Source organism: Symphalangus syndactylus, chromosome 1 (assembly GCF_028878055.3).
Source record: "Symphalangus syndactylus isolate Jambi chromosome 1, NHGRI_mSymSyn1-v2.1_pri, whole genome shotgun sequence".
Classification (NCBI taxonomy): Eukaryota; Metazoa; Chordata; class Mammalia; order Primates; family Hylobatidae; genus Symphalangus; species Symphalangus syndactylus.
The window spans coordinates 89,510,719-89,617,920 of record NC_072423.2 but is presented as its reverse complement, the minus strand read 5'-3'; the positions used below and the strand labels follow the sequence as shown (position 1 = coordinate 89,617,920).

Sequence of the window (107,202 nt, the reverse complement as noted above, 5' to 3'; positions counted from 1 at the left end):
AATCTCCCTCTAGGCGCATAGTCAGGTCACCTGCCTTGGGTTGGTGCCAGAGTGGTGGCAGGGGGCACGGAGGGGCTGACTTTCTAAGAAAGGACCATCATGAGCTGCCTCAGCTGGTCAGCCCGCGTGTCCCACCCTGTGCTCTTTGCTTCCCCCTTTCCCTGGCCACCTCACCTCAGAGGGCAGCACACACAGGCGCTCCTCACGCCTCCCTCTCTGCATCCCTGGGAGATCACTGGCTGCTTTTCACCAGACTACAGTGGGCCTCCCGCTGCAGGGGGATAGACCCTGAGCATCAGATTTAGAGTCTCAAGAGATTCCTAGCTTAGGACACTTTGCTGGATGTGGTGAGGCCATATGAATGTCATGTCCTTACAGCTCTCTGTTCTGCTCTGTACTCCCAGATCCCTGGGTGCATAACTTTTTTTTTTTTTTTTTTTTTTTTTTGAGACAGAATCTCACTCATCTGGCTCCCAGGCTGGAGTGTATTGGCACCATCTCGGCTCACTGCAACCTCTTCCCAGGTTCAAGTGATTCTCCTGCCTCAGCCTCTTGAGTAGCTGGGATTACAGGTGTGTGCCACCATGCCTGGCTAGTTATTTGTATATATGTGGTTTTTTTTGGGAAAAAAAAAGCCTGTTTCCCAGGCTGGAGTACAATGGCAAGATCATGGCTCACTGCAGCCTTAAACTCCTGGCCTCAAGTGATCCTCCTGCACCAGGCTCATGAATAACAGACTATAGGCATGTGCCACCATGCTCAGCTAATTAAACTCTTTTTTTGGTAGAGATGGGGTCTCACTTTGTTGCCCAGGCTGGTCTGGAACTCCTGGTTTCAAGCAATCCTTCCACCTTGGCCTTCCAGCCTCATGCTGGGATTAGAGGCATGAGCCACCATGCCTGGCCACGTGACAGTGTGAAAGCTAGACTTGTTGTTTGGTCCTTGGTATCCTTGACCTAATGTGCTAGAATCAGGGGTTGCACGTCCAAACACTCATTGGCCAGGTCACATGATTTACCCAGGAACATAATTTACGGAATGGGCAGGGTTTGAGGGACACACAGGTGAGTGGAAGGGGTGGCCCTGCTCTAGCAGGTTGCTGTGATGCAGGAACGGGGAGGTTGTCCAGGTCACGGCAGCACGTCCTCTACCAAGGGACATGGACACCAGCCCCCTGAACACTGGCTGGGGGAGCAGTGGGTTGCCTTCACCAGCCAAGGCAGGAACTTGACAATGGCACCTTGAAGACTAAAATGCTTCTATTACATCGCATCACCAAACATCTTTTTGAAATGCATCACCCAAGTCAGCCACCCCTTGAAAAACAGTTTTCTAAAGACTCATTTCTCCTCAACTAAACTCTTTATTTTTGGTTTGGTTTTTAAGTAGGCCATGGTTGCTTTGAAGCCACTGTATGGTGGCCAAACTATAGACGAAAGAGCTTTTATTCAAAAAGGCACTGATGGGAGACACTGGCTGCCCCAGATCCTTTGCCCTCCCTAAGAGCAGCCTCTCAGTTCCCTTTTGAGGAGCCCCCTCACCTCCACCAGATATGGGAAGACAAATGGGGTCCTTGTTTCTGGATTCCCAGCATGGTCAGGGGGAGATCTGTGACCTGGGCTTGGCCACGGGGGCTCTCAGAAGGCAAGGCCTGGTTGGAGGGTGTTGGTGGGGGCAGAAAGCTGAGCAGATTCTGGGAGCACCCCACCCCATATCCTAGTATCTCCCTTTTGCTCTTCCAGACTTGGATTCTGTGGCTTGGACCATTGATGCCTGTGCTCCCAGGAGGTACAGCATCAAATGGCATGGAGAAAGGCCCTGTCCTAGGATGTGTTCCCACGTTGCTTCACCTTCTTAGGGAGCCGCCGCAGTGAGCTCCGCATGGCCTCTCCCTTGATCAGACCTGAGGCTCCTGGGTAGACCTCCTCTTCTCACTTGCAGTTAAGGAAGCCGAGGCCCCACAGGATTAGGTGTACATCCAAGAGCTCCAAGTACTAGAGGAGTCTGTTTTAGTCAAGGGAGTTATTTAAACCAAAGGAACATGACCAGCCCCCATCTCTGACTCTTGGGTTAGAAGATGAACTGTGATGGGCTGAAACTACCTCAGCTTGGGACTTTTAATTGCTGGGTGAAGCAAAAAACCAAGTTGGTTAAGGTTTACTAGGCGCCCCTTTGTGCAGGGCCCTGAGTGGCACTGGTGCCCTGTGGGCTTGACAGCCAGTGGAAAGGAAGGTGTCTTTAGATGAGGGGGTTGGGGAGGGGAGTCATAAGAGAGGGAGTGGGGTGACGCTGTGGGTCAGGGTGGTGCCCACCCAGACCCCTGGCTGGCAGCTGCGGTGAATGCGCAGAGCTGTCTTTGTGCTCAGGTGAGCAGCCTCTGACCACCACGGCTGCAGAGGTCCCCGGGAGTCCCCTGCTTGTGCCTCCCCAGAGGGATCCGCAGGAGTGGATGCTGCACAGAAGAGACTCAAGCGCTCGATTTGTCAGGAAGGAGGAAAAGCGCTACTTACAAAGAACTATTCAAAATGCACTCGCCCAGCTGTGAGCTTCCTTGTCACTCCTTACCAGGGACAGGGTCTGAGGACAAAGCCGATTTCACTCAGACGCCGCTCCCCAGCGGGCAGGAAAAGGGGGCCCCCTTCAGACACCCCAAGTCTCTAGTTGGAAGGCTGCTTGTTTGGGGGCTCTGCCCACCACAGCTTCCACAAGTGGAGGGGCGGCCGAGCTGTTGTACAGCAGAGGGTGAGCTGGCTTGCCACTCAGGGCAGCAGCGCCTGTCCAGAAGGCTCCTGGCCTCTGTCCATGTTCTGGCCGGGGTAGAAATAGAGACGTGATTTCAAGTGAAGAGCGGACAGTTTTCTCAGGACAAACAGGTCTGGCTCTTGGCTTTTTGCTCCTGGGTCCCAGTTCTGTGGGGTGAGAAGGAAATGTGTTAGAGTAAGACACCGCAGAGGGGATGCAGGGGGGTGGGGGACAGGACCCATGCTCTGGGCTCCATCTTGGGAACGGCTGCTGTCCTGAACCAGGGGCTCCTTCTCCCCGCTGGCAGGTTGGCAGCTCTAGAGGGGTGTGATTCCATCACGGAGCTCTTAGGGACTCTGCCTGTGGGGCCTTCCGAATGGAGTTTAAGAGTTGATTGTTAAGGTCCATGATTGCTCTGCTCTAATTGTCAAACCAGCTCGTATAACCTAAACAGCTGACGTTTGTCTTTCCCTTTACAAGAATCAAGATGCTGGGGGTCCCCTATCATGTATGGGCAGGATGGGCCTGAGGGGAGGCACTGAGTGGCTGCTGCTCACCCCCAGGACTGTGGAGGACCCTGGGTGCTGGGGTCAGGCTGGAGATGGGCTCACCTTTACAGCCTCTGAGCCCCGTGCAGATCGTAGTCACTGTCGGAGGAGTTGTCAGGCTGCGTGGAGGAGCGATGCAGAGCCTCTTCCAGAGCTGGGGAAAGAAAGGACGCTGTTTGCAGAGGGTTTGTGATTCCACAGGGCCCCTTGGATCCTAGAGCCACTGCCCACAGTGGGTTGGAAGATCACAGGGGCTTTATGAGCCAGTGACAGCCCCGTATCTGTTTTGATCAAATCAGCCAAACGTTCACTAATGATTCTGAACTCCAGGCTCCCTGGGGCTTAATTGGTAGTGCCAGTCAGGGAGCCTTTAGTACAGTGCTCCTGCAGCCCACTTAATGGCTCTCTTCTGGCCCGGAGGAATCCAAGGGGCCTCATTTACCATCCAGGCCCTCAAGGCCCTGCAGGGAAACAGGCCCATTAGGTCACAGCAAGGCTGGGGTTGATGGCTTTCTGAGTGCATTCTTCTCTCCAGATGAGTAGTTCATGGTCTCAAAACAGGACAGCTGGGGCCTGTAAAGCCTACATCCCTTCCACACCCCTGCTGCATCCTGCGACGTTTGATCCCCCTGCACCCTGGGGTCTCCATTCTGTCTTTGGGCCATCACCCGACCTTCAAGGGCATCACGTGACCTGCCTTGGCGGCCTGCTCCAGCCCTGCCTGCGTGCCTGGTAGCACCCGCTGGTGCTTACCCCTTGGTGGCCTGCTTCAGCCCTGCCTGTGTGCCTGGTAGCACCCGCTGGTGCTTACCTGGATAAGCTGACAGGCGGGAGTTCCTGGGAGGTTGGCTGTATTCGTTATCCACGTGGGACGCTGTGGGGTTCTCAGCATGGGACCGGACGGTCGCCGTGTGGTTGCGATGGAAAGACACTGGGCAGATGGTAGGAGACAGTGTCGTTAGACTTGTGGCTGTGTCCTCCGCCTCCTTCCCCAGCAGGTGCCCAGAACTTTAATCTCCTATTCCCATGATGTTAGCGGGAAAAGGCACCCACAGCCCCTTCAATGCATCCCCCTCTCCTCTCTTCCCGGGAGGTTCATGCTAGCAGGATCAGCAGCAGACTTCTAGAGCAGGTTTGGGTAACCCAGCAATCTGACTGGCAGGGTGGGGCCTTCCATGAGTCGGTCATCAAGCATTTACCAAGCAGGAGACTGGAGCACAGGTGACAGGACAGATCTGCTCCCTGCCCTCCAGGAGCTGAGGGCCTGTATGTTATTAAGAAAGGCTGGACAACACAGAGCCCTCTTGAAGGATTTGGCCCTGGACTTGGGAAGGGGGAAGAAGGTGGAACGGGAGGCAGGAAGAGCGCCATGTCTCCATCCATTAGGGTGTCTCTGACTGTGGCTGGAAGGAGGGAGGATGAAGACCAGGGATGGTGTTGGGCTGGCTGCACCAAAATGTCCTAATACTGGCCCTGTAAGTTGTTCCATGATGAAAATAGCTGGGACAGCCCTTCTTAATGTATCCTTGCTTTGGAGATGGGCAATACAAAAATGCCCATTAAGGTTCTGATAAGTCCTGAAATAGCCATGCTTAGCTGTGCCTAACTCATGGTTTTCCAGATCTGTCGATCAGGGAGGCCTCTTTTGTGAGTGCTGCCTGTTAGCATCCACTGGCCACTGTGTTGGGGAATGCTGCTGGAGGAGGTGAGGGCTGCTGGGGACCCTAGAGATGAGGTGAGGGACAGGAAGGATACCATGAGATGTTTCTACACTCTGAGGCTTCAGCGGTAGAAACCGCTCAGCCATCAGCCCATCAAGAAGCCTCTGCCCTCCCTGGTGTGGGGATGTCTGTTGGCCACAGTCACATGTCAGACAAGCACTGTGGAGATCAGAGGCTTCAAGCAGCCACAGCCTCCGTCTGTGGTCAGCAGAAAGCCTCGACTCTGCCTCCATGGCCTCTGTCCAGGGCCTGAGGGAGGCTCCTGCCTCCAGGGACACTTACTGTTCTGGTTCATTCCCGTTGGGCCAATCCACTGGCGCTGCTTCTTCTGGCGGACTGGGCAAGAGGCAAGAAAGGCACATCAGAGTGGTGGGGGCAGGTGTGTGTGGGGGGGCAGGCAGGGGTGGGGATGGGGATGGGGCTGGGCCTGGGAGGGAGATGGTGGCGGCAGGTGCAGCTGAGGGCAGGGCTGCTGGGCTCTGCCCCCGGAGTCTCTCATAGGCCTCGGTTTCCTAACTTGGCTCGGGAAGGGAATTGCAGCCATCCTGTGCCAAAGGAGCAGGCCGAGGATGGTGTCGAGGTGCCCGGCTCCTCAGGAGAAAAGACCACAGGCGTTTAGAACTAGACCTGGGCAGGCACTAGGACCCAACACTGTCCTGCTGGGCCCTCTGTTCCCAATCTCTCCCCTCTCACTTCTTTGTCTAAATAATTTCCTCTTAAGTTCTGCAAGGCAAGTAGAACAACACCCCACGTTCACAAGGTGTGCGATCGCCCATTTGGTAGATGAAGAAGCTGAGGGTCAGAGAGAGGAAGTGTCCCAATCAGCATCCTGGGCAGTGGTAAGTGGTGGAGCTAGGCCTGGGATGTGTGTCTCCTGCCATCAGAGGCCATGCTGAACCCCCTCTGGGCCTGCCACAGCCTTGGGAATGGCCACACCTTTTCTCTGACATGGAGTGGGTCTCAGCTGGGCTCCAGAGATGGACAAATCAGCAATTGCAATTTTGTTTACTTTCTGTTTCTGTTACTTGGGGCAGAAAATGGCTAATGGGCAGGAGAGGGGAAGGCTGGGTGGTGAAGCAGAGGTGCCCTGCGCGCCCAGTTCTCTGGAGGCACGACCCCTCCTCCGGGGGACTCTAGTGCAGCCCCTCCAGTCTCTGCACGTGGGAACGGAGCCACTCAGGGCCGTGACACCTACATTTCTTCACCAGCTGCTTGTAGGCAAGGGGGCCGCACACGACCAGCAGCACCACCAGGAGCACCAGGGCCAGGATGATGCTTGCCACTGTGCCTGCGGCCAGGCCTGCGGGGTTTGGATCCTGGCCTGGGGAAGGAGGAAGAGTTAGGTCAGTCCCAGCCCTAGGGGGAGAAAAACTGTGGGAGGGAAGCTGCTGGCTGCCTGGCTTCCGCCGTCATCCTTGCTCATCTGAGAAATTCACCAGCATGCACGGAAGGCAATGATCTATTTGGCTGTCCCTCCATCTATCTCTAGAATTCCCTGCTACCCACTCACCCACCCACCATTTATCACCTAACAGTTGATCATCTAGCTATCATTTGCCACACTTGTTATAAGCTATTTGGTTTTCTACCACTTGCCAGTTATTAGTGATCACCTTGCCATCATATACCATCATAAACCAATATGTGATCGTATACCAATAGCCAGCTGGGCCTCTATTCTTGATCCATCCATCCATCTGTCCATCCATCCTTCTGTCCATCCATCCATCCATCCATCCATCCATCCATCCATCCATCCACTCACCCATCCATCAATCCACTCATCCATCCATTCATCCATCCAACCATCCATCCATCCACCCACCCACTGATCCATCCATCCATCCATCCATCCATCCGTCCATCATCCATCCATCCACCCACCCACTGATCCATCCAACCATTTACCCACCCACTGATCCATCCATCCATCCATTCACCCACCCACCCACCCCCCCCACCGATCCAACCATCCATCCATCCACCCATCCATTTCTCTCTTTTACTTGCCATTTAGTTACCATTCATGTAGCAAATATGTGCTATCTACCATTTGATTTTCTGGCTTCCACCTTGCAAAAGTAGAAGGTAGAAGGAGAAGTTCTATGACTCGTCAGCTGCCTGACAGTGATCTGCCTGTTGCTTGCCTTGTCTCCTATTATTGTTCATGCCCATTGCTGTCTGAGTACTCTTGCTCCCTGGCCCTCCAATTTCCCTCTCTCCATCCTTTCTGGGTCTCTGGGACTCTCTGTCTAGCTCCCCAGGGCTGCCCTTTAGAGACATGCACCCTGACCGGGTCCTAGAGGTAAAGTTGTAACTGCTTCCACCCACTGTGGGCGGTGGCCAACTCACATGTGACAAACACCTTCTTGCAGTAGGAATTTCTCTCCCAAAGTTCATGGCACTGGGACAGCTTCTGATGGGGACAGGAGAGCCCCCGGGATGTTGGGTCACCAGCGTCCAGCACTCGATAGGAGTTGACACCGCCACACTGCTGCTCCCGGCACACCTCCTCCCACCGCAGCGAGCTCCTGGCTGAAGAGCTGTCGCACAGGGCTGCCCACTGAGTCCCCTGGCGCACCTCCACGGTGCCTTCACAGATGCTGCTGCCCCCCACCAGACGGCTCTGCACCTTGGGCTGGAAACCTGAGAGGGGAAGCAATGGGAAAGGAGGGTGCAAGTGTGACCCTGAGCCTGTGTGCTGCTTCCTGGGGCCCCATGCCACTGGCAAATCGGGGCCCTGGTTAGGGGAAGGTACTGTGTGGGACCACCAGGAGAGGCAGCCTTCCTTTCTGCCCTTCCCTCCTTCTGACACCCTCTGTGGCTCTTCCCTTGACCCAGCACTGTCTCCGGTGCCTCTGGGCAGCTGCCACCACCATCCTAAGACACAGCAGCATAGGCGCTTTTTGCAAGGAGGCTGTTGGCAGCCACCAGCAGGGAGTCGGCTCCATGCCAGGTGGAGATAAGAGAAGAGCGTGGGAAATAGGCTCCACCTAGGTCCACTTCTCACTTGGAAACATCCTGTCATTCTCCCGCCGCACTTTGGGAAGAAAGAGGACTTTTCAGAAGAGGGAAACTGAGGCCCGGGGGTTGGAAAGACCTACTGCCCTGAGTCCTGGCAGTTCACAATTGAGACAGATCCTGCCGCCCAGGCGCTGAACTCTGAGGGCCAGGCTTTCAGCAAGTGGGGCCTGGCTCAACAGAGGCACGCATTTATTTCTGCCTGCGAGGGTGGGGCCTGGGAGTCCGTAGCTGAGGCCCACACATGCTCAGTTTAGAGAGAGTTGTGATCTCACCAGCTTTGGCCAGTTTCCATGGCAACATCCACCTTCAAAGCCCTAGTAAATCTATTTAGAAGAAGCTTCAAAGGCAAGAACCCTGGGTATGGTTTTACAGGTTGTAGCCTGCAGGAAGGATAGTAGCTGAGGGGTGGGTGGGACTGCGAGCCAGCCCCTGCTCCCCTTATCAGGCCAAGAGCCCCTTGGGAGCTGCTTCTGCTGGGGGAGGGGCAGCATTTTACTAATTTACACCAGGTACCCAGCGTGCCTGCAGGACAGCCAGGTGGCCCTGAGCAGTGATTCCTAGATTTGTGCACATAAATCACTGAGGTCCTTGCTGAAAAGTGGATTCTGATTCGGAAGGACTGGGCTGGGGCCTGAGCACCTCCATTTCTAACCAGCTGCTGCTGGTCCAGGACCACACTGAGTCACCAAGGCTCAGACAACAGGCTCTAGAGTGACCCTGCTTGAACAGAAATCCCAGCAAGTGCTCTATAGTACTGGGCAAGAGGTTTAGCCTCTCTAAACCTCAGCCTCCTCACTGTAAAAAGGGATGATAATAATAACACCCACCTCCTAAGGCCATGTGAAAAATTTAGAATGTCCAGGAATGGTCCCTGCATGAAGTAAGCTCTCGGTAAGTACAGTGTGGACTTTACTGAGAACACTTCCGGCCATAGGAACCCGCTACTTCCGGAGGGAGGCATGCTGCGAGGATTCTCCCTTCGTTTCAGCTGCGGTTTCTTCCCTTTAGTTTTCTTCATTGATCCTGTTTTGGCCCACTGGGGTCTCACAGACTCAGTCTCACCTGCCTCCTCCCCTCAACCACACAACGGCGGCATTCTCTTTACCTTGTCAGTGCATGGTGCAGGACCCTCTGCAGAGCCCTCTTGGGGGCTGTCTGTTTCTCTCTTTGCCTGCTGTGCTCTGACCCCGGGCCTCAGGGATCTCCCACCTCTCACCATTGCTGCAGTGTCAACTCGAGATCCTGCAAGGCCCACCCTTCCAAGTGCCCCATCTTTGGCACAAGCCATAACTCCTACCTAGACATTTTTTTTCTCCCCCAGACCCACGAAGAGACCTTGCCTTCTCCTAGAAGTCCTGCTGACTCTCCTTCCCCATGTGGCAGCTGAGCCAGCAGTTCCTTTGGGCTTGGGGTGTGTGGCTTTGCAGAGATTACCAAGGCATTGAGTGTGGATGCATCCTCCCCACCCCAACCCTTGTTACCTCTTAGAGGCCAAGACCAGGCCTCCACTTCCCTTGTATTCTCCATAGTGCCCTGTACTGCACACATGTTCCCTGACCTTCTGAGATGCTCTGTGACTCCACCTAGGGCAGCAGAAGGTGTCCTGGGGCTTGGCCAGGTCTCACTTACCTGAGCAGAGGAGGGCAAGAGCTCGGCCACTTTTCTGGGGCTTGATTTTCCTGAAGCAATGCTCCAGGGAGGTACAGCTTGAGTTCTGGATCTTCCATTGGATTGGCAAGGGCCGGTGTTCCCGCGGCTCCCCTGGGTCTTGGGCTCTGGCTGCCTCGGTCTCTGGCAGATGCTTCAGGAAGGAGCCACACTGGAGGTTGTTGCAGAGGAAGTTCTCCAGGTCCTGGGTCTTGTCCTGGGCCTCATAGCTGATGGTACCCCCCAGGCTGCCACTGTAGAACTCCACCACGCCGGCACAGTGCCAGCTGCCAGACTGTGCCACCAGCTGCAGCCTAGGAGGAGCTAGGAGAGGAGAGAGCGGGAGGGGGAGCCAGCGTGAGTGCCGAGGGCTTCCTGGGCACTCCTTGCTGTTTGGCCCAACTTGTGGACAACTGCTGACTAACGCTTAGCCTTGGGAGGTGATGGGGTCCCAAATATTGCATAGAACACACCAATACTAAACATTTCCATCTTTATCAGAAATTCAAATGTAACTGGGCATCCTGGGTTTTTATTTGCTAGCTCTGACTCCCTATGGGGGGTTCAGAATCCTCTTACCTGTGGGCTCTGGAGTTGTGGTGGGTGGGGGCCTTGTGGGTGGAGGTGTCGTCTTCTGGGGCTCTGCAATGAGACACTCTGATGAGGGAGGAGTAGGTGGTGTGGGGAGGGCCGGGGGGAAGCTGGCAGCCTTGAGAGGACCAGGAGCTCCTGGCATGAGTGCCGCTTGGCACACCAGGTCCACTTGACCCACACGTTGTCTCTAAGCCTCCTGCGAGGCAGGAAGTACCACCCCACTTCACAGATGGGAGAATGGAGGTTCAGAGGTGACGATGAAGTCAGTGATTGGCAGAACTAGGTCCTCCATTGCCATCCTACAGATGGGTGCTTCCAGTCCCCCTCCTGGGTATGTGTCTTGGGGAGTGGTTATAAACTGGGGTCCCCCCACCCCTTCCACCAGCCTGCTCAGACCCTAGATCACAGGCCTTGGGCAGTCTCCTTGGGGCTGGTGCCCAGGCCCAGGGTGCCTGTGTGGCTGGCTAGTTACCCACCTAAGCAGGTCAGGCCCAGAGAGTGACACATGTCATTTCTGCTGTGGCTGCAGTTGGAGAAGGAGCCCCGTTGTCCGTAGCAGATGATTGAGCTCTGAGGTGTGTCGGTGACAGGGAAGGGGCCAAGGCTTAAGGGCACCCCACAGTTCAGCCGCTGGCAGACTTCTGATGCTTGACTGGGGTCGTCCCACTGGTTGGACCTCCGGCCCCAGCTCTGGCCACAAACCGTGTGCCATCCATCCTTGATGTAGACCTCCAGCTGGCCCTGGCACTTCGAGTTGGAATGGGTGAGCTTTGCCTGGAAATCTGGGGGTCAGAAAGGTGTGGTGGGGTTCAGGCTGGGAGGGGTTCCCCACTGGCACCCCTCACTGCTGTCTCCCTAGGATGCCCAGTTGAGCTCCCTCCTGCCCCGTGGGCTACCTGCCTTGCCCCTTGTGAGCTTCGTCCCTTCTGGGGCATTGCAGGGGCTTTCCAGAGGGCCCTGACCCAGGCAGCCCCGAAGCTAGACCCAGGAGGGTGGGACTTCAGATTTCAGAGCCAGAAGGGAGCTCAGATAAATGGGCAAGGTGTTCTCAGCACCCAGTGTCCAGCAGGATGGCCCCTGTCCCAGAAATTCTGTCTCAGGGGGTCTGAGATTGGGGCTGGTGTCTGCTTTTTAAGAGATCTTTAAAAATTAATTTTAGACCAGGTGTGGTGGTTCATGCCTGTAATCCCAGCACTTTGGGAAGCTGAGGTGGGCAGATCACCTGAGGTCAGGAGTTCGAGACCAGCCTGGCCAATATGGTGAAACCCCGTCTCTACTAAAAAAAGAAAAAATACCAAAAATTAGCTGGGTGTGGTGGCAGGTGCCTGTAATCCTAGCTACTCGGGAGGCTGAGGCAGGAGAATCGCATGAACCCGGGAGGCAGAGGTTGCAGTGAGCCAAGATCGTGCCACTGCACTCCAGCCTGGGTAACAAACAGATCAAGATTCCATCTCAAAAAAAAAAAAAAAATTTATTGAGGTAAATTTACATACAGTGAAATGCACTCATTTTAAGGGTACTGTTTGATGCAATTTGACAAACGTATACATGCATGTAATCACCACCATAACCTAGATATGGGACATTTCTGTCATCTAGAAAGTTCCCTAAGGCCCCTTTATAGTTAATTTCCCTGAATCTAGCCTCAGGCAAACACTGATCTGCTTTTTGTCACAAAAGATGAGTTTTGCCTGCGCTACAGTGTCATAGACATGGACTTATACAGCATGTATTTTATTTTATTTTGTTTGGTTTGGCTTTTTTCACTTAGCATGTATTTGAGATTTAGCTATGTCATTGGACGCATAAATAGTTCATTCCTTTTTATTGCCGAATGATAGTTCACTACACGGACATGCCACATTTGTTTTCCGTTCACCATTTGATTTGTTTCCGGGTTTTGCCTACTATGAATAAAGCTGCTGTGAACATTCACATACAGGTCTTTGTGTGGGCGTTTCCATTTCTCTTGGGTAAATACCTAGGAGTGGAATTGCTGGGTCATGGGTAGACATGTGTCTTGTGTGATTTTATCAAACTCTATGAGGGGAAAAATATACGCGTGTGTGTGGTGTGTGTGTGTGGTGTAGTGTGTGTGGTGTGCATGATGTGTGTGTGGTGGTGTGTGTGTTGTGTGTGTGGTGTGTGTGGTGTGTGTGTGGTTGTGTGGGGTGTGTGGGGGTGTGTATGTGGTGTGTGTAGTGTGCAGGTGGTATGTGTGTGGTGCGTGGTGTGTGGGGTGTGCGTGTGTGTGGTGTGTGTATGTGGTGTGTGTGGTGGTGTGTGTGTGGTGTGTGTAGTGTGCATGTGGGGTGTGTGGTGTGTGTGTGGTATATGTGGTGTGTGTGTGTCGTGTGTAGCGTGCATGTGGTGTGTGTAGTGTTCATGTGGTGTGTGCGTGTGGTATGTGGGGATGTGTGTGGTGTGTGTAGTGTGCATGTGTGTGTGGTGTGTCTGGGGGTGTGTGTGGTGTATGGTATGTGTGGTGTGTGTGTATATGGTGTGTGTAGTGTGCATGTGTGTGTGGTTGTGTGGTGTATGTGTTGTGTGTAGTGTGCATGTGGTGTGTATGTGGTGTGCATGTGGTGTGTGGTGTGTGTGTGGTGCGTGTGGTGTGTGTGTGGTGCATGTGATGTGTGTGGTGTGTATGTGGTGTGTGTACTGTGCATGTGGTTTGTGTGTTTGTGTGTGGTGTGTGGTGTGTGTATGTGGTGTGCATGTGGTGTGTGTGTGTGAGGTGTGTGTGTATGTGGTGTGTGTACTGTGCATGTGGTGTGTGTGGTGTGTGTAAGGTGTGTGTGTATGTGGTGTGTGTGGCGTGTGTGTGGTGTGTAGTGTGCATGTGGTGTGTGTGGTGTGTGTGTGTGGTGTGTGTAGTGTGCGTGTGGTGTGTGTGTGTGGTGTGTGTGGGATATGTGTGTGGTGTGCAGTGTGTGTGTGGTGTTTGTGGTGGTGTGTGTGTGTGGTGTGTGTGGGGTGTGTGTGTGTGGGGTGTGTGTGTGGTGTTTGTGGTGGTGTGTGTGGGGTGTGTGTGTCGTGGGCGGTGTGTGTGTGGTGTTTGTGGTGGTGGTGTGTGTGGTGTGGTTGTGTGTATGTGTGGCATGTGTGTGTGGGGTCTGTGTGGGGGGGTATGTGTGTGTATTTGCATAAAGAGCTTCTTGAAGAATATGCAAGAAATAAATAAACGTGGTCATTACCCGGGGTGTTGGGGTCGACGTCGGGGGCGACTGGGATAGACGGGAATAGAGATGGAAGTGAGACTCTTCACTACAGATCTTTTTATATTCTTTTAAATTTTTGAGCTGGATGAATGTGTCACCAATTCAAGAAACTTTTAGAAATGTGAAAGGCTCTCCCAAGTGATTCTGATGGGGAGGTTTTCCCTGGTCCGGAACCACGGGTCAGGCTGCCCTTTTCTTCCGACGAAGACACTCTGGGGCCAAAGCTCAGGGCCAGGGCTTGCCAAGGGCACTTGGCCAGTTAGAGGCAGAACGAGAGCATCTCAACAGCTAACACTGGTGGGGTGCTTTGCAGGCTGTCCACCCAGCAAGCCTGCTCGTTGCAGCTTCACCAGGCAAGAGATTTTCTTCCCATTTTACAGCTGGGGAAACTGCGTCTCAAGAGGTCAAGCAGTGTGCCAAAGCTTGGAGCTAGGATGTCAGTGCAGGGTCCAGATCGTGCTTAGGGACTACCAAGGCCCCTGTCACCCCCTCTGGCTGCACAGTGGCATCTCAAGACCCTTCAGCCACAATTCTCCCCAGATACATTCAGCACGATGTTATCCCAGTCAATGTGAAGGAGAGGTCTGTGGTGAAATAAGGGTGCAAACTGCTGAGTTAGAAAGTGTAATGTATTTCTTCGCTGCAGGATTTCTCAGAGCCTTTACTGGGCCGGTGTACACTGTCAGTCTTCAGTGGGAGATGCGGTGTTGCCTGCCCTTTGTCCAGCATGCTCCATGGAACCCTATTTGGGAAACAGCCTCTACGACTAAACTCCAACCTCTAAGGCTGGACATTCCACACACTTTACCATCAGTCTGCAGCCTCTCTCTGCAGACTCCGCTCTAAACATCTTTGACCATGGAGTGTCTGTCAGGATTGGGTAGGAAATAGGACTTTGCAAGGTACATTTATGAGCTGGAATGTTTTCTGTGCATGGTGAGCAGGTCATAATAATTATCATGAGATCTGGCATTTGTGGGTGATTTACGGCTGTCGAGGGCACCCACCTGCATGTGAGCATCTTAAATGTGCAGTGTCTGCATCTATGTGCCTGTGTGTATGCTGGGGTTCACTCTCTCTGTAGGGTGGGGTTCACTCTGGCAGAAGTGATGGCTTCATCGACAGGTCCCCAATGGCCTGATGAAACCACAGCCCCGCTCTTCCCGTGCCCCAGGCCTTTCTCCATGTGGCTCTTCCTTACCTGGGTCATTCCAGCTGAGCCATCCGAGGCAGGAAGCGACTGCAGAAAGGAGAGAGGAGAGTCAGGAAGTGAAGGCTCCCACCCTCTCCCTTCTCCCCAGCTCACCCACCCACAGCCTGAGCAATGGCCCTTTCTGCCTCCCCCTATCCACTATCATGGGTTTTAGGGACAGGAATTTGCATACTCCAGGTTGGAACCCCTGAGTGATATGAATTCTGTTTAGTGGGTTGCAACTATCAATTTTTTTCTTCTTAAAAAACGTTACTTTTAAAATGAACATACGTGAAATTTATTTTTCGTGAATGTCACATATATAGATGTGTGTGACCACCATCACAATCAAGGTATACACCAGTTCCATTACTCCCTACCTCAAATTCCCTCATGCTAACCTTTGTAATAATGTAACCATCAATTATTACTATTATTACTTTTTGAGACAGGATCTCACTCTCCTCACCCAGGCTGGAGTGCAGTGGCATGATCACGGCTCACTGCAGCCTCAACCCCCCTGGCTCAAAGAATCCTCCCACCTCAGCCTCTTGAGTAGCTAGGATTACAGGCATAAGCCACCATGCCTGGCTAATTTTTTTACTATGTATGTATGTATGTATGTACGTATGTATGTATGTATGTGTGTGTGTATGTAGAGATGGGGTCTCACTATGTTGTCCAGGCTGGTTTTGAACTCCTAGGCTCCAGTGATTCTCGTGCCTCAGCTTCCTGAAGTGCTGGGATTACATGTGTGAGCCACAGCACTCAGGCCATCAATTTTTTAAAAAATGAAATGGAGTAGAATAGAGAGGCCGTGCACGGTGGCTTATGACTGTAATTCCAGCACTTAAGGGGGCCAAGGTGGGAGGACTGCTTGAGCCCAGAAGTTGGACCCTGCAGTGAGCTATGATCATGCCACAGCACTTTAGCCTGGGTGACAGAGTAAGACCCTGTTTTTGTTTTTTTTTTAATAAATAAAAAAGAGAATGTCAGAATGCACTGATTGCTTTTTGTGTGTTGAGGGTTGCAATGTAAAAATGTCCTGCATGTTGCTTTCACTCAAAAAAGTTTGAGCTCCTTAGTTCTAGAGAATGGAGAAATGATCCAGAAAGGGCCGAGCATGGTGGCTCATGCCTATAATCCAAGCACTTTGGGAGGCTGAGGTGGGGGGATCACTTGAGGTCAGGAGTTTGAGACTGGCCTAGCCAATATGGTGAAACCCTGTCTCTACTAAAAATAACAAAAATTAGTTCAGCGTGGTGGTGCATGCCTGTAATCCCAGCTCCTCGGGAGGCTGAGGCAGGAGAATTGCTTGAACCTGGGAGGTGGAGGCTGCAGTGAGCTGAGATCGCACCACTACACTCCAGCCTGGGTGAGAGAGTGAGATTCTGTCTTTACAAGAAAAAAAAAGGAAAGAAAGAAATGAGCAAGAAAGGGAACCAAGAGAACATTTGCTACTTTCTAGCATTCCCAAGGCAGGGTAAGAATGACAGCCACTTATCTTTAACAGCTGCCCATTTCTGGAGAAGACCAAGCTCAAAGAGATGGCGGGACCTGCCCACAGTAGCGTAGCCAGCTAGTTGGCAAGGGAACCAAGGCGACAGACCCAGGGAACATGGGTCTGCAGGGAACCAGCTTTCCCCCATGTCGACCACATGGAAGCTCTGCCTCCTTGTAGCCTTGTCTCACTGTGGAGCGGGGGCAAAGTGGCCCATTGCGGGGCTCTCAGCAGAGCAGCTCATCTGTGTCTGGGGAAGAGGTTTAATTTAGGTTGGGACAAGGTGGAGTAGCAAGCTCACGTGGCTTCAAAGCTTAACCTCTGTGTTCACCACCTAGCATGATCAGTTACGGTGCAGGTATAGTATTTTGATTTCCATCTGTCTGACTTGGGTTTACTCTTGGATTTATGGCACTGGGTCAAGGAGACTGCTTTATATATTAATAGGGAAAGGCTGTGTTCAAATTGTTTGTGAGAAATTGTTGCTTGGTGTTAAAAAATAGGTGTGTTTAGCTGGGCCAGTGGCTCAAGGCTATAGTCCCAGCTACTCAGCAGGCTGAGGCAGGAGGATCACTTGAGCCAAGGAGTTTGAGTCCAGCCTGGACAACATAGCAAGACCCCATCTCTTAAAAAATGGGTGTGCTTTGAAAAAGCTGTTCTTGCTTGAGTGTTCTCAAGCTGGCAGTTGAATTTTAAGGGGTGATGTGCTCCATAGTTCATCCTCGTCCCCGAATCAAGACTCTTTGTAATGAAGTCATCGTGGCCATGTGATAAGTTTCCCCTGAATCTGCAAGATCCTTTCGCGGCTGTTGCTCTAGGAGTCACGGGCCTTGGAAGGGGAAGGTTATTCTCATCAACAGGGAAGTGTACAGAGCTCTGGCCTGGGTGGAAACGGATGGTCTAGTTGTCAATCATCTGATCAATTTTTTATTTTTTTTTGAGACAGAGGCTCTCTTGCCCAGTCTGGAATGCGGTGGCATGATCTTGGCTCACTATAACCTCTGCCTCCCTGGTTCAAGCAATTCTCCTGCGTCAACTTCCCGAGTAGCTGGGACTACAGACATGAACCACCACGCCCGACTAATTTTTGTACTTTTAGTAGAGATGAGGTTTCACCATGTTGGCCAGGCTGGTCTTGAACTCCTGACCTCAGGTGATCCACCCGCCTCAGCCTCCCAAAGTGCTGGGATTACAAGCATGAGCCACCACGCCCAGCCAATCATCTGATCTATTGCAGTGCGCAGGGCAGCCTCAGGAGGCCATGGGGGAGATGTCCAGCTAGTGAGAGAGATCAGGAAGGAGGCCCTTTGGCCCTGCCCTCACCTCTCACTCCTGACCTCTCATTCCCACCTCCCTCTCATCCCAGCTGCCCATCGGGAGCAGGGCAGTCCACCTGGAAGGAGTCATCCTTCTGGCTAAGTCTCGAGGGCTAAGGCAGCTTGAAGTGCCGCCTGTGGGGAGTGGGAGTCTGAAGATCTGCCCTTCAGTGCTACACAGCTCAGGATGGGTTTTCAGTCACCGATAACTTTCTACTGCTCCAGTTCTGAGTATCAGCTCTGCCACTTCCTGCCTGTAGAGTCTGGGGAGCACGTCTGTCCTGTCTCTGTGCCTCCGAGCCACGGTTGCCTCACTCATAGCATGAGGATGAGCATGGGACTAGCTTTCTAGAACTGTTGTGTAGATGAGATGAGCTGATCGGTGTAAAGGGCTTAGCCCAGTGCCTTCCTGGCCTGTGTTCAGTGCTCAGAGCTGGTGCTACTGATCTGTGCAGTAGGCTGGGCTGGGGGAAGCTGTGCCCAGGGCGGCAGACCCTCGGGGAGATTTCCTAGTGGGAAAATTCCCTGTCCAGGGGCACGGAGAGCCAAGCCATGGGTCTCCCCACTTCCTTCTCCTAACTTGGAAACTTCGCGCAGACAGTCCAGACTTAAGGTGGTTCAACTTATGACTTTTCAAGTTTGCAATGGGTTTATTGGGGTATTAAATGCATTTTTGACTTAGGATGTTTTCAACTTACAATGGGTTTATCAAGAGGTAACCCCACTGTAGGTCAAGGAGCATCTCTATTTCCCGAGTCATCATACTCAATGTTCATTATTAACAGCAGCTGCCAACTATTGAGCACCTGCTGCATACTTAGCCCTCGGTATGGTTCATCACAGATATTGTTGTTAATCTTCCACACAGCCCCATCACGAGAGTTGAGTATGTTCCTGGTATAAATGGCAGGAGAGGGCAAATGCCCTGTCCCTGGTGATATGGCTGGCAGGTGGAGTCGAACCACGTGTCTGACTCCAAAACCCATGCTCTCTGCTCCCAGCCACCCAATTCCTCCTCCAGAGTGCCAGGTTTGGAGATGCAGAGATGAACACCACCTGGATCTGACCTGGAAACGCTCGTGCAGCCAGACCCTGAAGGCCTGGGGACAGGGACTGGGCCTGACAATCTTGGCAGATTCCACACAGAACAGCTTAGGTCTTGCTCAGAGAACATTCTCGGGAAAGACTGAACAAGCTGGAGAACCAAGTGAAATTCTTTAAAAAATGCTCTAACAAATGCTTTAATAAAAAAGATATTTATGCGTTCTAGAGCGTCGCCCTGGAACCTTCCTCTGGGTGCCTGTCTGGTCCCCAGGTGAGCAGCACTTCCTCTCCTCTCCTTCCATCTCTATCACCATCACCATCACCATCACCATCACCATCACCATCACCATCATCATCACCATCACTGTCACCATCACCAACACTTTAAAAGTTTTCACTCTTCCGGGCCTTTCACACATTAACTCTCCCAGTCCTCACCACAATGCTATGAAGTAGGTACTATTATTTTGGTCCCGATTTTACAGGCCAGGAAACTTGAGAGGGGTTAAATGACTTGTCCAAGCAGCTAATGAGTGCTGGGGCCCGAACTCAAACCTAGCCGCCTGGCACTGAGTCTTGAGCTTTTGCCAGTGAGGCCCAAACTGCCTCCCTTCCCTCCAGCAGGAAGCCCATGATAGCCTGCCCCAGGTTTCATTGATTCCTGCACGGCCCTGGTGTGCAATCCTGATCAAAGGGAATGAACTTGTGATTCCATTCAGTCGGTAAAACATGCAGTGGGAAGACTTAGCTATGAAGTGCTGTGTGACCTTGGCAAGCCACTCAACCTCTCTGGGCTCAGTTTCTTAATCTGTAAAGTAAGGAAGTTAGATTCCGCAATCCCTCACCTTCCCCTTGGTTCAAACACCTATGATCTATAATCTTTAGCTCCTGATGGATTTCAGCAGCTGGTGGAGGGAGGGCAGTGAGATGTACGGCTGACTTGGAAGCTTCCTGAGTGTGTAGTGTATATTCTTTCTGCCTGTCTACGAATATGTTCAGGTTTCTTTTTGTTTGCTTCTTTTTCACTTATAATCTAGGGAACAGAATGAACATTGAGGTTTTGAGGGTCCACAACCTATTTCCATTTTTTAGTTGCTTCTCACAGGGGTCAGACCAGCACCCCCCATCCCCTGAGCCCTGTGGTCTGTGTTCAGAGTCTCCCTGACCCCCTCTGGGGGGTCTACAGCTTATTCCTGCGCCATCCTTCCTAGCCTCATGAAGCCTGAGGCTCCTGCTATTGCCAAAGCTGTGGACAAAATCCCTGATACTCGAGACCAGGAGGCCCCTGAGGCCTGGAAGCGCTATGCCGTTTCCTTATCCGCCCGCCACACCTCACCCCCAGCAACTGGGGCTACGGATGAGAATTCTCTGAAAACCCCTTCCTTCTCCTGCCCACCTCCCCTTGCAGCTCCCACAATTTAGGGCCTGGACTGGGCAATCCCAGGCAAAACTCAGGGCCAAAGAAGTCAGAAGGCTTATCACACCCCCGGAGCCCCCGTCTCTTGTCTTTGCATTGGCAGAGACAATATTTTTGGCCCTGCCTGCCCTGAGGGCTTGGTGAGGATTCAATGCCTTCCCGAAAGCAGCCCCAAGACATTTATATCCTCCTCCCCGTCCCTCACATTCCTCTTGCCCCCACAGTATTCAGGATAATTCTCACTTTGGCTCTCATTACGGCATCCCATGAGTTTTATTTGCTCTGCACAGTGTTTAAAATTTTTTTGAGCCAAATTAAAAAAAAAAGGTTTCTTTTAATTTTGTTTTGCTTTTTAAACACATTTCAAGATCCAGGTGTTTTTGAAAAATAGGACATCCTGGCTCCACTGGCTGTGCCTCTGGCAGCCCCAGGCAGTGGCGGTGGCCCTTGCCTTCTGTTTTGTCAACACCTCGCTGGCACCCTACGGTCTCCATGTGTCTGGAGAGCCCTGGCTTCAAACACATGGCAGTGTCTGCAGCGAAACATACGCAGTTTCACACTAAGTGGGACGCGTCAAGATTATAAATGGCCTCCCATTCGTTCAGGTCAAGATTTGCACCAAATACATTTGCCAGAAACTTACAAATATTTTTTGGGCTTTGGAATTACAGATGAACATTTGTTGACTTGCATGATGGGCCCCAGTTTACAGAGGAGGAGGCTGTCGTGGTGCATGGGAGTGAGAACTTGGCAGAGCCAGAATTCAGCCCTGGGCGGCTGGCTTCGTAACCTGCACTCCTGGCCCCTGCCTCTGGCTCACTCCTAGGTCCTGCTGCCCCTGCACCCTGGGAAGTGGAGGCCAGGGTGTGGCCTGCTTAGGGTTCGGCAGGCACCCAGATTCACAGGGAGGGGCCTGTGATAATAACCGATGATAATAAAATGACAGCATGCTTACCCTGTGCAGACCCCAGGACGAGGATTTTTCACAGAAGACCCCATTTCTTCCTGGAGCCTCAGAGGACGGGGGGCTATCACTACTTTGTTCCACAGATAAAAACCTATGACTAATGTAGTGTAGTTTGCAAGTCAGGTGTTCCCTTTTCCCCGTAAACAGTGATTCATTCTAACAGTCCACAGACCTCCCCATAGCTACAGCCATCAATGTCCATGAAATGCAATCGATCTACCCGTGTTTTGGGGAGGATTCTGGATTTTCCTTCTTCGAATCCTCTATGTTGGCTGACTTGAAAGGTCAGAAGCCCCTCTTTTCTGAAACGACAGTCATCTGTGGAGTCGGAGCTGTATCAGGGCTTTAGGGAAACGAAGGTCATAAAGCACCAAAATTCCCTTTCTTGGGTTGAGCACAGATGAAATGATTGGTTTATGATTAGACGGCTTTTATGTGCAAAATACATATAGAATCACACTTGGCTTATACCAGGAGAGGCCTGGGAATGGAGCCCGCAGGAAGGAACAGCAGATTTAGGTCTCTAATCTGGCTCACCCAGGGCCTGTCCCAGTGAGCGGACAGTGGGTCATGGGCAGAATGACCTTTGCTGGTTGACTTGTTATTTCTCTCTCGCGCTAGTGGTCTGCTGTTGCATGAGTTTTGCATCATATACGGTGTCTCTGCTGTCACAGAGACAAGCCTTTGGTTTTGTTTAGAGCTTTACCTACCCCAAAGCTCTCTCATGCACTAGGCTCATTCTTTCTACCCACAGCCCTGTGAAGAAGGGACCATGCTCACCTCCATTTTCAGATCAGGAAACCGAGGTTCAAAGAGGCTGAGTGACTTGCCCAAGGTCACACAGCTAGCTGGTGGTAGAGTCAGGAGAGAAACCCTGTCTCCATCACCTGACAGGGCCTGTGGGAGTCTTACCCCAAGGAGGCCCCAGAGCCTGCTTGCTCTGGAGTACAGATGGAGGAAACTGGGGCCAGAAGGAGGGAGGGGTTCATTCCAGATGCCTCTGTGGGAGTCTGTGGCAGTGCATGGGACCCTTGTCATCTCTGCAGACTGCCACCACCCATTTCTTACGCTATTCCTACCATATCCGTACCCCGGAGAGGAGTATTAGGGTCCCTCTGGACACCATGAAAGTCAGGCCTTGAAAGGTACATGATGATGAAGATGCTGCTGGTCACGGTGATAGTGGTAGTTATAGAGGAAGTGATCCAGGCCCACAGTCTCTTATCTGCAATTCAAAATCCAAAATCTAAAAGTCTTGTTCTAATGCATTTGGTGGGAGGGTGTTTGCTGTCTTTACATCCCTCTAAGTGTGCAAATTCATGTTTCACTGCAGAAATGGAAATGTGTTGAACTCGGGGTGCTGCGCCAGGCCTCACTGCATGTGTTAAGAGCACACAGTATGTACACAGTATTTCCTTCTACAATCTGAAACCTTCTGAAGTTCCAAATGCATCTGGCCTGGGGTTCAAGATGCACTTGAGGACCTGGAGAGGTGAGAGTTATGCTCACCTCCCTGCTCCTGTGTGGCTCTCCAGCACATGGGAGAAAAAGCCCAAGTTCTCACGGGGGCATCTGTGGCCCTCGTGGCTGCCTCGTGGACCCCCCCACTGACCTGCAGCTGGAGGCCCCTCTGCCTGCAACGCTCCTCCTCAGGTCCCACACGGTGGGCTCACTCCCTTCTTTCAAATATTGACTCAAATACCATCTTCTCATGAGAGCCGCTGAATTCTCCCTAGGTACCACACACCCCACCAAGGCTTCCGGTCCCAGCCCTCCTCTATCTGTCTGTCTCCACACCTCTCACGACTGTCTAGTATTCGCACAATCACTAGCTTAGCTTGTCTCTTGTTTGTCTCCCCATCACACCCTGACTATTATGCCAGATCCACCAGGGCAGGGATTTTCCACTGTTTTGTTCACTGCTGTGTACTCAGCACTTAGAACAGTGTCTGGCACATAGTAGGTGTTCAATCCATACCTAGTCTCTGAATAAACCCGATGTAATGATTGCAGTGATCTTTTGAGGTGGGCACAGCAAGGAACCCCTATTTTTATAGATGAGACCCTGAGAGATGTTCACTTGTGGGTGGCCAGGCAGAAATCAAACTAGGTCTGCATTGCTCCAAAGCTCCCCTCCACAGGGCTGTGCACATACGTGTTCATATGCACACACAGCACATGTGCACATGGACACACACACACAGTAGATGTTCAGTTTCTCTCTCACACACACACACAGTAGATGTTCAATTTCACACACACACACACACACACACACACAGTAGATGTTCAATTTCACACACACACAGAGTAGATGTTCAATTTCACACACACACACACAGAGTAGATGTTCAATTTCACACATACACACAATAGATGTTCAATTTCACACACACACACACACACACACACACACACAGAGAGAGTAGATGTTCAATCAATTTTGTCAGGTTGAGCTGAATTTGCCGCCTGGTCACTGCAGGGAAAACCCCTCTGAACTGGTGGCGACAGAGTGACCAGGAAGGCCAGTGCCAGCCCCTGGGCCCCCAGGTCCCTTCATTCCCTCCTGGAGGTGGGCAGCTCTGGGTCTTCGAGGAGCATGATCCAACCAGGGCCTCACCCAGCCTGGGACAGTGGGCCTGCTGCCCTGCTCGCAGTAGGAGCCCCACCCTCTCAGGCCTATCCTTCCCCCTTGCCTTTGCCCTGCCATCCGCTCTGCCTGGGACCCTCTTTCCTTTTTTCTCTGCCTGGCTGGCTCCATCCCTCATTCAGGTCTCAGATTCTCAGATGAGACATCGCCTCCTTAGAGAGGCCCTCCCTGCCTGCCTAGCCAAAGAGATGTCCTCCTATCCTAGTGCAGACTGTATTGTGCCTGAGGCACTTGCTGTTCCCCGCATTGCACTCAGTATTTTAAAATGTGTAAATATTTCGGGTGCCTTTTTTTTTTTTTTTTGAGATGGAGTCTTGCTCTGTTGCCCAGGCTGGAGTGCAATGGCGCGATCTCGGCTCACTGCAATCTCCGCCTCCCAGGTTCAAGCGGTTCTCCTGCCTCAGCCTCCTGAGTAGCTGGGATTACAGGCGCCCACCACCACTCCTGGCTAATTTTTGTATTTTTAGTAGAGATGAGGTTTCACCATGTTGGCCAGGCTGGTCTTGAACTTCTGACCTCAGGTGATCCACCCATCTTGGCCTCCCGAACTGCTGGGATTACAGGCATGAGCCACCATGCCCGGTCTTTGGTGCTTGTTTACTTGTGTTCTCTAACAGGTCTCCTGTTAGCTGGTCAGATCCTTGAGGGCAGGGACTCCTGCCTTGGTCCCTGTATCGCCAGTGTTTTGCACAGAGCTGGACGCACAGGAGATGCTCAATAATATTTGTAGATGAAAAAATGAATGAATTAGTGAATAAACAGCCTGTGCAAGAGGATTGAGGGGTAGAGAGATTGATGGTTGTGCAGGCCTCTGGCAAGACCCTCCTCCCCATTGGCTCCTACCTTGCATTGTTTCTTGCTGACTTTGGTAATAATAATAATCATGGTTGTTGCTGTTATTATTGTTTACTGAGTACTTACTATACTATATGCCAGGATTGTACTTAAGCTCTGTGTGCATTGATTCATTGAATCCTTGTAAGCCTCTACGAGGTACTGTTGCACCCAGTTTACAGATGAGGAAACTGAGGCTTACAGAACTAGTCCATGGTCGCCCAGTTGGTAAGTGGCAGACTGGAATTCAAACTGCAGAGTCCATGACTCTCCCATGTCCCAGTGCTGGCTTCTAGAGTCACATCGGCTGAGCCAGTCAGGGATGTGCAGTTGTTAGAGCCGCTTCCCCGCCTCACTGCCTGCAGCTGTCCAGGCAGGCTGGGGCTGAGAGGGGAGCAGCTGTGGGAAGCCCTGGCCTGTCACTAGCACCCAGGCATGCTGGGGGCATCTTCATGCCTCAGGATCCAAAGGTCCCCAAGCCCCGATGCCAGCCAGGAGGCTGTGGTGTCCCCAGGACTCTGGCATTGCTGCATCTCTCCTTGGAATGGCTCAAAGGGTGCCTGCACTGTTTGACTCCAGCCCCAGCCCTGGCTCTTGGTGTCCCCAGCTCTGGTGGCTGTATCTCTGATGGTGGAGGTTGTGTCCCCGGGCCATTTTCCTTCACGGAAGTGGCTTTGGTGGCCTTCCCTTTTAGCTAAGGGAGGGGCCTCTGTGAAGGCAGGAATGCTGGGCTGGGGTCGGCTCGGCTGTGCACCAGCTGCTGCACTCTGGGTTTGCACTCGGCCTTCCTGGGCCTTGCTTTTCCCCACTGTAAAATGGGGCCAATGAGCCCACCTACTTCATTGGCTGTTGTGAAGCTTGCAGCAGAAAATGGCTTTAAAAGTGCTTTGTAAACAGTGACCCACTGAACAAAGGGAATGCTTGGTACCCACCGGCTCACTCAGACACTGGGAACTGAGTATTCCTGGGGTTCAAGGAAGTCCCCATACTGGGGGTGAAGGGGCTACCTCCAAGTCTTCCTGACTCTGGACTGTGTTGGGCCAGGGGACTTGCCTGGTGCCATCAGGAGCCTCACCCATGATGGGATTCAGTTGGGAGGGCCCTAGAGCAGGACACGGGTTCCCATACTTAGCTGGGAGCCTCCCTATCTCAATGAAGTCTGAGGCCAGAGGTGAGGAGCAGGTGCAGGGTTTAACAGCCTGGTCCCTCCTCAGCAGGGTCCCCAAAGCCAGCCAGAGGTCTGTCTCAACCCTCTTACTGTGGGGCAGAAGGCATTTTGTACCTGTTGTTGTTACATGTGAGAAGAGCCATGTGAACATGTGTGCACAGGTGCCATTGTCACATGTGTTGGGGAGATAATCCTGCCTTTGGAGGCTGCATTGTGCTCATGAAAGCACACACACACAGTTCCCACACGCATGCGCACAGACTCCCACACAGACTCACACACAGACTCACACACAGACTCACACACACAGACTCACACATTCCCCACACACAGTTCCCACACACATGCGCACAGACTCCCACACAGACTCACACACAGACTCACACATTCCCCACACACAGTTCCCACACACATGAACACAGACTCACACACAGACTCACACACACAGACTCATACATTCCCCCACACACAGTACTCACACGCACCCAGAGACTCACACACAGACTCACACACAGAGTCACACATTCCCCCAACACAGTTCTCACACACGTACACAGACTCACACACAGACTCACACACGGACTCACACATTCCCCCACACGCAGTTCTCACACACATGAACACATACACACAGACTTACACATCCCCACCCCCCCAGTTCTCACACACATGCCCAGAGACTCACACACAGAGTCACACATTCCCCCACACATTCTCACACACATGCACACAGACTCACACACACATTCCCCCACACTCACACCTGCACACCCAGTTTCCCTAGAAGGCTGCTGAGGCTCCCTGCTCAGGCAGGCAAGGCCTCTGGACCCTCTCCCTGCCAGCCTGGAAGCTGCTCGCATCCTCCTGTTTCCAGCCCAGAGTCACGCACCTCTGTCACCCTGCCAGACATTCTAAATCCTCAGGAAGTGGTCAGGCCTCATCCAGTTCACAGCCCCAACCCCCACATTTCATAAATGGGGAGATCAAGGCCTGGAGAGGCTTGGGGACCTATTTGAGGTCACACAGGATGGGGCTTACAACCCAGGGCTGGAGTGAGAGCAGGCCCAGCGTGTACTCATCCCAGCCGGCCTGGCTGGGCCCCTCTGGGACTGACCCAGGACTGGGCGTGAGAGGGCCTAGGACTTCCGCTGTGAGTCCTTGACATTTGCTCAGGCATTGTCCTCAGAGGCGGCTCCACCCTGCCTCGGCCCACTGTCTGTCCAGAGCATCATCAGAGCTGCCTCGGAGATGGCGAGTTTCCATGTCTCTGGAGGCGACCCAGTAAAGGCTGGGCTGTCAGTGGGGGACCCCGCAGAGGGAGGCCTGACTGCTCTGCTAAAATCCGACTCAGCCTAGGAATCAAGTTATCTGGGCCCTCTCGGATGCGGGTCCCCCCTGCAGTCTCTCTTGCACTGGAAGGGTAAAGCAGGGCTCTCAACAGCGCATGAGAGAGGCAAGGTTGTGCTCCTGGCGGGTGGGACATGCAGGACAGAGGGCCAAGCTGCAGCTTAGTGGGAGCAGGCAGGGATCCCAGTGGCCCCATATCTCCACAATGCTCCAGAGGGTTGACATGTGGACCCCAGAGTCAGCCTTGGGTAAAACTGGGAACTCCTTCCTTGCAACGTAGCGAGCCTGGGTATTCGCAGGACACCCGGGAGGGGTACTCACCCAGCATCCCCAGCAGGTACAAGGTGGTCAGCGGTTGCAGAGACCCCATGGGCATGGTTTCTGGCCTCCTCTTGCCTCAGCCTGGGCACCGCAGGTGAGGGTGTCTGGCTCGGTATCTCGCTCTCAGAGACCGAGAGGGCGGGGCGGCATGCTCAGGGAGGGGTGGGACGGGGAGCAGGCAGTGTGGGGCCTGCGTCACCCATGTTTGAAGTTGAACTGTCAACTTCCTCCTGGCAAAACCACCTGCCCCTGTTTGAATGGCAGCCCTGGCCTCTGCCAGCTTCCTGCCCAAGGTACCCAGGGCTGGGGCAGTGCTCTCGGCCACCCCCACACAGGACAAGGCCACGCATCCTGGAGGGACAGGGCTGCAGGGGGTGGGGACCCTGAGTGGGGGCTAAGGAGGCTGAAGGCCTGGCTGCAGCTGAGGGCCGGGCTGAGGACAGGCGTCCCTGAGGCAGGGGTCTGGGTGGGGAGAGGCGGGAAGTGGGCAGCATGATGCCAGTTCTTGCTGCAGACTCCAGTGAAAGCCAAAACCAAACCCTCCATTTCCCCTTTGTGAGGGATGAGGTTGGAAGTTTGAGGTGACTTTCCACAGGTGTTGTTTTTCTGGCAAGTACAAGAGATGGCTCCGCCATGAATGCTGGGCTTGTGCCAGTGTGTGTGTGTGTGTGTGTGTGTGTAGAGAGAGAGATCTCCATGTTGACTTGTGTGATTTCTGTGTTGTGTGATCTCCATGTTGAGGTGTATGTGTGAGCTCCATGTTGATGTGTGTGTAATCTCTATGTTGATGTGTGTGTGATTTCTGTGTTGTGTGTGATTTCCGGGTTGTGTGTGATCTCCATGTTGATGTGTGTGAATGTGATCTCCATGTTGATGTGTGTGTGTGATCTCCATGTTGATGTGTGTGAATGTGATCTCTATGTTGATGTGAGCATGATCTCCATGTTGATGTGTATGTGTGATTTCCATGTTAATGTGTGTGTGATCTCCATGTTATGTGTGTGATTTCCATGTTGATGTGTGTGTGTGTGTGATTTCCACGTTGATGTGTGTGTATGATCTCCATGTTGACTTGTGTGATCTCTGGGTTGTGTGTGTGATCTCCATGTTAGGGTTGATGTGTGTGTAATCCCCATTTGATATATGTGTGTGTGATCTCCATGTTGATGTGTGTGAATGTGATCTCCATGTTGATGTGTGTGTGATCTCCATGTTGATGTGTGTGTGATCTCCATGTTGATGTGTGTGTGATTTCCATATTGATGTGTGTGAATGTGATCTCCATGTTGATGTTTGTGTGTGATCTCCATGTTGATGTGTGTGTGATCTCCATGTTGATGTGTGTGAATGTGATCTCCATGTTGATGTGTGTGAATGTGATTTCCATGTTGATGTGTGTGAATGTGATCTCCATGTTGATGTTTGTGTGTGATTTCCATGTTGATGTTTGTGTGTGATCTCCATGTTGATGTGTGTGTGTGATTTCCATGTTGATGTGTGTGAATGTGATCTCCATGTTGATGTGTGTGTGTGATCTCCATATTGATGTGTGTGAATGTGATCTCCATGCTGATGTGTGTGAACGTGATCTCCATGTTGATGTGTGTGTGTGATTTCCATGTTGTATGTGTGTGAATGTGATCTCCATGTTGATGTGTGTGAATGTGATTTCCATGTTGATGTGTGTGAATGTGATCTCCATGTTGTGTGTGTGATCTCCATGTTGATGTGTGTGTGTGATTTCCATGTTGTGTGTGAATGATTTCCATGTTGTGTGTGTGTGAATGTGATCTCCATGTTGATGCGTGTGAATGTGATTTCCATGTTAATGTGTGTGAATGTGATCTCCATGTTGTGTGTGTAATCTCCATGTTGATGTGTGTGAATGTGATTTCCATGTTGATGTGTGTGAATGTGATCTCCACGTTGATGTGTGTGTATGATCTCCATGTTGACTTGTGTGATCTCTGTGTTGTGTGTGTGATCTCCCTGTTGGGGTTGATGTGTGTGTAATCCCCATTTGATATATGTGTGTGTGATTTCCATGTTGATGTGTATGATCTCCGTGTTGAGGTGTGTGATCTCCATGTTGGTGTGTGGGTATGTATGTGAGCTCCGTGTCCCTGTTGCTCTTGGAGGGTCTGGAATCAACCCCCTTGAAGAAGAGGCAGGGTCTCTGCAAAGAAGATGGAGAAGCCTGGGGCAGGGGAAAGGCCCTGTGTTTCCCTGGGCTGGGCTGGGTTCCGTTTTTTCCTCACATCCTTTGTGCTCCCAGATGAGAAAGCTCCTGGCTCCTGGGGCTCCCTGTACTCTGGGCCACCCCAGGCAGGTAGGAAGCAGTTCAAGGACGTGATCACTGGTCCAGGTCCACCAGGGACTGGGGCCTCCCCGTCCCTGGGCTGGAGAGGCTAGCTCAGTGATGCATCCACTTAGATTCCACTTAGACCTGTAGCAGGACAAGCCACAGACAAAACCCCTCAGACACCAAGTTAAAGAAGGAAGGGGTTTATTCATCTGGGAACATTGGCAAGACTCCTGTCTCAAGAGCTGAGCTCCCTGAGTGAGCAATTCCTGTCCCTTTTAAGGGCTCACAACTCTAAGGGGGTCTGCTTGAGAGGGTCGTGATCGATTGAGCAAGCAGAGGGGTACATGACTGGGGGCTGCAGGCACCGGTAATTAGAACGGAACAGAATAGGACAGGGATTTTTACAGTGCTTTTCTATAAAATGTCTGTAATCTATAGATAACATAACAGATTAGGTCAGGGGTCGATCTTTAACTACCAGGCCCAGGTGTGGCGCCAGGCTGTCTGCTTGTGGATTTCATTTCTGCCTTTTAGTTTTTACTTCTTCATTCTTTGGAGGCAGAAATTGGGCATAAGAGAGTATAAGGGGTGTTCTCCGCCCTTAATCCCCCCCCTTTGAGAATCTCACTCATTAGTGGGAGTTCTCACTTTCATTTTCACTACCTATGTCTTCTTGCAAGACAGATCAATAGTGATTCATATAGTACACTTGTGCTGAAGCATTTTGGTGAACTAAGGTAGCAATGAAGCTTTTTATCATTTGAAGAAGTACAGGTAGCAAACAAGAGAGCAGTAAGCAGGTTCCTATTGCTATTAAAACTCCTATTATAAGAGTTTTAAATCCTCCTAGCACTGGGAACCATTTTCCAAACATGGCCTCAGGGTCAAATTCATGCCATGCTTGCATGGGCACGTGTGCCAGTTTTGTCCTATCTCCAACTATGTCTTCAACTACTTGTCCTTGATCATCTATGTGTAGACAGCAATTAGTAAGGTTAAATTTCCCACGGACCCCTCCTTCAGCTGCTACTAAGTAGTCGAGAGCCAATCTATTTTGAGAGATAGCATTTCTCTTCTGAGTTTCTTGCCAGGCCAGAATAGTCAAGGCTCTGCTGATTTTATTAGTGGTTATTTCTAAGACAGCTTGTAACCGTATGATTTGGTTGATCATGTAAATGGGGGTCTGGTATCCTCACAGGCCGTCTCGTGCCCAAGTAACAGGCCCATAATATTGTGTGATTCTCTCAGGGGGCGGCCATTCATCATCTTTCCAATTTTCTATAGCTATGCTTCTCTTTTTGCGGGAAGCACAGACAGGGAAGCCCAGGAGTTCACCTGTTTTTATGGGCAGTTGGAAGAAAGATGGTTTAATAGTGCCAATAACACAACTACCTGCCCAGTGGTCAGGTGATTTGGCATAAGCTCTATGCCCACATATCCAGTATAATCCAGTGGGGGCTGTCCAATCCCGGTGGGACTCTGGGTGGGTCCACACGGTTTGCAACTTTGGGAATTTACTAAATGGATTCCTCTCTATGTGATTTGAACTCTACCAAGTGACTATTTTTGTGGTACCATTATACAGTTTCAGTCCCAGACAGCCAAGTTGTCCTACGGGGTGAGCGAATTCTTTTCCTCCTCTAGCTATGCAATATTGTCCAATAATTGAGGATTTTAGAACCCAGAAATGATCAGGATGATTCTTTTGAGCCGAGAATTCATCGGGAACTGGGTCTGTAGGTACTAATTCTCGGGCTTCCCATGGTCATTGATCTCCCATTGCAGTTCCTCCACATACATAACATGAAGTGACGCTGAGAGACTGGGCTACATGCTCGACTAATTGCAAAAATAAATTTCTTGTTTTTCCTGGAATTTCTGGTACTGGCACATTTAGTTCATCTTAGAAATTTGAAACACTGGCTCAGGAGAGCATTTGTAAACTTCTCCTCGGACCAAGTCCTGTACTGGCCAGTAGTCCTTGGTCCCTGGTTTAGGGACAGGCAGGAGGGGGGTGTTCCATGGAGCCTGGCAAGGAACTATAATTCCATAGGCTTTCAAGCGCCTGAGAGGAACCTGGATTCCTTCGAGAACTTCTCTGGGAATTGGATACTGCTTTTGTCTAATTGGTTGGGCCCCAGGCTTAACTTCTATGAGTATGGGGGCTTGGTTGACTGCCAGTCCTGGAGGATTATCCTCTGTCCATACTCGGGGCCATCGCTTAGCTAGAGCTGGTTTTATCTCTTGGCCTGGCTCGGTTAGAGAAAGTCTCCATTCTTCTTCCTGGGGGAACGTAAGGGCCGTGATAACTCCTGTTCCCAGTAACTTTAGCTGTAAAGAGCCCTGCTTTGTAAAGGAGATGGTGGCTCTCAGCTTGCTAAGCAAGCCTCTTCCTGGCAAGGGCAAGGGACAGTCAGGCATGTACAAGAACTGGTGAACCATCTCATGTCCCCCCACCGAGCAGGTCCGTGGTAGACAGAAAGCCTGCTTAGTGGAAACTCCTGTTGCTCTGATTATATCAATGGTTTTCTTGGATGAGGGGGTGACCGGGGTGTTCACTACTGAAGGTTCAGCACCACTATCAACCAAAAACTTAATGTCCTTGCCCCCAGTTGTAATCCTGACCTTGGGCTCCTTGGAGGCGCTTGAGCCTGGTCCCCTTCAGTCCAATAGCCCTTCAGCCAGATTGAACAAAGGTCCCTCGTCTTTATCTGAGGTCTTTTGTTCTGAAACACCTTGCTTTTCCTTCAGCTGGGGACACTTATCTTTCCAATGTCCTACTTCCTTACAATAGGCGCATTGGTTACAAGCATGGGCGATTAGACTGGGTATTCTTCCTGGAACCCCCCATTCCCTCTCCTTTCGGGGGAATTCCCATAATGGCCACGGCCAGTAAGTCGGCGTTTTGCCTAGCCTGGTGTTCACCTTCCTTACAGCTTTCTCTGTGGCTGGTTGCATTCACAAACACTTGATTGGCTATTTCCAGTAACTGTGAGGTATTTATACCCGCAAACCCCAGTAACTGTGAAGTATTATTCATACCTGCAAACCCAGCCTGTTTCTGCAATTTTCTCCTGATATATTCCGTGCTTTGACTAACTAAGGCCATGTTGATCATGGGCTGATTCTCAGGGCTATCTGGATCAAAAGGAGTGTACATGCAGTAAGCCTCACACAGTCTTTCATAGAATTGCGTTGGACTCTCCTCTTTTCCTTGGATGACCTCAGAGACCTTATATACATTTGTAGCCTTTTGAGCCCCTTTCCTTAGACCTTCTATTAATGCCTCATGGTACTGTCTTAGCCTCTCCATGTCTGGTCCCTTGTTCAGGTCCCACTGGGGGTCTGTTCCTGGCAGCTGAATTCTTATATGTTCTTGGGGGTTTTGGTAATTGGCTGGGACGTGCTTCTCTAGCCACTTAGTTGCCGCCTGGAGAGCCCTTCACTTTTCACCTGTATTAAAGAGGTACATGAGCAGTTGGTGGCAATCAGCCCAAGTAGGATTATGAGTCTGTATAATAGTTTGGAGCAAGTCAATTAAAGCTTGAGGCTTTTCAGTGTAAGTATTATTTTTCCAATTGAGGAGGTCAGCAGAGGTAAAAGGTTGATACACAAAGGCACGCCTTTCCACCATGTGTCCATCCTCATCTACCCCAGTATATCACTGCTCTCTTAGGAGCATTTGGATTCCAGTCTTGGGCTGTAAGCGAGCTTTCAAGGGAGGAGTTTCTCCCATGGCTTCACTTCCTCTTTTGTCTACTCTGGGTGGTCTAGGGGTGTGGTTATCTGGTGGAGTTGTAGGTGCTATGGGCTCAGGAGTGGGGAGACTTTCCTCTCGATAAGGAGAGGGTACTGCTGGTACCAATTCCTGCCATGATTCTTCTGGTGTTGGGTCGGACAGGACTTTTGGTGCTGACTTCCCTCGGCAGGTGGGAGTGAGAACCTTCCTTAACTAACTGTCCCTTTGCTACTAGTACTGCTGCTGCCTGTCCTCTTAACCACTGTGGGGGGTCCAAAACTAGCCATAACCAAGAATCTATATATGAGAACTGATCTGGGTGCCCTGGCTTACAGGTTACCCTGTGCCACACCTTTGAGACAAGGGACCTCTCCAGGCTTCCTTCTGATGGCCAACCCACCTCTAATGCTGGCCAGTCTATCTCACACAAAGCTCTAAGTTTTCCTGGTGTCATAGTGACTCCAGAGTCTCCCTTTTTTTGAAATTTTTCAACATAGTTCCTAGTGGGGTAGGCTTACTTTGTGCCTGACCCATGTTTCCTCAAGACAAAACACCATGCTCACACCACAAAACAAAGAACGGGTAAAAAGGGCACACACACACTTTTACAGTTTACACCAAATCAGAATCAAAACCAAAATCAGAGTATCAAGAAATCCAAGCCAGGTCAAAACCAAAACCAAAGTATCAAGCAATCCAAGTCAAGTCAAAAACAAAAACCAAAGTGCTAGTACAGGCACACTGTGGGTGATCAGGCCACGCTTCCACTCAAATGGAGTGGGCAAGTTCCCAAGACGAGTCCTGTCAAGCAATTCAAATCAAGTCAAAACCAAAACCAAAACCAAAACCAAAGTGCCAATAAAGGCAAGCCATGGGTGATCGGGCCACGCTTCCACTCAAATGCAGTGGGCAAGTCCCAAGGACTAGTCTCACCAAGTTTCAGTTGTCCGGACTCCAAGTGCCAGTTCCTTCCTGGTGTTCAGCCACTGCGTTGATCCTCCACGGGGGCCTGCCACACACTGCTCTGGCAAGGCGTTCCACTGGGGCAATTGCCTACCCGGGAGCGCTCTCAGGATCCACGTCGCTCAAACTGGCCAGAGTCCCCCACAGGGATGCTCCACAGGGCAGGCCTAAGCTGCCTAAGGGGCTGCCTCGACCGTCCGTTAATCACCTCACTTCCTGGTCAGGGAACCAAGAAATGTAGCAGGACAAGCCGCAGACAAAACCCCTCAGACATGGAGTTAAAGAAGGAAGGGGTTTATTCAGCGGGGAGCATCAACAAGACTCCTGTCTCAAGAGCTGAGCTCCCCGAGTGAGCAATTCCTGTCCCTTTTAAGGGCTCACAACTCTAAGGGGGTCCACTTGAGAGGGTTGTGATCAATTGAGCAAGCAGGGGGTATGTGACTGGGGGCTGCATGCACCCGTAATTAGAACAGAACAGGACAGGGATTTTCACAGTGCTTTTCTATACAATGTCTGGAATCTATAAATAACATAACTGATTAGGTCCGGGGTCGATCTTTAACTACCAGGCCCAGGGTGTGGCGCTGGGCTGCCTGCTTGTGGATTTCATTTCTGCCTTTTAGTTTTTACTTTTTCTTTCTTTGGAGGCAGAAATCGGGCATAAGACAATATGAGGGGTGGTCTCCTCCCTTAGACCCACTTAGACACTCCCTGGTTTCTGCTCACTCAGGGCTGGAGGGTGCTGTGTGCTTGAACCTCTTTAGCAGAGGGAAGCTTTGACCCCCACCCCAGGATCAAGGAAAGAGGACTCCTAAGGTAGCTGTGATTGGGGCCACACCCATCCCTCATTCAGCCTTCAGAGGTGTCTCTTCCTCCTGCCAGAGGTGGCCTCAGCCTGGGATGGGGAAACCTCACCCGGCCCCTCCCGGCCAGGCCTGGCCCAGTTCCCTGCCCCCTGCCCTCACCTCCATCCTTCCTGGTCCCTTGACTCTGGAAATCCCAGCCTCTTTCATTCATTCATTCATTCATTCACTCATTCATTCATCAATATTTGCCCCATGCTAAGCCCAGGGATGTGAAGACGAAAGAGACAGACATGGCTCCACCCTTCTTAGCACCAAAGACTCTGCTGGGATGTTTTTTCTTGATGAGTGCTGTTCGTGGGTCACACAGCTGTGTGCAGTAAGCAGCCCTTCACAGCCCCTGTTCCCACACTCAGTGTACATAATTGCAGCCCAAAAGAGCGAGGAAAGTTTTACTAAGCACCTTCCTCTAGCCAGGGGCGCCAGCTCCTTCAGTCTTCCCAGTTATCATGGGAGTGGGCACAGCTTTCCATTTCACAGATGAGGAAACTGAGGCTCAGAAGGTAAAGTATTCGGCCCCAGAAGGTCAATGCTGAAGTATGATCCTATGTTTTCCTCAGTCTGCCACCCTTGCCACCACTCCCCACCTCCTTACCCAAAGAAAAGAAAACAAACCGAACATTTGGGCTTTGCTTTTATCTCGGAGTCATCATCACAGTACAATTTCTACTCTTTTTGTTTGTTAGTTTGGTTTTGGAAAACTGAAAGTAGCTCAGGGCCTCGGGTTCTGTCTTGCAGGCCCCCAGGGCTTGGCACTGCCTCAACCCTGGTGGAGGGGGTCGCTGCCCTCTGAGAACACTGCCGTATAGGCTCCCTCCCTGCTGCCCACCCCCATAAGTTACCCCTGCCCCTTTCACCCCTCCGGGCCTCTAGGTCCAGAAACCTCTGGGCCCCTGTCCCCGTTCAGACCCCAGATCCCTGGCGGGAGTTTCCTGTCCCCATCACTGCACTTTCCATGACACAAGAGGAAGTCAGCTGAGCCCAGGCTGGGTTTTCCAGGCAGCGCGGCCCAGTAGAGGCTGAAGGTGGGGGAAGGGGTTGCTGAGCCCCCAGGGCCGGGTGTCAGAACCTCCTCAGCCTCTACCGGAGAGGTGCCTGCCGGTGCTGCCCTGGGCCACACCAGGTAACCTGGGGTGGGGTGTGCCTGTGTCTGTCACCCCTCTGGACTCGGTGACTCCTCAGTGCCCCCAAGTGTGCCCTCTTCACTGGGGCAAAGGGGCACTAGGATGTGGGGAAAGGGGAGGAGCTGAGGGTGGGAGGTAGGAGGGGAAGGAGGCTGAGGAATGTGACTGGTGCATAGTAGGACCTCAGGGTTTGTTGAATGAATGAAGGAAGAAATCTATGGAATGATTTCCAAAGATAATGGATGGCCTGGTGGCCAGATGAGAAGGGCGGAAGAGGCCTGCAAGTGTGTGTGGATGACTCAGTGACCTGGATCCTTGGAAACCTCTGTTTGGCTGTGGGGGTGGGGGCATCCAGGGAGCTGTCTTTGCAACACTCCCCTCCCCGCCAGCTCAGGAAGTGCCTCTCCTCCCCTAGCTTCATTCCTACCCAGTTTGTCTGTTGGTGGGGGGGTGGGGAGGGGGAGAAGGAGGATCTAGGATCCAGGTCTGGACATGCATGTGACGTGAAGTGTGGTGGAGACGCGCTGGCCTGGTGGCACCTGCATTCGAGTCTCACCTTTGGCACCTTTGCAGTCAAGTCCCTGTCATGCTCTGGGCCGAGGTTGGCTCATCTGCAAAACGTGGAGATTGGATGGTCCCGAGGCCCAGCTCTCTTGTCCTAGGAACCCAGCATGAATGTGTTCGACTGGCGTGCTGAGTCCAGTCAGAGGTGGGGGATTTCTCTGTGTGGGGCCTGGAGGTTTACCTCTTTGACTAGTGTGAGAGGGAGCTGAGTGTTGAGTGAGTGTCAGGGCTTTGGGGAGGGGCAGAAGAGTGAGGATTCCAAGTGGCCTGAACAGGGTCCCGCTGGCTTGGGAAGGTGTCTCAGTGTGTGTACTTTCCCCAAGTCCAGGTGCAAGTCTAGCAGCTGGGGAGGAGGCCGTCTTGCCTGGAGGGACAGATAAGGCTCCCCCACCGACCCCCTACTTTCCTAGCCCCTCACAGACAACACTAGACAGCCTCCTGTGACTTCTGGAAGGTCTGTGATCAGTGGTACCCTGGAGTGGGAGGGCTGGTTGGCTCAGGCTGCGTTCGCCCCCGCCTCTGCTAGGCCCACCTCAAGTTCCCCTCACTGGGGCTGTGTTCCTGGAGCCCCTTTCCATTGCTACCTGCCCCCTACCCAGGCCTGCTACAGGCCTGCCCACAGCCCGGGGTACCAGTCACACATCCCACAGCCTGAGGCCCTGAGGACTCAGCACTCATGTTCATTCTTCCGCTGCTACTGTAAGATTAGACTTGTTCGACCATAAGGCATAGGCTTTGGTTGAGAAAATAAGGCCTCCTAGTAGTGTACAACAGGTGTTAATGAAGGCAGTTGTTCGTGTGAAATAATTGGGATCAGAGAGGTTATGTGAATTCTCCAAGGTGCACAGATAACCAACAGTGAGCTTTGGACTGGATCGCCAGGCCTCCTCTTCCACAGGCACCCCTTTCCCTGGCGCAGCCTCTCTCTCATCTCAGGCTGGTGCTTCCCTTGGCCATTTAGGGGTTTTGCTGTGTCACAGTAGAGATCTTGGGGGCCTAGGAGGCCGGCTGACCCAACAGTGTGTCCTCCGTGTGGCAGCCTTGGCTCTGGAGCCTCAGATCCCATCTGTAAAATGGGTGGAACACAGCCTGCCTTGAAGGGATGTTGGGAGGCTGGCCGGGCGTGCCTGTGGAAAGGCTCACGTGGCGGTCAGCATGCAGAGCTTCAGCATGGCTCTCAGCTTCTTAGAGCAGTGCTTAGTGTTTCTGAAGGCCTGACACTTGTCAGGAGTGCTCCTGCCTTCTCTCCCCCACACCTAGCATCCGGCACAAAGCTATTTCTTGAACAAATGAATGACTGACAGAGAAGCTTTCAGCAGGGACACATGAAACAGACTGACAAGCACACCCTGCTCCCTGTGCCCCTCACCACCGCCCTGAGCTTCCAGCCCAGTGGGGAGACTACCTGACAGGCAACTGGGACACAGCATGGAAAGGCCAGGCCTGAGGGAGCACAGAGGGGGATGTGTGTCCAATCCAGCCTCTGGGAAAATCAGGGAAGGCTTCCTGGAGGGGGTGACATCTAGATGAAGACCCAAAGGATGAGTGCTTTTCCAGCTTGGTGGTGGGATCAATTTTCCAGGCTGAGAGAAGCATGAGGACAATGACTTCTGAGTCCTGCTAGCGTAGTGGCTTCTAGATGGGTCCAGAAGTGGGAAGCTGTGGGCAGCATCCTGGCTCAGCCCCTCACTGGCTCCGTGCCTAGGGTGGAGTCTCTCCCCCGGGTCTCAGTTTATCTGTGAAATAAAGGCGCTGCACCAGATGGTCCGCCAGATTCCTCAATCTGTGAGTTGAAGCTTGGAATCTCATTTAAAGAATATCAGTTACCAGAAGCTGGAAAATCAATACAGCCATTTTTAAGGGACAAAATGGCAAAAGCCACATTAAAAAAAAAAAAAATCTCATATACACTATTACCTTTAGAGAAGCCTGCTATACTCACCAGGGTGCAAGGCAGTACGCACAGGGGTGCTGAAGTCACCAAGGGATAATAAAACATGGAAAGAAAGGGCAAAGGGCAAATAAGTTCCAAACCAGCTACACTCTGGAATAGTCGGGAATACAGCCATCAAGAAAGGGCTCATAGATCCCCATATCCTGACACAGATAAATGTCCATGATATTTTTGCTCAGTGAAAACATTAAATTTCAGAACAATTTATATATTGCAATCTTATTTTCATAAAATAAAAATATGAATGAGTTGAACAGTTTCTACATTTACAGAAATTAATTGTGGGAGTGAGATTTGATCAAGATGGTAGCGTGAGGTTGGGTAGGGATTTTATTTTATGCACATAAAAGGGGTCTGCAGAAAATCTTTTAAAGAAAAAAGTTCTGGTATTTGTTTGTATAATTATATATAACATAACATTTTTATAACATGATTTTTTGATAATAAAAATAATGCATGTTTTTGTGAAAAATTAGCAAAACTATAGAATATAAAGAAAAAATGAAACCACTCACAATCCTACCATTCATTATGACCACTGTTAATATGTTATATATTTTATTCTTTTCAATTTATAATTATGATAATCTACTGTTTCAAAATTAGTATCATGTATTTGTGATATACATGTTTATATGTACGAGGTATATATATTTTATATAAATTATATATCTTTTATAAATATACTTAAAAAGATATATAATACACAAAGATATCTATATGTAGATATATATAGAGAGATATCTTTGTATCCTGCTTTTTTTCTTAAAGTATATCTTGAGTGTCGTGCCATAGACTTGTATAACACGATTTCTTTTTTTTTTTTTTTGTCTTTTTTGAGACGGAGTCTCGCTCTGTCACCCAGACTGGAGTCCAGTGGCATGATCTCAGCTCACTGCAAGCTCTGCCTCCCGGGTTCACGCCATTCTCCTGCCTCAGCCTCCCGAGTAGCTGGGACCACAAGCGCCCGCTACCACGCCCGGCTAATTTTTTTGTATTTTTAGTAGAGACGGGGTTTCACCGTGTTAGCCAGGATGGTCTCGATCTCCTGATCTCGTGATCCGCCCACCTCGGCCTCCCAAAGTGCTGGGATTACAGGCGTGAGCCACCGAGCCAGCCAACATGGTTTTTAAAAATGGGTCTACAATAGCTAATAAAAGTTCTGATGTTTACTTAACCAATCCCTATTATTGGACATTTGTGGTGTTTACTCTTTTTTTTTGTTTTGTTTTTATTTTTGTGAGACAGTATCTCAGTCTGTCGCCCAGGCTGGAGTGCAGTGGTGCGATCACAGCTCACTGCTACTTTGACTTCCTGGGCTCAAGCGACCCTCCTTCCTCGGCCTTAGCTGGGACTACAGGCATGAGTTACCACGCTTGGTTAATTTTTAAAAACAAATTTTTTGTAGAGATAGAGTCTCACTGTGTTGCCCAGGCTGGTCTCAAACTCCTAGGCTCAAACGATCCTCCTGCCTCAGCCCCGCAAAGTGCTGGGATTACAGGCGTGAACCACTTTGCCCAGCTCCTCATTTTTTTTTTTTTGCTATTAAAAATAACTGTGATAAATATTTTTGCACAATCATATCCTTATTTCCTTTAATTAGAATTATTTGAATCAAGGATTATGACCATTTTGAATACTAAAAGCACACTATAAAAATTGAATTAGTTATCTCCGTCCCAACTTAGTTCGAGAGGATCTGAATACTGATTGGCTGAGTTTACTTAAAGAGGGACACACTTGAGTAGGTTTATAACTACTTTAGGGATCAGGATTTTTCTGTTCCATGATGGGCACTCTAGGTGCCCTGTGACCGTCAGTGTGGAAGAGGTCCAGGCCCACCTCGGGGGACAAATTTGATGTAAGAATAAGACATGTTTCTGATCATTAGTGAGTGTCCAGGACTCCATCTTGGGGGACAAATTTGATATAAGAGTAAGACATGTTTGTGATCATTTACTGAATGTCCAGGACATTCCTCGAGTGACTTCTGTTTGTCTTTGATGGTGGGTCCTTCCCTTTGCCCATTGCTGGGAGGTTTGGAGGAGCCGAGGTCACCAGCTTTGTTTCAGAGATGAGGAGACTGGAGTTCTGAGAGATGAGGGGATGGGTCCAGGTGCAGTCAGCCTTGGCCTGCGGCAAGAGGCAGGTCCCCAAGGCAATCTGGGGACAGTCGGTTCTGGTCTGGTGTGGAGGGTGGGAGGGCATAGTTCAATAACTTCTACCCCATCCACACCCATGTGGAGCGCTCACCTCGATATGTGTCCCAGCAAGCCCCAACACTTCAGCATGGGTTATGTGTTCCTAATTCTGTAAGCTCTTCTGAGGCCAGGGCCATGTTGGGTTGACCCTGTGGGATGATCTGGAAACAAATACTTATTGGTGTTATACGTGGTGATAATGATGATAGTGATGATCATGTCAATGATAAGAATGATGATAATGGCAGTAATGATGATGATGGTGATGAAATGATGAAGATGATGGTGATGATGTCAATTATGATGATGGTGATAATAGCTACCATTTACTAAGGGCTTACACTGTGCTAGGGACTCTATGTAATTACATTATCTTGTTTTCTTTCCCCAGAGTGAGTATGCCACCTTGGCCGGGCGTAGTGGCTCATGCCTGTAATCCCAGCACTTTGGGAGGCCGAGGCAGGAGGATCACTTGAGCCCAGGAGTTAAAGACCAGCCTGGGCAACATGGCGAAACCCTGTCTCTATAAAAAATTTTAAAAAAATTAGCCAGGCATGGTGGTGTGTGCCTGTAGTCCCAGCGGAGATGGGAGGATTGCTTGAGCCCAGGAGGTTGAGGCTGCAGTGAGCTGTGATCATGCCACTGCACTCCAGCCTGGGTGACAGAGTGAATATATACCTACCACCTTCACTGATATGGAGGATGACTTGAGGTGGCTCACAGATGAGCATTTTTATCTTAATAATGTGTTTGTTTTACTTTATATTAATTTATATACTGAAAATAGATAACTAGCTCACCAGATTCATGATTTATACATTTCATTTTTAGATTAACTAGTGAGTTGATTTAAAGGAAAAATATCAAGTAAAAATAATACTTGGTACTTGGATAAGGTAAACGTGAATGGAAATTTTGAATCATTGACATTTGGAAGCATTTGGGGGCAGATATCATTTTTATTCTATTTTGCAGAGGAGTGAGTAGATACTTAGAGTTTAATTAGCCTGAGATTATACACCATCCAGGTGGTAAAGCTGGGCTGGAACCCAGATGCTTAATTTAAAACAACAACAACAACTTTTTACTTAAATATGGGATACACACAGCACAGTGCATGCAGTGTGTTATAAATGTAACTTCACACACTGCATGTGCTTGTGTAACCAGCACCTGGGAGGCTCCCCACTGCCCCGCACTGCTTCCTACCCAGGTATCCACTGTCTTGACTTCTGTTATCATGGACTGGCTTTGCCTTTTCTTTGAACTTTATTTTATTTATTTTTTGAGACAAGAGTCTGTCACCCAGGCTGGAATGCAGTGGTGCCATCTTGGCTCACTGCAGCTTCTGCCTCCCAGGTTTAAATGAGTCTCCTGCATCAGCCTCCAGAGCAGCTGGGATTACAGGTGTGCACCACCATGCCTGGCTAATTTTTATTTTTTTAGTAGAGATGGGGTTTCGTCTTGTTGGCCAGGCTGGTCTTGAACTCCTGGCCTCAAGTGCTCCATCTGCCTCAGCCTCCCAAAGTGCTGGGATTACAGGTGTGAGCCACTGTGCTGGGCCCTTTTCTTTGAACTTTAAATGTATCACAAAGTTTATACCTTTTGTGTTTCAATTTTTTCACTCAGTGTGCTTGGATGATTCATCCATGTTATTATGTATAGGAGCTTGTTCTTTTTCATTGCTGTATAGTACTCTGCTGTGTGACTATACCACCATTTATTTGCACATTCAACCACGACAGGCATTTGGTCATACAAAGTCTACATCTTTTAACCTTGAAGCTCTGCTGCCACCCGCAGATACCTGCATATCACAGAGTAAACAGGACTTTCTCTCAGAGAGCTGGAGACCAAGGAGGGTGTGAAACACACAAAGCCACAATTACAGAGGCAGGAGCTTTCCCAATTGTAGAGTGGCCTCGAGGTGGCCTGGGTGGTGTATGGTTTGGACACTCTTAATGCCTCTCTTGGAGCACTGCACTTTACAAAGCATTTGCACAGAAGCATCGCACTTCATGTCCCTGACAGCCCTGTCCCCGCGCAATCAAGGAGGAAACTGACTACGACACCCCCAGTGAAACAGAAACAGAGGCAGAGGCTGCACTTGCATCTCCGGATACTAAGTCCTTGGCTGTTTATACCTCGTTCCAGTTGCCTGGTAAATCCAGGGGAGATCTGAGGCCCTGGAGATCCTTTCTGTCCCTTGCAGGGAACTTGTAGTCTGGGATTTGAGTCTCCCTCTGTGAAGGATTTAAAGGCAAAACAAGTCTCTGATGTTTTTGGAGTGGAAATCTGCCTTCCCTAGAGCCTCACTTTACTTCATCTGCAAAGCAGGGGAGGGTCTCTGCTCCCGGGCAGGGCAAGCGTTGTGGTCACCATTGTCAATAACAACCCCTGCCTGTGTCTGCCTCGAGTCATCCTCACTGAGCGTGGCACTTTCACATTCATCACTGAGATCGACCTAATCTTCATAACAACCCGGGGAGGAAGACAGCGAAGATGACATTTGCCCCATCTTTCAGAGAGGTGAAGCGCCCTGCCCATGAGCACACAGCAAGTTAAGGAACCAACAGGGACCCAGGGCTTCTGATTCTCCCGCTGAGAGGATACCCTCCGCTCGATCAGGCATTGTCCTCTACAGGAGGCCTTCTGTTAGGACATACCCCACTCTGAGGCCGTGGGGCCCTACGCACAGGAGCATGGCGGTCCAGCAACGTTAGGGGGCTTCCCCAGGATGCTCAACAAGAAGGGTTGGGCTGGTGGGAACCCACAGCTCCTGCGTCCTAATCTCTCTGCAGGACAGGGTGGGATGGCAGGGAGACTAGGTGATGAGGGGTCCCAGGACAGACTGGTTTTCGGGGCAGCCTCCCTGGCAGGGACAGAGGGTTAAAATGGGTTTCTAGAGCCCCCTTTCGTCTCTGTCAATCACCAGCTGTGCAAGCTCCTCTGAAAGGTGGGAATAACACTAGTACCTGCCTCATCGGATTGTCATGAAGATTAAATGGGGTGAATTAGGTAGAGCAGAGGCCAGCGTCTGGCAGGAACATTCACTACTCACCCACTTCCCCACATGCTCTGCCAAGGAGGGCAGCTTGGGGTGGGTGTGTGCCTACGAACACAGGTCCCCTCCCGATATTCCTGAGGGGACATGATTTGTAACTGTGAAAAACGCAATCCAACTGTCAGAAGCAGATGGCACCAGCCGGGTAATCTGTGACCTTGGAGCGTCGTCCCTTTGATTCTGTACCAAGACCCCTCTGCCGCGTGTGTACCAGGCTGGAAGTAAAGCGTGCCCCATGGCATGCAAGCCACACCCTGCCTGTGGGCTTGCCCGGCAGGGAGGGGGCTGCAGGGGAGCCCCTTTACTGGGCTGTGTGTTTCTGTGGGGGCTGGATCCTGCCCTCCAGGGGGCCACTCTCAGTGCCTGCTCTCTGTGCCCCTGTGAGGTTTATCTGACCAGTGTGCAGGGCTGCTGAGGTCCCTGGATGAGACAGGCATTGGGCAGGAAGCCCCAGGCTTGATGCTGGGCAACACGCCCACGGGTGAGGTCTGGGTAGGGTGTGGGAAGGAGTGTAGGGGGCGGAAGGAAGCTGGACCTGGCCCTGCCTCCACTCTCACCCTCAGCCAGGCCCTGCCAAGGCTTCCTCCTCCAGGAAGACCTCCTCGGTTCCCCCTCTGCATTGAGGTATGGCCTACTCCTTCTTCCTCCATCTTTTCTGGAGTCTAAGCTCCCTTCTGACTTTCCCCTCTGACAAAGGGGTTGGAGAGAAAAGTGAGAAGTCTCAAATTCTGTAATCCCGAGAGCCCATTCCTCTCCAGACCCTGCTAATACACAGTGTGGACAGAGCGTGTCCAGTCAGGTACCAGGACAATTTCTGATACAGGATGTGTGGACAAAATGGGCTATTTAAAGTGCAAGTGAGGATTTCTCCTTTGGGGTCCAGAGCTTAGCTGCAAGTCCTTCCAGCATCTGGATCCCAAAGAGGGAGGCTGCATGCTGGGGACAAGGGCTGATGTCGGGGGTCAGAGAAGCTTCTCTATGTTGAGGTCCAGAGTCGGGCATGCCACGGAGCAGCCACCCCTGGAAATGGGATCTTTCAGCCCAAGAGACCCTCAAAAGCCTTGGGACAGAGAACTCCTTTTTTGAGGTCCTGTTATTCACTGCCTCCCAGTCGTGAGTGAATCTAAAGGGAGGCCTGTGGGGCCCAGCTAATGAGCTCCCTTTGTTCTGGCCAGAGTTTGGGAATCCCAGGGAGCTGGGAGGAGGTTCTACTCCTAGGTTCTCAAGGTAGCCAGAACGACACATGGGCCTCAGAGCTGGGGATAGAGCTCCCTGTCCAGGCACTTCATTGAGAGCTACTGGGGCTCTAGTCTGGTTTCTGGCTCCTCTGAGGGTGCCCCTGGCATACGAAGTTGTCTAGGGGCACACTGAGCCCCTGGTGGAACAGGCATCCTGACCTTGGGATCCAGGTTTGTCCTTCAGTGTTCCACCAGCTGCCTGACATCATGGGTGGGCATTTGTGTGTTTTTCTGAGGAGAAGGCCCGCACCTTGAGTCTGTGCCTCAGTGCCTCCCATGCCCCTAAAAAAGGCTCAATGCTGGGCTCACGCCTATAATCCCAACACTTTGGGAGGCCGAGGCGGGTGGATTATGAGGTCAGGAGATCGAGACTGTCCTGGCCATGGTGAAACCCTGTCTCCACTAAAAATACAAAAATGAGCTGGGTGTGGTGGTGTGCACCTGTATTCCCAGCTACTCTAGAGGCTGAGGCAGGCGAATCGCTTGAACCCAGGAGGTAAAGTTGCAGTGAGCCAAGATCGTGCCACTGCACTCTAGCGTGGCAACAGAGCGAGACTCCGTCTCAAAAAAAAAAAAAAAAAAAAAAAGAAAAAGAAAAAAGAAAAGAAAAGGAAAAAAAAAAAAAGGCTCTAGAAGCTCTGGTGCAGTACAAGGCGGCTTTGCCTGAAAGTGTGGTTTCATATTTTGTTGGTTTGCCAGGTTTAGCTGCAGAGAATGCAACTTCTCCCCACTTCGGAGACCGCGGCTTGGTGACCTGGGGTTTGTGCTTTGTGTCTTTATTGCTGAGCTCGTTGTGCAGTTGCTTGTTCTGCTAGAGATTATAGCATTTCTTTCGTCTTCCCAGCTCCTGCAGTAAGGTGAGGATGCCCCTGTTCTGAGGAGACTCGGATAGGGTGCTGGGGCCTGTTTGATTCACAGTTGGAGCTGAGATAAATCCGTTATATAGTGAAGAAAGCTGAGTCCCCCCAAGGTCAAGTGACTGACACAGGCCCACGTAGCTGGTCCAGACTTAAGGTTCTGGATCTTGGGTCCTTTCATCCTGTTATTCCCCAACCTTCCCTGTTGCTGTGGCAACAACAGAAGGAGCCAGAGAGGGTTAATTCTAGTACTTTTCATGCAGCAGCCGTGTAACCTACTGCACGCTGCCACCCTACAAGCATGGGTTCTTGTCTGTGCATTACAGCTGTGACCCAGAGTGGATGGTTCTGTTGTCTGACCCCAGAGTCCCTGAGTGTCCCACAAAACTGTCCTGTTCCTTTGTATTTTCCTGATCTGTTTTTGCGTCACCACAGGCTTCTCTGACTCCAGGAACTGCCCATTCATGTCAACCAAAATTCTAAATTCAGCGCCTCAGAAGTATGACCAGCCGAACAGATCTGATACTAAGTCCCACTGGTCCCCTACTTTTAGTGGACAAAAAGGCCTTACAGGCTTCGTCTCTCCCAGGAATTTGAGGAATTCAGAGATCAGGAGAGGGGATCGGACACAGTAAAGCCTGGCCTGGCAGAGAGGGGGTGGGCCAGCCTCACCCTGAGAAGGTGTTTCTTCCTCATTATGGCCGTGGTCCTTTTTGATGTTAGATGCTTTTGTTTCCCAGGTGTATGGGGACCTGGGACCTGTGGGTTTTGGAGTGCTTGTCATGACTAGGCCTAGCTTTGGGGACAGGGTGGGGACGACTACTCCCAGGTTCTCAAGAGGAAAAAAATTCTGTACGTTTTAGAAATGCAATAGATCTGTTATCAGCTCTATGCACTGCAAAATGCAAGTTCCTTTCCTATTTGATCTGACAGTGAAAAAATTCACAGATGTTTTATTGGAAGGTTAGAAAATAAAAAAGAACCCCTTCTCAGTCCAGGTAGTGTGCCCCCCATCACCTTGGCCTGTCTGCAGCTGTGCCGGGCCTGGGCTTGTGGGTGGACGAGGAGACAAGGCTCAGAGTGGAGCAAGGGGAGGCTCAGAGGCCTTTGCCCTGCAGCCCCACCCGCAGGCTCAGCAGGGTGGGCCCCTGTGCTAACACTCACCCCCACCCTGCCCCTCAGTTCTTGTTTCCATCTACCTTCGTCTCTCTCACCAGTCCCAACGCAGAGGGACAGGTTTTCTTTAGTTTTCTTAACTACCTCTTTTTTTCTGGTTAGGAAAAATAATGCTTATTTACTACCTCTTGTACAGTTTGGAAAAACATAAAATATGTAGAAAAAAATTAAATCTGGCTGGACGTGGTGGCTTGTGCCTGTAATCCCAGCACTTTGGGAGGCCGAGGCAGGCAGTTCACCTGGCTGTTGGTCAGGAGTTCGAGACCAGCCTGGCCAGCATAATGAAACCACGTCTCTACTAAAAATACAAAAATTAGCCAAGTGTGGCGGCATGTGCCTGTAGTCCCAACTACTCAGGAGGCTGAGGCAGGAGAATCGCTTGAACCCAGGAGGTGGAGGTTGCAGTGAGCCAAGATCACACCATTGCACTCCAGCCTGGGTGACAGAGCGAGACTCTGTCTCAAGAAAGAAAAAAAATTAAATCAGCCCAGAATCCCACAAGGCAGAGGTCTCCCCAGTAACCCCCAGCTGCGGAGGCTGTGTGCCTCAGTTGTGTGCCAGCTGATGACGTCCTCAGCACAACCAGTTAAACCTTTATTCACTTCAGCTTTTTTCTTTCTTTATAAAGCTTTTTTCCCCCTTCATTGTGAAGATAGCATGCTCACTGGAGACAATTTGGAAAGCACAGAAAGATATTTTCATGCTTCTTTAAGCAAAGAGAGGAAATTTATTCCCTTCTCCCCAAGGTGACTGCCATGAGCAGTTTGGAGTAGCTTCTGGTCTTTGTGGACTTTTGAGAAAGCATATGTTGTCCAGGCGCGATGGCTCACAACTGTAATCCCAACACTTTGGGAGGCCGAGGTGGGCAGATCATAAGGTCAGGAGATCGAGACCATCCTGGCCAACATGGTGAAACCCCGTCTCTACTAAAGATACAAAAATTAGCTGGGCGCAGTTGTGTGCCCCTGTAGTCCCAGCTACTCTGGAGGCTGAGGCAGGAGAATCACTTGAACCCGGGAGGTGGAGGCTGCAGTGAGCCAAGATCATACCACTGCACTCCAGCCTGGGCGACAGAGCAAGACTCTGGCTCAAAAAAAAAAAAAGCATATATTTTTTCCAGTTGAGAGCGTGTTCTATAGAGGATTCTGGGTCCTGGTTTGTCACGCAACAACAGAGTAACATAAGCATTTCCCATGTTAATATAAACAGTAGCCCTCACGTATGTTCTGGGCTCATGTGCACAGACTCTGCCCAGCACTGTGCAGGCACCATCTTGCTCAGTTCTTGAGAAACCTTATGAGGCAGGTGTTGTTATTAATTTTGCAGACAAGGAAGCTGAGCTGACCTCATCTGAGGTCTGAGAGCCAGGGAGCAACAGGGGATGGGCGTCGAAGGCTCAGCCAGCTTAGATCCCTGCTCTTAATCACTAGGTTATCCCTCTTGTGAATTTTTAATGACCATTCTAGTTTTGTATAAAACCAGAAAATGACCATTGTTAAAAATTCAGGAATTACTGAACAGCATAAAGAATATCCAGAATCCTGTCACTCAGTGATATTTATTCTGGCGATTGGCAGTTTTTTGTGCATAGTCTTCATATTTTTATAGTTGATGTTATCCTAACCATTCAGTTTCGAATGTGGTGTTTTTAAAATTTATTTTTGTAAGTATTTCCAAGTCATTAGTTCCTCTTGGCAAAACATAATGTGTATTGATACTTTGTCCATCCATTGAGTGGTCGGTCTTGATGGGTGTAATCACTTCTCCGAGGTTGGGCTTTCAGGCTGCAGCTCTCTGAAATTATAAATAATTTAGGAATCAATATGTTTCTGCACAAAACGGTTTGTGTATTTCTGACAATTTCTTTAGGCTGCACATATTCCTAGGAACTGAATTGCTGGGTTGAGGGTTTTTACAGTTCTTAACTTATATTGCCAAATTATTTTCCAGATGGTCCGTAACTCTTTACTCTTCAATTAGCAAATACGCTGTTTACTCCTAACTAGATGAATATGTGACCTTGTTTTAGTTTGCATTCCTTTTAATTCTAATGAAGCTGAATTTCTAAACGTGTTTATTGGTCACTGGTGTGTCTTCTTTTGCAAACTGTCTAAAGCAGTGCTTTCCAATCAAGCTTTCTGCAATGATAGGAATGGCCTGTATCTTCCTGTTTAATAGGGTCCATGTGGCCTATATCTGCCTGTCCAGTAGCAACCAGCCAAATGTGTCCATTGAGTACTTGAAATATGGCTAGTTAACTGAGTAAAATTTAAATTTAATTTTATTTAAATTTAGAATTAATTTACCTAAGGTTTTAATTTAAACCTAAGATTTCAATTTAATTTACCTAAGATTTTAATTTAAATCCTAAATTAATTTAAATTTAAATAGCCACATGTGGCTAGTGGCTACTATATTGGATAGCACACTCCTAAGCCTTTCCCTAGTTAGGCATTTGGGTCTCAGTGGGTGATTTATATTGATTTGTATGAGCTCTTTATTTATGATGACTACTAATCTTTTTTACATTTGTTGCAAAGATTTTACCCCACTTGCTATTTGACCTTTTTCGTTCAGGTTGTTTACAGGGTATCAAAATGTTAGGTAGCCAAATCTAGTGATCTTTTTTTTTTGTGGTTTCTCCCATAGCTTTAGGGTTAAAAAGTCCTCCCCCACACAGAGGTTTGATAAATACTCTCATCAACTTTTTTCAAGTCTTTCTGTGATTTTGTTTTCCTTTAGCTCTTTAATCCACCCAGAGTTAATTTTGCTGTGTGCTATGAGGTACAGCGTGTCTTAGTCACCTCTCTGCTTGGTGTGGAATATGTACCAAGTATATTTTATCTTTGATGGGACACTTGGGTGCTCTGCTGTTTGGGTTTGGGTGGGTGGTAGGTAAGCAGGATGAAATTAAACAGTAAGTAAAATACTACTATTTAAAATATTGATCTGTTTTTAAATTTTGTTGTTTATGAAGACTTTAATGACAAAAGAAAATGACTCTGATAGTGTTGTTTTCAAAGAGAGATGCAAAATCACACCTACAATGTAATATGAACCACGTTTATAAACGCAATGAAAATATTGGAAGAAATATTCCAAAATATTAATGGTAATTGTCTCTTGGGGGTTGGTATTTTTTTTTCCTGCTTCTTAACAATTCTATACTTCCCCAGTTGACTACAGTAGTTTTGATGATCTGAAATATTATTAAATACAGCATTTGGAGAAACAATGCATGATCACTCGCTACCTCTAACTCCCCATAGCCGTCATCCACCAAGTCTGCAATTCGCACAGCCACACTCTGTACTTAGGGCAGGTGAGTTGGCAGGGAAGAATCCTCCCTGGCTTTCAGTTCAGACTGGGACTGGAATTCCTTTGTAGTCACTCACAGCATGTGAGTTTCTTGGGCAAGTGATATAACTCAGGACTGTTTCCTCATTCCTAAAATAAACATTGTAACAGCTTTGCACAGGGCCAGTGAGGATATGTTTCTTTGTTAATTATATAGGCGTGCGCACACACACAGTATATGTATGTGCAAAACTGCAGATATCATCAAAACGCATTCAAAGAGCACCAACATACATTTATTTTATCTTATTTCTTGCTTTTTTCATTATTGAAATATGTGAAGGGTATCTTTTATTTTTTTTCAATTTGACCAACATACATTTTTAAATAGCAACATTCCATCTTCCTATCACTCCCACCAGCCCCACTCCAAAGCTGTAACCACCACTAAAAATTTGGTCTGAATCTTTATTTATTTATTTGTTTGTTTTACAAAATGGAAATGGGATAATATTATACTGATTAGTATATAATTATTTCTTTTTTTCCACTTTCCAATAAATTGTGTGTGACTTTCCATGTTGATATAGGCAGATTTATGTCATTCTCTTTAATATCTGCACAGCCATCCATAACATGAATGTGCAATAATTTTTTTTTTTTGAGATGCGGGTCTTGCTATGTTGCCCAAGCTGGGCTCAAACTCCTGGCCTCAAGCAATCCTCCCATCTCAGCCTCCCAAGTAGCTGGGACTACCATGATTTATTTTGTCCTTCTTTATCATTCATCAACAATTTGTCTGCCTGTTACAAGGAGAACACAGCAAACATGCCTTTAGGCACCTGTGTTTAGTATCTTGTAGGATCGATTTTCAGATATGATGCTGCTGCATGGATATGAACATTTAAAAATATTGAAAGATAATGCTCAAATGGTTCTTTTAAGAAAGTTGAACCATTGACATTGTTACTGTCAAGGAAGAAAAGCTTTGATTACCTTCTATGTCCTCAATTCTGAATGTTACCAATACTTTTTGACTTTTACTAATATGGTACGTATAAAATATCATTTGAGTTTTAAATTTTTATTACTTTAATTAGTAGAGAGATTGAACATTTTTAAACATGTTTTGCGTCCACAAAACATTTGTGTTTCTTCATTGGTTATCTATTCATATTCTTTACCTGTTTTTGTGGGGGTTGTCAGTCCTTTCCTGGTTGATTTGTAGGTGCTGTTTATATATAATGGATATTAATCCTTAGTCTGTTGCATGTGTTGAAAATATTTTCTCCCAGACTGTTATTTGTTTTCTACTATTTATTTTTTGTGATATCTTCCACTATTCATACATTTTAAATTTTCATGGGGTCCAAATTCTTTCTCTTCATGATTTTTAGTTTTTATACCATGCTGAGAAAGACATTTTCCACATTCAAGTTGTAAAAAATTTTTCCCCTATATTTTCTTCTAGTGTCTTTTTTTTTATTACACAGAAATCTTTAATCCAATTGTACTTTATTTTTGAGTAGGTGTGAGATGTGACTTGTTTTAATTATTTAAAATTACCTTTAAAGTTTTTTATTTTTCAGTTTGTTTTCTCCAAAAGGAGAACAGCTGCTTCAACATCACTTTTTGAAAATTCCAGGTTTCCTTCCACTGCTTAGGATTAGCATTACATCACTGAATTTTTTTTTTTTTTTTTTTTTTTTTTTTTTTTTTTTTTTTTTTTTTTTTTGAGACGGAGTCTCTCTCTGTTGCCCAGGCTGGAGTGCAGTGGCGCAATCTCGGCTCACTGCAACCTCTGCCTCCTGGGTTCACACCATTCTCCTGCCTCAGCCTCCCGAGTAGCTGGGACTACAGGCGCCCGCCTCTGCGCCCGGCTAATTTTTTGTATTTTTAGTAGAAACGAGATTTCACCATGTTAGCCAAGATGGTCTCGATCTCCTGACCTCGTAATCCGCCCGCCTCGGCCTCCCAAAGTGCTGGGATTACAGGCGTGAGCCACCGTGCCCGGCCTGAATTTTAAAATAAATGATATGAATTTCCTTTTCTGAATTCTTTCTTCTTTTCCATTAATTAATCTGTTCCTAAAATGGTATACCCAGTTTTAAATTGTGTAAATCTTTAGATTGAACTATAATCTTATTATGGGGAAGGGCATTATTCTTCTGCTTCTAACACTTCTTAGCTATCCTTCTTCATTTTCAAATAAATTTGTCAGATCTCCCCAACTCCCCCCAGTCCCATTAGATTTAAAGTTCAGTGAATTTCTGGATTGATTTGAAGTAGAATAAACATGTTTACAATATTGAGCCTTTCCACCAAGGATCTGATGTTAGACTAAATACAGTTTATTCTCTGAGTTCAATTTCCCCATTGGTAAAGAGAGGAGGTTGGATTCGATTTGAAGTTTCCTTCAGGCTCTATAATGAAAATCAACAATAGCAGCAACAATGATGACAGCCGTCATTATCAGGCCTAAAGGCAGGCTGGAAACGAGGGGAGAAAGCTATGGAAGACATAATCCCCATTCCCCAGGAGTTTTTCATCCAGAGGGAAGATGTAGCATGTACGAGAAATTTTGACCCAAACGCTCAGTTAATGTGTTGCAGATTCATGGGCAGAAGTAGATTTTTAAAAAAGAAAATCCATTAATAAATGGCTGGAGGGAGCTGCAGCTGTCAATCTGGTCAAAAACATTGTTGAGAATGCTTTGTACGTGGAAACTTTTTTCACTATTTTTAGTGAAATAAAAATATGAAAAAAGGGAAATAAATTTAGTAAAAATAAAAATAACAATGGTGCCTGTATCTAAAAATTCCTAGCCCACCCCACACCTTATTTTAGTGGCTTTCTATTTTTATTTTGTATTTTTATTTTTCTTTGAGACAGAATCTTACTCTGTCACCCAGGCTGGAGTCCAGTAGCGCGATCATGGTTCACTGCAATCTCTGCCTCCTGGGTTCAAGTGATTCTCCTGCCTCAGCCTCCCGAGTAGCTGGGATTACAGGTATACACCACTACACGTGGCTAATTTTTGTATTTTTAGTAGAGACGGGGTTTCACCATGTTGGACAGGCTGGTCTTAAACTCCTGGCCTCAAGTGAACCACCCTCCTTGGCCTCCCAAAGTGCTGGGATTACAGGTGTGAGCCACTGTGCCCGGCCTGCCTTTCTATTTTTAGTAACCAGCTAGTCTGGCTGAGTGTTTGCCTCTGACACAGTAAGAATGTGCCCAGGCTTGGACTCAGAGCTTCTCAGGATCAGATGAAACCTTGGAGACCAAACTCTATCGTGCGGATCAGGAAAATGAGTCCCAGAGAGGGGAAGGGACTTCCCCAAGGTCACACAGCAAATTACAGGCAGGAGGACTCCTGAAGGCGCTGTGGGTGCCTTGTGGCTTATCCTATTTCCCTCCTGGCCTCTGGAACTTGGGGCACAATTCTTCTCTGTCGGGGACAGTTGCAACCCTGGCCACCCCAACTCCTGGATGGGTAGCGTGAGGGTCGATGGAGGGTGTGGTGGGTGGGGAGTGGGGACTGTGCCCCAGTAGAGCAAGCTGCTACCACTTCCTGCTGATTCAGGCCTCTTGGGAAGCCCTGATTTTTATCACCAAAACTCCTCATGGTGCACGGTACATGAGGCCTGGGGCCCTGGCTTCGGATCCCATATTGGATTCTGACCTGAGCCTGAGCAAGTCTCCTCCCTCTGGGCCTGCAGAAAGAGGACACCTGAGCAGATGGCTTTCATGTCTTCCTACCAGTGTTCCTGCCCACTGGAGCCAGCTGGGCTGTTTTATAGTGTCTGCCAAGGGTTGGGTCTGCAGCTCTGTGTGTCCATCCTGGTGGTCTGGGTGTGACCACAGTCCGAGTATGTGTGATGGAAGGTGATGGTTTGGCAGTGGTGACTGAAGTGGGCTCCAGGGTCATGGCAGAAGATCAGGGAGGAGGGGCACAACAGCCTCACCCTCACGCTCACTGTGAAGCCGTCTTGATGCACTGAGAGGCCCATCTCCCAGAAGCGCCCAGCCCCCTGGCATCTGGCCACATGCACAGGGGGCCAAGCTGTGCCCAAAGAGAGCTAAGTCTCCCAAGTGACTCAGTCTAACAGAAGTCCTTGACTGGTGTCCTCATCTGGCAGGTGGGGAGCTGGCGGAGAATGGGAATTGGGCCTTATGATCTGAACTCCTGTGGACTGGCCCTCACCCTCTAAAGGCAGGAGACTGAAGCCCAGCAATATTGTCATCATCTCCCTCTGGTGAGACTGCCCCAGGCAGGCCCCACTTCTTCCCAGAAGCCGACTTCCCCTTCCTCTGCACGATGAGGAAGAGTCCTCTGGCTTGTCTAGTAACCAGGCCTCAGGCATTCCCGGCTCAGTCCTTCCCTCTTCTCTCTCTTTAAAAATAGCTTCTTTGTTCGGAACACAGCTGCACCTCCACCCGCTGAGAAGCCCAGCTCACAACGAAGACATTTCTTTCCAAAGTAGTAACATAGGTCATCTTTGTGGATGGCTCGTTCATTCATTCATCCCTTCGTTTCGTAAGCGAGTACTAAGCACCTGGCCTGGGCTGGGCACACTGAGTACAAAGTGGCTAGAACACAGTCCACCTCATGGATCCGGATTCTACCTGGAAGCATGGCTTTCCTTTGCTGGTGGCTGTAAGGGGTTTGGTAAGGGGTTTCCTTCAGGCTGTTGGGGACCTGCCCAAACGTTCCTTAAAGAGCAATGGGATCCTATCTGGAGGCCCTGCCATGGGTGTGGCCCTGGAGACCCCCAGGGGAATCCATAGGTTGAGGCCACCTGCTGGCTCTTGCTTCAGACCCTGTCCCCTAAAGCAAGACTGGCTCCATCCCCACAAGGCCCACTGGGCACGTCCCACCCGCAGGCCTCTTCTGCCTGTGATCACCGGCTTTTGGTCGATGGCACCGACAGTGCGGCTGAGCCCTGGTCACCGTCAGGGCCCCTGAGTCACGTTCACATTTGCTGAAGGAGCCTCTAGTCCTCACCTCGGGTGGGTGTCTCTCCTCCCCCAGAGCTGCTACCACCACCAGCTCTGCAGGAAGTGGTTCTTTTCTCTCTGTTTCTCCCCCCTGAGTCACACACAGAGGCTTGGCTGGAGGTGTCAGGCCCTCAGCTTCGGAGGCTTAGAGGCTGCTGTCAACGGGCAGGTGCTGGGTCTGGCTGGAGAAAGGGCCCTAGTGGGCCTGGCCCCTCGGGAAGTCTTTGGAGCATTTAATTTGTTTTTCTAAAATGCATGCACCTTTACTGTTTTATTTACTAAAAATATTGATATATGCTAGTTGTAAAATCATTCATAGTGGAACAGAAATTAAAAGAAATTAAAAACTGTATAATCAAAAACTCAGTTGTATGTAAGAAAACCCAGTTCCCCTTGAGGAAGAGAAAGGGCTGGAGTCCTTTAAAATTAACTGCTTGTTTTTCTTTCTGAGGCTAGTGAGCCTTATCTCTCCCTTTCCCAGGCATTGTGAAGACTGTTTCTTTAGCTGTGCAACTGCAAGGTCATTCGACAGATAATCTTAAGCCATAAAACATGTTGTTCCTTAAAAAGTAAGAAATGATGTAATGCATGTCTCAATTGAATAACTGTCTTTGTTTCTCGCTTTTGTAATATGCTTCCCTCTGCACAGATCCCGCCCCCCACCCGCCGCCCAACAAAATGCTTAAAAGGTAACCAGACTGTTTGTTTGGGGCTCAGTCCTTTGGATGTTAATCCGACTGGTTTGGTGCACCTAAATAATTACATAATTCTTCCTCAACCCCTCAGTCTCTCTGATTCCTTAATTATCCCACAGCAATAGAATACAGAAAAGAATGAAAAAGAGAGTGAGCTCCCTCTAGGCTCACTAGCAACAGCCACCATTACTGCATCTGATATACTTCCTCCTAGACACTTTTCTTTTTCTTTGAGACGGAGTCTCGCTCTGTCGCCCAGGCTGGAGTGCAGTGGTGCGATCTCAGCTCGCTGCAAGCTCTGCCTCTCGGGTTCATGCCATTCTCCTGCCTCAGCCTCCCTAGTAGCTGGGACTACAGGTGCCCGCCACCATGCCTAGCTAATTTTTTGTATTTTTTAGTAGAGACGGGGTTTCATCGTGTTAGCCAGGATGATCTCGATCTCCTGACCTTGTGATCCGCCCACCTCAGCCTCCCAAAGTGCTGGGATTACAGGCGTGAGCCACCCCGCCCAGCCCTAGACACTTTTCTTTGCAAACACATACATTTTAAAAACACACACACACACGAATGGGCCTGTACAACACAGAATTTTAGGCTCAATGTCATTGCCAGCTTTCCGAGTTAGGAAATGTAGGTGCACATTCATTGTTTTCAAGGGAGTCATGGCGTGTAAATCCCATTCCCCTATCTGGGGACACTGAGAAGGTTTCCATTGTCCTCTCACCAGCACTGCTCTGCCAAGCACCCCGTACAGTTAACCCTCACTGTTCTGTGTACACTCTTTCCCTGATGGCTTTGCAATAAACCTCTAGGTGTAGGACTATGGGGTCATGGGGATATGCACTTAAAAAGCTCAGGGTATTGCCTCCTGTGTTGTCAGCAGGATCTGCTTTAGGTTGGGTGAGGGGAACCCAAACAGAATCCCCTTCTGTCCTCCCAGGCCCCCTTAGACCCCTTAATCCCTTCTGCACCCCCCCCCCAGTCCCAGTCTTCTTGTTGCTGGTGGACTCATTTTCCCCTGTTGCAAGAGCCTCACTGGTTTTTTCTGTCCTCCGTCCAGCACCGTCATTGTCATCACGATGGGCTTGCAGTGCTGGCCTGGAGGAAGCAGGTGGTAGGGACAGGGTGAATCTGAGCCATGACCAAGCTTGCTGTCAGGATGGGTGTTCTCCTCCCTTGTAAGCTGTGTGTCTTTGGGCTGTCGCCTGGGTCTCCCAGCCTGCGCAACAAGGATGCTGAAACCTTACAGGGCTTTGAAGCTCTTTGTACATTGTCAAAGGCAGGGCGGATGTGTGGGAGACAGATGATGAAGGAGGCAAGAGGCACCTTGAGGCATTGGAACTGATGGATCCCTTGCTCCCATCTCTAAGGGGACACAGGGACCTGCTGGAGACACACTGGGTACCTGGAGTTCTGCCCTGAGAGGGGCACTGAGGGGCCAGAAGAAAGGGGGAGAGCTTTGCTGCCGAGCCTGTGGTTCCAAAGGGAGGTCACTGATCCTGACTCATTCACTTATTCAATAACTTACTAGGTGCCTGCTATGCACCAGGCACTGTCCTTGGTGTTGGGAGATATGGCAAGAACAAAACAGACCCCAAAACTTCCTGCCTTCATGCTCCTTACAGTCTAATCTGGGGCAATTGACAATGAACAAAATAAATAAGTAAAAATATATCGTGTGTCCAGTGGCAATAAATGCTATGGAAGGCACTAAAGCAGGAGAAGAGAAGGGGGAAGGGGGAGGGAGGGGTGGCAATTTAAATAGGGCTGTCAAGGAAGGCCCCACCCAAGGCGAGGAAGGGAGTTGAGGGCTCTCCAGGGGAAGAGCCTTCCAGCCCAGGACCAGCAAAGGCCCTGAGGCTGTCCAGCGTGTCCCATGGCCAGTGTGGTCCAAGTGGTGTGAGCAGGTAGAGCAGTAGGCTATGAGGTGGGAGACGTCATGGGGGCCTTTTATACGGGATCACTCCGCATCCAGCGGAGCGAACACCCGGAAGGCAATGAGAGCAAGAAGCAGGAAGGCAGGCGAGGAGGCAGAGAGGATGGTGGCTGGGACCAGGGTGGTCGCAGTGGAGGTGGTGGGAAGTGGCCAGAGTCTGGCTACATCTCGAAGGCAGAACTCATAGGATTTCTGGCTGGATCGCAGCTGGGATGTGAGAGAAAGAGGAGTGAGTCACAGGTGACACCACAGTTTTTGGCCAGAGCACCTGGAAGGATGGAGAAGCCCTGTCTTGAGATAGGGATAGTGAGGAGTTTGCTTTTGGCCATATGACACTTGAGATGCTCTCGGACACCCAAGTGGAGATGCTGAGGAGACAGGGCTGGGTATGATTCTGGGGCCCGAGGTGGGTGGGGAAAAAAAGAGAGAGAGAGAGAAAGAGAGAGAGAGAGAGAGAGAGATCCAAGCTGGGAACATATTGGTGTTACCAAGGTGGATTGGGAGGGATGGGGGGCGTTGGCAGCAGCGCATGTGAAGTCACTGTCACTGCCTGGCCTTTCTCTGTCCCTCAGTAGTGCCTCAGAGAAGAGAGGCAGACATATCTGCCCCAGAGCCCACCCAACTTGGCCTGCCAGCCATTCCCCTCCCCACCTCCCCTCCTGCCTTCCTTTCTTAGTCACCTGTTGTCTAAGTGTGGGTTGGGGGAGGGCGTTGCTATTTTGGGTTCTCTCTGCCCCCCACTGAACAGAGGAAAGTGCATGGGAGGCCGTCAACGCCAGCCCCATCAATCTCGAAAACTAGGTCACGCCAGAGCCTGAGGCCTCCACACTGGGCTCCAGCCGCATCTGTCATTGTCCTGAGACTCATGCATCCCTGCTCCTGGCAGGCACCATCTGTCACCCACAGCTCCTCTGTCTGAGCTAAGGATGCAGAATGGCAGACTCCTTTGCTGGTTCCAAGCACAGGCCATGGAAAGGGGCCTTGTGTTCATTGCATTTTTCACAGAGAGACTTGTTCCCCAGGCTGACTGTCCACTGTGACCACCAGGAAATTCAGTGGGTTTGCAAGGGCCCCAGTCTCCTATTTCAAGCTATCCTCCTGCCTCGGCCTCCCAAAGTGTTGGGATTATAGGCATGAACCACTGCGCCCAGCCGTAATCAGTGTTTCATACCATCAGATCTGGTATGTGGATTGAAACCTGTTAACTCAGATCTACACAGAGCCAAGCAGTACAAAAACTTGGAAACTTTGTTGAGTTTTTTTATCTTTTATCCAGGTTTTATCCAGGTTTTAATCTAGATGCTCACTGGGTAGAATTTAAGAGCTCAGGGAAGATTCAGAACCCAGGCAAAACTGTTTCTGGCTGAAGCTTTTCGTCATTTGATCAAGCATATGTAGGGTTAGCTCTGAAAAAAGAAGTGTAAACGCTGTTAATGATTTTTAAAAACGTAAAACTTTTTAAATGTATATTGCATGCACACACACACCCACGCACCCACACACACATACACCGTGTAACCTCCACCCAGCTCAAAAGCGAGAACATTTTCATCCCCCATTAAGGTTCCCTAGAGCCTCTCCTATCAGCCGCCCCCTCCCACCAAGAGCTAAGCACTATTCTGGTGTCTCTCACTATGGGTTTGTTCTCCAGCTTTCCGTAAGTAGTGTTTTGAATTGTAGCGTATGGATTCTTCTGTGCCTGGCCTCTTCAGCTCCTCATTATACCCATGAAATTCGTCCGTGTTTGAGTGTAGCAGGAGTTCCTGTTTTTTAGTTGCTGTGTTGTGTTTTATTGTATGAATACCACATTTTGTTTAGTGCTAGTGATTTTACTTAAGCAACCTGAAGACGTAGATACTGTGTCTTTTTCAGGATTGTAGCCACAGAGCCTGGCACGGACTTTGTCGAATGAATGAATGAATGAATTGCATTATTGCTCTTACTTTCAGTGGGCTTTAGCCGGGGCTGGGTTCTATCCTCACAGTGTGGCATTGTCACCGTATTCACAGACTGCCTCTCGGTCATGCTGGGCTTCTCTATCAAGGGCCTAGTAGTTGCTCATGTAAAGCTCTGGGGAGGACCTCTGGTCCGCAGTCCCTGCCCCACCCATGCTCTGGCCAGGGCCTGTTCTATCAGCCCCGTGGCAGAGCACCACCTTGTTATAATCCTGGCTCTGGGGTTGCTTGAGCAGCTGACTGATGCGAGCCCTTTCCTCACCTTGGGGAAAGGGATGGAGACATTCCTATATCGTGTAACCCGAAGTCATCAATGCTTGCTGCAGGGGGGAGGTGCCCAAACCAGAGAGAGGGACTGGACCCAGAGCCCCGCTGTGTGACAGTGGCCACACCACTGCCCTCTCTGGGCCTTGCTTCCCTCAGCACAGAGAACCTGGCTTTGTCTCACTTTGAGTTCTCTCAGGGCTTTGGTTCAGCTTTGCCACAGTTGGCTTGAGAGCCTGTAGGATGGGACAGGTGGGCGATGTTCCAGAATGTTCTGCCTCTGTTAGCTGTTGGGATGGGCCGATGGATCCCAAAGCTGCCGTCCCAGAGTCGCCTCTCCTGGCAGAAACCTGTTGCTCAGCCACATGTGTTGCCGATTGGGCCACATCCCCCAGCTCTGCCCCGGCCCTCGTCTTTGATGGTGAAATGTGAAATCAGGAAGCGGCGAGCTCTTGAGTGAAGTTGTATCGAAATGAATCCATCAAGGCAAATGGGATCTTGATTTTTCTTCTGTTCCGTGGTTGCTGTTTCCTGAGTTGGAAACGCGAAAGGTGACAGGGTGCTTTCAGTAGAAAGCGGAGTGAGATGGATGATGGAGTGAACGTGGAGTGGGCATGCGAACATGAGGCCCTTGGTGGGGAAACGGGCGCCTCCAACAGGCACTGCATCTTCCAGCTGCGTGCACTGAGGCTGGTCTATGCAGGCCAGACATCTGCGGGAGCCCAAGTGAAGAGAGGCACAATGTCTAGGTCAAGTTTGTCCAACCCGCATCCCAGGACAGCTTTGAGTGCGGCCCAACACAAATTTGTAAACTTTCTTAAAACATTATGAGATTTTTTGTGTGTGAATTTTTAGCTTATCAGCTATCGTTAGTGTCAGTGTATTTCTTTTTACTTTTCTTTTATTTTTGTTTTGTTTTGTTTTGTTCTGAGATGGAATCTCACTCTTGTCGCCAGACTGGAGTGCAGTGGCGCGATCTCAGCTCACTGCAACTTCTGCCTCCCGGGTTCAAGGGATTCTCCGGCCTCAGCCTCCCAAGTAGCTGGTATTACAGGAGCCAGCCATCACGCCCAGCTACTTTTTATATTTTTAGTTGAGACGGCCAGGATCCATGTTGGCCAGGCTGGTGTTGAACTCCTGACCTCAGGTGATCCGCCCACTTCGGCCTCCCAAAGTGCTGGGATTACAAGCATGAGCCACTGCGCCCTGCCGTGTCAGTGTATTTCATGCGTGGCCCAAGACAATTCTTCCAATGTGGCCCACGGAAGCCAAAAGCTTGGACAACCCTGGCCTAGGTGTTTTGTCTACACAGTAACAAATATGCAACACGCATATGACTGCTCTGGGTGCTCCTGACAGCATCTCTACTCCATCATAGTATACATGTCTGCTGAGTTCAGATGCGACTCAGACTGTTTCTCTGCATAATCGGTGTTTCTTTTTCTGTTCTTTTTGAGACAAGGTCTTACTCTGTTGCTCAGGCTGGAGTGCAGTGGCACAATCATAGCTCACTGCAGTCTGAAGCTTCCAGACTCAAGTGATCTTCCCACCTCATCCTCCCGAGTAATTGGGACCACAGGTACACACCACCATGTCCAGCTAATTATTATTATTATTTTTTTTTTTTTGTAGAGACGGGGTCTCACTATGTTGCCCAGGTTGGTCTCAAACTCCTAGGCTCAAGCAATTCTCCCTCCTTGGCCTCCCAAAGTACTGGGATTACAGATATGAGCCACAGTGTCCAGCCATAATCAGTGTTTCATACCATCAGCTCTGGTATGTGGATTGAAACCTGCTTGCTAATTCCAGTCTACACAGAGCCAAGCAGTGTGAAAACCTGGAAACTTGGTTGGGTTTTTTTAGCTTTTATCCTGGTCTTTGGCTCGATTTAATGTAGATGCTCATGGGGTAGAATCTGAGTGCTCAAGACACGACCACCCAATGCCTCCTGAAATATCACTGTTAGTCACTCCTTAGGGTGCCCTTTCAAAGTAGGAAATGGGGGAATCTTTTTGAATAACACCTTCATGTGGATTTTATAACCTAAGAAAGGGTCCTGGGATAGCATCAGAGCTGGGAAACTTTGGGAAGGGAGAGAAGGAAAGGTGGAAGACTTGACCCTCTCTGCAGACTTCCAGCCGGGGGACCAGCCCTGGATTGAAAAACAGGCAAGCGGCCAGGCACGGTGGCTCACACCTGTAATCCCAGCACTTTGGGAGGCCGAGGCAGGCAGATCACCTGAAGTCAGGAGTTTGAGGCCAGCCTAGCCAACATGGTAAAACCCCGTCTCTACTAAAAATACAAAAATTGGCTGGATGCGGTGGCACATGCCTGTAGTCCCAGCTACTCAGGAGGCTGAGGCTGGAGAATCGCTTGAACCTGGGAGGCGAATGTTGCAGTGAGCAGAGATCACGCCACTGTACTCTAGGTTGGGCAATAGGACGAGACTCTGTCTCAAAAAAAAAAAAAAAAAAATAGTTAAATAGGCAAGCAATGATGAAAAGGACACGTGGCAACAGGGCCTCTCACATCCACAGGTCACTTCCCAGTGTACAAAGCGCTCTCATTTTAAAGATGAGGAGACAGACACAGAGAAGCTCAGCCAAGCATCAGTGCCACACAGCAAACAGGCAGAATTGTCAAATGTGACCCTAACACCCAAGACCTTTCCACAGCTGAGTGAAGTGTTGTCGTAGATCTCCTAGTTGTCAAATTACTTTCCTGCTCTTTTTTTTTTTTTTTTTTTTTTTTGAGACGGAGTCTCGATCAGTTGCCCAGGCTAGAGTGCAGTGCAGTGGCATGATCTCGGCTCACTGCAAACTTCGCCTCCCGGATTCAATCAATTCTCCTGACTCAGCCTCCCGAGTAACTGGGATTACAGGCACCCACCATCATGCCCGGCTAATATTTTATTTTTGTAGAGACAGGGTTTCACCATGTTGGCCAGGTGGTCTTGAACTCCTGACCTCAGGTGACCCGCCTGCCTTGGCCTCCCAAAGTGCTGGGATTACAGGCGTGAGCCACGCACCCCACCCCTTTCCTGCTTCTTACCTGACCACACCATCAGCAGGTCTGTAACTGCTGCTTCTCTGCAGCGTCCCAGAACTAAGCATGTGAATGGCACATGTGAAATGGAAACATGATGTGTCTTTCTCACTCGTGGTCCGTGGGGCTTGGCCCCATCTCCCCAACTGGAGGGAAGCTTCTCGTGGCACATGATCTCGGGCTGTCCCCTCTGCCCACCCCCAGCCTTCCTAACAGTGCTCCATGGTTCAGTGTGGCTTCAAGTTGAAAACATGTTGGGCAGGAGAGGTTTTGGGGGCTGAGAGTAAAGTGAAGTGGTTGACCTGGCCACTGTTTTTTAAGCCTCTGCGATTGGTTTGGTTTAACACTGAAGTGGAATCTGTGTATTAAATGCTGTAATGCCTTAAAATTAACTCCCCCGAGAGCATCTGCCTAATTTTTCTTCTTTGGCTCTATGTAAGTTGCTTTGGCAGGGTCTCTGTGAGTCTTAGTCTTCCATATGAAAAAGTACTGCTTGCTAAGTATAGCTTATATCCTGAGCCCCAGGGAGAAAATAGAGAAAAGATTTCCGGTAAAATCAACCTCCATAGAAGTTCAGTAGAGACATGGATGAAACTGGAAACCATCATTCTCAGCAAACTATCGCAAGGACAAAAAACCAAACACCGCATGTTCTCACTCATAGGTGGGAATTGAACAATGAGAACACATGGACACAGGAAGGGGAACATCACACTCCGGGGACTGTTGTGGGGCGGGGGGAGGGGGAGGGATAGCATTAGGAGATATACCTAATGCTAAATGACGAGTTAATGGGTGCAGCCCACCAACATGGCACATGGATACATATGTAACAACCCTGCACATTGTGCACATGTACCCTAAAACTTAAAGTATAATAATAATAAAATTAAAAAAAAAGAAAAATAGCACATTAAACTTTTGGTTTCACAGATTAAAAAAAAAAAATCAATGTCCCAATGATTTCAATTTACTTTTTCTGTCAGATCCTTCAAACTGCCTGAAAATTGTGAAGCAGTCTTTTTTGTAATAAATTATAATTTGTCCATGTCTTAAAAAAAAAAAAAAAGAAGTTCAGTAGAGGGGCCTCTTCACACTTGCCCCGGTTCTGATCCTGCGTGAACAGTACTTTATCCTCTTATCCTCTTCCCTGCTGCAGTCTTATGCTCCATGCAGTCCCTCTTCCAGGGAGCTGCTAGACTCATCTCCACGCAGTAAGAATCTGGCCACATCACCATTGCCCTCCTCTTACTGGAAACGCTTCAGTCCAAGTTCTGTAGCTCTGTGCCCTGACTCTGCCCTGTCACACACACCAGGCAGGTCGTGTTGGTGGATTAATGGGACTGGATGAAGGGGACATCAGGCAGTGGAAGTGGCTGTAGGGAACCAGGGTGAAGGCTACACCCCATCTAAAGAGAACCAACCCAACTCTGATTACTGCCATGGAAGAATATGGCCTCCATGTTTCCAGATCCTGATTGTTCAACATAATTTTGGGAATCTGGGTTTTTATATGAAATAGCCTAATTTTCAAGCATTGGTTTATATATATATTTTAAAATACCGTATGGGCCATCAACAAAGTGTGTCTGTGGGCCACACACCCACATGTTGGGACCACTTTTGCCTTTTGCTGTGTACCCCCAAGATGTTGGCAGCTCTCCATAAATGCCATGCCCTTTCCTCTCTGTGACTTTCTCCGTCCTAGTCGCTATGCTGTCTTTGGCAGGTCAACTTGTCCTCATATAGTGCTTGTAACAGCTATGTGACTTTGGGCCACTCACCATCTTGATGCCTCAGTTCCCTCCTCTGTAAAGTGGGAACAAGGGTGACTGGGAAGAATACGTGAGTTAACAAATGCAAAGTGTTAGAAAATGCTTGACATATTGTTCATCAGTGTCATCATCGTCATCATCCTTATTATTGTCCTCCATCTAGTCTTGGCTGTCACCTCTGAGATGCCCGCCTAGACTCCTTGAAAGCAGGCTGTCCCCACCCCACCCCAGTTCTGTAACACCCCATCCCCACAGCCATCTCACTGCATTGATTATCTGTTGGCTTCTCAGTACCCCCTGGACTGTGGGCATCTTGAAAGGAGGAATATCTTTCTCTCCATACACAACTTCGAACAAACACTTGGCCTAGAAGAGGCTTCCATAGAGGCTTACTGAGTGGAAGCACCTTGCATGAATGGTGGTCTGGAAGCCTGATACCACTTGATATTTCCACCCAGATGTTATTGTTATCACCCAGGCCAAGAATGTACTTCTTCTGGAGGCACAACAAGGTGGGGCTTGTCTGGCCCCACCACAGCATAATATCTATCCCTCCTCACAGCTCCCCTCTCTGATGGAAGCAAGGAAACAGGAAGTGAAATTGACAGGCACTGACCAACTTGGTTTCACATCAAGGGTGAATGAAAAGGACGAGCCCCCCTCCTTGGGGTGGGGCGGGAGGGAGGCGGGAGTGGGGGTGGGGATGGGACATGAGTCATGGTGTGTCATTGAGATTTTTTTGGATGCGTTTTTCAGTTTCAAAAGCATGAGGCGTTATTACTATGGGTTGAGAACCTGGAGAGCCAAATGACTGTGTCCCAAACAGGATGGCGCAATTGGTGTCTGGTAAAGTACCTGGGAGTTTTCTTTGTTCCAAGTGGGGTTTGTGGCTCAGCACAGGGGCCTTACAGTGATGTTATGGTCCCCATACAGTAGCGATCCGGAAGATCTGAGCCCTGACTAATTCTTCTGCCCTTGAGCTGGTGTTTAAAAGAAAAAAAAAAAAAGCCCTCTGTGGTCGCAACCAAGATATAATGATAGACTTTGAGCCCCGAGAGTCTCACCCAGCCTACTCCAGCACGTTTTGGGATGCTGCGAAACTGATTTGAGGTGCCTGTCATCATAAGAGAACTGAATGAGTGGGGGTAAGAATTGAGATCAGCAAGAGTTGTGTTTCTCACTGGTTGTACAAACAGGCACTTGCCGGAAGCTGCCTCAGTGGGAACAAGGTGGAGCTTCATGAGGGCCCTGTTGAGTCTTTGCTGGGAATGATGGAGGTTTTTTCCATTTTCTCATTTTCCATTACTCTAATATGGTTATGACCTGGGACTTTTTGTGTGTGGGGTCCTGGAATGATGTTTGTGATATTCAGGAGTTCTGGTGGGAGTCAGGTAGGGTGTGGATAGGGTGAACCTGAAACTTGCCCCAAATTTGTGTTCCATTCATCAATACAAATTACCCACCACATCTTTTAACATTTATTCAAGACATGCATGTTGTGGCTGGAAGAATATGAGATTTGGAGTCCACTGTGCCTGGTCTTTCCTGGACAACTGGGTTGGACAAATTCCTCTACCTCTCTGAGCCCCGCTTCTTCATCTTCAATAATGCGTTTGTGATGTAGAGTTTTTGGGAAATAATTAAAGGGATGATGTGCAGACAGGTCCAGACAGATTGACCACAAGGCTGGAGAAGGTTAGTCTTAGGACCCTCCCAAGGCCATTTATCTTTTTTCTTCTTTTTTTTTTTGAGACGGAATCTAGCTCTGTCGCCTAGGCTGGAGTGCAGTGGTGTGGTCTTGGCTCATTGCAACCTCCGCCTCCTGGGTTCAAGAGATTCTTGTGCCTCAGCCTTCTGAATAGCTGGGATTATAGGCGCCCGCCACCATGTCTGGCTTATTTTTGTATTTTTAGTACAGACAGGGTTTCACCATGTTGGCCAGGCTGGTCTAAAACTCCTGACCTCAAGTGATTCACCTGTGTTGGCCTCCCAAAGTGCTAGGATTACAGGCACCCTTTATCTAATTTTATTTGTGTATTATCATATTTTTTAAAGAGGGACCCCCAAATTGTATAGGCTTCAGGCTCAACAGAACCTGGACCCAGCCTTGATCTTGTATCTTGAATAATGAAGAACTGGCTCTGGGAGTAAGTGCTGGAATCCTGGCTTTGTCTGTCGATAGGGTCCAGCTGTTGGCATGCTGTATTTGTTCATCTCATATGCAGTTGCTACGAAGAGCATTTACTTATTACCCCAAATGGGAATCACACCTCTGGGACCAGCCACCCTGTGTAGATAATAACTATGGATAGTCCTTGCTAGAAAATAAAAGGTCCAAGGTGATATATATATATATATAATTTTTTAATTTGCTTCAGTGGCAGAAACAGGAGTAGATGTGAAGGGCTTGGTCCTAGTTGAGAAGTTTCTCAACTGATAATGACAGTTAACATGTACATCAGCTACTACAGGATCTCACAGGTGGGGTTATCAATGGATACGATGAGGATCTGTGAGGTGGGCAGGGCAGAGGTCATCATGATCCCCTTTTAGCAGATGCACAAACAGACCCAGAAAGGTCAAGGAGGTCATTGGAGGTTGCACTGCCACGAAAGGCACAGCCAAGATTCAAATGCAAGTCATCAAAACTCCAAATGTAGTGCTCCTTCAATGCGTACCACATTACCTCTCCAAGAAGCTGAGCACAAGAAAGACGGCAGGGTGGAGCTGCTGACAAGTATTTGTTCTTTATGCAGAGTGACCCCATTTTAAGGCTGCCTACTGCGGTGGACGAGAGCAGAGTGGATGGTAGGGCTCTGTTTACTGAGCATTTCTGCCTGCTGGGCTGTGTGCCCGGTGGAGCTCACGAAGCCCTCTCAATGCAGCCAGGTACACATCAGTCTCTCAGGTTTACGGAGGAGGAACCTGAGGCTCACACAGGTGGCAGAGGCTCTTTGCTTCCTCCACTCTCTTTCCTTAGTTGTCAGGGTTCAAGGTTAATCTGATGAGGTTGGCAACCTCAACTTGTGGAAAACCAAAACCCTGACTGTCTTTTATTCTTTCATTTTTTTTTTTAAGAAGAAAGGGTCTCACTATGTTGCCCAGGTTGGCCTCGAACTCCTTGGCTCAAGCAGTCCTCCAGCCTCAGCCTCCCAAAGTGCTAGGATTGCAGGCATGAGCCACTGCACCCAGCTGTGATGACCCTTTGATTCTGTGACTCTATTTTTCCTGATTGACTGTTGAATTAAGACTTTGGTATTGCGCAGGAGCAGATTTTCTTGTGTTTTGATTAATGTTGAATATTACTTATCTAAGAGGTTAATGTGGAACATTCGTTGCAACTAATCTACCTAATTACACCTAATTACCAACTAATACACCTTCAGTCGGGATATTTATCAGTGCTAGGAAGACTCCTAGGATGTCAGGATAAGAAGGGGCTTTCGAATGTGACTATTCCAGGGGTTGCAAACCTAGGCACCTACAGGGGTCAGGCAGATGTCTATACCCTGTGCATCAGGCCAGGCCAGGTACAAGCCGACAGGGTGCGGCAGGGCTGTGGCAGTCAAATTCAAGAACTTCAACACTCTACTGACCAAACAAAACTTGTCATATAGGGAAAATGTGGCCCACCTGCTGTCAGTTTACAACTCGAATGCGGGCAGACCCCTTCATCACACCACCAGTTACTTTGCTGAGGTCTTGAGCATGAAAGTAACTTGCCTGGCTGGGCGCAGTGGCTCACACCTGTAATCCCAGCACTTTGGGAGGCCGAGGCTGGCAGATCACGAGGTCAGGAGATCGAGACCATCCTGGCTAACACAGTGAAACCTCGTCTCTACTAAAAATGCAAAAAAAATTAGCCGGGCTTGGTGGCGGCAGGCACCTGTAGTCCCAGCTACTCTGGAGGCTGAGGCAGGAGAATGGCGTGAACCCAGGAGGCGGAGCTTGCAGTGAGCTGAGATTGCGCCACTGCACTCCAGCCTGGGCGACAGAGCGAGACTCTGTCTCAAAAACAAAAAAAAAAAACAAAAAAAAAAAAGAAAGAGAGTAATTTGCCCAAGGTCAAGTTAGACCATGAATGAGTTCACCCAGTCTTGTTTGTTGTTGTAAATTAAAAAACAAAACAAAACACCCACATTTGGACGTAAGGTTTTATAGTTTAGTGTGGCCACACAAATTATTTTAGTGGGTGCTCATGGTATCTTCACTTTAAATATAAGGAGATCGAGGTTCCGAGAGTTTGGCTAACTTCAACTCCATGTTGGGTGACCCCACATCCTGCTTGCCTGGGACAGTCCTGACCAACACTGTCCTATCATAATTATTAATAGCTTAAAAGCGTCTTTTACTCTTCAAAGTGTCCTGCTTGGAGGATAAATCACAGGCAACACTATGGGCCTCAGCCCAAGCCATAGGCGGGACCCAGCCATTTTCCTGGCCTCCTGAGGCAACACGCCTAATGCATGGCTGTGCAGCTCCGACTCCTGATCTGAGACTCTCTCCTCCTGTGTCTTCTTGTGAGAAGGGCCGCAAGGTGGGTGGAGCAGTGTGGCTGTAAAGAGGAGCGTGGACTGCGGTGTCCGTCTGAGTTGGGTTCGAATCCTGGCCCTGCCACTTACCCGCCTGAGTTCCTTAACCTCTCTGAGCCTCATTTTCCATGCCTGTGAAATGGAGGTAGTAACAACAGCTGCTTCGTAGCCTTGGTTTGAGGACGCACTGAGAGAATGCACTCTTAGTGCTGATGAGTGCTTGGAATCGGTTAACCTTGGACCCCTGGGGGAAACGTCACATTGTAAAACATTTGAGGCAATCTGCAGCCTCTACCAGCACTGACACCTCCCTGAGGATGAGCAATGGCCTGACCAGCTCCCAGGGCAGGAAGCCGGGCCTCGGCCCACATGCTTGAGATGCTGGTGCCAGGAGCCGGGCCTGTGGAACTCGGAGGGGTGGCACTGGGGATGTTTGTGACTCCTCGCTTGTTTCATGGAGGAGGTGGGTTTGGAGTTGAGTTTCTAGAGTGGAAAGGTGACAGGTGGGCTGAGGCACACTCTGGGATCCGGGTAAGACCTGTTTTCCCAGGAATTGCACGGGCTGGTAAGATACAGCCAGGGGGCTGCGGGGCAAGGAAGGCTGAGCCGGTGAGCCTGCCAGGGCCACGGGTGATGGGTGTTCTCCAGGTAATCCAGGGAGAAGCACCCAGACCCTAACCAAGCTGCGGCTCCATGGCAGAGGAGCCTGAAATCCAGCCTAGCTCCATTTGGGGCCCTTCAGCATCCCCTGGGGAGCTTCAAATAAGAAATCCTTTAGTGCAGGAAGCACTCCAGGCTAAGTCAGGATTCTGGGGTAGGCACAGACCTCAGCAGTTTCTGCAGCTCCACTAGGGTTGAGCACAAGGGTTCCAGGCAGTGCGCCAGAGCTCGGCCCCCAATCTGGCTCTGATCCTCATTTGCAGACCCATTTGTTACTGTGACCACTAATTATCATTGTGAGCAAATCGTGCAATGCTGGAAAAGCACTTTGTAAACCATTAGGGGCCATGCAGGCATAAGGTCACAGTCATCAATCCATCCGGCTGGTCACTTGGGGCAGCACCTGCTGACAAATGAGTGTCACCGGGTGGCCCCCGGTTTGGGATTTACGCTTTGGTCATGGCTAGGTGCAGTGGAGCATTGACTAGATGAGGAAAAGCACCTCTGGGGGCTTCAGGATGCAGCTCTGAGGTCTGCATCGACCTGAACTTGCAGGCAATGGCGTAGTGACCAGCTTCATGTAGGCGGCTCTGGGCCTTCCCTTCTCCAGGCCTCAGTTTCTCCCTCTGTATATGGGGACAGGTGTGGCGGCCACCACGTTGCTGTGAGAATTCAGTGTGAGGCTTTTGCTCATCAACACACTTTGAGGTCTCAAAATAAAAAAATCCCCATTGGTTCACAATGATAAATGCCAAAAGCCTAGTGGCCGGCTGGGGCCTTCTCATTTTTTATGATTCTTTGGCAGGATAAACTGATGATCTCTTCTGATGGAACTTTTTCTATTTTTGCAGCTATTTTCCCACCTTATTTGGGGGCAGTTGTTCTCAAATTTCTTTTTTTTTGTTTAAATAGAGATGGAGGGGGTCTCACTATGTTGGCCAGGGTGGTCTCGAACTCTTGGGCTCAAGCTATCCACCTGCCTCGGCCTCCCAAAGTGCTGGGATTACAGGCATGAGCCACTGCGCCCGGCTTAAAATTGCTTAAGAATTACCGAGGGGAGGCTGGGCGCGGTGGCTCAAGCCTGTAATCCTAGCACTTTGGGAGGCCGAGGTGGGCGGATCACGAGGTCAGGAGTTCAAGGCCATCCTGGCCAACACAGTGAAACCCTGTCTCTACAAAAAATACAAAAAAATTAGCAGGGCGTGGTGGTGGGCGCCTGTAGTCCCAGCTACTAGGGAGGCTGAGGCAGGAGAATGGCGTGAACCTGGGAGGCGGAGCTTGCAGCAGTGAGCCGAGATGGTGCCGCTGCACTCCAGCCTGGGGGACAGAGCTAGACTCTGTCTCAAAAAAAAAAAAGAAAAAAAAAAAGAATTACCGAGGGGACACTTTAAAAATGCAGGTTTCCTGTTTCTAGGCCAGAAGTTCTGTTCAGTTGGTTCAGAGTGGGGCCCAGGAATCTGCATTTTCACAAATGCCCTTGGAGGAAGTGTTATCTAGAGTGTGTGTGTTGAGAGGAGAGGTAAGCCCAGTGTGTGTGTGTGGGAGGGGGGAGGTAGAGCTGAGCCCCCATTCCCTCCCTCCCTCACTTATCCCCAACCTCCTGCCCCATCTTAACATACCTCCCACCTTAACATACATCCCACCTTAACATACCTCCTCTGGGCACCTGCACTTGGGCTTCAGCATAAATAGACCAGGTTTGACTGCTGCTTCTGACCCAGGAAAATATGTTCCATGTCTTGGAGGCTGAGTTTTCTTGGCCCTAATGCAAGGGATGATATAGGGCTCAGTGAGAGTGAGCCAGCCTTCTTATGCTTCTTTGTACCGGGCAGCAGGGGCTCTGAGATGCTCAGCCTGTGGCTTCTCCCTGACCTTGGAGCTGGCCCACACCTGTCGCCCTGTCTTCCTGTCCCAGGGACCCCATTCTTCCTCACCTACGCCTTTGGGCTGACCTCACATTGTGGCCAGTGTTTGGGGAACAGGAAGCAGCCCCATGATGGGCGGAGCCCAGCTCTGGGCCTGTGGGGCCGTGAGGAGGTCCAGGACAGATGACCACATCTAATCCGAAGCCCAAGGAACTGTGACGAATGGCGTGAACCTCAGAAGGGGCGCTGTGATGAACAGAACGTGTCTCCAGCTCTGCTCTTGATCTTGGGGGCCCCCTCTGAGCTGCTGGGATAGAAGAGTGAGGATGAGGATGAGAACAAGGGCTGCCATTTACTGAGTGCGTGACCATGTGCACGGCTGTCCTCAGCGGCTTGCTCATGTTAACTCATTTAATCTTCACATCAGCCCTGTGAGGCTGAAACTGTTACCATCTCCATGGTAGAGATGAAGAGGCAGAGGCCCAGAGTCGTTAGGGAACTTGCCCACAGTCCCAGCTAGTAAGTTCTGGAGTTCCATGTTGATTCCAGGTCTGGTAGTGCGGTCACACCCACTCTCTGCTATAGCCTTATGAATCACTAGGGCCGGCCTCTCCATAGCACATGACAATTTTCAAAAACACTCTCCTATATGGTAACTGAACTGATCCTTACACTATGTGCCAGCCACTTTTTAAAAACAGCTTTGTTGAAGTATTATTTATATACTGCAAAATTCACTTTTTAAAAAGAAATGGGGCCTCACTATTTGCCCAGGCTGGACTCAGACTTCTGATCTCCAGTGATCTTCTCACCTTAGCCTCCCAAGTAGATGGGACTACAGGTGAATTCACTTGTTTTGTTTGAAACTAAAAGTTTAATTCTGTTTAGTAACATTATGAAGCTGTGCAACCACAATCCAATTTTATAATTTTTTTTCTTTTTTTTTTTTGAGACAGAGTCTGGCTCTGTTGCCTGAGCTGGAGTGCAGTGGCATAATCTCAGCTCACTGCAACCTCTGTCTCCTGGGTTCAAGCGATTCTTGTGCCTCAGCCTCCCGAGTAGCTGGGATTACAGGCGAGTGCCACCACACCTGGCTGATTTTTGTATTTTTAGTAGAGATAGGGTTTCACTAGTTGGCCAGGCTGGTCTCGAACTCTTGACCTCGGGTGATCCACCCGCCTTAGCCTCCCAACGAGCTGGGATTACAGACGTGAGCCACCTCGCCCTGCCCAATTTTATAATGTTTCTATCACTGTAAAAAGATCCCCTGCAGTCACTCTTCACTTCTACCCCAGACTAAGGTGACCACCAATCTATTTCGTGTCTTTGTAGTTTTGCCTTCAGATCAATGGAATCATGCAATATGTGGTCTTTCGTGTTGGGCTCTTTTTACTTCGCATACTGTCTTTGAGGTCCATCCATGCTGTAGCAGGTATGCATGTGTGTTCTTTTTCCCTGCTGGGTATTATTTAATTGCACGGATATACTGTTTTTGTTTTTCCATTCACCAGTTGCTGGACATTTTGGTTGTTTTTAGTTTTGCCACCAGGTTCCCTTCCTGTTATTGTGCCGTTTTGCAGCTGGACAAACTGAGTTCTGAGGATTATTACTGTCCCCATTCGGAAGCTGAAATTCCTTGCTGTTTAACCTGCCACAAAGTTTCAGAGCCAGACACGAACCCCGTCAACTCAATTCCAAACCCATCCATGGTCCCTGATAACCCTTGGCTTCAGCTACAAGTCTGAGCACCCGTTTTTTTCCCATTTGCTTTTTGTTTTGTTTTGTTTTTGTTTTGTTTTGAGAGAAGGTCTTGTTGCTCTGTTACCCAGGCTGGAGTGCAGTTGCACGATCTTGGCTCACTGCAACCTCGGCCTCCCAGGCTCAAGGGATCCTCCCACCTCAGCCTCCCAGGTAGCTGGGACTACAGGTGTGCACCACCACGCCTGGCTAATTTTTGTATTTTTTAAATAGAGACGGGGTTTCATCATGTTGCCCAGGCTGATCTCAAACTCCTGGGCTCAAGCAATCCACCTGCCTTAGCCTCCCAAAGGGCTGGGATTATAGGTATGCGCCACCGCGCCTGGCCCCATTTGCTTTTGAGAATCCCTACCCTTTTGCTACTGCAGCTTTCCCACAGAGGGGCAGCCACCAGCCACGAATAATTTTCTGAGGCTGCTGAGGCCAGGAAATCAATTTAAATTGAATAGTGGCTCACTCTCTCTCAAGAGACAGGGGCTCACTTCCTGCAGCGGGAAGGAGGACTGTGATGTGTGGTTTGGACTTGACCCGATTCCCCCAGGTAGGAGAGCCAGGAACACACTGAACACTGCTCTTCAGCGTTAATTAAAGAAAGCTCCCAGATGCTGAGAGACTAGACCCAGAAACAAGCCGTTCCCAGGCATATAGACTGTGTTTTCTGCTCTCCGTTCGCTCTTCCACAGTGTTGGGGAGACAGTGCAGGCTGTTCTGAGGACTGATTGCTCATAGCAGTGCTAGGACATCCACTTTCTCTACCTGCTGCCCCAGGTCTCCAGCCCCCAGGGCAGGACTGCTCCAGGGTGCAGAGTTCAGGCCATGATTGGGAGATGGGGGCAAGGTGGGAGCCCCCATCTGTGGGTCCACGCTCACTGTGGTTGTGGCAGGATGGCGAGGTCAGAGCTTGCCTTGTCCCCCTTAGTTTGGAAGGCCTGCTCCAGAGAGGCAGGGCTGGGTGGGAACTGCAGACAAGGACCAGCCCGGAGCTACCCCAAGACAATGAATGGCCCAGCATGGGGTTCAGGTTGGCCCGTGCTGGCGTTGGGCTGTCTAGCCTCCGGGCAGGTCCCTGGTCAGGAAGGGAAGTGTTTACAGGGAGTCCTGTACCCTTGACCTCCAGCCATCGGCTGCTCTGAGCTCCTGTCTTAGGTGGATGCTCATCTTTCATGGGAAGCAACATGGGTGGGGGAGAGCATTGGACAGGGACTCAGCCAGACCTGGAGGGACCCAGGCCCTGTTGCTGTCCATGTGACACTGGCCCAGGCTCTCCTCCTTTCTGAACTTGTGTGTCCAAACCTGTGGAATGGGGTGGGACACTTGCCCTCGTACCTGCTCAGTATGTTTCAAGTGCCTGAAGGAGAAGGGAAAGCTCCCTGGGATTCGAGCCCGGGCTCCAGGGATCCGGTGGTTTCAGTGTGACCTGCTTAGAGTATAAAAGCCTCTCACTTTTCTGGATTCCTTCCCAGGACCCAGGAAATGGCAAGTGCAGGTGCCTGCAGGGCCTGGGAGAGAATGCAACAGTTCTGTCCAGGCACTTGGAGTTGAAATGCTCACTGTTTGATTCCTCCAGAGCTGGTTTGTTGGTGTTAGCTGGTGATTATAAATCAAAGGCCAAATGCACAGAAAGCCACTTCTACAGAGGCATTAATGAAGCTGAACGGAGTGTGTGCTGGAGATGGCTTTTTTGGAACAGGGAATCTCAATGATTGTCCTATCCTAGCTGTGCTGTTATGGCACCCAAATTAGCAGTTGGTCCTGTTAAAAATCAAAGACACTGTGAAATGAGGCCTGGGCAGCTATTAAAAGTGATGTAGCAGCTTGTCATGATGGGAAACACTGTTGATAATATATAAAGTACAGCTAGCCAGCTGCCTGTGTAGATTTACGGTGTAATCACTGATACATCATATATTTTATTATTTTTTTCCTTTCTTTTTTTTTTTTTTTTTTTGCTCAGGCTGGTCTCAAACTCCTAGCTTCAAGGGATCCTCCTGCCTTGGCCTATATATTTTAATTTGTAATTTATAACTTTACATTTTTAATGTATAAAATGTTAAATAGGTCATGTTTAAATATATTATAATTCTATTTTATAAAATATCGGCTACTGATATTTCTGTACTAAAATGACAGTTTATATTTAAGTAGTTACCACCCAGTGGGCACTGACCGCATACCAGGTGTGTAGACAGCCCTTTCTGTGTCTTAGAGTCCTCACAGCAACCTTGTGAGGCAGATCCTCATCTTCTCCCCATTTCACAGATGAGGAAACAAGGCTGAGGAAGGTTCAATGATTGCCCAAGTTTGCATGGCTTGGAGGTGAAGTAGCCAGGGTCTTTGCACCTCCAGGCCCCTGCTCTCTGTGCTGTTCTATCAGCTCACACTTCCTCTGTGTCTGTGCAGAAGGGGGTGGGAGGCTAGAAGAAAAGGTGCCTCAGTGGGAGCTTCATTTTCTCAGGGGTAGGTAGGTTATTTATGAGTGATTAAAGTTTTTCTTTAGACGTTTGTGGATTTTCTAAAATGTCACATACGACTATGTAGGAGAGATAAAATAACAGCAACAACAATGACTTTTCCTCTACCCTCTTAGGTTCAGTGACTTGGGCCTGAGAATCAAACTGATAAAAGACGATTGAACAGGAGAAAATATTTCACATGCAAGTGAGGGTTTCACAGGCAAGAACTGAAAACCCAAAGAAGGGGTTATATACCATTTTAACAAAAGGCAGTAAATCTTGGAGAAGCAACTAGACTAAGAAAAAAGGAGATTATGACTTCTAAGGGCAGTAAATTGTTGGAAGGTATATGGGGGGAACTAATGGAAGGTTAGGGTTTTTTAATAAGGGTTATTTAGTAAGATTTGTTATGCAAACTCAAGCTGCCTAATAAAAGTGGTCCACATCACCTGTGATTAAGAGTTGTCCTCCTCTTCTTGGTATGAGAAAGAGATACCTTCACAAATGGAATTTTATGTTACTTTTACAAAGAAAGCTTTTCTTTCTTTTTTTTAGACAAGGTCTCACTCCATCACCCAGGCTGGAGTGCAGGGTGTGACCACAGCTCACTCAGCCTCCACCTCTCCACCTCCTGGGCTCAAACAATCCTCCCACCTCAACCTCTTGAGTAGCTGGGACCACAGGCGTGCACCATCAGGCTCGGCTAATTTTTTTAACTTTTTGTATAGATGGGGTCTCCCTGTGTTGCCTGAGCTAGTCTTGAACTCCTAGACTTAAGTGATCCTCTCGCCTCAGCCTCCCAAAGTGCTGGGATTACAGGCATGAGTCACAGATCCCTGCTTTCAGAAAGGGGGAGGGCAGAAAGCTTATTGATTTCAGCCCAAATTAGTCTTTATGCCAAGGTGGCATATTTGGGGATAGCATACTCCAATCTCCTTTCATTGTATATTACATTTAAACCAGGAAAAAAATGTGATTACATTTCTTGTTTTAAATGTCCTAACTTTAAGGACACAATTTTAAGGGGATAGAGTTGTGCGCTTAAAATGTCCACCGTGAACTTATCTGTTGGGGAGAAAACCCATATGCCATCGAAATCATAACTAAGGAAAGGACTGAAAAGCCACTCAGATTAAACAGCCATTAAAAATGACAGACTTTGGGGAGCAGGGGTTGATGGAGCAGCCCAGAAAAGATGGGTGAGCTGGCACAAGACACAACCCTGTGAGGCCACAGGGAAAACGGGAAGGGGAAGGAAATGAGGCGGGGAACAGAGTCACTTGGAGCCAGAGCAGAGGGAGCCAGGGCCAGGACACAGTGGTTTGTGGAAGACAAAGAGTGGGGCTGTAGGCTGTGGACTTCTGTGGTGGATGTTGTTTCATTCGTGCCATTTTAAAATGAGGAGGAGCCAAGGGGGAAATAATCAATCAATTCATTTACTTTAACAAGGAAAACAGGCCTGGTGCAGTGGCTCACACCTGTAATCCCAGCACTTTGGGAGGCCAAGGCAGGCAGATTGCTTGAGCCCCGGAGTTCGAGATCAGCCTGGGCAACATGACAAAACCCCATTTATACAAAAAAAAAAAAATACAAAAAACAGCCAGGTATGGTGGTGTGTGCCTGTACTTCCAGCTCCTCGGGAAACTGAGATGGGAGCATCACCTTAACTCAGGAGGCAGAGGTTGTAGTGAGCCATGATCACACCACTAGACTCCAGCCTGGGAGACAGAGTGATGCCCTGTTTCAAAATTAAATTAAATTAAATTAAATTTTAAAAAGGAAAACAAAGAAAAGCAAACTAAACTTATGATGTGCCACCCAAATCATTGTTTCATTACAAAATAAGAAAAGTGTCCTCTTCCCACAGTGGTGAAACTGTGTAGTCGTACAAAGAACACAGAATTCAGTTGAACGTGCTATGTCCGTGTGTGAAAAATACATGTAAAGGGCTTTGAAATCTTAGAAGTTAGTAAGGAGCACACAGCATCAGCAGCTAGGGTTTATCAAGTGCCAGGCACTGTGCTAAGATTGTCACAATGATTTGATAATTGTATCACTATTAGTCCCCGGCATTTGAAGATTGCTGGCCCCATTCTAAGCACTTTTCATGCCTTAGCTCATGTAGACTCACAACAACCCAGTGAGATGAGGAAACTGAAACACAGAGCAGGGAAATAAACAACTACTTAGTAATATGAGCTGGGCACCGTGATTACCTACATTCCACTGGATAAGAAATTGACAGGAGACGAGGTAACTAACTCAAGGTCGTGGGGTACAAGCGCAGCAAATGTTGAGACACATTGTATGGAGGGGCATTTCTTTTGAACTGTTGTTTTGTGGTGCTGGGCTGGGTGTTGGGGTTTATCCTAATTTGAACCATTTACAACATGCTGCAGCGTGGGGAATTTACCATCACTTCTTGCCTAAGGTCAGGTCTTAATAACAGCTTTGGCTAAACTTTAGTTAAAAAAGAAATGCTGTGTGTTACCCAAGCAGGTAGCTTTCTGTGATCTCATTTGAAACCGGGCTGGTGTTTCAAGAACAGGCATCCACGTGGCTTTAGCTGAGGGCAGCCCAGGAGGGTGGGGTGGGGGGACAGGGCAGGATTGGAAGCAGTTACCTGCTGAACTGTGCTGAGCTGGCAATAGGTGGAAATAGAGTGGAGGCCTGAATGGATGGGTCAGGGAAGGCTTCCTGGAGGAGGCAGGGTTCACAGCAGCACCAGAGTGGATGGACCAGGAGGGAGGGTGGGCCAGGCAGCAAGGCGATGAGCACCGAAGCTTAATGACCAGAAGGAAGGTGATGATTGTGCAGTTTGGTGCAGACGTGCACTTGATGCCAACTTCTTGCCTGTGCTTTGCAGCAGTGTGGGGGCTTTAGGTGGTAGAGGGTGTTTTGGGTTTTGGTTTTAAATTCAGGCTTCCTTTCAGTCACCTTGGAACCTGAGAGGCTACTAATTCAGAGTTTTGGATCCATAGGAGATGGCCCTTGAAGGGTGATTTTGAATTACTGACTTTGTCACTTTTACCTGGTGGGCAGGGAAGAGATCAGATCTGTTTTGATGGGTAAGAACAAAAGGTGAGGTGGTTGAAGAAGATGTGTAAAGGGCCCATGGTGCACTTTGTTCTGAAATTGCAGTGACTGGGGGTGACTCGGATCAGCCCATCAAAGTGACTCCCCCTCCTCAGGTGGCCCAATCATCAAAGGTGGGAGAAAGGGCTGAGAGCTAGGGGGCCAGTGTTTTGTCCTGTCTCTGACTTGTAACATTTATTTCCCTTCCCATTCACCATGAGTATGAGGCAACAGTACACAAAACGGAGCAGGATGAAAAATAACCCAGAGAACTCTGGGTGATGGGAAAGTATGGGTGAAAAGACGAATTGATGCGAAAGTTATCCACATGATGCATCATATCAAAAGGTCTGTTCATGTTATAGGTGGTGGGACACTGGTTTGATTCTGAGCTTCCTGGTGGCCAAAGCAAAAAGGCAAACTCAGAGGCTTGAAGACCCTCTCTACTGTCTCAAAAGACATTCTCATCATCTCTATGAGCAACAAACAGCAAGTTTCATCATGCTCTTTCCTACAAAATCCCTCAATTCCTGAAGGTCTGCCTCAAAGCACAAGTCAGTAAAAGCAGCTCTTCAGGGCCAAAGCAAGTGAATGCTTATGAAAGATATAAGCTGCTAGGTGCGTGTACTGTTGTAGTGGGGATTTATGCATCAGAGGACTGGCTTTTCTAAACCTGCTTTCTAGAGTCAGAGGCACTTTTTAAAGCTGGAATTCTCAACAAGGGTTTTCCCTAACTGCCTTCAGAAACTGGCCAATCTTCAGAAGTGAAGTGATGTACAAAAGTGAAGTGTGCCTGGCACGTAGTAGGTGCCCAGTTAAGGTTTGTTGTTGCTGTGGTTGGATAAAGCCAGTCTGCCTGGTTGAATCTCACTCTCATGCTTGCTATGCAACATCAAAAGCTCTTTGCTGGGAAAAGGCCCATTAGGAGCATTTGTCAGGGGCGTGATGCTGATAGCAGGTGGATTATTGAGAGATTTGCTGCAGAGCAAACACGGAGCTCAAGGTATCCTAATATGTATGTATGTTTGAGGTTCAAGGAAAAGCGCAGGTGAAGAAAACGGGCAGAACTCTGAGAGCAGTCTATAGAAAAAGAGAACTCGACCACTGGGATAAAGGCAGATGGCTGCACAGTTGTGCTTCTTTGAATGCTACTTGCCTGACTGAAGACGGAGCTGCATTCCAGCATGGTTGTAGCCCAAGTTGGCATCAGAAGCCACCTTCCAGTCACCCTGCAGATCAGGAAATATGTACTGTTGAAGTCTGGTGGTAATTTGAGGGCTTCCACAGTATCATTTTAGAGAGGATCACTATTCTTAGCTGTGCAGATTGCTCTAAATTACATTGAGCACTTCATATTCTTGAGAAACCAGCTGCCACTGCAGGAAATCAGAGAATACTACAGCTGGAGGCACCTCAGGAATCGCCATGTCCTTGTCTTACAAAGGACGAAACTGATGCTTTGACCTGAATAGTGAATTCACAGTAGAATATTAACACTACAGCAGAGGCTGACCCCCGCAGTCCAGATAATTTATTGGTATGTTAATGACTAAGTGAAGTGTTGCAAACAACTTCGAGGTGCATCAATAGAGCATTGGTTAAATGAATAATGGTACGTCCATACGACAAGATGTATGGGTGGAAATATTTTAACATGGACCATTAAAAAAGAATGAGGTCGATGGACTTTTATTGCTGTGAAAGGATGTCCATGACATATTGATGAGGAAAAGAAGCAATTTGCAAATAACATGCATGTATCTCTGCATGTGTGTCTACATATAGGTATATGTATTTATAGAGGTGGTTATCTCCAGGTGGCAGGATTTCAGATTATTTTTCCCTTCTTTAGAGATTTTGTGCAGTGTTTAGCCTTTTTTTTTTTTTTCCTTTCTATGAGTGTGGATTTGTTGTATTAAAAAGTTATATTAATTTTTTTTTTTTTTTTGAGACGGAGTCTCGCTCTGTAGCCCAGGCTGGAGTGCAGTGGTGCCATCTCAGCTCACTGCAAGCTCTGCCTCCTGGGTTCACACCATTCTCCTGCCTCAGCCTCCCGAGTAACTGGGACTTACAGGCGCCCGCCACCGTGCCTGGCTAACTTTTTTTTTTTTTTTTGTATTTTTAGTAGAGACAGGGTTTCACCGTGTTAGTCAGGATGGTCTCAATCTCCTGACCTTGTGATCCGCCTGCCTCAGCCTCCCAAAGTGCTGGGATTACAGGCGTGAGCCACTGCACCTGGCCTATATTAATTTTTAAACATATTAATTGCTCATTTAAAATAGGTTTCAAAAAAATTATCAAGGAAATACATGTTTATGGCACAAAACTTGGAAAACTATTTTAAAAACTAGAAAGAAAAAAAGAATCCCATCCGAATCTACCATCCAGAGCATCGTGGGCAGCCCTAGGTTTGTTTGCTGTACATCTTGCTGGGATTTTATAAGAAGAATCACTTCTGAAAACTGTGTGAAATTCTCTTAGATCTATATACCGGCATTCACCAGATGGGTTTCCTAGATGTTAGACATCTCATTCTAGTTTTTCCTTATATAGTAGAGGACAGCTTTGTGCGTATATGCTTGTCCACACTGTTTTCTTGGTGGTTTCTAGATGTGGGTCTCCGGGTCAAAAGCGCAGGCATTGTTAAAGCCCTTGGTACGCATTTTCCAGTTGCTTTTAAAAGCTGTCTCTCAATTTACATTCCAACCTGAAGCGCAAGAGAGTGCCTATTTGACCCTGATCTCATGGACGTGATGACTGTCTTTTAAAAATACTTACTAATTAATGAATCATCTTTGAGCATGCCTGGCAAGCTGGAGTCTGTTGCAGAGCTCTGGGGTGCTGTGGGCATCATATCATATTGGCTTCCTGACCTTGGCATTCCTTCCAACTGACTCCAGCAAAGATCCCAGGGACATGAGGGACAGAGGCCCCAAGTATCGTAACTTATAGGTTGAAGGCAGTTCTCCCTAAACCCAAATGGTATTTGTATGTGTGTGGTGGGGGGATTTAAGTAATTTTAAGGTTTACCTAAAGGATAAGTTGGAGACAATTACTGAGAATTTTTTGAAAAATGGGAGTGATGAAACAGAGTTTGCCCTTCCAGATAATAAGATTTAAGTATTTTATTAAAATAGAATGAGAAGATAATATAGGCCAAAGTTTATCTGATTTAAGAATGAGGGAAAGACTTACCAGACATAGAATATAAAGGAGCTACAGAAGAAAAATAGAAATAGCATTTTAAATTCTATTTCAAATAAAAAAACAGCATGAGCAAAATTTTAAGCTATTTATTTTGCTAAGAACACATATTTGCAACACATAGAAAAAAATGATTACTATCCCTTGTATATATTCCTTCATTTAACATTTCTTAAGTGCTTATAATGGTTGACGCACTGTTATAAATGCTGGGAATTCAAAAAATATATTAAATACTTTTTTATTTCCATAAGAAAAACATCGAATCTAAAGAAAAAATAGATTAAAATGTAAGCAATTTACAAAAGGAAAGATAGAAATGGCCAATAAGCATATGAAAAAAATGCTAAGCTCCCTAATAATCATGAACATGCCAATTAGTTCAACAATGAGACATGACTTTTCACTCTAAAAGTTAAAAAATTTTAGAATGATTGAACTGAATTTTGACCAGTTGAAGGGTAAATTGGTTAAAACATTTTGGACACAATTTGATCACAGTTGTTTAAGATTATTAATATGATATATAATTTGATCTAGAAATTCTAGCTCTAGGACTCTATCCTAAGCATTGAATTAGAGATGTGGCCAAATTTTACTGACAAAAAATGCTTATCACAGTATTACTACAGACACACACACACACACACACACACACACACACACACACACACAATAGACTCGACCGAGAGCTTTAACATTTGAGTAATAGTTTAATAAATTAAGGCACACTTATACAATGGAATAGTATGTAGATATTCAAAACTTTTTTCTAAGAATATTTAATGCCTGTTACTAGTTAAAAAATGATATGAAATGATATAAATTTTAAAATATATGTGTTCAAAAACATATCTTTTATACATGTTTTTATAATGCAATGTTATATAAAATGTTTTATAATGCAGTGCTCATACACATACATACATATAAAGGACCGAACCCACGTAAAAAATGTCTGGAAGGATGCAGAGCAGGTTGTTAACTTTGGGGAGGAGGCTCTTATTTCAATTTTTAATTTTAAATTATTAATATTTTGTTTTTAAAATTTTGCTATGAGGGAGTACTGCTTTTGTAAATAAGGAGATATTTTAGGAAGTTAACGTGAGATAAAAAATATGATTAATATTAAATACACACGAGCACCTAGCAAAACACACAGGAGAAAATAGCATTATGATGAATAGGAACTATATTTTTATTCTTATTTGTATTTTCTAAATCTTCTACAACAAATAAATGTAGCTTTTATAGCTGGCAAGTAAACTATCATTATATAATGCGTAACATATTGAGATGACCCTCCTGTTCGTTTTTCCAGGCTCAGGGTGGCCCAAAATTCAGGAAACATAGGATACACTTATTTTAAAACATTATATTTGTTATATCTCCAAATTCTGGGCTCAATATGTTTTTCTTTAACTGCTAGACACTTTTTCAGGCGTAGTACCTCTACATTTGAAGCAATGGGTCCGGTTGTTAACCTGAACAAAGTGCAATAAATAATCACTATTCGACCCTTGTTTCCAGAATTTCTGGATACTCTGAAATGTGTTTGTTGCACTGGAAGTTGCAGAAAAACATATTGCACATAGTATTCAAAAATGTCCTGTGCTGTTTATCTAAACATGGTCCAAACATTTTGGAAAACAGTTTGGCAGTTTTTTAGGCAATTAAACATACACCTACCATATAACACGATAATTGCCCTCCTAGGTATTTGCCCAAGAGAAGTGAAAGCATATGTTGCTACACAGCTTGTACACAAAAGCTCACACCAGCACTGCTCGTTAACAGCCCCAAACTGGAAACCACCCTGATGTCCACTAATGGAGAAAGAGACAAATGGTGATGTATGTACATCTACATGTATATCCACATTTCTCTGCAATACAAAAGGAGCAAACCACTGCTAACACAGTGTGGACTCCCAGACCATGCCTGTGAGGGAAGAAGGCAGAAACGAGTGCACAGCGTGCAATTTCATTTTTATCGTATTCTGGAAATGACAACGGTAAACTATAGGGACAGTGTCAGTGACAGTGGTTGTGTGGGGTTGGGGCAGGGAGTGTGGTCGCATGGGGCGGGAGGCACTTGATGGGGCGAGGAGAGGTTCTATATCTTAATTTAAGTAGTTGCATGGGTATTCGTCAAAACTCATCCAACGGTCTATTTTATTGTACGTAAATTATCTCTCATCAAAGTTGATTTTTTTTAAGCGAGCTGATTCCATGCAGGGCCAGCTACAGAATTACAAATTAAGATGGTGGCAGCAGAGTGTTAAACCTAGCTTGGGGCCCTGCACGTGAAGTTGGCCCTGATGCTGTTTCCTGACTTTTCCGATACCAGGGGTGTGTGTGTGTGTGTGTGTGTGTGTGTGTGTGTGAGAGAGAGAGAGAGAGAGTACTTTATGTAAATGGCATCTTACTATCAATGCTGTTTTTAAATTTATTTTTTAACTCAATAATAATGTACTGGGGTCACCACTCCAAGCCAATAAATTGAGCTCTGCGTCATTCTCTGCAGAGCATCCCGCTGTGGGTGTGTCTAACCGACGAACCCATCTCCCTTTGATAGCCTTTGAGGATGTTTTCCATTTCTCACACTCAGCATCACTCAGCCCCATGCAGTGCAGGGCTCTCTCTGTATAGCAGCTGTTTCTGAGCCCTCTGGCAGCAGCCTGGGCCCCTCCTCCCCAGGCGCGGTCTCTGGGTGCTGCTGGTTGTTTGCCTTGAGCATTTCCCTTCCCGCCTTCTCTTTGTCTTGAGCTTTAAATAGAATGGTTAGAGCTGTAGAATGATCGACTTTCTTAGCTCAGAGGCTGCTGCCACCACCCCCCATCCAGGGCCCCTGGAGCCTGAGCCCTGGCACCTGAATTATGCCCTGTCACTCCAGAGGCCTGGAAGCAGTTGCAGGAGGCACAGCCAGGGCTCCTTAGGGGCCAAGAGTCCATGCCCCCAGCATTGTCATCCAACATGCCCTGCATTCCCCTCAGCCCTGCCATGCCCTTTGAAGGGCTCTGAGCCTTGGAATTTCCAGAATCTACCACAAGACAGCTTTATATCCCCATGGGCGAGGGGCACTTCTCTGTTTCAAAAGAGCCTTAACCTGTATTTTCACCACATACAGCTTCACGTTGACTTCCCATGCCCAGAACTATCTTTGGCCTGCTGGCCCTTAGGGTCTGCCCAGGCAAACTGATCGGTGCTGTCAGGGGACTTGGGGTCACCCTCTGCTGGCCACGTGTCAGGCCATGCAGTGTTTATAGCCATCAGGGCTGTTTGAAGTGGGAGAGGGACAGTGGCCTCTAGCTTCAGTGGCCTTTGGAAAGTCTGCTGCCCCGTCCCCTTCCACTTTTGCTAAATAATGTGATCTGTGTCTTAGGTGGGCTTTATGGAGGAAACTTAACAGTCCAAAATGTCAAGGTCTTGTTTCTTTTTCTTTTTCAAAAAAAACTTTTATTTTGTTTTATTTTTGAGACAGAGTCTTACTCTGTTGCCAAAGCTGGAGTGCAGTGGCACGATCTCAGCTCACTGCAACCTCTGCCTCCCAGGTTCAGGCGATTCTCCTGCCTCAGCCTCTTGAGTAGCTGGGACTACAGGCACCCACCATCACGCTGGGCTAATTTTTATGTTTTTGGTAGAGACAGGGTTTCACCATGTTGGCCAGGCTGGTCTTGAACTCCTGGCCTCAAGTGACCTGCCCGCCTCAGTCTCCCAAAGTGCTGGGATTACAGATGTGAGCCGTGAGCCACTGGGCTCAGCCAAGGTCTTGTTCCTTTTCTTCCACAACAGGAGGCACTTCCCTCAATTTAGAAGGAATTTAGTCTGTCCTGCCAGGGCATCTGACCTGGGCTCCCCACAGCACCAGCAAATAAATCCTCGGTGAAGAGTGCACTGAGGAAGGGGAGAGGCTCCGGTGGGAGGGGGCTCTCGTGGGAGCAGTGGCAGCTTCTGTTTTATCTTGTCTGGATGGGCAGCTCTGTGTCCTCTTGGTCTGGTGGCCTCTGTGATCAGTGTAGCAATCACCATGAGAAAGGATCCTCCAGCCCCATCTGGATTGAAGGTCCCACTGTAATTGATCATCGGTCTGCCAGGGAGAGGATATTACATGGTCAAAGATAAACAAAATCGGCCCTCGTTAAAGGTGGTAAACACAGATTCTATTCAGCGATAGCTTCTATAGTAGGGAAGAGGCTCTAGTGTAAGCTGAGCTCAACTTTGATTTGTGCAGAGGTAACTGGGTGATTTGTTTTTCCGTTTGTTTTTTGAGACAGAGTCTTGCTCTGTCACCCAGGCTGGAGTGCAGTGGTGCAATCACAGCTCACTGCAGCCTCAACCTCCTAGGGCCAAACAGTCCTCTTGCCTCAGCCTCCCAAGTAGCTGGGACCGTACGTGCACACCACCACACCTAGCTAATTAAAAAAAAATTGTAGAAATGGAAGTCTCCCTATGTTGCCAGGCTGGTCTTGAACTCCTGAGCTCAAGGGATCCTCCCACCTTGGCCTCCCAAAGTGCCGGGATTATAGGTGTGAGCCACCCCACCTGTCTTGGGTGCCCTCTGACTGGGTTCCCTTGGTGCCCTCTGTTTTTAAGGGAGAATGAGGGAGTAGAGAGGAGTGAACCAGGGCTCAAACAACGAGAGAAGTGAAAAATTACACGTCAGCGTGATGAGGCCAGCTGCGTAGACTAACTGGCCTTTATCAAAGTTAGGCTCCTGCCCTCCCTCAGAGGCTGGGACAGGCCCTATCCTTGCTGATGATATCATTTCAAAGCAATGGTTCTCAAGTCTTGAGAAAGACACTTCTGGGCTGTAGGAGGCACACATAGGACCCAAAGGGAGAGAGAAAGGATTTACAACTGGAAGTTTTTAAATAAATGTCCATCCTCACATGTTGGCTGGAACAAATGGGAATTCTTTTGGCAGCCCTGAGCTTTTCCACACAGGAGTGCAAAGCAGCGGTGGGTTGTCCCAGGAGGGTGGCCTGAGGCTGCCAGAAGCTTTGCTAGAGCTTGGTTGAGTGTCTTAGAGCAGGGTTTTGATGGAGTTGTCCATGCAGAGAGCTTTTGCAGTTTCCAACACAGAGTATCTGTCTTTCTTCAGCTCTGTTCTAGGCTGGTGATCTTCAGATAGAAAAGGGTATAGGTAGTCTTAAGGGGAATGGATTTCCAAGTCAGCTTCCTCCTGGACTTCCTTCCTCCTCACCAATGCATCCCATAAGTTTGTCTTTCCCAGCTGCCTTTCTTAATTGCTTGACTTAAAATGATGCAGACCTAACCCATCCTGGATCCTGGTGGGTATAAAAACTTCTGGGGCACCTATAAAGGGACAGTTTGAGGTGTCAGCATTGGAACCGAGACAGGTAATAAATCGTTTTGCAGGTCAGATGGCTTTTAATATTTATCTTTAGCATCATTTTATTATTTTCATTATTTTTATTCATTTATTTATTTATTTTGAGACAGAATCTTGGTCTGTTGCCTAGGCTGGAGTGCAGTGACGCAATCTCGGCTCACCGCAACCTCCGCCTCCCGGGTTCAAGCGATTCTTCTGCCTCAGCCTCCCAAGTAGCTGGGATTACAGGCACGCACCACCAAGCCCAGCTAATTTTTGTATTTTTAGTAGAGACAGTGTTTCACCATGTTGGCCAGGCTGGTCTCGAACTCCTGACCTCAGGTAATCCACCCGCTTCGGCCTTCCAAAGTGCTTGGATTACAGACGTGAGCCACCCCACCTGGCCTTCAACATCATTTTAAAAAGTAAAAAATAATTTGACTCTAGATTACATTGTGACATTTTTGTCCTCCAACTTGGACAGAGTTGGAAAAATTCACTATAACAAATTCCTTCTAGCTTCATGGACTCAGTGGTCATATCTATAAAAATGAAAACAGGATGCTAATTCCTGTCTTGTTCTAGAAACAAATAATATCCATCTCTGGGTATGTTAACTAAGTGAGAGGGAAAAACCTAAACACCCATTCAGATACCTTTCCAATAACATTTAGCTTTCTCTGGCTAATCATCGTTTATATTGATATAATAAATAGCATGAAAATCTGTAGTATCCGTATTATTTTGCTTTGTGTGTGAATAATAATCATAATGACAACATAATCTAGAGGAAAATTCTGTCACAGCCTTATGATCACAGGAGATGATAAAGTTTTAGCATTTTAATTTATATACATTTTGTTTCAAAGAATCAAAGGGCATCGGGCGCGGTGGCTCATGCCTGTAATCCCAGCCCTTTGGAAGGCTGAGGCAGGTGGATCACCTGAGGTCAGGAGTTCGAGACCAGCCTGACCAACATGGTGAAACCCTGTCTGTACTAAAAATACAAAAAAAGTAGCCAGACGTGGTGGCTCGCGCCTGTAATCCCAGCTACCCTGGAGGCTGAGGCAGGAGAATCGCGTGAACCTGGGAGGCAGAGTTTGCAGTGAGCCGAGATTGGGCCATTGCACTCCAGCCTGGTGGACAGAGCAAGACTGTCTCAAAAAAAAAAAAAAAAAAAAAAAAAAAAAAAAATCAAAGGATGATTACTGTAGGACTTCAAAGCATGAAAACATATTAGGATAAGAATATGTGAGGCTGGGTGCGATGGCTCACACCTGTAATCCCAGCACTTTGGGAGGCCGAGGTGGGCAGATCACCTGAGGTCAGGAGTTCCTGACCAACATGGAGAAACCCCGTCTCTACTAATAATACAAAATTAGCTGGGCGTGGTGGCGCATGCCTGTAATCCTAGCTACTCTGGGAGGCTGAAGCAGGAGAATTGCTTGAACCCGGGAGGCGGAGGTTGTGGTGAGCCGAGATTGTGCCGTTGCACTCCAGCCTGGGCAACAAGAGAGAAACTCTGTCTCAAAAAAAAAAAAAAAAAAAGAAAAGAAAAAAACGATCATGTGGAAAGGGTGGAATAAGAACCCAAGGAGAAAAAGGGATGGTGTAATGGCACTAGCTGCTCAAGAGAGGCGTACTCATATATTTTTTAAATGGATGATGGTGGGTATCAACATTGTATTCCACTAGGTTTATTTAAAAGGATGACATAAGTTTTAAAATGGCAGTTTTGAAAGTATGACATTGGATATGATATATGAATCACATCCTGCTTCGTCCAAATTAATGCAAACCATTTTAGAAAACAGCTTTGAAATGTGTGAGAGCGTGCAGTGCAGCTTTCTTGAAACCATTCCACCAGACCAGAGGTAAGCTAACGATGGCCCTCAAGCCAGAGCTGGCCCGATGCCCGGTTCTGTCCTGCCCACGAGGCAAGTGTGGCTTTCACATGTTTAAATGGTTGGAAAAAAGGAAAGAGAATAATATTTTGTGACACATACAAATTATATGAAATTCAAATCTTAGCATCCGTGGGTAGTTTGATGGGAACCCAGCCGCATTCATTCCTTTTTGTGCTGTCTCTGGCTGCTTTTAAGAGAGTTAATAGCAGAGTTGAGCAGTTGCAACAGAGACTGTGTGGCCAGCGAATCCTGACATATTTATTATCTGACCATTTACTGGAAGAGTTTGCCACCCACTGCCCTAGACCACAGACTCAGGAAAGACTTCTTGTGGCTTCTGCTCTGCTCCTGACTGTGGATAATTTAGAAAAAAAAAAAATGTGCTGTTTGGACTAAGTGATCTCTGAGTTTTCTGAAAATTTAAGTCTGGGAAAGCAATTCATGCTTGGGCATTAACGGCTGATACTTCCCAGGAGTGCCTGCCTTTAAAAATGAGCCCTGAGGAGACAAGCCCTTTTAACACAAAGGCGTGAGGTGCTAACAGTAGGATATCGTGCACCTGCATGGGTTGTCAGTGGTGATTTCGAACAGGCTTTTCCCAGCATCGCTTGATGGCAGTGTTTGTGATGAACACACAAAGGTTTGTATAGACCAATCTGTCCATTTACAGATATCCACCAACGTGTCCCTAGAGGCCAATTCTGGCCCATTCCAAGCCCACAAACTTCCCAGACCCCACAGAAGCCTCAGGGAAGGCCAGGCACAGAGGAACTGGAAGCAGTGCTGTGCTCAGCCAGCCTCACCCGGTGCCAAGCTTGGGGCAGGATCAGGCCAGCACGTCGGCCTTTCATGCCCTCCGTCCTCGTCTATGAAAAGCTCATCTCGGCCGGGCGCAGTGGCTCATGCCTGTAATCCCAGTACTTTGGGAGGCCGAAGCGGGTGGATCACCTGAGGTAGGGAATACGAGACCAGCCTGACCAACATGGAGAAACCCCATCTCTAGCCGGGCGTGGTGGCGCATGCCTGTAATCCCAGCTACTTGGGAGGCTGAGGCAGGAGAATCACTTGAACCCGGGAGGCGGAGGTCGCGGTGAGCCGAGATCACGCCACTTGCACTCCAGCCTGGGTGACACAGCAAGACCTTGTGTAGGCCTTGTAGGGTGCAGTGGGCAGTGCCAGGTGAGTTACAGGCCAACCACAGACAGGCCACAACTGCAGGCCCTGGTACTCCAGATGCCTGGGAGGACACTGTGCAGCCCCCCAACCCACTCCAATGGGCTGCACAGTGTGGTCTTTGCCAGGGGGAGAGCTGGGCATTCAAGGTCTCCCCCAGCATAGTCAGCCAAGATACCAGCCGGGCTCTGCCTCCTCAAAGGCTAAGTGTCCCTGAGCTGGCTTTTGGGGAGGGAGAGGCCATGAGCAGTGGGGTAGGGGTGAGCAACTCAGTACCAACAGGATCCCAAACCCATCTGGGAGGGCAGCCTCTCCTGCCTCCAGTCCAGCTGATTATAGCTTACTGTTAAGATTTCAGGTCCAGGGTGGCTAGAATTTCCAATTGTTCAAAAGAAACCAAAAATCTGGAATTCGATATGAAATCTCCTGAGTTTCAAATGTTCGCAATTCATTCCAAAGGAAATTCTAAAACACTGAGCTGGCCTCAAAAAGCACATCCGTAGGTTAAATTGGTTCCCCAGGCTGCCAGTCTGAGACCTAAACTTTGAGCTCAAGAGGCGGGACTCGTGTCTCAGCTCTGGCACCGGCCGTGTGGCCTGTGGGCTTATGGCTGAAGCTCTGTGAGCATCAGTTTCCTCCTCTCCAAAGGAGGGTCCTGTACTTTGCAGGCATACGTGGAAGCTCGGCTCTGCCTCCAGCGAGAGGATCGTAGGTGGGTGCGTGGAACAGGCCTCATGAATGTTGCTCTTTCCCTGGCTTGGAAACTTGACAGTGATTTCTGATGACAAGAGAGGTCAAGTTGGGGCCCATTATCTGGTGGACTTGAGGCTCTGCCCACCGAGGCATTTCTCAGTTGTTCTGGAAGGTAGGGCTAGATTACGTGGGTAATGGGCCAATTGGCGACCTCATTTAGCTCTTGTAGGCTCTGCCAAAGGGCCACCTTGCAGTCCCGCCACCCACCCAAGGAAGCCTCTCAGACTGGAGGTGCGCTGTGTCCCATTGATCGAGACCCTGGGGAGGGGGTGGCTGGTGAGATGGCGCCGATAAACTTATCACACCACACTCAAGGCTGCCTTCCGGTTTTCGTGTGGGTGTCTTCCTCTTAGAAAAATCGGTTGTCCTTGAATTGATGTATGAGAGGGATCCATTCTCTCCTCCCTCCTCTAGGGGCCAAGGCCAGTGTGAGAACATCCCCGGAGAAAAGCCTGCGGCCCCTGGTGCCCAGCCCAGCCTAGGCCCGGGGGACCACAGTGTGTAGTGGCAGAGCCCAGGCCTCCGACTCCTCAGATCCGGGTGTGAGTTCTGGTTCTGCTGCTAGCCGTTTGTTGCCTAAGCTGCAGGGATAATAACAGTAACGAACACAGACGGTTGCTAGGATTCAGTGCAATGATGTATGGAAAATGCCTGGCACAGTGCAAGTGTGTGGAAGGGGAGGAAGAGGCGCCTTTGGAGTAGGAACGGAATAAATGTTTGCAAATTGAAGGAAAACAGAAACGAGAGAAGGAGTAACATTCGTTCTAAACAGATCATACAGAAATGGTTTCTTTCTGCCTTTGGAATAACATATTATGATTCCCACCGCCGTGCCCCAAAGGCTTGCTTTCTAATATGTCTCGTCTTTTCATCTTACTTAATTAAAAAGTGACGTACCGAGGGAGTTTGGGGTTCAGAGCTGTCGCTCACAGCTGAGGCAGGGCTTTACGCTGGAGAACGGGGTCTCCCACCTCCACAGGCAGGGCCTGGGCTCCTACAGCCTAGGACTCACTGACCGGAGAAGGACAACCCAGGGTCATGTCTGGGACCTTCAGAAAACCTGTGTCTGACTCAGGGCGTGATGCCTGGGTGGGGGTGGGGTAGAGGGAGCTGATGCTGGGGGCAGGGGGCCCGAGATGGGCAAGGCCGAGCTCTTTCAGTGTTCAGACTGGGGCAGAAATGAGGGATGACAGTGACATTCACTTACAACTTTGTTGTTGTTGTTATTGAGACAGGGTCTTGCTGTGTCACCCACGCTGGAGTGCAGTGGTATGAACACGGCTCACTGCAGCCTCGACCTCCCAGGCTCAAGCGATCCTCCCAGCTCAGACCCCTAAGCAGCTGGGATTACAGGCATGTGCCACCATGCCGGGCTAAGTTTTATAAATTTGTTGTAGAGATGGAGTCTCTTGCTTTATTGCCCAGGCTGGTCTCAAACTCCTGGGTTCAAGTGATGCTCCTGCCTTAGCCTCCCAAAGTGCTGGGATTACCAGCATGAGCCACCATGCCCAGCCCATTTACAACTTTTTAAAAACCTTTTGGGGACACAGATGTGCTGGTTGCAGCATAACCTATTTATAGAAACATACGTCAAAGGAACAGCAAGCCTACTTCTTAAACAAAGAGAGACAATTAACTGGAGACCCTCCTATACTGCGTAAAAGCTGTGGAATCAATTTCTTGAAGGGCGCCTATGCCTGCTGGACCTGACACGAAGCCAGTCAGGGCCTCTTCATGCCATCCTTCCCCGCAACAGGGAAAAATCATGACATAGGGAGGCAAGGCAGACAGTTTCAGGGATTTTCCCGAGAGTTTCCCAGAGCGAGTGGGCCAGATGTTTCTACTTTGCCCTAACGGTATTAGATTAATGAGGTCTAATCCTCTCGCTGGAATTGGCCCTTTATGTCTCCATGTTCCATTCATCTTTGTAGAGTAATACTTTACCAGGTGTCAAAATAACTGCACAAGCAAAGGCATCTAGGAGGGTGGGTGCAGGCAGTGGTAGCCCCAGTGCTCATTTACCTGCAGACGTGGGTGGTTCAGATTCTGCATAGATGGGGACATTTAGGGGAGTTTATGTCTGAGGAACAAAACTGCAAGGGGTCTGAAAGGCACTCATGCAAAAATGGAGACCTGCTACTCGCCTTCCTCAAGCATTTATTAAGCATGTATTATGTGCCAGGCCCTCTTCTGGGTGCTGGGGATACATCAGTGACCACAGCAAGCACACATTCCTGCTTGCACAGTGCTGGCATTCCAGTCTGCCTCTCCTTCCTTGTAGTTCTCTATGGGGGATGTATATGACTTGTCATTCCATTGCATTCAGTGTTCAACAAATATTTATCGGCACTGGGATCCACCAGGCAGCTAGTGCCACGTCTTACCCACCTTTGCACCCCTAGAGATGAGCAGGGTGTCTACTCATGTAGACACTCATAAAATATTAAGTCTACTGTTTTAAAGACATTCTGCTGGATGTTGGGTTGCAGGAGTAGGGGCAGAAAGAACAAAACCAAGCCCAGGCCTTGGCTTTGAGCAGCTTATAATCTTGGGGAGAAAGCAGGAAACAAGTAAGATGGAAAAATGACATATGGAATTTAAAAATTAAGGAAATGGTTGGCAAGTAATGGGAGTCAGTTTCTCACTGTTGGAGTGGGAGGTTATGGATCAACAAGAAAAATCTAGAATAATCCATGTGTAATGGTTTAGATTTGGTGACATTAGTATGAGCTCATGTTTACCTTTTTTTTTTTTTTCTGAGACAGGATCTTGCTCTGTTGCCCAGGCCAGCATGCAGTAGTGTGATCATAGCTCACTGTGACCTCAAACTCTTGGGCTCCAGTGATCCTCCCACTTTGGCTCCCAAGCACCTAGAACTACAGGTGTGTGCCACCATGCCCAGTTAATTTATTTATTATTCTGTAGACAGGGGTCTTGCTATGTTGCCCATGCTGGTCTCGAACTCCTGGGCTCAAGTGATCCTCCTCTCTTGGCCTCTCAAAGTGTTGGGATTATAGGTATGAGCCACCATGCCTGGCCCATCGTAACCATTTTTAAGTGTACTATTCAGTGGTATTAAATACATACATAATGTTGCACAACCATCACCACCCTCCATCTCCAGAACTTTCTCATCTGGCAAAACTGAAACTCTGTATTCATTAAACACGAATACCCCAAGCCTTGCTCTCCAGCCCCTGGCAACCACCCTTCTACTTTCTGTCTCTATGAATTTAATTATTCTAAGTACCTCCTATAAGTGGAGCCATATAGTATTTGTCTTTTTGGGACTGGCTTATTTCACCTAGCACGATGTCTTCAAGGTTCATCCACATTGTAGCATGTGTCAGAATTTCCTTTCTTTGTAAAGCCTGGAGCATCTTGTAGTGTCAGAAAATCAAGAGGTGATCAATGGAACCCACAATGATAGGGGTCTGTGAAACTGTCACAGGAGCCCGCGGAACAAACTCCCAATGGCCAAACCTGGAATAGCTCAAGTCACAAAGTAGTACTGGACTCTAATCCAAAGTAAATATCCATGAGCCCATACTGATATAAATAGAAGATAGAATAAATAAAGGAAAGTAGGCTGGGTGCAGCGGCTCACGCCTGTAATCCCAGCACTTTGGGAGGCCGAGGCAGGTGGATCACTTGAGCCCAGGAGTTCGAGACCAGCCTGGCCAATGTGGTGAAACCCCGTCTGTACTAAAAATATAAAAATTAGCTGGGCATGGTGGTGTGGGCCTGTAGTCGCAGCTACCAGCTGAGGCAGGACAATCACTTGAACCCAGGAGGAGGAGGTTGCAGTGAGCTGAGATGGTGCCACTGGACTCCAGCCTGGGTGACAGAGTGAGTAAATAAATAAAAGAATGAAAGTAGACAAATATGAAGAAAACTTGCAAATAATTTTTGTAGCTGCTCTGCCCTTAAAGAGGTTGGGCATAATTCCTCAATTCTTTCTTTTCTTTCTTTTTTGCTTTCTCCCTCCTCCCCAACCCCCCATTCCTTAAGTGTGTGAGCCGTGCATAGTGGCCTCCTTCCAGAGGGGGCAGTGTGGAAAAGAGTATCTGCACAGTGGAGAAAGCTGACCAACACAGCCTCAGCCAGGCCATCAGGGCCGATGTCCACGGTGACAAGTCATGTTGATGGCAGGTCCCTTGAAATGATGTGACGAGAACAGCACTTGACTTCTGCAGTCTTTCTCCCTCAAACCTGCCACCCAAATCTAAGCATAAGAAAAACAGACAAATCGCAGTTGAGGATCGTTTTACAAAACACCTGAGCAAACACTTCTCAAAACTGTCGTGGTTATCAAAAACAGAGTCTGAGAAACTGTCACAACAAAAAGGAGCTTAGGGAGACATGATGATTAAATGGGGTCTGTTGGGTTGGATCCTGGAAACAAAAAGGATATTAGATAAAAACTAAAGCAATCTGGGCTGGCTGGGCACAGTGGCTCATGCCTGTAATCCCAACACTTTGGGAGGCTGAGGTGGGAGGGCTGCTAGAGCCCAGGAGTTCAAGACCAGCCTGGGCAACATAGGAAGACCCCATCTCTACAAAACATAAAAAATTAGCTGGGTGTAGTGGTGCGTGCCTGTAGTCCCACTACTTGGGAGGCTGAGGTGGGAGGAGTTCTTGAACCTGGGAAGTAGGGGCTGCAGTGAGCTATGATTGTGCCACTGCACTCCAGCCTGGGGATCAGAGCGAGACTTTGTCTCTTAAACAAAACAAAACAAAACAAAACAACCAACCAACCAGCCGGGTGCGGTGGCTCATGCCTGTAATCCCAGCACTTTGGGAGGCCGAGGCAGGCAGATCACCTGAGGTTAGGAGTTCAAGACCAGCCTGGCCAACGTGGTGAAACCCCATCTCTACTAAAAATACAAAAATTAGCCGGGCGTGGTGGCGCATGCCTGTAATCCCAGCTACTTGGGAGGCTGAGTCAGGAGAATCACTTGAAGCTGGGAAGCGGATGTTGCGGTGAGCCGAGATCGTGCCACTGCACTTCAGCCTGGGCGACAAGAGTGAAACTCTATCTCAAACAAACAAACAAACAATCAAAAAACAACAACAACCAACCAACCAAACCAAACCAAGCCAAACAAAAACCCTGAAGCAATCCCAATAATGTGTGGACTTCAGTGAATAATCATGTATCAATACGGGTTCATTAATTGTGACGAATTTACCATGCTAATGTAAGACGTTAACAATAGGAGAAACTGAGTATGGGGTGTACAAAATGACTCGGCAATTTTTCTGTAAGTCTCTAACGGTTCTAAAATAAAAAGTTAATTAAAAAACTGAAATATGCCCTAAAGAAAGATGGATAGAAAGGCTCCTTGGCGGTCAGAAGGAAGCAGAATGGGAAGCGGGTAGCAGGAAGAATCAGAATAAACACTAAATGGATGAGGGCATCAGGCTGCCCCGTGAAAGGCTGTGGGCCTGGGTCCTGCCACCTCACTTCTCGCACACTGATGGTGTTCTTTTGTCTTCGCCAGCTCTGAGCCGCTACTGCTGGGTGTCTCCTCCTGGGGTACCTGCTGGCCCTGAATCACCCCTCTGGATTCCTGGGACTCCAGGAACTTTGGGATCCAGAGAAGCGAGCTCTTCCATCCCAGGACCCACGACTGCCGACGCTGTTGAGCTTCTTGAGGGCAGGGACCCTGTTTTCTCTCTTGAAGCTAGGGCTGCATGTTGGAACTGGCCCTGACAGTGTCTGTTAAACTTTCACGAAACGAATGTTCCTGAACTTGAAGCCATAGGACGGGACTCTGAAGATCACCGAATCACACCGTGAGAAAATGATGCCCTTTTCAGCTCTGCACCAGTCCTTCTCATGACAGCAAGGAGAGTGTCTCGGGTTGGTTCGAGGATGTCTTTAACTCCTCTCATCCTTGCCCATCTCGACACAGAACCAAGAACAGGCGGGTCCTAGACTCAGACTCGAGTGGATGAATGTGTCCAGCAAAAGTAACAGCATTACTTTATTTTAGAATTATCTGCAACGTATACCAAGTGATACTGGTTTTCCATTTATAATGGCAATGTAGCTTCCCTTAAGTTTGTTTTAAATTTTAATTCAATTTCAGACGTACAGAAAAGTTGCAAGCATAATAGAGTTCCTGGATACCTTTCACCCGGATTCCCTTAGTGTTAGTATTTTCTCCCTCTCTCTGTCTGTCTCTCCCCCTACCTTCCCCACCAAACTACCTACCTACCTACCTACCTACCTACACACACACACACGCACACACATACACACACACTTTTTTCTGAACTATTTAAAAGCATACTGTTCTTTCACTGCCTGTCCTGGTAATGTCCTTTATGGCAAAAGAAAACCCCAGGCCATGCCTTGCATTCAGTTGGGATCCCTCTTTTTTTTCCTTTTTTGCGATGCAGTTTCATTCTTGTCACCCAGGCTGGAGTGCAATGGCGTGGTCTCGGCTCACTGCAACCTCCATCTCCCGGGTTCAAGCGATTCTCCTGTCTCAGCCTCCCGAAGTGCTGGGATTACAGGCGCCCACCACCACGCCCGGCTAATTTTTGTATTTTTAGTAGAGACGAGGTTTCACCATGTTGGCCAGGCTGGTCTTGAACTCCCGACCTCAGGTGATCCACCTGCCTTGGTCTCCCAAAGTGCTGGGATTACAGGCGTGAACCACTGCACCCGGCCTCTTTTACCTCTAAATGTGTCAGTACTCCAGTGTGTATTTCCTAAAAGCAAGACTATTTTGTTACGTAAGTATAGTACACTTTTCAAAATCAGGGAACTAACAGTGATATAACCCTGTAATCACTAGACCTCCTTCCTGTTTCACTGCCTGTCCCTGTAATGTCCTTTATGGCAAAAGAAAACGTCAGGTCACGCCTTGTCTTCACTCGGGATGCCTCTTTGACTCTTCTCTTCTGAAACAGTTCTTGAGTCTTTGTATTCTATGACATTGGCATTTTTGAAAAGTACCTGCCAGATATTTTTTAAGATGTCTAAAGATTCCTTTTTAAATAAATTTAAGTTTTAAATAAGTGAGTCCACTTAAAGAAAAACCGTCAAGTGACCCAAAGAACAAATGGTCTACAGATAAAGCAAAAACTCTGAAGATGTACATGGATTACAGTTTTGAGAAATGTTACCTTAAATCAACTTCCTTCTGCCCCTGGGGCTTCATCCCACTGGGATGGTCAGGCCTTGGGTCACTGAGTTAAGAACAGTCAATAAAGTGATGACACAAGCCTGTCCCAGCCTATGTGCGGGGAGCTCACTCTCACGGGCAGAGTCAGGGTTCTGGGCTCTCTACCAGATACTAGTGAGTGGCTGGGAGGAAAGCATGCTTTTGGGTGGGTGCAAGGTGCATGCAAATCTCAAACGTGTCTCATGAAAGAACAGGCAGGCCGGGCGCGGTGACTCATGCCTGTAATCCCAGCAGTATGGGAGGCTGAGGTGGGAGGATCGCTTGTGCCCAGGTGTTTGAGAGTAGCCTGGGCAACATGGTGAGACCTTGTGTCAAAAGAAAGAAAAAGAGAGAGAGATAGAGAGAGAGAGAGGAGAGAAGGGGAGGGGAGGGGAGGGGGGAGAAAGAGAAAAAGAGAGAAAGAGAGAGAGAAAGAGAGGTAAAGGAAGAAAAGAAAGAAAGAATGGAAGGAAAGAAAGAAAGAAAGAAAGAATTAGCCAGGAGTGGCAGCATGTGACTGTAGTCCCAGGTACTTGGGAGGCTGGGGTAGGAGGATTGATTGAGCTTGGGAGGTCAAGGCTGCAGTGAGCTATGATCATATCACTGCACTCCAGTCTGGGCAACAGAGCAAGACCCTGGCTCAGAAAAAAAAAGAAAAAGAAAGAAAGAACAAGCCATGAAATCAGGAAAGGAGAAGAGAGCTTGACAAAGCAGTAGGAAGACTTGAGTATGGGCAGAAGGGGTGAGTTTCCTGGAACAGGAAGGGAGGGAGGGGATCTTGGGGTTTTTACTGGGCAGAGCTCCAGGGTTAATGCTATTGCAATCACCCCTATACTTCAGAGGGGTTCCCACAGCCAGAGGGACTTTGACATTAGCAGGAGGACTTGGCTACTTCCAGCCCTGCCTTAGCTATCCCCAGGGTAGATGGCCTGGGGACAAAAGGCTGCGGTGGGTGGCTTTGCCTGGCCCTGGACCACAGAAGGGCTCTCTTACAGGATGGGTTGTTCTCACCAGAGGGTGAGCGTGGGCATGAGCTGAGGGGGTCCTGCAGCGACAGCCATGCGTCTGGGGCTGAGCATCTCTAGCATGTACTGAGTCTCTCCTGCTGCACGCAGGATGCACCCACCTACTCTTCAGGTTGCCGAGAAGGTGGGAGGGATGCAGGCGAGGGCAGCAAACACAGAGCAGGCTGCAGGAAGTCACGGCACCAGCCACAGAAGGAGGAAAAGAGGGTGACTATCAGAGTGATGCGATGAAGGGGATTGCTGTGTCTTGGCTATGCAGAAAAGTTGAGGGGGGCTACTGACCCCAGTTATTTTAGTATCTCACCCTCAGATAAGAAACAGCCTTCACCTGCCTTGAAACCAGGGCAAAGAGTGAGGCCTGGAGGGAGGGATGGTCACCCCAGAGGGGAGGCCATGGGAAGGAAGCGGAGCCCCATGGACCCAGTGCAGGTGTTTCTAGGGAGAGCCGTGTGTGTGACCTGGAGGCCATGGAGGGGAATGTGTCTGTGAGTGTCTGGACGAGGATCATTTTCTCTCCCCACTGTGTGGAAGAATGGAGAGGAGGCAGTGAGTGTGGGCCTGGTCGGGCTCAGCGTAGGGAGGGGAGGCAGGAGACCCCACAGGTAAAGGGACTTTTTGTGAGCAGGGGGCTTGAAGGAAAATGAATCTCAGCCACAGTTCATGGCCCTGGGGACCACTCCCTCCCCTCCCCCTCCTCCTGCACTTGGTGGGTGGCTGGGCAGGTGGGAGGAGCTGGGGGAAGGGAGCCAGGGCGGGGGCGCCTGCCCTCAGCCAGGATACGGCCGGGGTCCTCTGCGGAGAGGGTGGGGGATCCTTCCCCAGGACAGAATGTGTCATGGTCTCCCGGCCTCCCACCCACCCTCTCCCTGTCCAGCCGATCACCTTTCCATCTTCTCTCCTCTCCTCCCTCCTGCTTGCCCCGTGGTAGCTGCACTGACTGGCTGTGAACCTGGCTCCCCTGGTCCTAGCTGGGTGACCTTGAACTAGTCCCATGACTTCTCTGGGCTTCACTTTTCTCACGGGGAAGGCAACAGATGTTAGGAGACCTTAAGGCTCTGGGAGGTTTTGAGAATTAAGTGAGGCCACAATGTAAGGGGTCCAGCAAGTGCGGGGCTCGGGGCCAGGGAAGACAAAGGCTTTGTCTGGCTGCTCCTGCCTCCCACTGTCTGCTCAGACACACCGCTCCCTCCCTCTGTCTTCCTCTTTTCCTCTCTGTCTCATGACTCTCTCCCCCCCACCCCCCACCCCCCTCCTTCGTCTCCCTTTGTTGCTATTTCGGTCCTTCCTCGATGATGTTGGGGAGAGGTGAGCCTCTTTTCATGTCAGGATGCCAGAACTCTGTCAAACTGGTAAACAGCTGAAGGATGTGGTGGGAGATGAACTTTCCACTGAGGCTTCTTTCAACCCATCCCTTCCCTGGGGCTCCCCTGTGCCTCCCTGCTCTGGAGACTCCATCCCATCCTCATGAAGCGAGGACGGCGGGGCCGGGGACGGCGGCCAAGAGAGGTCCACGCTAGGCGGCCACACGGGCTCCAGCCGCTCTGTCCGTTCACCAGAACCGTCAAGAGGGTCTTTGAGAGGGGGGAAGTGGAAACCGCAGATGCGGCGATACGGAGGGGTGGGGGATGGACAGGTGTACGTCGGAGGTGAGGTTTCCAGGGGACAAGGTTAGGGACCAGCAGGTGATGCCCTGCCAAGGGAGGAAAGCCCGTACCTGTGCTCCCTGGGAGCAGCCTCGGAGCCTCGCAGCCACATCCATGTGGGCCCTGGTGAGATAATCCTGCCAGAGCGTGCTCCTGACCTGATCCCCTTGGGCTCTCTCAGATGTCTGGAGGATGCCAATTAAATGTGGGGCCTGAGGAACTGTGTGTGGCACCAGCTGGGCATTGGGAGGCACAGAAGTGAGCCTTTGGTGTGGATTGTACCTTCACATGGAAAGGAGGAGGGCAGGGGCAGTGGCAGCCAGGGCCCGGCCACACCATGTCCAGCTGATAGCCCTGGGAAAAACTCTGAACATTCTTGAACCTGTTTCCTCAGTCATAAGATGGGGATGATGCTGGTTCTTCATGGGGCTGTTGAGAGCATAAATGAGTCAGTACCTGCAGTGTACTCAGAACAGTGCCCGACACACAGGTTCTGTGCCCTCAGGAATCGAAGCTATCAATATCACCGTCATATTGTCATCATGGCTGGAGACCGCTGTGTTGGAAAATCATCTCCCATGTCTGTGATCACTCTCCAAGTCCTGAATCCTTCTCCAACTCGTTCCCTCTTCTCCATCTCCCAGTGCTGACCACCCCCCAACTGGCCTCCTCCCTTCCTCCAGGCCCCAGCCCCATCAAACCTCCCTCCGCTTCATAGTGGCAACCTTTCTAGAGCATCCATCTCATCAGATCACTTCCCTGCCTTAGAAACTGCTTGCAACTCCCAGCACTTCTAAGACAATGACAAGGGTCAAGTTACACAAGACCCTTGGAGATGCTCGCCATGGTCTTTCCCACCTGTGCACCCCCTTTTCCCCTGGCCTTCAGGCAGCATGCACCATACTTGTACATGTTGCTACTGAGAACATCCTTCACTCGTCCATCCATCAAACTCCTACACATCCTTCAATGGCCGACTTGATTGTTCCCTCTTTTGTCATGCTTTTCCCAATAAACCCTGGCAGAGTTAGTGGCTTCTTCCTCTCTATCCACACAGCCTCTGTAGTGGTGTGGTGGAGCCCTACATGAGGCAAAAGTTATCTGCTTGGACAGCATATGGGAGAAAACTCAAATATGGGTAGCATCACTCTTCCCTTAGGAACGTTCTCTGGGATACCAGAGAAGTAAAAAGAAGCAAGGAGCCCAAGAGGGTGCCTGGACGTCATTTCTGTATAAGAAGGGGTAGGCAGCAAGAGGGGTTCACATCTGCTTCTTTCTACATCAGAGACACAGTTGTGTTTACCTGGGGTGGGCCGGGTGGGGAGGAAGGGGCAGGGTGGAGGGGGCAAGATTTTAACAGTATGAATTCATGTTGTTGGAGTTTTAATAATGTTAAGGTATTTCCCATTTTAAAAAAAGAAAGGGCTGGGCCTGGTGGCTCGTGCCTGTAATCCCACCACTTTGGGAGGCTGAGGCAGGATGATCATTTGAGGTCAGGAGTTCAAGACCAGCCTGGTCAACATGACGAAACTCCATCTCCACTAAAAATACAAAAAAAGAATCGGGCATGGTGATGTGTGCCTGTAATCCCAGCTACTTGGGAGGCTGAGGCAGGAGAATTGCTTGAACCTGGGAGGCGGAAGTTGCAGTGAGATGAGACTGTGCCACTGCACTCCAGCCTGGGTGTCAGAGCAAGACTCCATCTCAAAAAAAAAAAAAAAAAAGAAAAGAAAAGAAAAAAAAGAAATGAGAGAGAAAGAGAAGGAAGTCAGGAAGGAAGGAAAGAAGAAGGAAGGAAGGGATGGAGGGAGGGAGGGTAGGGAGGGAGGGAGATAAGGAGGGAAGGCGGGAGAAAGGGAGGGAGGAGGGCAAACAGGGAGGGAGGGAGGGAGGGAAAGGAAAGAACACTCCCTTAGGAAGACGCCCGTATGTGAGTCTGCCCTGCTCTGGCTCCAAACGAGATGTTTTCCTGCAGCACTAGAGCAGCTCGTTGAAATGGTGGGCTTTGTTTCAGGCCCACCATGTATGAAAAATGAATCCCCAACAGCTAAAATCTCACCCAGCGTGGCAAGGTACCCACAGGATGAACGGCTTCCAGGATCTGAGGGAACGGAGGCTCCACAGCTCCTGTCTGTCTCCTCCTAGGTGTTTGTTCAGCCAAGGGAAATGGTGGGCTGGGTGCCCCTTGTCTTTCTTTTTGCTGCTGAGCACACACTTAAGTTCATGTGGGTTAAACATGCTCATCATGAGCCCTTGCTGTGCAAGGTGGTGTTTTCACATTGGGGCTCTGGAGTTAGGTGGAAAAGTTGTGCTACCTGCCAAGCTGTGTGGCTTTTGGCTAGTCACCTAACCTCTCTGGGCTTCAGTTGCCCTATTTACAAATTAGGGAGAATAATACCTTCTCAGAGTGCTCTCATGAGGATTGTATGAAACAACACATACCTGGCACATAGTAAATGCTACCCACCGTCATCATCACCATGGTGATGAACGGCAGTTACTGGTTTCTCTCTGCCCCAGGTCCTGTAAAGTCCCCAACGGCAAGGGCCAGGCTCCATTCCTTTCTGTGCCTCCCAGAGCTCAGCACAGAGCTGGCTCTATAAGGGCGCCTGGTAGTGATGATTCTACATTCCCGAACCCCGTATCCCAGAATGCAGCCGGTGCCTGTGTTGTTGGTGGGCAGACAGGCCAGTGTCTCCAGATTCTAAGCTGCAGCTCTGGTAATGCCCAGCTGTGTGGCTGTGGTGGCACAGGGACACTGGAAGAGCCATGATTAACACTCAGACTCTGAAGCTAGGCTGTATTTAAGTCCCAGCACTGTCATTATTTAGCTGTGTGACCTTGGCTTTTTACTTAACCTCTCTGGGCCTCAATTTTCTCACCCATGAAATGGGGTTGGTGTGAGACTTGACCGTCCCCAGCCTCATCTCCTCTCAAGCTGGACCTCCTTTGACCTCGCGAGCCATGTAGTTTCTTGCTGTGTCTTTGCTTATGTCATTCCTTTGGCCTGGAATGCTTTTCCCTCTCCACGTCCATGGTTCACTCCTATTCATCCTCTCAACCCAGATCAGGCATCAGCTTCCCAGGAATTCCCTGTGCGTCACTCTCTGCCTGAGCTTGCAGAGCTGTCAGTCAAATTGCTGGGTGCTTCGGTTCTGAGACACAGCCCTTACCCCCATGCCAGTGTTTCTGGAACCACTGGGTTCCACTGCCAAGTCCATTGAGCCTCTTTGTGTTTCCTGTCCCAGATCCTTGAGGTGTATTATAACGAGGTCTCCCAGGAGTGGAGGGGAAGCCACCTGCTTGTGTTTGTGACTTCCCTGCCAGGCTGGTGCTCCTTCAGGTCAGAGCCTGGCTGTCATTCATCTCAGCTTTCCCAGTCCCAGCACAGGCCTGGCCCATGTCAGCTCAATGAGGCACAGGTCCCAGGTCTGAGTCCCTGGGAGACATAGAGACAGGGGCCAGCTGGGATCAGCCCTCCTACTGTGTGTGATGCTGTGTCTCCAGACTGCCCAGGGCTGGGGTAGAGCTTCTCAATTTCTCTGAGACTGTGGGGGGCCCTGGGTGGGAGTGCTGGGGTGAGAGATGCAGCTCCGGGGAGGTTGGAGAAATGGGGGTGACTCAGAAGGCATTGCCATCTATCTCCCTGTGTGAGCTGGGGCGGGCACGGGGTGGGGAAGGATTGAACTGTGACTCTGTTACTAACTCTCAGTGACCTTGGACAGGTCCTTTCTCACCCTAGGTCTCAGTGTCCTCACCTGTAAAATGAGAGTGAGACAAGACGTCCTCCATGTTCCCCCAACCCTTGCCCCGCCCCGCCCCCAGCACTAACGCACTGAAGACCCCAGGCACTGCTGAGTGTCTCCTTGCTTCCCCTTTCTCCTTTTAAGGAGCGCTCTCACCTGCAGTGATTAATCTACCAATGACAGGGGCATTTACTGCCCTCACCTGCAGTGATTAATCTACCAATGATGGGGCATTTACTGCCAACCCTGTAACCCTCACCACCACCTGTGAGTTACCCACTGCTGCCCACACATTCTACAGACCAACTTACAGCAAACAAAGGCTCAGAGATGTTGAGTGGTTTGCCTGAGGCCACACAGCCAGGAGGGGTGGAGTGGGGAGTTGAACCCAGGCTTTCACAAGCCCCCTGCCGCTGAGTCCGCCCCACTTACCCCAGAAGTGGCTCCTCCCCTAGGAATCCCCCGCCACCCTGGGGAGGGTTCAGAGGGCCCCGAGGAGGGGGCCCAACACTGCCAACCACATCCTGTGACGGTTGCCCTGGGGAGCGCGGCTTTCTCTCCACCTCTGGGACAGGTGAGTGGAAAGCAGGCCCCGCCCACCCCACAGCCCCACCTCCTTCATGATCCGCCCCTCCCGGGAGGGCTCGGAGAAAACTTGAGCCCCAACCCTCACCCCGCAGGCAGAGCTGGGCACTGGCCATGGCAGCAGGGCTAAAGTCACAGCCCTGAATGGGCAGAGGACTGGAGGCAATGCCGATTCCTCTGTGCGGGTCCCCTCCAGCTCCACCAGCCTCATCCCCACCTCCTTCTGGGGTGGTGCAATCCTTTTCCAGGCAACTCTAAGCATAAAACTCCCTGGAATTATCCTACCTTTGAAGCTTTTGGGGGCTCAGGCGGGAACCCCTGCCGCTGAGCCCAGGGCTGCTGTGGAGCAGCCCAGGGAGACAGTGAGGTTGAGTTCTCATAGACCCTGCCTCTGAGTCTGTCAGGTTCTGTTTTCCTATCCCCAGTGTTAAAAACATGTTTTTGAGATAGAGTCTCACTCTCACCCGGGCTGGAGTGCAGTGATGTGATCGTTCATGGCTCACTGCAGCCTCAAATTCCTGGGCTCAAGCGACCTCCCTGCTTCAGCCTCCCAAGTAGCTGGGACTACAGGTGTGCACCACCATACTTGGATGATTTTCCATTTTTTTCCTGGTAGAGATGGGGTCTCACTATGTTGCCCAGGCTGGTCTTGAACTTCTGGGCTAAAGTGATCCTCCTGCCTTGGCCTCCCAAAATGCTGAGAGTACAGGCGTGAGCCATCGTGCCCAGCCTCCTCAGTGTTTTTTTATGGTGCTGAGCCACAGTGGGCTTTCCAGTTCCCTAGCATTTCCTCCTAAACAGACAGAGTGGTTCCCACCCTTGCCCCAACCTGACTTCTCCCCGACACACACACACATACTCGCACACACATGCACACACACACACATGCACACGCACACACACTCTCTGAACATGGAACAGTTGCTGTTGGTGCTTTTCCTGGACCAATGGCAGATGGCTGCTTATAGCCTGTGCCTCTGACCCTCTGCCTGTGTCTTCTCCGGACACAGCGTGTGCCCAGCTCACTCATAGGCAGCTCGGTAG

At 49.1% G+C, this 107,202-nt stretch overlaps 1 protein-coding gene and 2 long non-coding RNA genes across 3 annotated transcripts; 1 reads left to right on the top strand and 2 right to left on the bottom strand.

Annotated features, from left to right (window-relative positions):
- Window positions 1–1,343: 1,343 nt before the first annotated feature.
- CD5 (CD5 molecule) lies at window positions 1,344–27,373 on the bottom strand. The gene is made up of 11 exons (XM_063632840.1): window positions 27,255–27,373; window positions 14,699–14,737; window positions 10,753–11,058; window positions 10,262–10,324; window positions 9,665–10,006; window positions 7,364–7,657; window positions 6,207–6,332; window positions 5,294–5,347; window positions 4,102–4,221; window positions 3,354–3,444; window positions 1,344–2,909 (listed from the first exon to the last, which is right to left on the bottom strand). Exons 1-10 carry the CDS (start codon window positions 27,307–27,309, stop codon window positions 3,356–3,358), a joined length of 1,488 nt encoding a protein of 495 aa, XP_063488910.1. The 5' UTR covers window positions 27,310–27,373; the 3' UTR covers window positions 1,344–2,909; window positions 3,354–3,355.
- Window positions 27,374–36,047: 8,674 nt separating this feature from the next.
- LOC134735844 (uncharacterized) lies at window positions 36,048–99,010 on the top strand. The gene is made up of 2 exons (XR_010119384.1): window positions 36,048–36,247; window positions 97,486–99,010. It is a non-coding gene; the product is annotated as an uncharacterized lncRNA (long non-coding RNA).
- On the bottom strand, window positions 59,468–72,591 carry LOC134735838 (uncharacterized). The gene is made up of 4 exons (XR_010119376.1): window positions 72,394–72,591; window positions 72,113–72,221; window positions 65,674–65,838; window positions 59,468–59,634 (listed from the first exon to the last, which is right to left on the bottom strand). It is a non-coding gene; the product is annotated as an uncharacterized lncRNA (long non-coding RNA).
- Window positions 99,011–107,202: the final 8,192 nt, after the last annotated feature.

What these genes read in the sequence shown, in the direction of transcription:
- CD5 (XM_063632840.1), bottom strand. Translation starts at nt 27,309, where the DNA reads ATGCCCATGGGGTCTCTGCAACCGCTGACCACCTTGTACCTGCTGGGG. An exon ending in CACAACTCCAGAGCCCACAG is followed by an intron (nt 10,007 to 10,261) that starts GTAAGAGGATTC and finishes CTCCTCTCCTAG; the next exon opens with CTCCTCCTAGGCTGCAGCTG. An exon ending in TCTTGCCCTCCTCTGCTCAG is followed by an intron (nt 7,658 to 9,664) that starts GTAAGTGAGACC and finishes TTCCCCTCTCAG; the next exon opens with GTTTCCAGCCCAAGGTGCAG.